At 42.4% G+C, this 139,955-nt stretch overlaps 1 protein-coding gene across 1 annotated transcript; it reads right to left on the bottom strand.

The window, feature by feature from the left end:
• Positions 1–19,797: 19,797 nt before the first annotated feature.
• Positions 19,798–137,159, bottom strand: GLRA2 (glycine receptor alpha 2). The gene is made up of 11 exons (XM_088667739.1): positions 136,982–137,159; positions 134,542–134,675; positions 109,305–109,433; positions 109,137–109,204; positions 98,358–98,581; positions 84,537–84,619; positions 79,321–79,458; positions 77,349–77,563; positions 43,808–43,957; positions 42,891–43,010; positions 19,798–20,384 (listed from the first exon to the last, which is right to left on the bottom strand). The coding sequence occupies exons 1-11, from the start codon at positions 137,047–137,049 to the stop codon at positions 20,097–20,099; spliced, it is 1,617 nt and encodes a 538-aa protein (XP_088523865.1). The 5' UTR covers positions 137,050–137,159; the 3' UTR covers positions 19,798–20,096.
• Between the last annotated feature and the right edge of the window lie 2,796 nt (positions 137,160–139,955).

Genomic DNA, 139,955 nt, shown 5'->3' with positions numbered 1-139,955 from the left:
AGCATTGCCATGTGATCTGTTCATTCAGCTCTGATAGCTGCAATCACCAGTTTTGGAATACGGAGACAGCGCTTATAACTTTTTACACAGGGAGCTTCCTCCCTGCACCCCATGCCAGGGGTGCTTAATCTATGGCCCTCCAGACAATGTTGTACTCCAATTCCCATTAGGCCTAGCCAGCATGTCCAAAACTTTGGGCATAATGGGAACTGTTGTCCTGCAACATCTGGAAAACCAAAGGTTAGCTCCCCCTGCCCTATAAAAACTACTGGTGTCTGGAGGAATGATCCAAAGTTTGACCATAGAAGTTACAGGCCCTCTTATCATCCATGTTAAGGTCTCTGGAAGAGACCACCGTGGTGACAATTTGTTTTTTGAAACCTGCTTTTAAAGGCACAGAGACAGCACAGCCTTTACCAAAGGTGTCGTGGGCTTTGAAGAAACTCAGTCTCAGGACGCAAGGGAGAAACGTGCTAAGAGGAAGGCACGCTTGGCAAATCCACACTGTGATCAACTCCCACCTGGAAACCAATGTCCCCACTGTGGAAGGACGTGTGGATCCAGAATTGGCCTTCACAGTCACTTACGGACTCATTGTTAAAATCGTGTTTATGGAAGACAATCTTACTCGGCTACAAGTGATCGCCAAAGAAGAAGAAGAAAACATCTAGTTTGGTCATTGGATGGAGGTGAATTCTGTGGCAATCCAATTTTAAGAGCCACCACACAGCCATCTGCTGTGATTGTCCTTCCTTGGACGAGGGCCTGTGTATTGTATATGCATGTGTTCACATGCAAACACAGCGAAGAGTTGGCTTCAAAATATAACAAACGGAGACAGCTTGATTAAGCCCAGAGTCTGACAGTAATGACAGATGAGCGATGTCTGCTCTAAATAAGGTCTTCTCTTTCCCGAAGCGCTGGAAGAACAACAGATGAGAGTGGCATGCTCCAAATAATGAGGGGGGTGGGGAGGAGGGAAAGCGTACTGCCTCCTTCTAAAAGCAAAATATAACATCAAGCCACAAAATTACATATGCATTATTGAACAGCATTACTGTGGCGAAGGAGGGAAATGGTGGAGAAAAGCTATTTAAGGAGGATAAAACGGGGTCATGAGGCATCTTTTACAAGCCGCTTCCCTATGGCACTGAGTCTGGCATACATACAGCTAGATATCAGTTGTAGCAATTAGTACATTGCAAGGCTCTTTAGCCTACTCCATGAGCGCTTTAGTGACCGAGAGAGGCAGAAAACGAGATCTTCTAGAACAGGCACCCCAAATTTTGGCCCTCCAGATGTTTTGGACTACAATTCCCATCTTCCCCAACCACTGGTCCTGTTAGCTAGGGATCATGGGAGTTGTAGGCCAAAACATCTGGAGGGCCACAGTTTGGGGATGCCTGTTCTAGAAAGTTCTGGACCGATCACTCAGTAACGTTCACTAGAGCGGGGTGGGTGGGCTCAGGTCTGGGTTCCCCTGGGTCTCTTGAGATCTGGCTCTCAGAACTCCCCCCCCCCCAGTCCTGAGTCGTATCTCAAGTGTTTTCTGAGTCTGTCCATAAGATAATGCAGCCCTTTGGGCCGAAAGGATTCCCCATCCCTGTGCTACAAACATCAGGTGTTGCCAGGCTACATGAGAGTGATGTAGGTGTGCAGGTGGGAGGCCTTAAAGAACTGCGATGGGTCTGAAATTTATACTATATTCAGGCACGCAAAAGAAAAAGTTTTGCCTCTAAGAATATTATATTATTTATATCTTATTTATCATATCTTATTTTGATGGCCGATACAACCAGATGTACAGAGAATGACTGTCCCTTAATGACGACGATATACTGAGACATATTGTTATAATTTTTTTTTAAAAAAATCCTTCCAGTAGCACCTTAGAGACCAACTAAGTTTGTCATAGGGATGAGCTTTCGTGTGCATGCACACGTCTTCGTATACACTGAAACAGAAGTCACCAGACCCTTATGTATAGTCAGAGGGTGATGGGAATGGGTGATGGGCTGATAGGAGTGGTAAACCTGTTGACGACTGTTAATGACTGCAATTGGTCTTGCAGGAAAATGCAAGGGGTGAGATGGCTAAAGAAAGCTTTATCATGTATAATGAGATAAGAATCCAATGTCCTTATTCAGACCAGGTCTCTCCATGGTTTTAAGCTTGGTAATGAGTTGCAATTCAGCAACTTCTCTTTCCAGTCTGTTTCTGAATTTTTTCTGTAATAAGACAGCTAATTTGAGATCTTGTATAGAATGTCCTGGGAGATTGAAGTGTTCTCCTACTGGTTTCTCTGTCTTGTGATTACTGATGTCAGATTTATGTCCATTTATCCTTTGGCGTAGGGTTTGGCCTGTTTACCCAATATAGAGAGCTGAAGGGCACTGTTGGCATTTGATGGCATACACAATGTTAGAAGATGAGCAATTAAATAGTCCTGAGATGGTATGTTTGATGTTGTTGGGGCCAGTGATGGTGTTGTCCGGGTGTATGTGGCAGCAAAGTTGGCATCTGGGTTTATTGCAGGCTCTGGTACCAGTGTCCATGTTAAGTCTGGTGGTGGTATTATTGTGGGTGATGAGTTGTTTAAGATTGAGTGGCTATCTGTAGGCAAAGAAAGGTCTTCCTCCCAGAGCTTGAGAAAGGGAGCTGTCATTGTCCAGGAGAGGTTGTAGATCTCTGATGATGCGTTGTACTGTTTTAACTTGGGAGCTGTATGTGATTACTAGTGGTGTTCTGTTATTTCCTTTTTGGGGTCTGTCTTGCAGCAAGTTCTCTCTGGGTATCAGTCTGGCTCTGTTGATCTGTTGATTAACTTCATCGGGTGGATATTTTAGTTCTAAAAAGGTTTGCTGTACATCTCTTAGGTGAGAGTCTCTGTCTGTAGAGTTGGAACAGATGCAGCTGTAACGTAGGGCCTGGCTGTATACAATGGATTGTTTGGTATGTTTGGGATGGTAGTTAGAAGCATGTAGATATGTTTGTTGGTCAGTTGGTTTTCGGTATAGGGTGGTGCCTATACACCCATCCTGTATTTTTATAGTAGTGTCCAAAAAATGTATTTCTTGTATAGATTGGTTCATTGTTAGGTTGATGGTGGGGTGAAATTCATATTGTTATAGTTACACACAGTTTGTCAAACTTGCTTCCCCAGCCTTGGCAATGTTCACTGTATTGCATTCCGAGTGAACGCACAGCACTTCTGAAAACTGGGCCCCTTAAGTGTATCTTCCGCATCTGTCCAGCATGGAATATTCCGTTTTGAGAACCGATGCACACGGTGTTCTTTTTTGGCCAGATACCAAAAAAACAGTCAGAACAAAAGACCTGCCCTGAAGTCATACGCTGACAGAGCTGCTGACTCATTCGATATTCCCAGACCTTTCAAAACACTGGCTATTGAAGCTTGAGTTTAGGTGGTAAGAGCACATAAGTAATTTAAAACATTCCACGAATCCCATACTTAGCCACAGAAATGGACAAAACATTCAGTCAAACTTAAACCTAGATCCCAACACCAATTTCTGAAGAAAAAGCAAGAAAGCTAGGATATAGTGTATTTATGTAGGGAATAGGGAGTCGGAGTCTGGGGAATGTTCTGTTCTCCTCCTTGAAAGTGCCTCCCGAGTACAAATGATGAAATATTTACAATTGCTCCACTTGATTTTGTGGGTTTAGGATTAGAGAGCTTTTCATCTTCCTCAGCAGTTATATTGCCTCCTAAATCTAAAGGAATTTGAGTCTTAAGACAAGTCTAAGCTAAGCAAAGAGTAGGGAACTTTGGTGGTGGAGCCAGACTGCTCCTTGGATAAAAGGAATTGTCTCAGATTTCGGGTTGCATCCAATGCTTTGTAACAGATTTTTTTTGGAGGAGGGAAGATGAAGGGGAGGAGATGAAGGGCAAGGCCCCCTGTGTGAGCAGAAGCCTGTTCTGCATGTTCTCATGAGCCCCATGACAGTGTTCCTCTGAAGGAGAGAAGGAACGGGACAAGAATGTGGAACTTGATCCTGGCTTGGGAGGTGCTGATATGGATGCTGCTTTGGGACCAAACAGGTTTGTCGAGAGAAAGAGAGAGCCATGCCTCAGTGACAGCAGACCCCACTCCCCAAAGCATGGAAGAGGCATTGTCTGATCTCATGTTCCATCCACCACTAGGGAGGCAGGCCCTATCTAAGTCAGATAGTGAGCAACCAGTGTTGACATGAAGTCGGTTGTAGGTTGCACAAGCAGACCCAGCCTACTCACAAAGCTGCCCGCATGCTTGCCTGGTCTCTTGGCTTGGGACAAGCTCCATGTGAATGAGTGTGTCCCACTCTTCAAAAGGATTGCTCAAGGGACGTGCCAGAGGTTGGAACAACATCTTGGCTTGCAGCTAGCCATGAACCTTAGAACTCTGCTTTAGCTGTTGATTTGCTTGGGCCATGTAGTCATAGAAAGCTTTGGCTGATCATTGTGCTGAGAGTCCATGTGCTGTGATTGCATTGTGCTGAGAAAGCCAAGGCAGCAGTGTTGGCTACAAGTCATTGGCTTTACAGGAATTGATGAGCACTAAGATTTCAAGAACATTTACCGTATATTGTTAAATCCCAGTAGCTGGGATTTCCAATTTTTTTTAAAAAAAGGGGGGGGGGTTACTTCCCTCTTCAGTACCTGCTGCATCTTTTCTAATTTTATCTGAGTTGGAGGGGCAGTTGCTAGACATGTTATGTGGAATTTGATTGACAGTGATGGTAGCAACCAGGAGACTAAGGGCCAATGACTCATCAAGAAGCATGGACCTGTTCATAATACTTGAGAGAGTGCAGAGAGACAGGGCCTTTTGGTGATGGCACTAGAGTTTTGAATACTTCCTTTCTCCACAGCGCACTTTAATGCACCAGATGAAGCCAATTTTATTTGAGTGAGCTTTTAATAGATTGAGATTTAACTCTGTATTTCCTATTTAATGCTGATACATGAAACTCCATAAAATGCAACCTAGAACAGATCAGGTAGATACGTTAAAAAAAAGGTGTTTAGACACTGTCCTTCCTAATAAAATTCTAATTCGGGTGCAAAGGGCTCACCTTTTATCAAATTGGCATGTAAAGTTCTGCGCTACGTCAATATGAATGGTAAGTAGAGCAGAACCAATCAGATCTTAAAATTTACCTGCTTTTATTCAGATCACATTGAATGCATTAGTTAGAAATTGCGACTTATTCAGGTATTCTCTGAAGTATAATATAAAATGACAAAATAATTACTGGCATAAATGGCATGACTATGTACATTATAGAAGGAATGATTATAACCCAGGCATAGGCAAACTCGGCCCTCCAGATGTTTTGGGACGACAACTCCCATCATCCCTAGCTAACAAGACCAGTGGTCAAGGATGATGGGAGTTGTAGTCCCAAAACATCTGGAGGGCTGAGTTTGCCTATGCCTGATTATAACCTGATGAGCTCATTTCATGCCCACCAGAAAAGGGTGAATCCTTTTATGATCTGGACTAGGAAGGGCAGCCTGTGACCTGTTTTCACATGAGGATCTGGCTGTGCTAAGCCAGGCATGGAGTAACCAAAGCAACTGCAGCTCATTGCTTAGCCTCTTCTTTCTAAAAGCTGTGATCACATATAGAGTCAAAAACAGGGGAACTTGATAATTGTAATTTTAATGGAATAGTTGGGAAACATAATTCTGCATAATTTTAATCCATCACACTATTTCAGACATTAGATTCGTAAGTGAAAACTGGCAGATAGTCATCCAACCCTTATATTGATTCTAATCTAACGACATGTTCTCCTCACCAGGAATTGTTATGTTCTCATTTTAGTGATGAAATAAAGATGCAAAAGAGACACACTAATCTGGAGAGTCTTGCACAACTACTGTATAAGGGGAGGGGAGGGTGGAAACTGGAAAAAGACTTAACATTAGGATCCATTTCAGCAGAAAATATCATCAAGGAATTTCTCTTTGGTGAGACATCATTATTACAGTCTTAACAGAGTTGTTGTAGGGAGCTGGAAGAACATAATGCAGGGAGGTGCATACGTGATGGATGCTATATAGAGCAACAATTCATTGTGGCAGAATACTATGCACACTTACTTGGGCTGGGGGGGGAGAGCAGGGACCTCTTTGTAAACTCAGTGCTCTTCATGTGCATAGGATTAGTCTGCAGGGCTAAAATCGTGGGCATGTTTGTTGGGAATGAATCTGCCCTTCCCCAAACAAGCAAGGATGCAAGTCCCAATGACTTTGCTAGTGCTACTTTTCACAGAATTGCACTGTGCCAGAAGCATTGTGTGTTTTACAGTGGCACCTCAGTTTACGAACTTAATCCGTTCTAGAAGTCTGTTCTTAAACCAAAACCATTCTTAAACCGAGGCATGCTTTCCCCAATGAGGCCTCCCGCCGCCGGTGCCCTTCCGCCGTTCGGATTCTGTTCTTAGACTGAGGTAAGGTTCTCAAACCAAGACACTACGTATTTCCGGTTTTGCGGAGTTTGTTACCAAATCATTCTTAAACAGGACTGTTCTTAAACCGAGTACCACTGTATAGAGAAAGTGGGATCAGCACTGCACTGCCTGAAATATACCTTAAGGACTGCCCTGGTTTCCCAAGCAACTCAATCCAACATCCCCACAGAGCTCCCAAGCAGTGTGAAACAGCTTGCAGTCCATGTGGCGCTGAAGTCCGAGCCATAAACATTGTATTAACATTTATGAGGATCCAGTGACCCATTGCTGTGAGGGTTGGCAGCATTATCAGAACTGCCTCCGCTTTTGCAAATCCATGCTCACGACGGGCCCAGGAGCACTTTGGAACTGGCTGAGCATGAATGAGTATGTGCAGTTTCTTGAGGGGGAAGCCCCATTCCATGCTGCCTCTGTAAGGCAATTTCATATTCATAGCTCCAGTAAGCAGAAACAGATTCCTTGTGCCTGCTGATGGGAATATCACACGAGCAAAGGCTAGAGAGAACCCAGTGTAATCAAGGTTGGGCTCAAAAGAGAACAACAGCCACTGTCCTCGGGTATCAGGCAGCAATTTATTTGCATGCATCATCTCCCAGGAACGGCTGGCTCCTGATTTTTGGACCTGCTCTGAGACTACAATAAAATGTATCAAAATCTAGAAGGTACCCAGAAGGTACCATCTGCTCCAGGCCCAGAAACTCATCCAAGATCACGATAGCCAGAACCACCCCATTAACTGAATCTGCCAAAAGTGGAGTACGCCAGAAACTCAGAGCAGTGGGAGCAAAGGTCCATGAGTGCTTTTCTTTTTCCTCATTCCCACCTGGATAATTTCCCTCATTCTGGGGTTGTCTGTGTTGGAAGGCTTGTGGTCACCACCTGTTCTTTCAAGGTAGGTTCATTTCATGACTGAATGATTCAGCAGGAGCAGCTGCTGTCTCTCTACGCTGCCTGTTTAAGTCATAAATGATTCTGATGGACAACAACTCTTTGCTGCGTGTCCATTGGTGATCTTGGTGTCACGGTTTAACACTATAGGAAAAAGAGACTGAATGAGATTTGGGCATCCCGGACTTCCTTTCTCCCCTTCCTTTGCATGCATAGAGGGGAAATTGGAAGCTTTCACTTAAAATTAACCAGAGCACCCTTCCTGTGATGCCTGAAATCAAAAGACTGTGGGTTGCTGTAAGTGTGGTTACTTAAAGCAGAATAACAAACCAGGTTTGATCCTTGTCTGTATAAACTAATCATAGTTAGGAAAAAACTACAGCTTGTTGAGGTTGGATATAACAGGGAAACTGGTCAGTTCTCAAGTAAAAGCTTTCATTTTTTCCACATGCATGGTGGAAGAAGAGGGGGAAATGCAGAGCACGAGGCTTGTGAGGTAGTTTTTGTAACAGGAAACCATGGTTTAGTAGTATAGCATTACATTGAAGTTAGCTGGAGAAAGGAAGTGCTGAGGTGCCATTTGCTATACTTACAGTGAAAACGGCACTAATAATTTCTTCTGAGAGAATAACACAACCATCTATTTGCTACTTTGACATGTTGTTCACACCTGTGATTAGAAAAGAATAACATGGACATTGTTAAAAAATAACATTAAAATTAGAGTCAGAAGTAGCTATGAGCATAGGTTCGTCGCAAATAGACAAAAACCTTCATGTTCAATACATGAAATATCAAAATTCCTTCCAGCAGCACCTTAGAGACCAACTAAGTTGTCATTGGTATGAGCTTTCGTGTGCATGCACACTTATTCAGATACAAGAATCAGTTATTTTCCAAGATATAATTCTTTACAATCTGTACTATCTGGTTTTCCTTTTGCTCAACACTCAACATCACCCAGGCCTAACACTATTTTCATTAATATATGTCCATGTCACTCTGTTACATGCATTCTTGTGCACATTAGTTGGCTAGAGAACTGCACTGCAAAATTCAGAGACATGCACATCTTAAAGGATGGTTGTGTTTTGATTGGCATATTGTTTCAGAAACTGAAGTTTACTAGGTTCAACTTTAAATATGAACTTGGCCAAATTTCTCATCAATCCCTACCTGGTGTTCAGAAGGGACCAATGGGTCCGCAATTGCAAAGTGACTCAGAACTCCTAAAGGCAACTTCTTTATTGAGCATTCACCCTGGTTTACTTGCTAAAGTTTAACCTAACTAACAAATGAGAAAGATAACTTAGGAATGCATATGCAGAGGTGATCAAATATTTTTTTGAAAAAAACTAAAGGCTTTCATTTTATTGATGAATACATTTTTGATACCCACAGCCAAGTTGCCCATCAATTATGCTGGAGATTGTGCAATGGGGAAGACATTTTTCACCACCACCAACCCAGGGAACCTAAACAAGGTTTAAAAGCTATGCTGAAAAAAATACATGAAGCCAGGCTAAATGCATTTTACTTTATCATTTTTATAATTACATGTCTGCTGTGCCCTTGAGAATAACGCTGTCCATGTCTGTCTGCTTCCTTGTACATTTTCTTCTTTTCCCCTTGAGCATTGTTTGCTTTACAAATGTTCTTTATTCTGGCTGGTATCTGCTTCTCTGGCACAGCCAAGTGCGGCGCAAACAGCCTCGGCGTCTCTTTCTCTATATTCAAAGAGCCAATTATGTTTTGAAATGTAGTCAGCTACTGCTTCCGAAACATTTCAGTGTGACATTTGCCTTGACTGCTGATAAATACCCATGCTGTCTGTAAAAAAACAAACAAACCAAAAATAGTTTATGGGATGAGCATCAGATTGAATTGAATAACATATACCAATCTCAGAGGGGCCCCAGAAGCAACTTATTCTTGCATGTATACAGAAGAAGAAGAGGAGGAGTTTGGATTTGATATCCCGCTTTATCACTACCTGAAGGATTCTCAAAGTGGCCAACATTCTCCTTTCCCTTCCTCCCCCACAACAAACACTCTGTGAGGTGAGTGGGGCCGAGAGACTTCAAAGAAGTGTGACTAGCCCAAGGTCACCCAGCAGCGGAGACACGAACCCGGTTCAGCAGATTACGAGTCTACCGCTCTTAACCACCACACCACACTGGCTACAGTATAACATTTCCCTAATGTTAACCCCCTACATGGTTTTTTTTTTTTTGGACTACCATTTGGCAGGGATGATGGGAATTGTAATCTGAAAAAAGCTGGAGACCCAAGTTTGGGAGATACCACGTCAGAGGAATAGAATAAACGTAATGCTAATAACAGGAGTGCCTGGCGTGCTATGGTCCATGGGGTCACGAAGAGTCGGACACGACTAAACGACTAAACAACAACAACAATGCTAATAATATCTTGAAAGCTGAATGTAGTTGGTAGCACAGAAATAAAACAAGATAAAGAGATAAGTTTAAAAGAACGTTCGTGGTTCTGCAAATCAACACAGAGTGGGTTGGGACAAGTAATCACAATAGAAAGGGTTTTGGGGAGGCAGCATTTGTGTGTAAACCTGAAAGGCTGCCACCTAGTTAGCAAAATACATCTGATTTCTTTTATTTATTTTTTGCAAGATGGGGAGGGATATTTAGTAAATAGACTTACATCTAAGCTGTTCTTTAGTTGTCTTTGTAATCCATTACAGTGTATTAGCCAATCTGAATGAGTGTAATCGTTCCCAAGGGAGCACTTCTTGGGCTTTTTCCATAAGGAGATCAGAGGTAAATGAAATGGATTGTTCCGAGATTCAGTCCCAGGAGATGATTCAAACCTAAGAAGAAGAAGACGCAACGTTTTCAGAGATATCAGCCAGGTAGGTCAGGAAGAGGAGAGTGAAGGGCAGTTTTTAGTTAATGTTGCCAACGTTTCCCAGAAACCCCTGGTTTTTCTTGATATGTTAGAGCATTGATGATCTATATATATAATGCTCTCTATATATAATTTTGCTCCTTTGCTTGAAGGGAGACGATGTAGCTGCAGGTCCAGACTGTCACTATTTTGTATGTGGTGTTTAACCGCATACTGGCAAAGTCAGGTTGCACAATTAAAATGTGTTTGGAATTCTTGTGAAAGCAGATATCATAAACCAGCTTTTTTTAAAAAAAACCTGCAGGGGAAAGTGTGGGACAATGATTGTGTGACACAACACTGTATAACCTCACTGCAAACAAATCAGAATGAATGCTTGATAACCAGTGGGTGCTGTATAACCTCCTGAAACACTTGGTCCTGGCATTTGGGAGACAGTTGGAGACTATGGAATAATAGGGGTGTCCAGTCCTAACAGCTCTCTGCTACACTTATCTTGATTATTTGCAGAAAGCTATAACTGGTTAAAGTAGGGGAACACTGCTTTAAACGTACAGTGCAGATGAGGCCTCTCTACTTAATTGGCTGAAGATACTCCCTGCCCCCATTTTGCATATACCATCATTCTAAGCACTTAGTAATAATAATAATATTTTTATTATTTATACCCCGCCCATCTGACTAGGTTTCCCCAGCCATTCTGGGCAGCTTCCAGCAGAATATAAAAACGTAACAAAATGTCAAACGTTAAAAGCTTTCTGATACAGGGCTGCCTTTAAATGTCTTCTAAAAGTTGTGTACCCTGTTTCTCATATTTTAAGACATACGCATAAAATAAGCCATAGCAGGATTTTTAAGCATTCAAGGAATATAAGCCATACCCTGAAAATAAGACATAGTGATAGGTGCAGCAGCAATGCCGGCCGCAGCAGGAGAAGGAAGAAAAAAATAAGACATCCCTTGAAAATAAGCCATAGTGTGTTTTTTTGAGGAAAAAATAAATATAAGACATGTCTTATAATATGAGAAACACGGTAGTTCTTAATCTTGACATCTGATGGGAGGGTGTTCAACAAGGCCAAAAACCATCTAGAAAAATTGAACTAAAAGCCAAGACAGAGAGGCAGGGGAGAAGAAGAGCTAAACTTCCAGTTCACCACTAATATAATGAGGACAAGCCACAGGATGTAATTGTGTTGCCAGACACGAAATGAACTGTGACAAAATTGATTGAGGAGATATTACAGGGGCCAACTATAAATCTGAAATTCATCAAGGGATCTGAAAAATGTCAAGACTGAAACTGTGGCAGGATTAATAATTTTGGCACCAAAATGAGGCTGCAAAATGTGACATTTAAATATTGAGGTTGCTTCCTGATGAAGCTGGTAATCAGGCAGGGATATGCCACAAAATATTTAGGAATCTCTTGGGTTCAACATGTAAGCAGAGGGACAGTTTTTCCAGTCTGTTCCTTGTAGCAGGAAACAAATCATTTGACAAGAAATGCTATGCTCTGTTCCATAGATGTAAATCCCATTGGTTTCGACATATGTTATGTGCACATAACTGAACATGGGATCACAGCCTATGCTCCCGATTATTACGGAGGGAATCTGGCTCTACTGTTTTCAGCAGCAGCCTTGAACAGTCGTGTGGGCTTATCTGCTCCTCATGGGGACGGACGGTGTGTTAATTCTGCTTACATAAGGGTTAATTTGATTAGGAGACGGATTTAGTGATGCAAGAGCCGTCTTTTCTTATTTTTCTCCCACGAGAAAGAGACTATGCACAACTCCTGCTTGCAATGTTAAAAAGCACAGCGGTTTTCAACCTTCTGTATTCTTAACCACACAGTGGCAGCCTTCTCCATTCAGGATTCCTGTGCTTGGCACAGTACCTGGTTAGCAAGTCTCGGATTGTGGCACAACAGCTTTCAAAAAAGGTCGCTGATTTAAGTCCTTGCTCAACACTCTCCTTTTGATCCTAAGCCGCCTTAAGACAGCATTTTGCCAGAGAGATTCAAGGATATACAGGAAATGTAAGTTTGCACAATTAAGGAGATTAAAATGCTCTGTCAACGCTGGCCTGATGCAACAAACCACTACCCCTTTCAAAAAATAAGAACTGGGCTCTTTTGATGCTGCTATATGGGGAAATGCACTGAAAAGCGTGGGTTGAATATTATAATAGTGAATATTAATGGAAAGACATACAACTACCAAACAAGTGAATCAGGATGAAGGCTCAGTAAAGGCTCAACATAGTCTAAACTCCGCAAGAGCTTTGTGGAAGTAAATCAGGATTAAGGCTCAATAAAAAAAAGTTGTTTGGGAGGAGCCCATAGACTGAACATGACATCTTTTTTTCTTCCCCTTGAGACATCTTCATCTTTGGTAATCAGATTCTCTCACTCATATTACATTAGCCAAAAGTTTCTTCCATTTGATCAAATGCTAGGAAGTTCCAGTAATGCTTGCCATTGCCATGTAAAGGTCAATGTGCTTAACAGTCTTTATTGGAATGGTTAAAAAAAAAGAAAAAAGACATCCATTATTCTAAAATGTTTTAGCTCAGTTGGGAGGAGGTGAGAAAAAGGATGTTGATTTCTTTCCTGACTATTCTGTTTCATTTCCTGCTTGAGCTTTTGGTTTATTTGCATTTTATTTGCTTTGGCTATCGCTATTCAGTAGCTTGCTTGACCTTGCGTATCAAAGCCGGAGGTGGGATGGGGTAAAGGAGAAACATGCTGCCCTCTCATGTGCTAGAGGGGATTCAATTCCCTTTACATTTAAAGGCAAACTTAGAAAATTGCATTTTCTGACATTATATGTGAGCCAAAACACAACAATCGTTCAAAATTCACACTTTTCTGAATTTTGCATCCTATTAGGGACAATTCCTTGCAAAAATGTATATATTTTGGGTGTGGGCCCTGGCCTGAGAGGGTGGGGCCCTGATGGACTAGAGATACAAAGGCTGAGGTTGCTGAAGAGGCCAGAGACAATTTTGGCTCTCTTTTAGTGAAGATGCAGGTCATCAAGCCTGAGCTTCCACATCTACCACCTGCTATGAACCACCATTGGCAGAATCGACAGCAATAGCAGCATATATGTTCTATGTTTAAGATGATACAAAAATGAGTTAATTAGAGAAACCCACACTAAAATCTGTTAATTTTTCATAAGGAATATCTATCAATCACAAATTGCTGCAGAAATGAGGAAAACCGATTTTAACATGGGTGAAAATGAGAAGCTGAGGGAACCAAAAATTGATATATTTGTTCATCCTTATTTGGAGCATCACATAAAAAGGAGGGGGTAGAATAGTCTAATCAATGAATAAGGTTCAGATAGATTCATGAGTGGGAATCCTGGGAAGTGTTGTTTGCTAAAGGTGCTGAGAGTTGTTAAGGTAAAGGTAAAGGGACCCCTGACCATTAGGTCCAGTCGTGACCGACTCTGGGGTTGTGGCGCTCATCTCGCTTTACTGGCCGAGGGAGCTGGTGTACAGCTTTCCAGGACATGTGGCCAGCATGACAAAGCCGCTTCTGGCGAACCAGAGCAGCACACGGAAATGCCATTTACCTCCCCGCTGTAGTGGTACCTATTTATCTACTTGCACTTTGACGTGCTTTCAAATCACCCCGTCGCGGGGATTCGAACCGCTGACCTTCTGATCGGCAAGCCCTAGGCTCTGTAGTTTAACCCACAGCGCCACCCATGTCCCTGCTGAGAGTTGTTAGGAGACCCTTATTCCCCTCACACAATTCCCATAATTCCCTGGGAAGAGGGATTGACTGTTAATGCACCTTGAGAATTGTAACTAATAACACAAAGACTTCCCCCAATAGATGTCAACATTCCACAAATTAAAACTATCAAAATATTATGCCTTATCTTGTATTTTCTATAAAGTGTATAGGCATTTTGCCTCTCAGCTTTGGGAGCCTGTTATCACTTACCATGATTGAATGTTTTCCTGAAGTATTTTTGTGTGTGTGTTGAACCGCAAGTTTCATTGGTTCACTTGGGCAGCTGTAGTCCTGTTTATCCCAAATATCCAGTGTTTTTCTCATTACTGAAATTCTGTCTTTATCATCTGTGTGCCACAATCAGTCCTGCCTTCCCTCTCCATTGTTTGCCAGATGACACCCCTATAAACCAAATGCTGCTTCTCGGGGTCATTTTTCCTGCTCATATACAGTGGTGCCTCGCTTAACAAACGCCCCGTAAGACAAAATTTTCGCTTAAAGAAAGGATTTTTCTAGCGGAGGTTGCCTCGCTAGACAAATTCGTTTTACGAAAAATTCGTCTAGCGAATCGCGGTTTCCCATAGGAATGCATTGAAATTCAATTAATGCGTTCCTATGGGCAATTAAAAAAAAATTCAATGCATTCCTATGGGATTCGCTAGACAAATTTTTCGTTATAAGGATAGACCCATGGAACGAATTAAATTCGTCTAGTGAGGCACCACTGTAGTGCGTATAACTGCATCACTTGAAAAAAAGTCCTTATTGTTCCTCTGTGCTCATTCCCTCTCCACCTTTCCCCCCTAAAGGAAAAGAACCTGGTAGACTCAAGACTGTCCAAAGCTGTCCCTATAGATACACATTGTAATTATCACATGCAGACTGATTCCAGTGGCCTTCACATAATGGATTACCTGTTGCAAGACCATCACTCTGTATTTGTCTCTTCCAGCTGAAAGGCCTTTAACACAACACCATCCATTATTATTGATACATGCAGCGGCTTCTATACAATCCCTGCCCGACTTTATAAATGATGGGGGAGTGGAGCTCCAGCTCTGCTGAACCGCTGTCATCAAACATACAGCCAAGCAGCCCTGTCAAAAGCACTGTCAGCATAAAGGAGCAAGGCTACAGATGGATTGCTAAACAGCTCAGCTTGGTTGCATTAAGGGAAAGGTGTTGGGGTGTGTGATCTGCCTCAAGGCTTGCCTTCACAAACTTGACCTGCTTTCGTGATGAAGGGTAGGGACAATCTCATTGAAACTGAATCATGTTGCAAAAGCTAACAGCTGTGGCAGGGATCTTGTGCCTCTTGTGCGCAGGAGGCAAATAGGCTTAAAGAAACCACCTCGCCTTTCCACAGCATTTTGGTCTAGGTGAATGAAATCACATGCCACGAATCAAGTCCATGAATACCATTTCCAAATTTCAAAGGAGAAATGACTTTTAAAATAACCCCCGTTGTCAGTGTTTACATCGCAACATTTTATTTTTTTGAATAATGCGATAAACACATTTAAGTCCTGTCCAAAGCGAGAGGTCATCGGCATGCAATGCCATGTGTCGTGACTAATCTTTAGATTCCCAAAAGTGTCTAGCAGAGGCCCTGCAGTTACAGAAGCAGGCTTGTGTTCTCAGGATCACTGAATACTGCTTGATGTTTGCTTGATTTTGTTGAAACTGTATCTATTTTGTCTAAAAAAGGAAATAAGTATTTATTTAGTAAGAATGTCAACAAGTCAGGCAGAATTTTGGAGAGGGGAAATTGGATTATTCAGCTCTATCCTTTTCAGCTCTATCAGATTTAATAAATTAAGGAGATACCATTGAGACAGATCATGAAATCTCATTCCTCTTTGATTCTATCTCTGTATTCCTTAGAATATGTCACCACAGCATTATCATAGATGCTTCAATATCTGCTTCAATTTGTTTGCTGTTTTCTAGTAATAGGTTGAGTCTTCACTCCGGAGGCTTTCTCTGAGAGACCTTGATAGCTGCTGATAGCAGGACATTCACTTTGCTGTTCACATTTGTTGGAGCACTACAGTGTTCTGTGAGAGTATGCTGCTGCTGATTGAGTAGCCATTGGCTTGTGAGGTTGTTTTCCCCCGTCCTTCCTTCTTAAGGTCAATTCTGTCAGGTGTACTTGTATTGTTTTGTTGCCTCCGAGGTGCTGACTTTCCCTTAACATTTCCCTTTTCAGCTGATAACAAGACTCTGGGCAAATGTAAAGCATAGCTGGCATTTTCCAGAGTGAACAACTCCTGCCCTGTTGAATTTCTGCCTATTCTGAAGCCCCGAACAGCAGGAGTTATGCCAGAGAAAGGAAGGGCAAGGGCTGCAGCCCAGTGACAGAGCACTTGCTCCTGAAACAAAAATTCTTTGAGAGAAAACAAAGCCTCGGCATCTGTTGTCAGACTCCATCTCCCATCAGCCCAAGCAAGCATGGCAAATGGTCAGGAATGGTAGGTTTTATCGTCCAACAACATCGTTTGCTACTTTTGGGATCATAGGACCTTGTCCTGAGTTCTTCCAGCATGTTCTGCCTCCTGGGTCAATGTTTTCCAAGTGTTTCCCATTAGTGGACCTTGGGATTATAGTAAAAAGAAGAAGAAGATATAAATAAAGTAGATTGCACAAGCCTAGCATCTGCCAACCCTTGAAGCATTTCTGCCATTGCTATTCACTTGCACAATCCCTTCTTGGCCAAACAATAAACAACAGGGCGAAGAAGAAGCAGGACTCGGGTGCGCTCAGTGATGGGATCTTTTCTGTGAGGTGGCACCTTGGCAGGTGCTCAGCCATTTTGACCTCTGGTGCCAGTTCCAGGTATTCTCTATACCTTTCTGTGTTTCTGGGTTTATTCGATGGGAGGGGAAAAAGATGGCGGACTATCAACACCCTCCCTTTTGACCTCCGTATTTTACTGGTCTGTTTTTATGATTTTCTACTGTTTTTATCTCGTGTTTATATTTTATTCTTGTTTTATCTTTTATCTGTTTAACTTAGTTTAGTTTTAAGCTCTAAATTTTAGTCATAAGTTTTAAGGGAGTTGTTTTAATCCTTTATGACCTTCACTTGGGAGAGCGTCTGGGCCCAGCGGTATTTGAAGAAGAAAACTCCCTAAACCAGGGGTACCCCCAAACTAAGGCCCGGGGGCCGGATGTGGCCCAATCGCCTTCTAAATCCGGCCCGCGGACGGTCCAGGAATCAGCATGTTTTTACTTGAGTAGAATGTGTCCTTTTATTAAAATGCATCTCTGGGTTATTTGTGGGACATAGGAATTTGTTCATCCCCCCCCCAAAAATATAATCTGGCCCCCCTCAAGGTCTGAGGGACAGTGGACCGGCCCCCTGCTGAAAAAGTTTGCTGATTCCTGCCCTAAACTCCCAAAGCTGTGACTGCTTTATCGTTATCTTCCCTGCATGTACTCCTTTCTCTACTGCTCTACTTTCTCAGCTAATGAACTGAAGTGAGATTCTTACCAACTTGATTGTAAGTAAACAAACAAACAAACAAACAATGGTGACGACCCGGAGTGGCTTCTGTGTTTCTCTTTGGAGACAGACATCACCCAGCTACAAAAGAATGGTTAACATCGTTCTGTTAAAATGATTTGATAAATAGATGCATTAACTAAAAACTAACTATTAATTGACCAAGCGGGTGGAAAAAGAATGCTTAAGATTAATGAAGGAATTTCATTTGAAATGAAAGCGTTGTTGTGATTTGGCTGATAATTAATTTCATTTCTTGTAACAGATGGCAATGGTAGCTTATAAGCTAAGAGCACTGAAACAAGATGTTAATATTGAACAAAAAGCACAAGTAGTACTAAAGAGAATCATTGCTGATCCTCACAATATAAAAGGAATAAAATGAAATTTCAGGAAATAAAAGATTTTAAACAGCTATAATTCTAATTCTTTGTGAACCTTCTCTGGCAATTTCATCAGTATAAAACCCATGTACACACACTTACCTGAGATTCCCAGAGACTTGGGTAGCTTCCATACACCCTCCTTATTGAGCATTTATTCTGACATGTTTGCAGAAAGTTTATGTGGAGGTAATAGGATGCAGAAAGTTTGTGTGGAGGTAATAGGATGTCTGCTGCTTTTTGAGCATTTGTTCTCATTTGTTTGCAGGGAAATTACATGATGTTCCGTCAAGCAAATGTTACAACACAATTTCCATGGCATATTCCTGTCACCTTCCTTACAGCAAAGAGTTGGATTTTTTTTAAAAAAAAATCAGTTTGTTGCAAGAGCAGCAAATCCACTTTAATTCTGCAACCTTAATTTGTTGGTATGTGATTTAATCATCCCTCAAAATAGAAACAGCCTAGAAGTGGCATTACTCCCTCTGCCCCTAGGTAGCTTTCAGATGATCACTAAATTGCAGGAGCAATTCAGTCACATACTTGGAAATGTAGATTTGCCTAATTTAAATGGATTTAATAAACTTTGGCAGTATTGTGGAACAAATGTAATTCAAAAAGCAAACAAAAATACTTTTTTCAGCAAGGAAAGTGATGGTAAAATGCCCTAGAAAGTGTGAACAACTGATTTGCAGGGAACCATATAACTTCTCTGCAAACAAATAAGGATGAATGCGCAGTAAACAGCGGACAGCATATAGCGTCTTCATAAACTGTGCAAACAAGTCATAATTACTTCTCAATAAAATAGGTCATCTTGAAACAACCATAATAGTTCAGTTTGTGGGTTGGTTTTTTTTCTTGCAACAAGAACTAGCAGCAATGAAAGGAAAATACCTCCCCCCAAATCAACAATACATTTTTAATTTTTTGCAGTAAACCCTTTTGCAGAAAATGGGAAATTGTAATGCTTAAAAAAAATAAAAATCTTCCAGGTTTCACCTCTGCCACCCATGTAAGCAAAAATACCTCATTTTTTTGTTTGGTTTTTTATTACTTTTTATTTCTACTTTAGAACACATAGCAAGGATTTGGACCACATAGCTCTGGCACCAAAAGGTTAACAGGTTATGAAAATCACAGTACAGTTTTTAAAATTCTTCAGATAAGTCAATGATATTTAAAATGATAGCCACTTTTTTCTTTCTTTCTTTTTTCTTTTCTTTTTTTATAGTAAAGATATAAATTAGAGGTCTGTAAACAAGTCATGTTTACCTACAGAGCTATCAACTCGCAGCTACAATGAGAGCAGCAATAGAAAGTCAATGCTAAACTTAGCTAGGTTAGGAAACAAGTTCTTAATCAACAGTGCAATACAGGGAAATACGATAGGTCAAATTACAGTTTTGGCACCTTATGCTGAATGTCATCAATAATAAAAAATATAGTAATAACCAGGCAAAAATGAAATGAAACGAAATAAGTGCACTGTCTTAGAACCAAGATAAAACCAGCCATTTCTCAGGTTGTTTCTACAAGTGGACACTATTAAATTAACCACACCCTACACAAGTTGGACCTCAAAAACTACAGTTCTAGGAAAGCAAGAATATTAAAATGCACACCCACAAGGATATTAAAGTATAAATCGTCCCCTTTGGACCCCCCCCCCCAAATGCCCTGTTAGTAGAAATAATTTACAATCCACAAAGGGACTTCTGGGCAAATCATTAACTACAGACATTAATGGAATGTAGCTTAGACTTGTTTCATATAGAAAGGCAGCATTACCCTGAAAAAAGTTTGGTCCTCTTTAAACTCATTGCAGTGCAGCCATTACAGACAGTCCCATGGTAGATGCTTTAAAGTATTTCTTAAATACAGCCTAGAGACAGGGGGGGGGGGTTGGAGAGAGGGAAAATGGCCCCATTTAGGTTTGCTTGATCTTGGCAAGAGTCTGGAAGAACCATGTAGCAAGAGGAGGAAATCAGGGCAAATCCCCGTTTGGTGATCCCACAGCATCTCATTTTGTGCAATTGTTATCAAAACTTTCCTTTCTGTTTTTTTCCTTCTTCTTCTAACCCCGCCCTTTCTTTAGTACCACAGAAAACAAAACCCTCCGTCAATGACAGGAAAGACATTTCACTCTTTATTTACAAGAGAGTCACTTTGGCTAGAAGGTCCCAGCTCAGACACAAACGTTTCTAATCTTTGTGTATATCCTCGTGGCGTATAATTTTGTACGTAATCCAGTAAAATATATTGAAGATGAGAAAGGCCAGCGGGAACGCCGCTCGGGATATGGTGTCGATCCTTTTGGCACGGTCCACAAACCTCTTTTTGATGGAATCGGAATCCTTTGGTGGTGGGGGCGGTGGCGGTGGCGGGTTGGGAGGCGTGGCTTTGATGGCAGTGCCATCCTTCACCTGGAGGCAGTGACCCATCCCATAGCCGCCAAAGTTAAACCGGCTGTCACGAGCAGCATCTTCTTCCTGGAGGGTGAGCAACGGAAAGGAAAGGCGGTTAATTGTCTATGCAAATCTCATTTAAGTTTTCGCTCTTAGCTGTTGAGCAAAAGCTCTGTTTATAATGTTGCTTTCCAAATGGGGAGCGCCACAATATTTCCGACAAGGGAACACTTGGATATCCTCTAATTCTATTGATTTCCCCAATGGAGTGGTGGACAGATGTCATGACCAGACCATAGGACCATAGGAAACGGCCTTGCCTCATTTAGTTCAGTACTGGCAGTGAACATACCCTTCAGCAAGTTCGGGCCCAAAACTGTGATGCATGACTTCTGGGCTGTGTTCCCAGGCAAGTCATGTGACTCGTGTGAAAGTACGAAGCCCCAAAACACACGTGTTTGGCCCTGTGCTCTTACATGTTTTTGAGTGCCATGCTTTTGTGTGAGAGTACAGGGCCCCCAAACAGGATGTCCCAATTTAATCAGGGCAGTTGAGAGGTATCCATGAAAAGCATTGGGAGACCTTAGGCCAATCACTATCTGCCAGCCCAACCTACCTCACATGGTTGCTGTGAAAATGAGATAACTCCCCTGTGTGGGATGATGGATTAGTAGCAGTTTTAGTATTATGCAAAACAACACTGGCCTCCTCAAAACAATCCTAAGAACTGTTATTCTGTAAAGGGTGCTGAGAAACTTGCTTTGAGAGGTTTCTATCTCTTTCCCAGCAACAACCCCTTTGCAATGTCCTGTACAGACAAAATATGAAGTCGGTTTTCATCTCTGTTGCAGACCTGATCTGACATTTAGACATCCCAACAAAACTCTTTCACACATGTAATTTGCTTAATATGAAGCCTGACTAAACGTTGCTTGGATAGCTTGGGTGGTATTCAACTAAGTTTTACACAGTGTGGACTCGCTGAAATTAATGAGCACAACTAAGTTAGAGCCTGTCATTTCAGTGGGTCTACTCTGAGTAATACCATCCCTTTAGTACAGGCATCCCCAAACTGCGGCCCTCCAGATGTTTTGGCCTACAACTCCCATGATCCCTAGCTAAGAGAACCAGTGGTCAGGGATTATGGGAATTGTAATCCAAAACATCTGGAGGGCCGGAGTTTGGGGATGCCTGCTTTAGTAGTTCCACATAAGTCTTTTGCATGCTTCTGTGTAAGTCTCCTATGAGTCTAAGTCAGGCTTCCTCAACCTCGGCCCTCCAGATGTTTTGAGACTACAATTCCCATCATCCCTGACCACTGGTCCTGCTAGCTAGGGATCATGGGAGTTGTAAGCCAAAAACATCTGGAGGGCCGAGGTTGAGGAAGCCTGGTCTAAGTGCTCAGCACCCCAAAGAAAATAAAATTATAAATTGGATGGAAACATGCCCTGGTAAATTTGCAATGAACTGAGTTCCTTTTAAAACCTTTAATAGCATAAGCATAGAGCGAAGCTTCATTCCCAGGACGCTTTTCCTGTTCCTTAGTGCTGCACGCAGAAGAAATGCAAATCCAGGTCAGAAGGTTAATTAAAGGAGAACAGGTTCTCAGCAGCCACTGTTTTGTGTTTAAAATCTATTTGGAAACTCTCAAATTTGCTAATAGCTTATTATAGGAGACGTTCATCTGGCTTGTCCAGATTTCTCCCAAAATAATGAGCTTCTACTTTACACATGCCAGCCTGGAGTTCCTGATGAAGGAGGCGACAGCAATAGAGAGAGACTTCCTTATGTGTGTGTCTCTGCCTCACACACCCTCGCAGCACCTTCTCACACTGCCTTGGGGAAACTACCAGCTAATTCCTGTTGCTTGCCCTTTGCTTAGCACTGCGAGCACTGGAAAGTGACTTTAATCTGACAGTTAGGGATAAATAACTTGCCTTATTTATTTTTTTACTGGTGGGAGCTCAGATGGTCATTGCTAAACAATGGTAGTCATGTATAATAATGGCACATGGTACACAATAGTGGTAGTCATGGTTCAATAATGTCTGGGTTACGGTCCTGTCCAAATGTCTTACACAACACAGGCAAAGTGAATAAAGATCAGCTAGGAAGTGCGGTTTTAATTTTTTTCCCTTTATTAATTAGGACTCAAAATTCTCAGGCCCTCCCAACACCCATGCTTCCCTTTGTTAGGGGCTATACCAGTGTTTCTCAACCACTGTTCCGCGGCACACTAGTGTGCCGCGAGATGTTGCCTGGTGTGCCGTGGGAGAATTACTTTATATATAGTCAATATAGGCACAGAGTTAATTTTTTTAACATTTTCTAATGGTGGTGTGCCTCGTGATTTTTTTCATGAAACAAGTGTGCCTTTGCCCAAAAAAGGTTGAGAAACACTGGGCTATACAGACCCATAATAATCACGCAAAGCTAGGAACGACTCTTTTATTACAATTCGATCATTTGCTGCGATCTAGTCTGACTCTGTATCAGGGATTTTTGTCTGTAGGTGGATTCTGCAGGTTGCTGTATTTTATTTTTTGGAAATCAATAAAAATATTTATTTAAAAGAGAAGAAACCTTCAAAACCCTTCCAGGGCCATAGGGTTGTTATGCAATACAGTTTGCCAGGAGAAGAAACTGCTGCTTCACCAATTTAATAGCTGTTGTACCCATTATACAGAATGAGGTACAAGACTGACATGCAGGGATGGGCACATCTGTGACTTATGCTTTTTATCCATTTCTAATTTTTCCAATCTTCAGTTCTGCACATTTCCACATACGTTTGTGAAATTTTAAAACAATCCTCATGAAAATTCACCAGCAACTTGGTGCAAATTTCTCCTGATACATATTTGAATGCAGTTTTGCCTAATAATTTTCTGTAACATAATGCAATTGACATTTTTAGGCATACTGGATCCTAGCGCTCGCATTTTTGTACATGCTACTTGGCTAGTGAACTGCATTGCAAAATTCAGGTAATTTGAAGGATATTTCAGAAAACATGAATTAGGTAGGTTTGCCTTTAAACAGAAACCAAATTGATTTTCTCCTCCATACCTACTGACATGGGAGCATTCTAGACTATACCATCTCAGTAGAGGGGTTATTCTTTTTGAATCCTTGTTCACATTAAAAAAGAAAAAAGAAATCACTGTGGGTCTATGCTAAACCTTTCAAAATAAAAATACTGACCGCAATGTGGCAAAGCAGTTACATCAGGGAGAGAAGTTTAGCATGTTTTTCCCCTCCCCCAACCAATAGCATTCAAAAACATGATACCCACCCACACTCACCTGCAGTCTGAAGTGGTACAGCCCAGAATTCTACCACATCACTCTACCCACCACCTCATTCTGAATATGCAGATTGGCTCTTTAGCATAGATATGCCCTGAGGAGATGCTAAAAGAGGAGTGTGGGAGGAAAGTTCTGAGCTATAAAAATGGCTTGTCAAGCAGATGAGGGATCTGTTGGGAGGAGACTCAGAAGCCACATCGTTCAGGGAGGGCTTGCTATGCAGCCTTTCAGATCATGACCTATTTGACAGCCTTTCAGATCATGACAGGGAGGGCCTGTGTCAGCTCCCTTTCCTCTACCAATCCCTGCTTTCTTTTTTAATTTTTTTTAATTATATGCATGTAGGGGGTAAAGAGATGTCAAGAGATGCTTCTTTCCCTCGCAGGGAGTCAGAAATTTGTGAACAGGCAACTCAGATATTTTCTTTGAGCAGCACGTGCACAAGCAATTGTATGTGCATTAAAAACATATTATTTTGCTGGGGTACACAGATTTAAAGACAATATAATGGGAGTGGATGGGGAAACCCAGCCAGATGGGCGGGGTATTATGATTATAATTACAATTATTATTTAGAGCAAATATTAATTTTGTGGCTAGTCCACTGTCCTTCAAGAACACAAGATAAAAAAAATAGGTCCTTGGGAGAAAGCCATTTCTTGCCTCCCTGCTGGCACTTGGCTAGGAAGTCCCTGCAAGCCTCCAAAATGGTATGTCTTGTCCTAATTATCCAAAATATGATGGGGAGGGGAAATAATGAATCCTTGCCCAGTAAGAATAGTGAAAACAAGTCCAGTGCCAACAATTCCCGCCCCCCTTGCAATCCCATCTGCCTTTTACTTGCCTGCCCTAAATATTAAACTCTATGCCAGTTTTAAACGAGCAGCTGTGGTAACACATGTTCAAGAGATAAGTGAGACTTGCTTTAGCTTTGAGACTTATCTCCAGCAAACTCCTAACATGTGTTTTCCTCCCAATTACCAACGCATCTTGCAGGAAGAAGGCTCATCAATGCAATTGATCGCTGCTGCCTCAAGTCTGCAGATCCCCTCCCGCTAATTTAAATGAGGGTATTTCAAGCACTTTGGAAGATAGTGCCGTGTGGGTGTCCTTCCTATTGCTAAATTGATATCTGCGTCTGGGAAATGCAGGCTTCAAGTAGGCAAAGATATACTGAAATAAATGTACGGAAAACACTTCAACGGTTATGTACAGACAGAGCACTGTTTCAGTTCAACTCATTTCAGTAGCTTTTATCGGTTTTGATGCTTTATCTTCACACGGCCCTTATAAAATTGGAAAGCAATTGGCTCTCAGACTCATCACATACACAAGCAACACACATAACCTGTCTGTTTTCATTGGAAGACTTTGAAACTGCTCCAAAAGGTGTGAGTTAAAAGCCTGTGAGAAACAGGACATGATGAAGTGGCTAAATTTAACATGAATTGCTCATCAACCTGACTCATCAATTTAAACATGAAGCTCTCCTTAGCAGCCAGATATCCATCTCAGAGCTGTCCAGGCATGCCTGTTCATTCATGCCAAAGACAGGCAGAGGGGCTTCCATATTTCTGCCTGCAAATAAACTCTGCAGCTATATCAGAGTGGATCAGCTAATGCCTGAGAGAGAGGAGAAGCAGAAGCAGAAGGGGTCGGGGGAGATTTTGGAGCAGATTATTAAAAAGTGAAGAGGTTTTTCTTTTAAGGGAAGAAAAAAAATTGCACAATTAAATGAACAACAGCCAAGGAAAAATTCATCTAGGCATTTACCACGGACTATATACTGAGTCCCTGGTCCACTACCTTAACATTAGGAAGCAACCAGCTTAAAGTGGAGGCCACTAGATGCCTCCTTGTCAGTCGACAGTGATTGGACGAATATTGGCTCACCACAAGAGATTTCAAAGTTGCTACATTAAAAACATAGACCTGGAAGTAATGCCAAGGTATGAAGTCAATCACAAAAGAGCACTTCACAAGACCAGTGGTGTAGCATGGGGTGTGTGTGCAACATTGTTAGGGGGGAAAAAAATTCAACACCCAGTGCTGCCTCAATTCAGCTGTATGCTTCCGTCGCTGGGCTCTGTTGAAAACGGCTTCTCCATGCAAACTAGGAAAAGACCTCTCCAAACAACGGAATGACTCTTCTCATCTCTGCGGTTGCAATGTCCTGGGTGATGCAGTTAGATAGTTGAATGAGCATGTATACTCTATCTGTTTTTCCCCTTCCCTCCCACCCCTCCATGTGGCCCCGGGCACTGGCAGCCCACACTACACCACTGCACAAGGCTGAAAGGTAAGCATACAAGCGAACCAGCTTGAATCAGCTGAGGAGTGTGTTTGTGTGTGTGTGTGTGTATGCAAGCTGCCTTGAATCACATCAGGCAAAAAGGATGAATAATAATAATAATAATAATAATAATAATAGAGTGTAGGATGACCACATCCATCACTGGCATGTGACACCCCCCCCCCGAGGGTTGACCAGCAGACATTGGGCAAAAAAGCTCTGCCATCTCTGGTTGTAGAGACTAAACTTTGGAAGCAACTAAAGTGACGGTCCTCATGTGGTCTCATCATCTGCTAACTCCGCCAGAATAACACATGAGAGAAACAGCAAATACCATATGGGAAGAAAATATGAATGCCAACTATCACAAAGGAGCAAAAAAAAACAAAAAAAAACAACAAAAAAAAGCCCCAAGAAAATGAAGCAAGCAAATGTTTTGTGTGTTGTGTGCATCAAGACTAAACAGCAAGAGCCACAAGAGGGGTGGTGGAGATCAAAGGACAAACACAAAAGAGAAGCAGCACGGAGAAGAATTGCCAGCATCAGCCAACAATAAAATAAGAGCTTTGAGTAGCAGAGTAACACAAAGTGGCATTTCATCTAGCTATAGAAAAACCACCACAACCCTCTTCTTTCTATCAGCTTGCACATCTTTTGCAGGGCCGTCTTGAGCAGATCGCGCGCCCTGGTGCTGAGGGGCGGAGATCGCTCTGCCGCCCACCCCGCCCTCGCAGGGTGCAATTGGTTTTCACGCGGCTTTGCCGCGCGGCGCCCTCCTTACCAGGCCGGCGTCCAGCTTACCAGCCCCCCCGGGGTGCACTGCGCCACCGGGGGGCAATGTAGAGCCAGCCCTGATCTTTTGTTTGCAACAAGTAACCTAGGCATTGTTTTCGGGGTCAGTAAAGATGGCTTACCTCAAATGCATACAAGTGCTCCCTTCTCCTTGGCCATAGGTTACATTACTGATTGTCACCACACAGGCATAAGGAAAGTTGCAGCACAAATAACACAGTGTGTGTGTGTGTGTGTGTGTGTGGAGTGGAGAGGGAGTCAGAAATCTCTGAACATGCTTCAGTGATTTGTTTCAGCTGATTTGTTTCTTTGATGTTTCCAAACTAAGAGGATAATCTTGCCTAGAAAGAGGAGGGGGCACTACGGGTAGTGATAAAGCGGGATATCAAATCCAAAACTCTTCTATTACATAAATAATGACTAATTACATGTAGCATCTTACCTGCTATTTTGTGTTTGTTATTTGTTGCTTGTTTGCTGTTTTTTAAAAACCTGTTTCTGTACTGAAATTAGTTACTATTTTTAATAGGGTCGGCCACTTTGTTTGCTATCTCACCTTATCATTCTAATCTAACAAATAGACATGCTGTTTTAATGGTTGATGTTGGTGTAGTGATCAGATGCCAAAAGCTTTCTTAAGGCTGAGGATCAATTCAGATAGACCTTTCTGAGTTCACTATTTCACTGGGCCATTCTTTTCCTCTGAGGTCCTCAGGGTGACCCATGTGGTCCATTCCCTCCCCTTTAACAACCCAGTGAGGCAGGTTATGAGACAGACAGTCCTCATAGGATCAATTTCACCCATTAGGTAGTTGTTAAGCAGTCAGCTTCTACAGCAAGGCTAGTTCCCAAGCTTCCCTTGGTCACTGTAGAGCAGTGATGGCCAAACTTGGCCCTCCAACTCCCATCATCCCTAGCTAATAGGACCAGTGGTCAGGGATGATGGGAATTGTAGTCCCAAAACAGCTGGAGGGCCAGGTTTGGCCATCACTGCTGTAGAGTGACCAAGAATGGACACAGAAAGGGACTATACAAATTCAAGGGGAAGAACATTATAGTTGGGATCAGACAAATCGTGTCCTCCCTCAAAGAGGGCACGTGTTGCCGTGCAACCTGGCAACCGAACCCTGTGTTGTGGGTGGGTACGATTGGATAGCCACAACACCCAATTGATAGGTCCCTTGAAGCTGGGTTGAATCAGGCCAATGGGACACTAGCCAAACCAATCAAGGGATCTATATATGCCCATGCACGTGACTCAGAGCTTCCTCTTTTGGTCAGTGCATCAGCACACTTGCCCACCTCTCCCTACTTTTAGGGCTTGCACACTTGACCTTGCTATGCTGTCGTGTGTCTATGCAACCATTGGGACAGGGGCACGGCAGGAATTTTCCCCACTTGGCTGATTGGCTGGTGCCACTTGGGTTTCGCCTGCCTCGTAGCAAATCGTCACAACTTGTAAGGTTGCGGATAGGCTCTGGTTCAGATGATAGGGATGGGAGAACGCTCTTGCCATCCTTATGTGAAGGGTATTACGTTAAAGGAATCCAGGGACTCAATGGTTTGGTCAACCCTGAGAGGGGTTGTGCCCGTGCCTGAGTCCAGTAGGACATCTGGGTGGCAGACATAGCATGTCCCCAGCTTTCCGCCATCCCGGGTGTTCACCCTAGGCTGACCTATGGTGTGTCCTGGGTCAGCGCTACCTGCAACGTTGCAGGGAGCTGGTCGATCCAGAGCCTATGCAACCACTCACCTGATGTAATCAATAAAGTTGTGGCCTAAATTCTGCCAAAAACCAAACCAAAATTTGAGTCTTGTCTGAATTTATTTAAGGGGGGAGGTTTAAAGGTCTAAACATGCAAAATGGCACCCATTGAATTTCCTGAAACAAAGTAAACAGGTTGTAATATGGGACCCAGCCGGGGTGTGTTTGTGTGTGAGAGTGGGAGATGAATGAAGATGGTAGCTTTTAGTTTTCCTTACTTCCATCCTTGCCTACCTACCTGCAGTTAGTCTTCAATGTGTCTACAGTGAGGTTATCTCACTCAATTTATCTTTGTTTTCCCACTCCTCCCTGGCTTCTCAATCTGCCACATAGTGTTGTGAAAAATGGCATTCTCTCCCCCCCCCCCTTCCCTGCACATTACGAGCTTCCCTCCTGGACCCAGCACTTTAAAGAGTAAAGTTAATTATGCCCCAGCCAATTTAAGAGAGGTGCTCAATAATTCATTAACTTCTGTGTTGCGTTGGCTTGCCTATATGTAAACAGCACCAATCTGGATTGGTTTTGCCATGCTGAAGAGACACAGCAGCTGCTGCGTAATCACACTCCCATTTCCAAGCTGCCTGATCTAACTCATTTGTAAAAGCAGGACACCGCTAAAAGGTGACATCCCTACCAAGGACTCTGAAGAGATAAACTTACTCCCCGCCTAGCAATGAATAATAACATAGCACCAAAGTCTGCTTCATTCCAGCCTGTATGTGGGGTCTTTTTAACCTTGGCATGCAATCTTGAGAGCAAGGTCCCATTTTAATATTGCAACAGTGCTCTTTTTTTTGGCGGAAGAGTTTTATCTACTGCTCTCAGATATGACACTAATGCCCACCGTTAATAAGTAATAATACTGTTAAGCTCGCCTCACTTCTCCAAGAGTTGAAAAGTTCCACTTGACCCAGGAGTGGTTTCCTTTGAAAGGCCACTGAAGGCTTCGGAGCATTTTGTAGTTGTGCTTATTTACAAATATACAGTCTGAGCAAAGAGGGAGGAACAGCTTAAACCTGCTAACAGACAGCCAATACCCACTGCTCCCACAGCCAACACCCTAAAATGCTCACAGAGCCCTAATTTAGCTTTCCACGTCTCTTTTTCAGTCCAACTCTAACTGGAAACTAGGTGTCTTTCATAGACACCTAGATTGCAACATCCTCAGCTCGGAGGTCTGCCGTTTGTCCATTTCATTTTCTAGCCATGGAACAAATTGCTGAACTATTAGCATTCATTTGCCAAGCCCCAAGCTCCAGACAAGTTGAGAGTCCTCAAACTGGACTCCAGCCTTCTCTGGAAAGGACTCACACGCCTTGCTATATGCTAGTCCTCACGATTACTTGTTAAAACTTCCTCTTCATGCACTCAGTTTCCACAGGAATGGTTTGTTCTGCCTCAGTGCCTGTACTTTGCTTTGTCATCAAAACATTCGCTAATAAAAAGATTAATCTGCTTGCCAGCTGAGTACAGCCTCTCCTGCAGTGGTGCAGCATAGCAAAGAGAGAAGCTTGGCTGGCTGGCTGTCACCTGCTCATCAAATAAACCGGGCAAAAGAACCTTCTTTAGGCCAGGTGCTGTCAGCCTTACAAGCTCTTACTGTCTCTTTGCTAAATTAGGAAGCTGACTATAAAACCTACAGGGCTGAAGCACTCCTTGTGGGAAACCACCTGTTAAAAGTGACCATACAGAGTTTAGGGCAAACTAGGGAGATTTTCACCAAAGAGCATCACTATAAGTACGTGCCATTACAGATGAAAGGAGAATAAGCCTGGAGAAAGCAAAACATTCCATTGTAAGCTAGCAAATCTAAGTGTGTTTTCGGATATATATATATATATAAACATGCTTAGAATCTATATATGAACATGCTTAGAATCTGCAATATCCTTGCAGTTTAGTATATCTCTATGAAACATGAACTGCACTTTCCATTCTTAATTAGCAGTTCTTGTGGCAGATGAAGATTGCAGAGCACCAGGAGGCAACTCTGTTGCCACCAAGGAAGGCAGAGCATTAAAAATGAATGCGTGACTCATTCTAGTAAATGGGTCCATTCTATTAAGACAGCTGAGCAGCAGTATACAGTATTGGGAAAACAGCAGAACCTACCAAAAGAATGTGGCCAGCTTCCAGCCATCCTAGTGATAAACACTAGTTTATCATCCTGAACGCATTTGTGGGATAACTCAGTCTCATATAACCAACATGTTTAACTCTAATTAATGCATGAAGAGGTTAAGACCTCAGAGTAAGCTGTCCTGTCAGGCTTTGCTAGGTCACACCCCTCACCTTGAGAGGAAGCATTCCCAAACACTTTGTTCATTTCTTTTCCACCAGGTGAACCGACCTGCAAGCCAACTTTGTGTTTCTATATGTATAATTTAGAAACAATTACCACTTTTTGTAACCTAAGTTAAACTGTCCTTCTTTTATTGCTGCTTTATGGGAAAGCACATGAATCTGATGTCAATAATTATTGTAGTGTGGTAAAAAGGTTGAAGGAAAAGACAAGTTTAAAAAAAAAATTAAGGAAGAGCAGAGATGCTAGAGGGAAGTGATTTTCATAGGAATGGGGTAGAAAGGGAGAACTGAAGTAAGAAAGAAGAGGAGGGAGAGGTTTAAAAAAGAAACTCAGCATGAGTTATGGAAGAGTTCCGCAGGCTTATCTTGTAATCAGCACAGCTTCCCCATTGCTTTTCTCTGAGGCTTTTCAGAAAAAGGTACAGCTTTTTCTAAGCATTCTCCATGAAAGCATTAGGGAGGCCTTCATAGGTGGTGGAAGCAGTTTATTATGGACGAAATTAGGGGAAGCCTGAACTCAGTGGACACACTAGGAAACTTACCCAGTAACATATGATGCCCAGGGCCTGGAATGTCACAGCAGTCCTCCATTGCTGCTGGAGAGACTGAGAAACGAGGCTCCTATGGCATAGGGTTACCAGATTGTTTTCAATGAATCCAGGGACACTTTTTTTTTGGAAGCTGAGTAGCAACAGGGAATCAGTAGTGGGCATGGTTAGGCAAAAGACCCTGGGCCCAAGCACACATGCATATTGTATAAAGGCGCAAGGCCCTTCTTTTGCACCCTGTGAAACATATATGTGCAGAGTTTTTAAAAAACTGGGCAATGCCCGCCCGCCTGCAACTCCCGAGCCTCCCCCATCAGTCAAAACAAAGGGGGAAGAGGGCAGGAGATCTGTAGCACCAGATGTCTCCGGTTCCCCTTAGGCAGTGGCAGCAGCAGAAGCAGCAGTCAGCAGTGCGGAGCCAGCCTGGTAGTGCTGTGGCGCCTGCCATTTTTCCTCACTGGAAGTCCCCATATGATGTGTTGCGCAGGCAGGCGCCACGGCAGTGAGCAGCTCCTGAAGCCAGCCAGAGCCAACTGCGCTACCAGGCTGGCTCCGGGCTGCTGAGGTTGCTGCTGCCACATTTCCCGGGGACAGATGTGCAAATCTGGGGACATTCCAGGGATGGAATTTGTCCGGGGACAGATTTGCAAATCTGGGGACTGTCCCCGGGAACTGGGGACATCTAGTAACCCTACCATGGCTCAATCCATTAATTGAGGGGTCATTTTCAGCCTGAGGATCACATTTCCTTCTAGGCAGCCTTCCAGGGTCCAGAGGTGGTAGGAGCCAGAAGCAAAAGTGGGTGGAGCAACACATTTTAATTTGTTCACACCTGCCTTTCTATCCTCCCCATCTAGGCAAGCAAGAGGCATTATCAGAGTTCCAAGGTACTGTTACACAGGTTGGACACCACCCCCAATCTCTGCAGAGTGGTAGCAATATTCCAGGGGGCTCCAGGAGCCTGTGTTCCTTTGATTTATTCACATATTTCCACCTGAATTTGGAGGGTGGGAATCCAGATCTTACAGTGTGACCATCTCAATGGTGGCTTGTTCCCCACAGCAGTGCAGTGCTGGAATCCAAGGCACCCCTCCTAGCTTCCCTTCAGCCAGCCTGCCAAAATGATTGCGTCTTTGTTATCCTTTCTCTTCGCAGCACACCTCTCACCTAAGCAACTCCTCTCCATCCCTCTCCTATCACAAAACTAGGTTTTTAGAGACATATTTTTCCAGTGAGCACAGCCTGCTCCCTCGCCATCACCTTGGCAACCCATCTTTCACAGACCTGAGACCCTTCCTTTTGATGCACTAAAGACCAGCAATCAGCAGCTTGATCTGTTAACGTCTTTGCCCTTAACTAGCCAGGCTGGTTTAAATAAGATTCCTTGTCTGGCACAGTTCTGTAGCTTGTGTTTTCCATTCATATTCTGAATAATCAAAATCCCGCCATTTATTAATTTCTTGTATTTATTGGGGGGAGTCCCTGGAGACAGACAGTCAGACTGTGCATCCATAGCCATGACCAGAGGAGGAATGAATGCTGGGAGGAGCACAGAGAGAAACACCATGATGAACAGCCTGACGCCTTCATCTGCCCCAACTGCAACAAAACATCTCTCCCATATTGGTGGGTACAGCCACAGCAGGCGATGCAACCTTCCAACAGTTTGACTTCACCCACAAAGGCACACTCCTCTTGTCTCCCAAGACAGACGGATGCCAACAACAAGGGGGGCACGCCCCAACTTATAAGAATACATTCTAGCCAGGGAAAAACACTCAAAGGAGTGCAATGTGGAACTTGAGAGGTGTGTGGCAGGGAAAGGTGCGTGGTCTGAGGAGAGTTCCGTGGGCAAGACTGAGAAGCCAGGAGTGTCACATTAGACCTCTGGGTCTGAGGCATAGCTGCCAAGTTCTCCCTTTTTTTAAGGGAAATTCCCTTATGCTGAATAGGCTTCCTCGTGAGAAAAGGGAAAACTTGGCAGCTATGGTCTGAGGTTCCCCATGCCTGTATTAAGAAGTGCAGACAGATACTAGGAAATCCGTATCACAAGCTCTCTTACAGTAATAAATGCTCTGCAACAGCATCCATGTTTTAAAGACAAGGCCCAAATCAAGTATTAGGACCTGTAAAAAGAAACATGGAAGAAAAAAAGAGAAAAGGATTCTTCATGGTATACATTTCCATTTTTAAAATATATATATAAAAACTCCATGTGCGTGCAGTTTAATTTTGGAAGGTGGCTTTTAAACTGTGCTCCTGTGGCCTTAAAAATAAAAGTGTGCTTTGTTTTCTGGTTCTTTTCCAGCTGTTCATGTCCTATTTTCAATTTATTCTCTTTCTCCAGGCACAGAAAAGAATGGGAGTATTTGCACCCAGCAGGTGGGCTCTTTTCATCATTTGGGAAATGGCAAAGTACAGTTGCGGTGTGTTCCCTGCTGTTTATGAGCAAATTGTACGTCAAACCCAGTGAACTGAAGTACAGCCCTTTCCTTACCTGGTGATGAGTATCACTCGGCCTCTTGCACAAAGTTATAAGGTTAAAAAGAAAAAGGAAAAAAGAAACACCAAAAACAACAACAACAACAAACCTCCCAGGCTCTCTAGCAGTCTACTCTTGGCTAAGGAATACAGATTTGATCCCAAATGGATAGATGCAAATAAACCACAAAACTCTGCCTTCGGCATTCTGTGGATGCCTGTTACAGTCCATGAAACATCCTATTTCCTCCTGTAATGATTTTGTGTCCAAAACAAAATTATCTGTTACTTATCCCTTTAAATAAATCGTTGTCCAATCGTGCAACAGTTAATATGCCGAGTAGATTACCTGGTTTGGATTACTTTTCTTAAGGCTGATTTCTCAATGAGTTATCTGGACATTGCCACTCTGGAGTACAGATAAGAACATACTTGAGTGAATAATTCTCCATCCAAAAACATTGACATTTAGGGATTTTCTTATTGAGTAATGTTCGATCATGTGAGTCACTATGCCATTCACACACACATTCTGAAGTGGCACAACCCCAGTGAGAACTAGACCTGAATTTCCTAGGGTTCCTGTTGGTCAAGATTTCCACAGCATTTCCCCTTAAAAAAAGAAAAATTCTGTGATAACTGGTCATTAATTTATTGCAAACAGGTTCAATGTCAAAAGTCATGTCTCTTCTACACACTGGATAAGGCTATCAATGGCCACCAGTCCTGATGTCTGTATCTTACCCCCCTTGCACCTACTTCCTGCTATCTAAAATTTGAGCCAAAAGTTCTCAGTGGATAACATTCAACTCAGCATTATAAGAAATGACAATGCAATGTGGCATACAGGGGTTTGTGGAAGTTAGAGGCATTCTTCTTTAGTGAACCACAGGAAAGCTCCATGTGTGGGTTGAAGTTTCCTTGTGTCCCTGAATTATACTGATATACTGGGATGAGAGTTTGGATTCTGTGGATCTTGGGCTTTCCTGGCTGAGCTCTGGCTGAGACGGTGTCAGTTCCTCGCTGCAGTTCAGCTTAAGTCCATTGAACTTCTGACGTGTAAGCAGGGGCAACCTTTGGTAATATGGCGCCCTGACTGAGCCCAAAATTTGGCGCTCCAAATTGGATCTTCCCAGTTACGGATCTTCTCACTGTTGCACCCTCTTGGCTTAGCGTCCTGTGCAGGGGAACTACCAGCACTGCTCTAAATCCAGTGCAAGACGGGGCAGGGAGAGACTGTCCAAACCCCTTCCAGCTTGGACACATGACCTAACAGCCTGGTGAAAATCAGCCAGCAGAAAGGGTGGTGTAAGTCAAATTCTTCCTGAATGGAATTTGGAACAGGAGTAACTTAAGCTGCCATGACTTACACGGGTGTACATCACACCAGCTTTCTATAGTTAGGATTGTTCTGTGGGTGTGTTTAAAGGATGTCAAATGCACGGTTACCAGACGTCCCCGTTTCCTGGGGACAGTCCCCGGATTGGCGAATAAATCCCCGGACAAATTCCATCCCTGGAATGTCCCCGGATTTCATCTAATGTCCCCAGGAAATGTGGCAGTCTCAGCAGCCTGGAGCAGTTGGCTCTGGCTAGCTTCAGGAGCTGCTCGGAAGTCCCCATATGATGGTGGTGCAGGGGCTCTAAGATGCAGCTTCCGGGCTGCCTCCACCTTCCCTGACCCCAGCAACTAAGCTGTGAAGGGAGGCTTCATGCTGCCTCCCAACTCCTATTTGCGTGCAAGCAGGAGCGGGGAGGGGAGCTCTCAGCTGTGAAAGGAGGCTTCACGCTGCCTATCAGAGCTTGTGTGCAAGCAGGAGGGGGCAGGGATCTCTCAGGCAACAGGAAGCCTCCCTTCCCAGCTGAGGGATCCCAGCCCCTTCCTGCTTGCATGCAAGTAGGAATGGGATTGGGGCTGCTCCGATGGAAGAGAGGCATTGCGCTGCCTGAGAGATCCCAGCCTCTTCCTGCTTTCATGCAAGTAGGAGTTGGGATGGGGCTGCTCTGAAAGGCTGCTGCTCTTGGCCCTCCTTCTCCACCTTCCATGCCTGACTCACCACACACCGCTTCCCCACCCCCACCGAAGAACCAACAACTCAGGGGCTGCCCAGGCTCATGGAGAAAGGAGTTTCAGAGGAAGGGGAAACGTGGCGGTTGAGGTCAAGGTGGTGGCTGCCCCTCTGCCACCGCCATCGCTGCAGCATCAATGTCCTGAACGTGTAGTATGTATGTATGTATTTCTTTAAAGTGTCCCTAGATTCATTGAAAAAAAAATCTGGTAACCTTAGTCAAATGTCCACATCACTGTGACACAGTCAACTGCCAACAGGTCTGCCCTGAAGAAGTGTTGATCTTCAACTTCTATTGGTTGCCTGAAGCAAATAAGATGCTAAAGGCAGTGGGAATCATAAAGCCATTCATATTAAGGCTGTCTTTCTCACAATGAAACCCATGTGCTTGAGCTTGCATTGTGAGGGCTAAAAATAGCCCAGCAAAAAGGGTTTTCCTTGAGCACTTCCATTATTCACATGATGCGGAATGTTACATAAAACAAACAGGGCACATTTTACCACAAAGTGCTATACGCAAGGATCTGAGGAAGTATAAAACATTTCCACTGGGGACAGAAGCACTGAATATTTTTCAAGGCAAATCCAGCCTGGGAGTATTATATATATATATATATATATATATATATATATATATATATATATATATATATATATATTACTGACAAGATATGAGTGTTTCATTTCAGTCAAAATTAAGTAATAAAGCTATGCCTTTACAAATAGCCCCAGCCTTTTGTTGTCTCCATTCCTGATATGACTGAGACGTGCTAATAATGCAGCACGTTATCAGATTGGGTTGGGGAGGCTGGAAAGGAGAAGGCAAGAGAAGGGACAATTATCTGTCTCTGTCTGGCAAGAGCCATCCAGAAATCTCAAGGCACTGATTTCATTATCCCCCCCCCCCAAAAAAAATAGAATCATAGAATTGGAAGGGCCCCTGAGGATCAGCTAGTCCAACCCCCTGCAGTGCAGGAATATGCAGCTGTCTCTTATGGGGATTGAACCTGCAACCTTGGTGTTATCAGCACCACGCTCTAGCCAACTGAGCCATCCAGTAGGTAAGTTCACATTTTGGGAGAAGCAACCCAGCACTGAAGCAAATACATAAGAAGCAACCAGCAATAGGGAAAAACCCATGCACATTTATGGAATATATGCTTTGCACATACACACCGCTCTCGGCTTAGCTACAGCAATAGGGCTGAAACACTAGGCTGTGTACATACCATACCTTTAAAGCACATTCAAAGCACATTTCAAAGCACACACGCAAACACTGAGGCTGCATACACGCTATATGTTTAATGCACATTTTCTCTCTCAAAGAATTCTGGCACTGTAGCTTGTTAAGGGTGGCTGGGAACTGCAATTCTGTGAGGGGTAAACTACATTGCCCAGAATTCTGTGAGGGGAAGAATGTGCATTGAATGTAGCATGTGTACAGGTGAAACTCGGAAAATTAGAATGTTGTCGAAAAGTGCATTTATTTCAGTAACCCAACTTAAAAGGTGAAACCAATATATGAGATAGATGCATGACATGCAAAGCAAGATATGTCATGCCTTTATTTGTTGTAATTATTTGTCGTTAGGCGGGTCAATGCTAAATGGAAGGTAATTAATGAAATGTAATAGCGATGTTTATTTTTGTATTATTGTAACTATTTGTTTTATTACTGCGGAATTTCCACAAGAAAGCATTTGTAAAAAATAATAATAAAATAATAATAATAAGTTGCATTACTGAAATAAATGCACTTTTCAACGATATTCTAATTTTCTGAGTTTCACCTGTATGTATGCAGTCTCTCTCTCTCTCTCTCTCTCTCTCTCTCTCTCTCTCTCTCTCTCTCTCTCTCTCTCTCTCTCCTCTGTTCATGTTAGATGCCTGAACATTTACTACAATATTCCCCAAGCTAGAAACAGGCCATTGCTGCTTCTCCAGCTAGTTCCTTAGATGTGCTATCCGAGTTGCAAAAGATTTCCACCCCTCCACATTGTGATACACAAATGTGTTTCACACATCAGCCCTCTGACTCTACGTATTTCTGAAAGCACCGAAACTCTTCTGCACTTCCTGGAATGGCTGCAGGTATCATAGAGTGAGACACAAATCCCCCCCTTTCCTCTTTCTTTCCTGCCACTTCTGATTTGAATCATGCAGCATAGAGGTGTAAGGAAGCAGCAGCTGCTAATGACAAGGACTTTCTGAGGAGGGGTGACTGCTTGGATTTCTTGGCAGGCCACTTTAGACGTCCAGGGTAGGGGGGCTAAATGAGAGTGAACTAGCAAGCTCTTTCCTAACTAACATGTATGCAAATGTATTTTCATCCTTCTCCATGTATATGATAATGTGACACTGAGCCACACTACTCTTGTAAAACCTTTGACTTTCTTTTGCTTTGAGATCAGCAGCAGGGAACCTCAGACCCTCCAAGTGTCCCTATTTTCCAGGGAGAGTCCCGGATTTACAGAAGCCGTCCCAGTTTCTGACTGGATCCCGGAATGCCCTGCTTTTCTTTAGGACGTCCCTATTCTCATGAGAGAAATGTTGGAGGCTAGGGAATCTTTTCCAGCCCTAGAGCAGCATTCATTTGGCTGACATTCTGGGAAGCAGGGCAGGGCCAGATGCAAATAAATGGGTGTGTCCAGAAGCAAAATTATGTGGAGCAACAGGCATGAATGAAGTCAGCCCTGCAAGAATCTAGTCTGCACACTCATCCCCTCTCCTTCATTCAGCTAGGCCAGCGTTTCTCACCAGACGCTGGCTGGTGTGCCGCGATGTGCGGCGACGAGAAGGGCGATTTACATTGTCACGTGCCTGGCGGCCGCCAATAAACACCACTAACCCGCCGGAAAGGAAGCCGGCCGGGTCACGACGCGGGGCGAGCGCAGCTCTCAACAGCCACCACCACGGGAGGGTGGATTTAGACAAACTTAAAGAAGCTGGCTGGATGAGCTCAACCTGAAACTTGCTGAGCAAAGGATTGTGCTGGCAGAGAAATCAGCGGCTTGTGAAGCCTTATTACAGGAGATTGCAACCAACACAGCAATTGGCAAGTGTTTCTTACAGTCATAATTATATAGTCAATATAGGGCGGCACAGAGTTAATTTTTTAAACTTTTTTAATGGTGGTGTGCCTCGTGATTTTTTTCATGGAACAAGTGTGCCTTGGCCCAAAAAAGGTTGAGAAACACTGAGCTAGGCAAGCAAGAGGCATGAGCACAGTTCAATAATGCATTCCAGCCAAGCAAAAGCATTTGAAGGGGGCACAGTGAGAAGTGTGGTCTGCAGAGATAGCATGGGCCAGGGAGAATCTCAAAGGCCAGAGAGAGTGGCTTGGAGGCCCACATTTTAAGCACGCTCCCTGTTTTCTATTATGGTAAGGGTCATGCCCCCAAAGAATACTAAACCCAGGATCCCATTTCTCCCCTATATTTTGGCTGATGCATGACTAATAATATTCAGAGTAGCAAGATACACCAGATCATTCCAGTTGTACAGTGGTACCTCGGTTTAAGTATACAATTGGTTCTGGAAGTCTGTACTTAACCTGAAGCATACTTAACCTGAAGCGCTTTCCCATTGAAAGTAATGGAAAGTGGATTAATCCGTTCCAGATAGTCCGCAGAGTACTTAAACTGAAGCGTACTTAACCTGAAGCGAACTTTCCCATTGAAAGTAATGGAAAGTGGATTAATCTGTTCCAGATGGGTCCGCAGAGTACTTAAACTGAAAGTACTCAAACTGAAGTGTACTTAAACCGAGGTATGACTGTACAGCTGTTTCTAAGGGGCAAGATACTTCATTTAGACTGGTCTGCTGGGGCGGGGGAAAGCGAATCACAGGGTCATCTATATAATATAGAGGAGGTAACTGGACTTTTGGGTATTGATGTACAGTAGATGTAGATTGAAGCACCTTGTTCTGTCTGCAGGTGCATCTGCTCAGGTTATTGTGGCATAAATATGCAAATCAATTAATACCTCCCCCTGAGCTCCAGTTTTCTTGATCCCACCAGTATTGATGTAACATCAGTGCTAACAACAGAATCAGCATTGTCAACTCTAATAGAGAGGTCGGCTTTTGCTGTTCCCAGCCGTTTGGGAAATATCCTGCTTGACTTGCCACATGAGACAATAGCTTCTTGAATTATTCAGGAACAACAGAATAAAGACTTTGCATCATGCACAGTGCTTCTTGCTTTGATCACAAAGGCAGATACTTCCCTTATAATGCAAAATTACCCTAGTTTCAAAAATTATTCTTGTTACTTAGCACCAGCCTTGGCAGAGATGTAAAAAAAAGAATCCAGAATTAGGGGGAAGTTCAAGAAAGTTCATTTTTATTGTAAGAGTGTTGGTATACCTGGATTTAATTTTTTAAAAAGAAACTGGAGAGATGAGGAATTGTATCTAGGACCTTTTGCATGCAAATCATGTGGTTTATCTCTAGACCATGGCCTTCCTCCAAGCTAATCTGCTTCCCTCAGTTCAGCACAGTACTGTATTGTTTCTTCTCTTCCTATGTGTAAGGTTGAGAATGTTCTTCTAAATAAACATATAAGTAGTAAGGTTGGAGAACATATATGATTTCAAAGTGATTTTTGTCCTCATAAATGAGACAGCATTTCTTCATGCAAATTCCCAATGCAAATTAAATACTCTGGATGTGACAGTGATGCTAGGTACAGTTTTGGTTGCTCTAGCTCATGAAGGAAATTGTAGAGCTGGAGAAGACGCAGAAAAGGGCAACAAAAATGATGAAGGGATTGGAACAGATTCCGTGCGTGGAATGTTGCAATAGCGTTATAAATGTGCAATAGCACAACTGAGTGGAGACAGCGGGAAGAGGGTTCCCCCACCACCAACATATTGCATAACACGAGAATGCAAGCTAATCTGATGGAACTAATTGGCAGTACAAGAGAAAGTGCTTCTTTACAAAATGTCCAATTATTTTATGGGTATCACTGCCACAAAATGTGCCAATGATGGCTATGAGCATAGATAGCTTTCAAAGGGGATTACAGAAAGTCATGGAAGATCAGAGTATCAAAGGCTACTATTTAATGATTGGGCTTTTTGAAATTCCCTTGCTCAGGGGCTCCTTGTTCAGTGAACACTGTGTGGCAGTGAACAACATTGTGGGGGGCGCTGTTGCCTTCAAACTCTACTTGTAAGATTCCTGAAGGTATCTGCTTGGCTACTCCAAGAAGCTGGGCCTTTGATCTGATTCAACAGAGCTCTTCTGTTTTGAGACTAGGCCATGCGTTTGTCTAAAGCTGCCCAGCAACTAACAGCGACTTTTTAAATACGATGTCTTAAACATGCAGGTAGGGTTGTTTCTGTTCTGTTCACACAACTGGGTTCTGAAAATGCATTTTGACGAGAGATAGGACACTTGTCACAATAGCATTCTTCACAGGTGACCCGCTTTCTTGTTTGCCAAACGAAACATGACACTAATTGCAGTGAACATGTCTGAGTTGTCCTGTGTAATTAGCAGCCATGGCAAGGAGAGGAGGGAGCAGGATCATGGCATACCCTCCAACATTTCTCCGATGAAAATAGGGACGTCCCAGTCCATAATGATAATTTTACTATTTATACCCCTCACAGGTTACTGGGTTGCCCCAGCCGCTCTGGGCAACTTCCAACATATATAAAAGCATAATAAAACAATAAACATTTTTTTTAAAAAACCTTCCCTATCCAGGATTGCCTTCAGATAGCTCCATGGCCTCCAACGTTTATCCAATGAAAATAGGGATGTCCTAAGGGGAAAAGGGACATTCTGGTATCAAATCAGAAACTGGGACAGCTTCTCTAAATAGAAACAGCTTCTGGAAAATAGGGACACTTTGGAGGGTCTGTCATGGCACACAGTAGGGATAACGAGCCTCCCCATACCATGATCCTGATGAAAATTGCCCTACCCACAGCTGGTATTGTCCCTAAGAGGAAAGCCTCCATTGGCATAAATGGAGGCTTTGCTTCTGGGGACTAATAGCAGGTGATGGGGCTTAATGAGGTCACAGGATGAGGGAAAGAGTCAAATCCCCTTCCCTTGTCTGGGCCCAGTCCTGTTCATTCTACTACTGCTGAGGTTCAGGGCCGTCTTAAGCATATCCGGTGCCATGATGCGAATATCCCTCTGGCGCCCCCCTCCCATTTCCCAGAGTTGTTGACCTTTTTTTAGGAAGGGGATCAAGCCGGGAAAGTTTCTCTTGCCCTACAACTCCAGCTCAGAGCGTTTTTGGCACCCATAGGCGGCGAGCGGGGAAATAACTCTGCCGCCCCTCCCAGGATACTTTCGCCTGCTGCGCTTTGCCGGGTGGGGAAGGTGGGTGAGGCCCCGGAAGGGGCAGGCTTGGCTGGGCCGGCCGAGGACGGGGGGAGCCCTTTGCTTCCAAACATCCCCACCACCTTCTCCTGGCTTGTTGCCTCTTGCCGCCGCTGCTTCTCCATCTCGGCAGGCACCCTCAGCCGGGTCCAGCCGCCTTCTCCGTCCGCCACGGCGGATATGCTTAAGATGACACTGGTCCTTCTAAAATGTCAGCTGTCTGGTGCAGCAGTGCCCCCTGGTGGCCAAGTGCCCTGGCGCATTGCGCCACCGAGCCCAGGCCTAGAGACGGCCCTGCTGAGGTTTCTGTTTACACTGAAGTAACGAGACACACATGTTGCACTCATGGCATCAGTGCCACATGCAGATTGGCTCTGAGTCACAACTTCAAAGTTCAGCAGTATAAATGCATTGTAAATAATAGCAGAAGTGAGCTTACCCATGTAATCCATGGTGAAAGAAGCCGCACAACTCACAACTGCCATGAAAGATGTAATGGGAAAGCAGTAGAAACACAGAGTACAAGAAGTCGAATCATAGCAAGATCTACATATGGTCAGAACTGTTCTGTTTGACATAAGAGTTCTACTACTTACGATGCCATAAATATTGGCAGTTGCCAATTTATGACATCATTTTCATACAACCTCTCTCTCTCTCTTTCTCTCTCTCTCTCTCTTTACCCTCAAACTTGGATTGCAGATCTGATTCATTATCCCGTGTGCTGGTGACTCTTTCATCCGCAAGCCATTCATACGCCGTACCGACTCGACACTTTCATTCCCAATAGCCACAGTCTGAGCCTGTTCCCAGATTGGTCAGAACAGAGAGCAGCAGCAATAATGGAAATGGTGCAATGATATATGAAACGAAACAAAGCAAAACAAAAAGAAAAGTAAGAATGGCACAGTTATTGAAGAGCATCCAGGTGAACAATGTAAAGCAATTGAGAAGGGAATCAATTGGAATTGGCTATGAAAGTCAAACTAAAGCAAAGAGTAGCTGAAATAATGTGATTAGTATGGTGTATGCGCTGTTGTTGTTTTTGTTGTTGTTGAGAAAGGTGGGTGGTAAATATCATATGGAGGTCAAGAGAATATCAACTTTGAATGAGTAGCTATTGTCAGAACTCCAGGCAAGAAATTACTTCTAAAATTCCAGTTTAACATAATAAAGGTACTTTAGCTGCTCCAATGCAAATACTGGTTGATGGATTGGCAGCTAAAGCAGAATCTAAAGACAACAATGCTAAAAAGAATGAAATGAAGACATTCAAATTAAAAGTGAAATGAATATTCACAGCAAGCCTGAAATTTGCAAAATATCATAGGTTTGCCCTTTCAATATTGAATATTTCTCTACAGAAAGGAATACTTGGGACTTGTTTGCAAATATGAAAAACCTTTTGTTTTCAGTTCAGGCATTGATAGAAACACAATGAACTCTTGTTTTAAATTCTCAGCTCCTTTCACTGACTAAAATTTTGAGGAGATAAAGAAATATATTTTGTGTCTTGCGTGCTAAAGGGAGGAAATCATAAGAGTGCAAACAATTCTTTTTTGGGGAAAACCATGATATTATGGAGGATAGAGTCTTGTACCTTGTTTTGTCTCCTCTGCCTTCTCCGAAGCCTGAGAAATTCCTTATGTTGCCTTGACACAAAATTCACTGCTGCGTATTCGAGCAAGGCAGCAAACACAAAGAGAAGACACACAGCCATCCAGATGTCAATAGCTTTTACATAAGAAACCTACAAGACAAAGGAAACGGGAAATAAAAATCATGGCATCTTGTAATGAGGAATGACAGACCTGCATGAGATGAAGACAAAAAACATCTACAGAGAATGTGGGCTTGCACAGAGATCCTTTGTCTTCTGTGTTTACTAAGCACTGCAAACTGTCACATAAACTAGGACTGCACTGAATGTTCTCTAATTTTGCTATTATTCCCTTTGAAAAGTACTACATTTGATCCAGTCAAACAGATGGCCAGAACACATACACACAGGGGTGTATTAAGCATATGCGGCGCCGGGGTGCAAAGATCTTGCCAGCACCGCCCTCCCGGTTGCCCAGTCCCAGGCACGCAGGAGGGCAGCGCAGGCCAGCCGCCTCAGAGTCTCGCTGGCTCAGTCGCCCCCGAACTCGCAGTGCAGAGCCGCCCGCAGCAGAAGAGCCCGCCGCGGCACTCCGACCGACGGATGGGCTCTTCAACTCTCGAGCCCCGGACTGTCGGCCTAACACCCCTGAGAGCCCAGCGCCCGGGTGCCCTGCACCCCTAGTGCCTATGGGTAAGACGGCCCTGCATACACATCCCCAGCATTCGCATTGTTTTGCTACTGTACGGTGACCCCTTTGATATGTTCTCCTCAGTGCAATTCTTCTTTACTCTTGGGCAGTCTCCTCAAGTGTGATTGGCTGCAATGACCCACAGGGTGTTCATGACATCATTACTTCAACCGTAACATCATGACATCATTATCAAAATCACTTCGGCCGCCACAGCCACTAGGATTAAAGGTCAGTGTGGCTGAGGACTATGAGGGGAAATATGATGAAAAGAAACAGTGCTGAGAAGAACAGCAAAGATTGGACAGGTGTGTGTTTACAATTTGTGCAGGAAATCCACTGAAATGAGAAGGTACTTTTCAACACTCTTGAGCAACATGAAAACAAGTCCTCACAGAAGCACCCAAAGAAACTCCCCAAATGAAGAAGGTGCTGTGTTTTATATTTTCAGAAATATCACCACCTTTGCAGCAGACTGAAGTCGAGAACTTTATTATCTGCCCACCACTACATTCTGCATAATATCAATAATAACTCTACAGTCACAATGCTGCACATACTAACCAGGGAACGGTGGTAGCAAGTGAGGTAAGGTTGAGCAGGTTACCTCTCACAACCCTCAGTCTCACATCAACAGCTGCTGCTACTACTGGAGAGTAAGTCTTAATGAAGGCAGTGGGCCTTATTTTCATATCACCATGCATGTGCATGTGTAAGTGGAGTCAGGAGGTTTAAAGGCAGCAACTGACACTGTCAGTATATGAGAAGACTTTCACAAAAAAATGGCAGCAGAACACAAACAGACAAGGGGGTGGGACCAACAGCACCCAGAAGGGTTTCACTTCCTCCATTAGGTTTTAGGGGAAAGGACCATTAGGACCTGAGGGCAGAGATAGCAAAAAGTGGCTGCCCTTCATCTTGGTTTCAGAACACATTCATAATAAGCGACAACAACCTCCTGAGTTTCATCCCGCTCCTTGTCCTCTGTTTTTTTTCATTCATTCAGCACCATCTCAAACAAGTTACTGCCTAATTGTAAGTGAGCAAAATGTTACGAAGCAACTCCAGTTTTAAACACATGACGTGATTTGGTCTCCAGTGCAGCTGTACTTGGCATTTGTTATGAGCTCTTCTAAATATATATTTGCAACGCCTTCATAGCATGTCTTCCTATTCCCCGCTCCCCTGCCCTCCATCCCATAAAACCACCCACAATATAAGGAATGTATGAACACCTGGAAGTTGTTCTGAGTCACCTCATTGTTGGATGTGAAGCCTCAAGGATCTGCATTTCTGACTGGAAAAAATCCTTCACTAGAGTTAATAAAGGCACTAAGGGCAGGAGGGCACTTAGCCATCCTGTCACTTAAATTTCCAGGTGCTGCACTAGCTGGATTATTTTGACGCTGTAATATTTTGTGCTGTGCTGAATTTTGCCCTCACAGTTCTAGAGAATCATTGCTCATAAGGAAAAGGTTGCCCCCCCCCCCAGTCTCTTTCTCAGGATTGTAGAGAACTTATTTTATAATTTTGTTTGAGCATTTTAAAAAAAGTTCCTTAATTACGAGGGAGGTGAGGGGCGTTTAGGATTGAGTGAGTGTCCCCTTTCATTGTAGAACCATCTCTGGGTCTTCTGCAACCTTCACTTTCTGGGAGCCCCACAATATGCTTGGTTGGGCTTTCCTATTAGTGTGGGCACTCCAGAAGGCTGCAGAGTGCAGGTCACCAGAGAGGTTATCTGTAGAATGAAAGAAAGGACAAACATCCCTCAGACATCTTGAAAGAAAACAGTCACACTCTTTTCTGCCTTGGTCAGAACACACATGGAGTACTGTGTCCAGTTCTGGGCACCACAATCTAAGAATGATATTGACAAACTAGAACATGGTCAGAGGAGGGGAACCAACCAAGGGTCTAGAAACCAAGTCTTATGATGAATAGTTGAGGAAGTTGCATATGTTTAGCATGGAGAAGAAGAGACTGAGGGGAGAGGCGATAGCCACCTTCAAATAGCTAAAGGGCTGCCACATGGAGGATGGAGCAAGCTTGGTTTCTCCTGCTCTGGAGGTTAAAACCCGAACCAATGGATTCAAGTAACAACAAAAAAGACCCCAAGTAAACATCAGGAAGAACTTTGTGACAGTAAGAGCTGTTTGAGAATGGAACAGACTCCCACAAGAGGTAGTGGACTCTCTTTCGTTGGAGGTTTTTAAGCAGAGGCTAGATGGCCATCTGTCATGTATGATATAGTTGAAATTCCTGCATTGCAAGGGGTTGGACTAGATGACTCTCAGGATCCCTTCCATCTCTACAATTCTATGTTTCCATACCCCCCATGTGCCCATTTCTTCTAACTAAATAAGCTCCCCAGAGTGATATTCTGCCCCAAAGCATAATCACATACAGATTTATGTGGAAAGAAAATACAGCATTATTCTCAGTGCATTGCAATAAATAAAAAAACAGAATCATAGGTATAAAATCCTGCATCCATAGCAACAATCAGCAAACCTCCCACGAGTGTCAGCAAGATATATATTGTCTGCTTCATCTGTTATGGGGTGCAATTCTCAATATTGACCATTAGCTTCTAAGGGAACAAAGCTAGATCTTTTGGCCCGTGTTTGTTAGTGGCTCACTAGCTTGTCACACAACACTTTGTGGGTCAAACTAGATGCCATTAATAATTATATGAATTCTTATTTTAGAATAAACAACATGCAGGCACAGGGGGGCCTGATCCAGATCAAGGGGAGGCAAAGAGTGCTTAATCCTTTGCTCTCTGATGAAGTCCCGTTCCTAATTGCACTTCTCCCATGCTGGCTCTTTGCACCGTATGGAAGCATTGCGATTCTACTCAGGTACACGGGGCCAGGATAAGAAAGAGCCAGCATGATACTGTCAGTACTCTCTGAATACCATGAAGTGCTCAATAATAAAGCCGCAGGAAACAGGAGTCCATATAAGACTGCCTGCAGATTTTCTGTAGTGAGAAGGAACAAGGAAAGGTGCTTTATTCGGTCACGACTGGACCTAATGGTCAGGGGTCCCTTTACCTTTACCTTTAGATCTGGTTTAATTGACTAAATTAGGGAATCCCAATGGTTTCTAGATTGCCTAACTTTAACTGCAATCCACATAAAACCATGCAATGAGAGGTCACTGGATGACTCATTATTCTGGAATAGCCATGCTTTGCTGACTCATTGTTCCTGGCACATCTGTATGAACAAAATGTCCCCCCTCTCATCTTTCCCCTCAGCTTCCCCCCACCCCCAGAGCTCAGAAAATCTGGCATTGGCTGCATGCACACTATATGTTTAAACACATGGCTGCCCCCCCCAGCACCCATTAAAAAGTACAGTTCCCATGATTCTTTGGAGGAGATCCATGTGCTTTAAATGTGCTTTAAAAGTATGGTGTGCACACAGCCTTTGTTATCCCAATGGAATAACACTTTCCCCAGGTGTAGATGGTCTAAAGCAGGGGTCAGTAAACTTTTTCAGCAGGGGGCCAGTCCACTTTCCCTCAGACCTTGTGGGAGACTGGACTATATTTTGGAGGGGGGAAAAATAACGAATTCCTATGCCCCACAAATAACCCAGAGATGCATTTTAAATGAAAGCACACATTCTACTCATGTAAAAACACGCCTTAGTTTGCCTGCCCATGGTCTAAAGCATAGCTTTTCTTGCAGGGTATGGAAGATATAGATTTCTCTAGCCATTTGTCACTCTTCTCTAGGAATCTAGGCTCTCACGTTTAGAGAAAGGATGGGATACTGTGACAAACAAATTAATTTTTTTAAAAAATCCATAATTTACCATGCAGTCAAATGATCATTAATCAATTCAAAGCCATTTTTTCTTAACTTAAACCAAATATCTCATGCGGATGCTGAATTATTTTGTTTTTGATGACTATGAGTGATATACGTCAGGAAATACGCTTGCAGTTGCTCTTGATCAAAGATACCTGGAGCATTTTTACCTGCCCTGACATCTGCAGAATATTAAATCACTCAAATGTATTAAATGGCACAAATAATATATGATCTATTTTTGCCTTCTGCCTTTTCTAAAAAAAAGAGAGAAGCTTTTGTGTAACATGCCCCCCTTAATACTGGAATGTCCCGATTCCATCTCCAATGTCATCAAGGTCTCTCCTAGCTTGGAAAGAGGCCAGACTTGTTACCTTGAGTCTGCCGGTGACGAAGGACTGAAAAGTGCTCTTATTTGCTCAAGTGTAATTTGTGAAGAAAACTGCAATTTGGGCTATACAAAACTCTTTGGGAGGGGGGAAGAAATTATTTACAGAGGCGGTCTTTAGTGCCCTAGACTAGGGGGTACTGCATGCTGACCAAACATAGTTGTAAAATAACTAAATTGAAATAAATTGAATGAAATAAATTGAATTCAGGGTTGCTTATTGCTAGGATTACTATTATTATTTTGGTTAAAGCACCTTGTCATCATATCAGGTATGATCCGCAAAAAAAGAAAAGAGTCAAGGAATTTGTAGCATAGAAGTGAAGACAACACTCAACAGTGCCACAATCCATAGTCATACATTTCGCCTAATACAAACACACATAATACGGATCCCTTCAAACCACCACTTTACATTTTGTTTCATAAATCTGTCCCATTTTACGCATGGGGGTAACAAGCATGCAAGGAAAGTTTTTAATGTTTAATGTTTTATTATGTTTTTATATATGCCAGAGTGGCTGGGGAAACTCAGTCAGATGGGCAGGGTACAAATAATAAAATTGTTGTTGTTGTTGTTGTTGTTGTTGTTGTTGTTGTTGTTGTTGTTGTTGTTAAAAACATACCCCAATCTATGCAATCAGAAGATACTAAATAGCAGGCTTCCTCAAACTCGGCCCTCCAGATGTTTTGAGACTACAATTCCCATCATCCCTGACCACTGGTCCTGCTAGCTAGGGATCATGGCAGTTGCAGGCCAAAAACATCTGGAGGGCTGAGTTTGAAGAAGCCTGCTAAAGAGCTTCCACATTCACTTCTGTGAAGGAAACAGGACTTGGGGTGGGGCTTGTACATACAGTAATTCTTCTAGCCCTAATCATGGTTCTAGGAAGAAATACCATCTTTTTCCTTTTCGGAATGAGGATATTTCAGCTACCCAAACCTAGAATGACAAGGACCTTTTCAAGCTGGATGAGAAGAGGCTTGCTTGGTAGTGATCATAATAGGAGGAGATACCTCATTTGCTCACATTCCATCATTTAATCTGATGTTGTTTTCAGTGTCGGCAAGGCAATTGTCACTAACCAATGGACTTAATTTATTCATTGCTAATATGGAGAGACGATCAGTCATAAGAAATAAACAAATATACTTCCTTTCATAATTATGCCTTGAAGAAAGTCATAGAAATCTGTGTGCTTTGAAAGAAGCTTCAAATGATAGAAAAGAATACAGGAGGAGGCTTTTTAAAAAATAATTTTTGGCTAATCATCAACAGCAAAGATCAAGAGTATTTTTTTTTAAGCCAATAGCTTCAGGCTTACTTTTTCTAATTTTAGTTTTTCTTATTTGGTTCAGTGAACTGGATCACTTTTAATGGTTCACTTAGTTGCGACTGCTATAGAAACTACAGTGTGGAAAATGTATTTTCTTAATGTACTGCAGTCACCTGCATAGTTGGAGTTATTCTGAACTTCACCAGCGTTTTCAAAGGCAAAAGCAATACAGAGCTGTTTGTGTGTGCACACGCAGTTGTGTGCATGCACAAACCCACATGCAGAACACTTAACTGGACAATTCTAACATTTACATTTCCAGCTGCTAAATACTGCATGACTTTGTTCATTTTGCTTATGTTTTGCAATGCTGAATAAAATGAACCATACCTTTAATTTTGCAACAAAGCTACTCACATTACCATTTTAAACGAAAGGTTGAAATCAATTAAATCAAAAGTGCTCTCCACTTAATATCAAAGCTATCAAATGTTAAATGAATTATGTAGCTTACACTTTTGACTATTATAGGGTTTTTTATTATATAATTTTAATTAAGTTTTCTGTTTTACAATTTAAAATACTCATTTTACATCCTTAAGATATCAGCGACTTCCCTTCTTCTCTTTCCATGGTTCATTTTACATATCATAAATCCCTGCATATTTTACAAAAACTATACCAATCAGTATTCCATTATTGCATCCATCAAAACTTATTTACACTGTTGAATTTATCTTATTGCTGCCAGCGTTTTCAGCTGTATACCATTATTTCCCATAAATTCCATTAACATTTTCCAATCTTCTTTAAACGTATGTTCTTCTTGTTCTCTTATTCTATATGTTAAGTCTGCAAGTTGTACATACTTCTTTGGTTGGGTTGATTATTACAGGTTTTTTGCACACGGGCCATCATCAGCTTTTTTGGAATTCTTTTGGACTTGTTCATCTAGCTCAGCTGTTTTCAACCTTCTTCCCTCCGGTTGATTTGAACTACAACACACATCAGCTCCAGCCACTGCATACAAAATGTGTTTATTGGGCAAAATTCACATTAAAATGCTAGTGAATTTTCATGAGCATTAAAAAAAGAAAAAAAGAATTCCCCATTACTGCAGAAATCTGAAGAACTAAGGGCTCGTCCAGACTTCCTTTTGCAGTGTGCTTTCCAGGCACAAGTCAGCGCTCTAAAACTTCATGCCCAAGCATTGTTTTTGTTTGTTTGTTGGCCCAGTGTTATACCACTGAATCCACAAAAACAGCAAATGCCATTTGAACTGATGCAGTAGAAAAACATGGATTTTCCCATGGAAAGCACCGGGACAAGCACACACACCTGCTCAGACACAGAGCTGTAAAGCCCAGAACCGTGCCTAGAAAAGCCATACGAAAGGAAGTCGGAATGAATTTAAGATTGGGAAATGGAGAGAGAAATGGAGAGAACCTTCCATCCCTTTGCTAGAGTGATACAGCCTTTTAATCCACTGCAAATGCGCAAATAGGGACCCAGGTGGCGCTGTGGGTTAAACCACAGAGTCTAGAGCTTGCTGATCAGAAGGTCGGCAGTTCGAATCCCTGCAACGGGGTGAGCTCCTGTTGCTCGGTCCCAGCTCCTGCCCACCTAGCAGTTCAAAAGCACATCAAAGTGCAAGTAGATAAATAGGGACCACTCCGTCGGGAAGGTAAACAGCGTTTCCGTGCACTGCTCTGGTTCATCAGAAGCAGCTTTGTCATGCTGGCCACATGACCCGTAAGCTGTCTGCGGACAAACGCCGGCTCCCTCGGCCTATAGAGCGAGATGAGCGCCACAACCCCAGAGTCGGACACGACTGGACCTGATGGTCAGGGGTCCCTTTACCTTTACTTTTTTAAAATGCGCAAATATAAAGTTCTAGTTTACACTTGAATCCTTCCTGCAAACAGTGATAGTTTGGAGGTACTGCAAGTCCCACAGAGGAAGATATTTGGATGGCATGTTTTGTGTACAGGTACCAAAGGCTCCTCCAGATGAGCTGCTTATACAGCATTTCCATTGATTCGCTTGCACAAACCTTACATTGTGGTTGGACTATTGAGCATTTGTTCTGATTTGTTTATGGGATGGTTATACAACAATGAGCTTCATCCTGATTTGCTTGTGAGGTATTTATACATCATCCTGTTAACCATTGGTTCATTCCACACTTCTCAATTCTTTCCCATGTCGATTTCCTAACCACAAAAAGACCATTTAAAATGTGGATTTGTTGCAGGGTGACAGAGTGCTTTGATTCACTTTAATTGTGCAGACCTAAATTTCCTAGCATGTGCTCGAATCTCTTCTGTAGAATACTTTCTGGAGCTACTCTGCCTCTCTGCAAGACCTATGTGATGTTTTTGAACATCTGCAGAGCAAGTCTGCCAAAGGTGAGTAAAACAGTCCAAGTCTCACAGCGAAATGTATTTGGGTGGTATGGTTTGTGCACAGCTACCAAAGCAGTACAAAGCGTTATCAATCCTTTCTCTCCTTTAAATATCCCTTTCACTGAAACATATGAACAATGTTGTGAAAATACACCTCTCACCTCCCACAATTCCTGGACTCTTGGTATTTGTTTTTATATATATATATATATATATATATATATATATATATATATATATATATATATATATATGGCTTGTAAAAGCAGGTGTTTTTAAGCCAGCCCAGTTTTATTAGATTCCCTTTCATGTTGGACCTTGTGAAAATAAGTGTGTGCACTTATCTCACTATGATGGATTTCTCTCGGTTGCTTGCTGTCAAAAAAACTTGTTAGTTACAGTGCACCCATCAAGCTTTATTTATGGCTTGGCTTTGAAAGATGACCACATCAGGTACCTGCCCAGCTCCTTTATGAAATGTTAAGACAACAGAAATAGTGTATGCTCCTCTAATACAATATTCTCCTGCTTTCCTGCACTCTCATAGAGAACTTAATGCACAACCTGGGAGTTGCCACTTTTTTGACTGACTGTCTCTTTACTTGGAAGAAAGTGGTTTATTGATCATGCTAGCTGGTTGGCTGCAACATCTCAAAGTAGGGATGTACCACAATTTGAACCCATTTCACCTTCATGGGATGACCCAGACCACTTGCTGCTTACCAAATGATAGACTTTAACTCGGTCCAATCACATGACAAATTAATAATTCGTTTCTCCTTTGGCTTTTGGAATCCTTCATCTTTTTTATGGAATGTATTTTTTATATAAAATAAAGATGTAGAATGTGTGTATACTGAACATATATGTATACATGTGTGTGTGTGTGTGAGTGAGCGTGTGCGCATACAAACACACATTTTCACAAGTGTTTGTTTTGCTAATGACTACAAAAGAACTGGGGGGGGGGGCAGAAAAAGCAGCCCCACTTGAAAAAAATCCTAAAATGTTGTAATGTCTGTGTAGAAAATCATGAGTCCCAATAAAAGTTTTATGTGCCTATATGCTCTAGATTTATACCATATGGTACCCAGTGTTATGATTGTTGTTGTTTAGTCGTTTAGTCGTGTCCGACTCTTCGTGACCCCATGGACCATAGCACGCCAGGCACTCCTGTCTTGCACTGCCTCCCGCAGTTTGGTCAAACTCATGTTCGTGTTATGATTATGGTTATGTTATATGGATTGTGGCCATGCCTGCACAGTGAAATTTTTGTTTGACAAGCTTCTGCAGGAGGTGAGGATGGGCAGTTCAAACAGTAAATGTGAGGATGGATGGTCACTTTTTATTAAGCCCACAGAGAACAGTGAACCTGTCATACAAACCATTCCTCATAACTGCATCCTGGCATGCCTCTGCAGGCTTGTTTAAAGTGAACTGAACAATCAAACACCAATATGCAATCACTGTGAAGAATTATCTGTGCTTTGGTCCCTAAGATCTGCCCCTCCTGGGCTTGGTAGTTACTTGCTCTCAATGACAGGAAGGCATGGCTTTGATGAACTGAAGTGGTCGCATGGGGGAGTGATGGAGCACATAGAACTCTGAGTTTAAATATGCCAATGCAAAGGCCAAATCTGTGGCTTTGCAGTCTGCTAAAACTCAGTTCATTCAGTTTTGTGTGCACCACCACACCTCATGCAACTACTTTGCTCATGCTAGCAACAAAGGACCACCATGCAAGAGGGTAATCTAAAGGGACTGTAGTAAAAGAGTGGCTAGCCATGCACACAACAGCTGTGCAACTTGGCCCTGAATGTTAGCTTTCAGGGTTCCAAGAGCTGTCCTTCACTCTTGCAATTGGAAATTGGTTTGGTAACAGTGTCACCGCCTTGTTTTGAGTGGAACTCACTGAATGCAGATTCTGTGCATGCTGAAAGGAATGGAATGAGAGTTGTGGGGCATCATCACTTAACTGACCTCCTGGCAGATGGGTCACTGCTGCTTACTGGGCGGTAGAGCTGGAAGGGCAAGGCAGCAGGAAGGCCAGTGCTGTGAAAAACAGCAGGAGCACCAATATGGTGCTCTTGCTGGTGTTTTTGCACAGCGCCAACCAGCTGCCAGCTGTAACTTGGTTGCCGTAGGTCAGGTGAGCAGCACCACTCTGCCACCTGCTACTGTGGATAAATTGTAACTCATTTGGAAATTATATAAAAGTTGTGCTAATTCCAAATTAGCAGCACAGACCATTATGAGACGGCAAATGCCTTCATATCCTAGCTAGTTAAACTATTGGCTGTGAAACATTGCCTCAAGCCATTACTCTCTTGTTTCTCTTTTCTTGTTTCAGAAAAGTCAAAGTGCTACCATGGGACTGAAGGAAGTTAATGTTAAAAGAGATGAATCTCAGCATAAACTTGCAATTTAGAAACGTGGGTTGGCAGAATGAGAAAATAAGGGCAAATATACTTGATGATTGGCAGAAAGTGACATGCAATGAATTCTCCACCTCTTAAATTGGTCTGATTTTGCTATGAGAATAGCAAGTTCAAATGCATTTCCTTTGGTCAAACGCATCTAATGCTCCCTCTCACAATGCAGATTTAAAGTGAATGGGTGTCATATAGGCAGAGATATCATATATGACAGGCATTCACAATGCACATACAAATATCACTGAAGAAAAATATAATACTGAATTTGCTTGGTCTTGGACAGCAGCACAGTCCCCTCTTCCCTCACTGTTGTGCAGCTAATTGCTAAGATGAGTTTGCAATAAAAATTCCACCGAAGCCTTAGAAATCTAGGGTTTATCTTGTAAATCAATACAGTACATGGTTTTGGATATCTTATCTACCACACCCTCAAATTTGCGAAACATTCAGATCAGTAGCTTACCAATTCTATGTACTTTATGTATTCATGTGACACCCCACCTCCTTAAGATCTGAGAGTCTCTCTCTCTTTGTCAAGAAGGAGACCTACCAAAGAAAACTAAGAAAAACACACACACATGCACACACAACAACAACAACCTGGAAAGTTGTTTGTCTCTTTGTCTCTGCTCTAAAATCTGGACACCTCTTAAGATGTCACAATCAAATTTCATGTTCCTGAGATCAAGGAGATTTATTTATTTTTTGTATTTGTTTGGATATAGTTGGGTGCCAACTGGAATTCCAGAAAGCTGGAGCAGAAATATAGGAAGCCTGGTTTCTAACTGGTGCTCACTGATAGGGAGAGAGTAGGGGTGAAGCATGGGGAGCTCAGCACTGTGCATCATGGCAAAGCCAATCTCATGCTCTTGCTGCTCCACACAGTTCTGAGTTCCCTTCCCCTCACCCCTCTCCTCTTGGGAACACCAGCAGCCCACTGTGGTGGGAAGCTGGAGAGCAAGGGGGCCTCACCAGGGCTGTGTCAAGGACCACTTCTGGGTGACAGACTCAGACCCACCCTGTCAACTCTGGCAAGTCAAAGGAGGAAAGGCGGATAGAAAGGCAGGACTCCTATGCCTGGGAAACAGGAGAAGCATCAGTGTTTGTTTCAAAGGCTTCTGATTAGCAGTGGACCCCCAGCTGGTGCCTGACTATGCTGCCTGTTGGTGCTGGTGCTGCATCTCAGCGCTGCATAGCTTTGAAACTTGGCCAAGATTAAGTTTAAACAATGCCTTGAAGCCCATGAGCAGCTATGTGCAAACACCTAGCCCTCCTATTGCCTTAGCAACTGCATGCATATCTAAAGCATTTTCTGCACACTTCAGAAATACCTTCTTTTGGAAACTTGAGTCATCCAAAAGATGTTTGTACTCAAAATAAGCTAGCCTCATATTTGCTGGATTCTGAAAAGGCAAAGTATTTGTCAAGTATAACGCAGCAGTGTTTCATGAAGAAATTTTAAGGTGATTTGGAAGAAACCCAACAACTTCTCTGCTTCTGTTTCCACTTGTAGGTGGAAACTGTTAGCTCACTGAATACAACAGAAGAATTAAATCATTTGCATATACAGTACTGCCTTCTATTGCTTTCAGTAAATGTTAACAATATGTGCCCTTATCTGCAATGATTGGACAGGAACTAAATAAGGATTGGGGAACCTCAGGCTCAAGACCTGAGTGTGACCATCCAGAATTCTCTGTCCAGCCATCAGATATTTTCTCAGGCCTCAAGTGAGTAAACTCTGGCCCACCTGGCTCTCTATGTGTGGAAACCTTTGGTTTTAGTTTGGCTGGGATGTGTTACAGAGGTATAGTTTTGCCTCTCACTCTGTCCATCATTGGCCTGCAGCTCTCAGCAGGCTGCCCTTCTGGGATTGTGGCCCTCAGGGTGAAAAAGCAGGGTTTTTTTCAGCTGGCACTCAGCTGAACTCAGTTTCAGCACCTCTCAGGTGGGCACCATTGCCATTCTAAGAGAACAAGGAAGGTATTCATGGTGATTTATGGCAACCCTTTTTCTAGAAACGCTGATGAAAGGGGTCTCTTGAGCATCCTGAGGTGCTTCTAAACATACAGGGACAGCATTCAATTTTGGCTTCTGTCTGCAGGATCAAATGCAGCTCTAGAAGATTCCTGACTTTTAGGATCATATTTTATATATACTGGATGCTGCTGTATTGTGAGGTGAGATCACAGGGCTGCTGTGATCCAGTGATGTGGAATTTCCTGGAACTATCTCATAGAATAACATCTTATATCCTCTGAAAAACCTCTGTCTGTTCTCCTTAGGAAATCAAGCTACAGCAAATGCATAAGTTTTCTTTCAATATCCAAACCAGATCAACAGTTTCAAAATAAAACAACAACAACAACATGATGAACTGTTGTAAGGCATGCAGTCTGGTCCTGCAGTTACTGATATGACACTCAATATATTCATGAATATATTTACGTCTTACTTTGTATGTTTCATTCCTTTGTTGTCAACCATTGTTGTTTTGTGTTTGTGTATACGCCCCCCCACCTACCCCAAATGTATTAAAATACTGTGGAAACAAGGTTTAAAAACCATTTACCTTAGGGCTCCGAAAAACCATGAGCCTGTGATGTATTCATATTTGCTTTCCAATTATGTAAGACATCAATATTTGGACAAAAATGGCAAGATATTTAATGGCTGCCATTTACTCTTCACTCCTGGCACTTTAGTAAGTCATCAAAGGGAAGCTGTGATTCTCAAATCACTCTGTTTGACATAGAGGTTGCCAAAGATGTCACATACTTTAAAGACATTTGGATGGGAAAGGGAAAGAACAAGGGCATCTTTCCTTCCTCCTGAATTTGTGGGAGCTATACCATGCTAATTGTTTTGTTGCTACTCTCTCTCTCTCTCTCTCTCTCTCTCTCTCTCTCTCTCTCTCTCTCTCTCTCTCTCTGGCTCTGGAAAAGGTGAAAAGGTGAAGGATTTCACTTCCTCCCTTTTCCTCCCACCTGAAATCTCCCCACAGAGTTCAGAGAGAGCCCTTTCCCCCTTCTTTTTAGCCTCATGCCCATGCCTAAAAGCTGTTAAGACCTTAAATGGCCCAATCCTCCTTCACAACCATTTCCCTTCCATTTGAGTGGAGGCTGGTCCACTAACCTTACTCTGCCCTCAGCCAACCCCACCTGCATGACTTCTTTCTTACTATCATCAAGAGAATGGCACTGCCTGCAGCAGCTTCCTCTTCCATCTTTCCCCTTGTAGAACTCAGCAGGGAAGAGGATAGGGACAAAACTAGAGTTAGTTGGCTCTGCTGGTTGTTAGCTCTAGCTCCATCTACTGTTGACCTCCTTGTCTTCCATCCCACCTGTCCAAATGGGCGACAGCCCCTGCTGTTTTGCATCTTCCACTGAAACCTTCAGAATTTCACAGGACTTATGGATAGAGATCCTTGTTGCACCTTTTTTTTATAAAGACACTTTTATGTTTGAATTTACTTATTATTATTATTATTATTATTATTATTATTATTATTATTATTATTTGCCTATCTGAGGAGTACCACCAGCATCCAGAAACTACTTGTTTTTGACTGCCTACCTTTCCACTGCCAAACTGAGAGGCACCAGACCACCCAAGTTCCATATTCAAAGGATTGATGATACTGACCCTGCTGGCAAATTATTTATTTGTTAGTTTATTTCATTCCATTTAAAGATCATTTCCTAGGAAACATCTCAAAGTGATTTAGCAATAACACACCAGCAATCCAAACATATACAAAACTATTATATATATATATATATATATATATATATATATATATATATATATACCGTGTTTCTCATATTATAAGACATGTCTTATATTTATTTTTTCCTCAAAAAAACACACTATGGCTTATTTTCAAGGGATGTCTTATTTTTTCCCTCCTCCTCCTGCCGCGGCCGGCATTGCTGCTGCGCCTATCACTATGTCTTATTTTCGGGGTATGGCTTATATTCCTTGAATGCTTAAAAATCCTGCTATGGCTTATTTTATGGGTATGTCTTAAAATATGAGAAACAGGGTATATATATATATATATATATATATATATATATATATATATATACACACACACATACCATTTCAAAGATAAAAACAATTTCAAATCCTATACATAGATTTGGGGGGGCGGGGCGAGGGGAACTCCCCTTAAAAGGTTTGGTGAAGGTCTTCAGCAGGTACTGAAAAACAACAGAGGTGTGCTTGAAATGAACTGAACTGTGACCCCTGGTTCTGATTACTTGCAAGTTGCTGTACAGAAGTGGTAAAAATAGAGGGGCTTTCAAGGATTTTAAATCACCTTTGTGTCTTATGATTTCTTTTTTTTAAATGCCAGAAATGTCAGTATCATCTCCTCCATCATTAGTAATTAGAAATATAACAAAGCTTTTGTTTCCCTGGTGAACTCTGTTTCACACATAACCTGCTGAATTTATTTCTTCCGCGTAAACTGACATTTACCTACCTGTCATCATGAATCTACAGTGGCTGCTGTGAAAAAGCAAGCCAAGAAACCTACCAGGCCACCAAAGCTGGGAAGATCCAGGCAGATAAAAAGCACTGTGGAGAGGGGGAAGGTATCCACCAGCTCAGGGATTAGGGAGAAGGGAGAAATTAAATACAGTTCACTCTGAAAGCAAATCTACCCAACTTTCCAAAACAATATGTTCTTCCAAGTCCACACTTCTTTGAATTTTTCAGCAGAGCTCTCCAGCCATGTATTGTATAGAAAAATGCACCTTGTAGGCTAAATCGTGCATAAAATTGGTCTGTAAAGGACTGTGAAGCAGCTTGGAATCATTATTCTAAAATATCAGAGTATTGTGTTACGCAAAGCCACCTTTTACAGAAGTAAATAATCTGTGGTTACCCTAAAGCTCCTTGACTATACGTGTTCCTCCCCTAACACCCTATACACCCCAGGTTCATGATGGAGGCAAATAATGCATATGAGCCTATGAAAACATAGGCCACAAAATTCAAGTTGGTTTCCTTACATTCTTTTGCTTCTATGGACCAAAATGACTATTCTTCTGGAGCTGTCATGGTTGACTAAATTGAGTGTTGAGGGAATGATCTGTTTCCCTTTTACATGCCCACATGGTTGTGAAAAACTGCTTAGAGGTGCTCGTGTCCTTTCCAAAATTATTTTAGAAGAAGGATACATTGAGTTTTCAAAGGTCATCTACTAGTGTTGTTTACTATTTTATAATTATTTTCAAATGAGAAGTTAAGGTTCTAATCAGCAGCTTGGCTGATTAATAAAACACAGGAGATGCTCCATTGTCCCAAACTACTTAACGAGAAACTCATTTCTCAAAGCCCTTCTTAATTACTCATGATTACTCGTGAGCAGATTAGCTGTACAACATTTAGTTCATCCACATCTCTGTTTGTCCTCCAGCTGTTCCTCTTCCTTTCAGTTCATAAAAGATGAAGAGTTTTCTTTCCGTTTCACTGTATCATCCATCCTCTTGTCTCCCTCAATTTCTCTCCTAAGCATGGATCCACCTTCACCCATTTAACTATTCAATACAGAAATACCAATAAGGATATTCAGAATGTTAATACGAAATGCAAATTCCACCAAGCTGTAGGTAAGGGAGAGATGGGAAGCAGTGCTGCATCCATCTCTTATGTCTTATGCTGCTGCCATCGGCTCCTCTTCTCCCAGAACAATTTCTCTTTAAGATGATAATTATAAGAACTTTGTAAATTTAAGAACTGGTATCTGAGTTTTATTTTTTCCTTCTCCCTCCCCACCTTTTTTCTTTTGCGCCTTAGCATTTCCAAGAGCATGGGTAATCATTTTTGTGGGGACATAGAAGAAATGTAATTCTATTTCCGTAGCCTTCTACAGGAAGATACAATGGTTGAGGATATTTTATTTAGAAGACCTGTTGATATCTTGCCAATAGGGGCATTTCTTCAAACTTATATAGGGTTGGATCTCTCCAAAGAATCCTGGGAATTATAGTTTGGCAAAAGCATTTCCATTACTGTTGCTTTACTTGGCAAAGTTCCTGGAAAATAACGATATCCCACATAGTCTTACCTATTTATAGACCCTAAGATCTTCTCTTCCTTCCATTTCCCCCCCCTCTCTTTCCCTCCTTTCCCCTCCTATCCTTTCTACTGAAGCCCTCTAGACATGGAGTTCAAGTGGGCACAGGATTGCAGCCAATGCACATGGCGTGAAATACATGAATATCAGCATTTGCTAAATGGATCAGTTGGAAAGTTGTGTGCTCAGTGTGCAAATAGTCTGCTTCTAGTGAGGAAAGCAGACAAAACTCTGCAGTATGAGTCATTAAGTATATTTAACCTCAGCCTTGTATACCACATATTTGACAGTTCCTGAGATGCCACTGGCAAACACTGGCCTTGCAAAAGCCATGTCATGTAGAAAATTCAGAGTTGAATTTTAAGCTGGCTCATTCTTAAGAGACGTAAAAATGGAATGTTAATACTTTTATGTGAATATCTTCTGCTAAAGAAGTATGGAACATTAATGCTGGAATTCTCTAAAGAAGTATAAATTTCTATTCTCTGCTACCACTCCCTCCCCCCCAAATACCCTTGTTATTCCTTTTTATATATATCAGGGATCATAATTAAAGATAACACGTGGACCAATGGATCTACTCAGTGTAAGAGAACTTCAGTAAAGGTTTCTTTATTCATTCAAGTATTTTAAATACCATCTTTCAGAACATAGATAAAATATAACATGTAGTCAAATTTCATAGGAACATAAGAAGAACCTGTTGGATCAGGTCAATGGCCCAACTAGACCACCATCCTGTTCTCATCGTGGCCAACCAGATGCCTGTGGGAAACCCGCAAGCGGGTTTTTGAGCACAAGTTTCAAATAACTTTATTAGAAACACAACATCTTAAAAGCGTAGGTCAATAATACCTCATAAAAATGTATTAAAAACCCTCAGCATTTGTACGAAAAACAAGCAAGCCAAGCAAAGCCCTGCAGCTACAAAAAAAACAACCTTTAGAGGAAGTCCACACCAAACCAAGCATGTTTCCAAGGCCCATTTGATGACCTGTATTGTAGGGAACCAATTCACTTGGAAGGGGTTCCCTAACTGGAAGTCAACCACGGAAAAGGCATTGTCTCTGCTGTCTCAAAACCAATTCATCGTCTAGGTGCACAAACAAGCTGGCCCTCTGAAGCTTATCTTAAGAAATGAGCACACTTCATATTTCCAGTTCATCTTGATAAATGTCCAATCCTGTAGAATTAATCTGCACCTTGAAAAGCATGTAGAGCTGAGAGAGGAAGTGGGAAAGAGTGTCACTCTTTCAACTTCCTTTTTCAACTCTGCGTATTTCTAAAGGGAGAAGAAGGTAATGACCCTCAGCACCTCATGACCAAAGGGGCAGTGAGGTTGGGGGCTCAGAGGCCTTACAGGCACCCTGGAAAGACTTCTAGGGTATCATTAAATTCATGGTTGTCACACAACAGTGACCCCTGTGATAGAGGGGCATGCACAGCATGCTATTTTAGTGGACTGGTTTGTGATTGTCATGGCGGCCAGATCCATCAAAGCATATGCAGCAAGATTCTCTACACTTATCATGAATACATGTAGGTTGGGTGGGGGGAGCCTACTGCTATGATGCTGGTCCACCCAAGCATTCACTTCAGGCCAACAACCCCTGAAAGGAGCTTCAGAACTCAGGTTATTTATGAAGGGAATGTTCAGTTACAGATACAAGCTGAACAGATCTGGGTTGTGCTTTCCATCCATTGTTTCCAAATGAGAAAACCAGTACAAAATTTTAAGAAGTCTCCCTCTGCTCCTTCCCCCTAGAACTAAGTGTGTGGAATGCTGCCTTGACAGCAGTTTTAAAAGAGACTATTAGGATTTCTTTACCTGACCTTAAATTTTCTGGTGAACAGCTCCCTGCAGCTCACTTTTCATCAACATCACTGTCATTAACAGGCTCGTCTTTATTCATGTGTAACAGCAAAATCTCCCATCTCCATTTCTCCCCTTAGGTAAATGTCACCATCCCTATGATTTGTGCTTAGTGATTGCTACCTACAATATCACATTTGTCTTGACTTAGCGGTGCTATGTAATGTGAACATTTTGGTTCCCGTTAGGAAGAGTAAAGCCATTTTGTGTTCCCTTGGCATTTCAGCATAACTTGATGCGCGGACAATGTGTCTCATTTAGAGAGCTAGAAGCAAGGTGCTTCCCCAGACCACTGAACAAACTCTCTCTATCCATGGGAATACCAAAGAGTCATCAGATCCTAGGATCAATGCTGCCTTGTGATGGTGCCCTGTTCCAGGGGCATTCTCAAGGAGGAGTGGAAACAGTAGCTTTGAGCCAGCAGCTTCCAAAAGGGGCGCCTCGTCTATAGTTAGTGGCAACATTAAAGTAAAAAATAAAAATAATAAAAATCATTGCCCACGGCAGTGTTAGCCCCCCTGAAACCTTTTGAAAAATGTTTGTGCCTCTTGAAATTATCCCCCCAGGTTCAGGAGCTCTTTAGTCCTCCCAAGTTCTGGCTCAAGACAACAGACTTACACTTCAGCCCTAGTCCCAAGCCATTAAGGTCTTCAGAGGATAAGACCAGCGGCCTGAACCGGGCTCAGAAATGGACTGGAAGTTATTGCAGATGCTAGATGCTAAGCACCTTTTCTTGGGGATTGTGGCAAATGGTAGATGCACTTGTCAGGGACTAGGCATAGGAGGAATGGTAGAAACCACCTCCCCAGCCTGACCCTTCCAGGGAGGAGGAAGAGGAAGATAGTACAGATTTACAACAGGGGTTTGAGGGAGGTAGCAGCTCAGAGGCAGATGAGGGGGAAAGCTGGGAAATCATGGGAGAGCCAGAACAACACTCAGCTGACACATTGTCATTAGAAAGCATTCCAGACCCTCCATCTCCCAAAACCCAGCGAGCCTTAAAAGTAGGAGAGCACAGAGCTCAAAGACAGAGCGCATGTAGCAGCATCCGTAGAGGAGGTGATGAGAATGACGAATGAGGAAGTGGGAGAGATGGCGGGTGGGGGTGGAAATTCACTTGGGACAACACCATTATCCAAGATGCTGGGTTCTTTCTGTAAAGATTGAAATAAAAAAAAGGTCGGTAGGAAACTTTTCCTGGCCTTTATACTTTCCTGGGCTCTACAAGTGATCACCAAAGAAGAAGAAGATTTTCATGGGCAGCCAACCGGGAGCTGCTGACAGCATCCTGACAGCACCATTCCCTATTCCATCAAAGGCAGCAAAATGCTTTGGCTGGGCCTCATCCCTACACTTCCAACAAAGATCAAAGAAGGCAAACAACAATTGTCAGCTGGAACTGGGTCACCATAGCCATGGTGTGTCGTGTGCATAGAGTTGCTTAATGTGTTTTTATTTCTGTCAATTCCATTGAATACTTACCTGATCCACAACTCCTGGACTAATGTGTGAATTGGAATGTACTTATCCTTTGGATTTTGCACTTTTCAGCTTAAAGGATGTACCCAAATACATTACTAAATGGATCTAGAAATGTGTACATTGAGATAAAGTATGTATTAAAAATGCATTTTGTGATAAAATGCATAGCACATTACACATTTAAATTCAGAAAGAGGGCAGAACAAGAATGAATATATGTGAAATTGGCATGGAATGTGAAAAAGACTGATCGATCTCTTCCTAGTGCTCTGGTACTTACATTCTTGAAAGCACCCAAAAAAGACAATTCTAAATAGTGCCATTCAGTATCCCTGAAACTCACTGAGACAGATAAGAGCAACCTTTAGTTCTCTGAACTTAGTTAAAACTGTCCACACCTCTCTGAGCCGCAAAGGTTGTCTGCAGCATCTGTTGAGTTTACAAAAGATTTCCCATGCCCTCTCTACTCACAGCTGGAAAGCCCGAGAAAAGGAGCACCTTTTATGGTATCTTGGCAACTCCACTCTCTCAGAAAAGAAAATGTGTGAAATATGAGATAGATACACACAGAGGGAGTTGGAACAAACAAGAACTATATATCTATGCCTTACATTACATAAGTTATTTTTAGATCCAAATCATATCATTGATTTGGTAAATAAATAGAGATGAGTTAACGCCTTACTTTTGACAATCTGCAATCTGTTAACTGTTGGGTACAATGTGGGGTTTTTTTTTTGTTGGATACAAAAAGAAGAATTTTTTAGTCACTGCCAGATACTGTTTTTAATATTTGCTGCTTCAGATACATTAGAGGTATTCTAATTAGCCACCTCCAGTTGTTTCTTAATACCAAAATGTATTCCAGCTGGGCTTTTAAATGGTCATAGAATCATAGACTTGGAAAGGACCACAAAAGTAATTTAGTCCAACCCCCTGCAATGCTGGAATCTTTTTGCCCAATGTGGGGCTCCAACCCATGATTCTGAAATTAAGAGTCTCTTGCTCTACCAACCAAACTATCCCAAGAATTACTGATGGAGAAGATAGGCTCTTAGATGTTAACACCAAGCAAAATGGAATATTGGGGATCCCTAAACCTATGCACTAAGGATGCAATCCCATACACCCTTACCTAGGACTGCCTTGTGAAAAGAAAGAGATTTTAATGCCTGGATGCAAGTTTTTCTTGGCAAACTTCCCAGAACAGCAAACTATTGCTTGAAACGGCTCGCTGCATGTTTATTTGTTAAATGAGGTTTTAACGTCTATTCCAGTTACTGAATTTTCCACCTTTTGGGAATCAGTACAAGATAAAGCAAATGTAGCACCTTGTCCCCTAAACTGTTAAATACATTTAAGAAAAACAAACCAGCTGCAGCAGCACCTAAACTGATGATGCATGGCTTTAGAAATGCAACCATGTAATATGGAAAAATAGAGAACAAGGAAAATATCAAGAACCTGTTGTGTATGATTAGTCTGTGGTATATTGGACAGGATGCATCCCTTAAAAAACTGGATTTTTACTTGCTTCAGTTATACATAGCTGTCAAGTTTTCCCTTTTCTCGCAAGGAAGCCTATTCAGCATAATGGGATATCTCTTTAAAAAAGGGAGAACTTGACAGCTATGGTTATAGACTGTAAAAAGTTCCACCCTTGACTCTTGATGTGCTTTTAACGAGGAGCACCTGCACACATGCACGTCTCCCTACATGGAGCTAGATTCTCACTATCCTATGTAATAGCTAAAATGAACCCTTAATGATTAGGATTAGATTATCATAACAACAGTGTTTGTGGGAATCATTGCTAAATGTTTCCCATTTGCCTGGATTCAACAGGGCTCTTATTAGGCTCTTACTTTATTTGTATATTGTATATTCTGCCCCTCAACCCAAGTGGCCCAAGGTTAGATTGTTCAAATATAAAAGACAACATAAACCATAAAGCACAATAAAAACCTATCAACTTACATATCCACCACCATATCTCCCCAAATATTCAGAAAGCCTGTTCATGGGTTGTCACTGAAATACAGACAAAGCAGGCACATCAGGGGGGGAAAGAGTGTTTCACTACCTCCCCGAGAAGGCCCTCTGGTGCATCATAGATCTCCTGACCTCAGGTAACATTAATACTACCAGAAGATCATAAGAGCTGGGCAACTTTTTGCAAGGACCAGGAGCTCCTTGAGAAACCTGGGGTCCAAGCTATGAAGGTCTTTAAAAAACTCAGAACCAGAATTTGTATTGTATCTGGAAACCAACAGGAAGCCAGTGGAAATGTTTCAATGCCAACAAGACATGTTCTTGGTGATGTCCCAATCACTCTGCCATAGCATCAGAGGCCATGATCTCTCCCTCTACTTATGTCTCTCTCACACACATCCGCTTTAGAGGAGGAGACAAAAATGGCTAATCAGCTCTAGCCGGGACAGCCCTTTCTCTTGCCAGCCCCTTCAGCTGACATGAATTTCTGGGCTAGTGTCATACCCAGCAGAATTCCTTCCTTTCCCTTTACTGTGCATGCCCCCCCCGCCCCCCCATGGATGAATGCTACCACTCTTGTAGCATCCCTGGCCAGAACAATCATTCCATTGGAGAAGCCAGCAACTTCTTGATGGTACAATACCCAACACCACCTCTTCCTACATATATTGTTTTTCAATGTTTTGATTTCCAGTGTAAACTCAGCGGCGGAGCTTCATGCATCCAGGCGGAGAGCAGGCGCACTGCCCCCAGGGACGTGGCACGTGTTTGAGGGTGGGGCGTGCATTTTGGGGGCGGGGCAGGAAGTCGAGATGGCGCCCTGGGATCGCGCTGCTCGGGGTGCCCCCCCATCTTCCTACGCCCCTGTGTACACTAATACACCAAACCAGAGAAGTGACATGGCAGACATGCACCAGAGTGTTTATCTTATAACAGGAATTTATTCATACTACATGAACAACTTTTGCATTTAAACATGTCTGAGAGCCACATGACAATACCAATCAAAAGCCTTGTTAATTATAAAACCACTTCCGCATCGCATGGAGGTGGTGTTGTGGGCATGGACTGACTGAATCCCCGCGATGGGGGCTGAGAGCTCAGCCCCCTCGTGGGATGGAGTTCCCGCCTCCGTCATAGCTGGGCCGACCAATAGGGTCGGCCGGGAGGCGAGGCTTCCCCTGTTTAAATTAAGTCGGAGGCGGGGACGCTGCCTCTTTTCGCCCCGGCACCCAGCGCGATCGGTTGGATATAGCCGGTTAGGTTCCAATGCCTAAGCCAATACCGCTCAACATCCGAAACCAATAAAGTTGTGGCCTTTTCGCCCACTTAAAATTCAATTCACTGTGTCTTGTGTCTTATTTCCTGGGGAGGGAGGGACATTGCCACACAACCATTGAGAAACAGCACCACTCCATTGCGCTCTCTCTCTCTCTCTCTCTCTCTCTCTCTCTCACACACACACACACACACACACACACACTTAATGCTATCTTCTTTAATTCCTTACCCATCCTTACTTCAAAAATAAGCAAAGATAAAATGGGCCGGTACTTTATGTTTGAGGAGTTCTTGGCCCAGTTTCACAAAGCTGATCTCAGCTTCGTTCTTGCCTTTGGATCTGAGAATATCCAGTGACAAAAGAAAGAGAAAGCTCTTATCAAAATTGCATACCCATTTTGACCTTGCTGTTTGTCAGTACAAAACACAAGTTTGTATCTTGAGTGCTTTCCTCATAACTTATTTGCAAGCACTGCAAATAAAGCTGCTGGCTTTAAAAAACTGTAAACAAAAGGAGGGCGGGATGAGGAAGAAAAGCAACACAAATGCGAGGAACTCTCTCCTGCCTCAGTTGTAAGTTCCCATCTCCTGAAAAAACTGCAAGCGTATCCTTGATTTTTTTTGTTTTTGCCCCCCCCACTGTACGAGAAAGTACACGCAACAATAAATATGACTGTATTTAGCTGGCGAGATAATTGATTTTAATTATTATAATTTAATGGCTCATTACATATCCTTCTGTCATCCATGCCTCAGTGTGATTCCCCCACCCCTTTGCTGTGTTTCCTTTTCTTATGTGGGGGGAAAAGTATCAGTGATTTATTTTCTTGCACATGCTTAAACTTAGAATTCCATTTGTATTCTTCTTCTTCTTCTTCTTCTTCTTCTTCTTCTTCTTCTTCTTCTTCTTCTTCTTCTTCTTCTTCTTCTTCTTCGCAAAGGAATAATCTGAGTTTGTTTTGTTCTAATATGTAAACATCATTTGTATAAGTGTCCGAGGTCTCAGTTATTTTTCCTCTAAAGCTCCTGGAAATTTAGCAACACAAGCATTTCCTACAATGGCATTAAAATCCTGGGAAAGTTTCATTCTCCTAAATGCCTGCATGTCAGGTTACTGTTAAAGGCACAGGAACAAAGCTACCTTTTTATAACAAAAAAGGTTGGCAACCTTAGACCTATCTTCAGGGGTTGGAGACTTAGAAATCAGGGATGCATGCACACCATACATTGAAAGCACATTTAAATAACATCCTCCATACCAATAAAAATATTCTGGGAACTTTAGCAGTGTGGACTGATCAGACTAGTGTGGGGCCCTTCTGAATGTGGAGGGATATAGATCAGACCCATGTGTAGGTAATTAACAAAATAATTGGCTGGGCACCTAGATTCAAAATGTAGGGCTTTTCACATTCTCCAGCAGGAGGAAGCCCCCAGCAGAGTTAAAAACACTCTCAGATTTAAGCAGTAAGTACAGTGTGGAATCTAGGTTGTTAAACCCTTTTGCATATCCCATTTAGTCTGCTTTAAAGCTCCTGCCACCTTCTCTCAATCCATCATAGCTGCCAAGTTATCCCTTTTTTAAAGGGATTTTCCCTTATGCTGAATAGGCTTCCTCGCGAGAAAAGGGAAAACTTGGCAGCTATGCAATCCATCTAGCAGTGAGCAGACCACACACTCTTAAATAAATTTAAAAAGCTTTACTTACTAAATCCAAAGGTCTGAATCATGCATTGTTCCATGCAGCAGCAAGGAGAACACAGGTAGATTACTCTTGGATGCAAAGTACACTATATAGTTCCTAGTGGTTTTTAAAGGGGGTACTCAAGGGTATGCAGTACCAGCACCTTTTTTTCATTGTTAAAAAGTGTGGCACTTACTGTAACAACTTCATGGTGAGTACCGGCACCTAATTTTCTAGGGGGGGGGGAGCACTAATAGTTTTAAACATGAACTTGGAGTAAGTTCAGACATGTCTGTCCTGGTCAGTTACATGATGGGAGACAGTGAGTAAAGGAAGAGTAGAAGCTTCACCTCCTTCCTCATGGAGGTAATGGGTGACCTAGCTGAGTCTAGGAATAGACCTTGCTTGTCTTAACCCCTTCATACGCTAACTAGCACTTATGCATAGTTAGGTTTGACTGCAATTTCCTACACCGAGCCCCTGGTCAGTACCCGACCTGGCCAACCCTCTGCCTCAGATACCTTTTTAAAACTTGAGATGCTAGTGATTGAACCTGAGACCTTCTAGAGGCAAAGCATTCAAGAACTATACCCCGCTCCCAATGGCCTGGTTCAGTTTACATCCGCATATATTTGACAGGTACAGCTGTCATTCTTTAATTGAGACGCAAGCATATCTGCAAGACGGCTATCTAATAATCCAAATATTGAATGAGGCTGACCAAATGAACCTGCTATATAGTTCATTACACCCGCTCCATGCCTTTAAATGAGAAAAGTGCTCAGAGCAATTTGTCTAAACTGTGAACAGCTTTTACGGAAGCCTCATTAATGTATGGAAACTGTGAAGCTAATCAACTCTTAGAACCATGTTTGGGGAATTTTACATTAACCAATTTGCTCCACTGCAGGTACTGCTCAGGCAGGCTTTTCACACAGAGAGTTTTTTGCGGCCTTGCTAAAATTATAAAGCATCTGTCTTTGCCCCAGTCATCCTAGAGAAACACGAATATATTTCTCCCCAAATATATGCCACCAAAGTCATGATAAATAGGCTACCACTATCAATACAACAGTAATATATTGCTCTTGTCTCTTGCTAGATAGGAGGAAAGGGAAAGCAAGTCGATGATATAAAATGGAAACCAACAGATTTCAGGAGCGCTATTTCAGCGCTCCAGAAATAAGCAAAAGACAGTATTTCTTGTTTCCATACTTAACTATCCTACAAAATATATGTAACAACACAACAGGGCATACAGTTGCTTGAACCAAAATAGGAACCAGATCGGAAGCTATTGTGAGGAGATGTTCTTAGATTCTACAGGCTTATTCAGGGCGCCAGTTAGGGGCTTTGCTGTTCCCCTTGAGTTCGGCTTGCTAAAGGCATCAAAGAAAATGGGCTGTGGGCAGATGCAAAAGGGCTGGGATTGACTGAAAAAGTTTCTCCGTCCCAGCTATATTCATCATCATTGGCTGTTTTATTTTCAACTACTTTCCTAATGGTCTCTAGCATACAGTTCACTTTCCTGCCCCCCCCTTGCAACTGCTGCACAATGAATTGACATTTTCACTGACTTCTCCAAAACAACCCCAAGATCTCTTTCTTGGTACACCACTGTCAGTTCAGACCCCATCAGTGTGCATGTGAGGTCAGGGCTTCCTGCTTCAAAGTGCATCACGTCACCCTTGATTGCATTTGTCATTTCAATGCCCATTCCCCCATTCTGACCATTAGCCATGGTGGTTGTGGCTGATGAGAGCTAGAGGGCCACAAGTTCCCCATCCCTGCTCTGGACCAAGTTAAAAAGCACTTGACCCAATCCAGATCCTTGGGGACCCCAACCTCGTAGATCTCTCACTTGTGAGAACCATTCATTCATTCCTACTTTCTCTGTTTCGAGTTCTTTAACCAGTAACTGAGCCAAAAGCAGGTCCATCTGCTGACTGCTAAGCTTCATCAGGAGCCTATTTGAAAGCTCAAGTACACTGTGTCTTCTGGGTCACCCCTATCTTCATGATTATTGAAGCTCTCAAAGAACTCTAAAATAGAGCTTTTAGACAGAGCGTACCTTGCCTTCAGTCAGAGATCTGTTTGGATGACAACTAAATCTAAGCACAGTAAATTGACCGTAATTCATAATTTATCTAACAAGATCGTACAAGTAATTAGTGGAACAGACCTCTGCTGAAGGTGCATTTCTGTACTTGGGCTCCAGTCTTGGTTAAAATCTTCCTAGGTTGCCTGCTGACATGACTAAGAAAGCAGGGACTTGCAACAACAACAACAACAAAATAGTAATGATGGGTGAATGCTAAATTGGTTGATAGAGAAGTAGAGAACACATAAGACGATAGCCAGTGGCTTTTTATTTTTTATTTTTGAAACAAAAGAACAAAGATTTTGAGCAGGTCTACAAAAGGGTTTATTCTAGCACAATACTTTTTCGTGTGTGTGTGTGTGAATTGCAATTGAGCTATTTCTGTATGTTGTGTTGTGCAGAATGCAAACCTCTTTTTATTTTGGCACACTGCTGCTACAGTCTGCATGAAAACCATTGTCTTAGTCAAAAGCTCCTTAATCCAAAATAAATGCTGACACTTCAGGTAACAATAGTTGGCAAAGAACAGTTTGTAAATCACAAGCGGAGCAAGTGTTTGCTTTGTTCTGTGTACTGAATAGATACCAAAACCTGCCCTGTTCAGGTGCCTACTCCTCAACGTGAACAAAAGCATTGATATGTTTAAGCAGGCCTAAATGGTTCCAGTTATCAAAATGATACATATGGAGGAAAGGGAACCATAATGAAAGAGGACACAATAGCAGTGCTAAAGAATGACCTAAACACCAAAGCTTCGTGAATGTGTGCAGTCACTGGCAGTCTGCTCACAGCAGCCAGTCCCAGCAAGCGAATGCAATTACGCCATAGAATCCAGACTTTCAAACACGAGATTGAAAAATTTATAGGTATTTATAACAGTGCGATTGCTGATCTTTTGTGAAATCCAAATATTCTTTCTAGAGCCTTAAAAAGCCTTTATGATGTGGAATAAGGACAACTGGGTGGGCAGGTTGGGGGGGAAGTTCCATGTTACTTGTGTCACACTGTGCATTAAAAATAGGTTCCCACTGAGGGCTTGTTCATCCCTTGGTATATATTTGGATCATTATTCAAATAACTGCTTAGGTAACCACCCAACAAAGGAACAAAAGTGGTGACAGTCCCCAAATATGCATCATTCCCATGTATGTTTCCAGGACCGTCTGAAACGCCCCTGCCGCTGTGGTGCGCCGGATCTCTCTGGCGCCCTCCCGCCCCGTTTCCTAGTGCAGTGGGCGGGTGGGCGCAGCTGCACGGCAGACCGGCGGATCAGCCGGCCAGCGGGCGGGCGCAGCTCGCAGTGCCTTTCTGGCGGGCCGGTGCCATGGTGCCCTGCGCCACCGGGGGTCTACCTAGAGCTGGGCCTGTATGTTTCAATGTAACCTCAAAGTGTCCCACTCATTGAATTACAAAATGAAACAAAATCAGGGATGAGGGAGTCAGCAAGAGGAAAACTTGTGTTTTGTTCAGCTCAGCCCAGCCCAGGGCACCCTGATAAAATCCATTTCAGTTTCTCTCTTTTCCAGTCCACCTTTCCACAATGCCACATCTGTCCATGATTACTTTTTTTTAGTCCTCATGAAAATTCATCAACTTTTCTACGAATATATATATGTGTGTATATATACAGTAATACCTCTGTGAACGTCCGCCTTGTCTAGCGCCCATTCCGGTGAACGTCCACGGCAAACCCGGAAGTACTGGAACGGGTTACTTCCAGGTTTGTCGCTCTTGCATGCGCAGAAGCGCAAACCGCTCCACTTGTGTGCGCAGACGTGGTGCTTTGCCCTGCATCCTTTTGGGCTAGCGGCCGGGGCTCAGGAATGGATCCCGGGCTCAAAACAAGGTACGATTGTATATTTCTTCTATGCAATTTTTGCAAAGCATTTCTCCCTAACGCAACAGATTTTTGCATGTTATTTCCACTAATATATTCATAGTTTTTAGCAGTTTGCCCTAGCATATGAATTGTTGTACACATCACCTGGTTGGAGAGATGCATTGCAAAATTCAGGGGAATGCAATTTTTGAAATTTTGTATTGTTTCAGAAAGTGCAGATCTGGTAGGCTCGCCTTTAAATGTGAACTGCATAAAATTACCCTTGATCCATCCCTGCAGTCATAAGGGGCAATATGTCAAGAGCTTGGAAGTGATTCAGGGCACCTCCAGACCCTCTTTTTACTGGGCATTCACCCTGATTTGCTTGCAAAAAGCTTACACAAAGGTTAGATTATTCCTGATCTTTATGGAGCCTTTGTTCTGATTTGTTTGGGGTGAGCTTTACACACCATGGCAAAACATAGTGAATGGATTTCCATGAATGTGCCAGTCTCATCCACTTTGCTCCCTCTCTACTATGTGTGGGAGAAACAAACCATAATACCTGTTTGGATGTTATCTCAATAGAGCTAAGGCTTGTTCTTGGCTTACTGATTGTGATTTGTATAGACTATGGTCTCTGGTTCAGGTGTTATGATAAGGCAGGAATCGTGGTTTGTTCATCTCACATATTAATGGGCAATATCCGTGTGCTCATGGTCAATCATTCACTGTGGCATTCATCATTGCATGCAAACTAGGCCACTGAGAGGTACTGTAAAGCCTGTTTCAGGCCCAGAAAAAAGCAAACGAACCGCAGAAGGACAAGGAGTTTGCACTACCATTTTTAAAGATACTAATTCTATCGTTGCTTTTAAACATCCGACTTTACAACAAATTCTTTGGAGCTTTTTCAAGAAGTCCCAATATTGGATATTTCAACACTCTGCCCAATGAGTTGAACATGCACAAAAAGATGGTTACGCATGCTATAGAGTATATTTTGTGGCATTTTGTGGATTAGTGTTTTCTCAGGCAAAAAACCAATGCCTATAATTATGCAGCACACCTGTTACTGTTGGTGCATTTCCATGGAAACCAGACACAAAGCCTTGGCATCTCGTGTTTCATTATATAGATGGAAACATATAGATATAAAAATCTCAAAATCTTTGTATATTATGTAAGATCTTTCAGGTTACAAACTAACAAAGCAATCTTAAGTGGGGTGTGAGGATAGTACTTTCTAAGCCCTGGCTGCCGGTCAGAGCAGCTGCCAGTCAGAGCAGACAGTGCAGAGCTAGATGAACCAATGACCTGAATTCCTATGTTTCTACTAAGAAAAGGACATTGACTATCTGTGAACATTTGCAAACTGGTTGTAGTTTGCTTGCCCAACTCAGTTACAGAATTGTACATCTCAGGTAACTCTAAAGGTGTAGGTAAAATGTTTTGGAAGTGTATTATAGAGAGCCATGTTTGACTGCATACAACAATCCATCTTCAGAGAAGCAATCTCGATGTCTTCAGAATAGAACAGCATTAGTATCAGGGAATCTGACATGAAGAAGAGCAGTAGCTGTGAAAGAAATAATCATGTTTTGTTGTTGTTGTTGTTATTTAGTCGTTCGTGTCCAACTCTTCGTGACCCCATGGACCATAGCACGCCAGGCACTCCTGTCTTGCACTGCCTCCCGCAGTTTGGTCAAACTCATGTTCGTAGCTTCGAAATAATCATGGCAGGCCCCCAAATATACGGTTTAATGTTCCTCAACTCAACGAGTCCAGATTTAGAAATTTTGATAATCCTTTTCATGTAATTAGAATGTTCCCTTCCACAGTTACAAATTATTCTTTTAAAAATCACCCTTCTTTGTTTCCTAGAATTATTTATTTATTTGTCAACCACTAGCTCATATAACAGGAAAATGTCTCAAAACACCACCTTCAAACTTTTCACAGTTTGAACACTGCTGTCAGTCAAAGGTAATTCCGCTAGCAATCATATTAAGTAAGCAAGTCATAGTGTCTAGTTGTAGGTCTATTAAATCCATCATATAATCAGTAAAGAAGGTCCGCTATCTGGTTTGAGGTCCAGCCTCAATACACCATTGTGTCCAATCCCTTGCTTCACAAAGTGGGGCTGCTGTTGAATTGAATAGGGCCTAACCCGAGTACTGTGGCATTGACTCTGGGAAACAATTATAAGTCAGATCCTTACAAGCATCAAATCAGAACCAATCCCACATTTAAACAGTTACATTCTCCCTCCTTGTGGGCCCTTCTTCAATTGCGTCCAGCTATCACACCTTTCGGGACCCAGGTGGCGCTGTGGGTAAACCACTGAGCCTAGGGCTTGCTGATCAGAAGGTCGGCGGTTCGAATCCCTGTGACGGGGTGAGCTCCCGTTGCTTGGTCCCAGCTCCTACCAACCTAGCAGTTTGAAAGCACGTCAAAATGCAAGTAGATAAATAGGAACCGCTACAGCGGGAAGGTAAACGGCGTTTCCATGTGCTGCTCTGGTTTGCCAGAAGCGGCTTTGTCATGCTGGCCACATGACCTGGAAGCTGTACGCCGGCTCCCTTGGCCAATAATGCGAGATGAGCGCGCAACCCCAGAGTCGGTCATGACTGAACCTAATGGTCAGGGGTCCCTTTACCTTTATCACACCTTTAACATAATATTCCTTTACTCATCAGAAGGCATCTATAAGCAATCCATCATAAAGCCAGGCCAAGACATTTTTCTGCCTGAGGCAAAGGACAATATGGCACCCTCTCATTCAACATATAGAATCCAGCTGGACTGCCAGGAGTCTCTAAGCTCAACACTGGTGATTTGACAGTGTCTTCCATCTGGAGACAAGAGGCTAGCTTAGGAGTAAATGCTTAGGAGTTGCAGCTCCACACCCCAGTCATTTCAGGAGGCTGCCTAATTCTGTTCCTATCTGCTCTATACATTTCCCCGGGAAATGTAACAACACTCAGCACCCTTAACAAGCTATTGCCAGGCCAACTGAAAAATAAAAGGCTGGAAGGACCAATAGTCTCACCAGGAAAAAAGCAGTTTCATGTGTTCTAAACGGTTATCCGTATGTAAAATGTCACATACATTTGTGATGACAATATCGAAGTATTCGCCATCAAACATTTCATTCCTTACAATCCGCATGTAAAACCACGTCTTCTGCAAAGCAAGCCACTCAGTTGAGCCAACAGTGATGAATCACCAGATTTTTCAGCGGTGTTTCATTTTTACCACCAGAAGAGCAACATCAACAAAATCTGTGCAATTTTCAAAGTTTCAGCAAAATATCCCATTTCAGCAGACTACACTACAGTATCTTCAAATATAATTAAATGTGAGTCATTGCAGATCATGGCCTTGAAAGATGACCAAGCTGTGTGGAATCATTCTACTGCTTTTATGTGGGAAGTAGCAACCCCGTCATGTTCAGCTGAAGATGTGAACAGAGCCTACAGACATATAAGCTGCTTGTTTATGGGCTCTGCATGTGCAATTGATGGAAAACCATGTTCATGTTTGGTTTTGTAACTGGAAGGACAAGGGAGCAGCAACAAAGCTCCCCTTACTCAAAGGAGGAGTTTTCCTAAATATAAGCGCACCCTGATCCTAAACGTGTTCATAACAGCATAAGTCACATTCAAATCAGTCAAGTTTCCTTCCATTTAAACATGCTTAGGAATCCAATGGAAACATTTAGAAAGCATAATCAACCCAATATACATGGACTCGTAAGGAAGGTTTCAGGAGATGTAAATTAGTAAACAGAGGCCAAGAACGCAATCAGAGAACAAACTTTTGCATTGTGTGGGTGCAACCATCGGACACTTTCATTGGCCCAAAGCTGCCCACACAATTCCAATGATTCTGTCTCCTCATGTTGGACCAGCGTTCCTGTCAACCCCAGCATAGGGCTTCCCAAGAGGAATCATGACCTTATCCTGTTCCTTCCATATGTTGCATTACGTATTTTAACTCTCACGCTCTTGCACACACAGGAGCCCCCTCTCAGAGTAAAAAGGACCAAATTCAAAGATCTCACCAGGGCAGAGCACATGGAGAATTAGGCCATCTGGCAATTAAAATGTGTGAGGAAAAATTAAGGAGCACGGCACAAAAGATTATAGCAAAGAGCATTCACTGCTTTCCATTAGCGAATGGGTTAAGTGGAGAATCCTTACTTTTGGAAGAGAAGCTCTGGAGCCTGAACTCTGAGTGGTCATTGTCAGGACTGTGGTGATGCCCAAGGCAACTCTGGCTGGAGCAGCATCCATGTTGATCCAAAAAGAAACCCAGGACAAAATGACGATCAGCAGGCTAGGAATGTACATCTGGATTAAATAATATCCCATCTGACGCTCCAAATGAAACTTTACTTCAATGCATGTAAATTTTCCTAGAACATGAAATTGCTTTTATAAATCATTTTTGTACATTTTAATCTTCTTTTATTATGAGCATAAATTAACTGCCTTAGGCACAGGGAGTTTTGAAATGTCTAATATTATTCATTCATTCCTTCACCAAGGACTTCAAAATACTGCACAAATTCTTGTGGCTGGCATCCTATGTTGGTGGAGCTGACCTCAAGGTGCTCACTTGACATTTTATATCACTTGACGCAATTGACTGTAACACATTTTTTTCCATGGGGGGGGGGGCGGAGATACGCATTGTTTTTGTTGGATAGTTTATATATAGTTTTATTAATGTATAATGAGGGCTTTTGTAGTTTTATTCATGTTTTCAAATAGCAAACAGTTTTTTATTCCTGAACAATCAGATATGAAATACTTGTATTGGGGCATTTGGCCTGATGTTTTCAGCAATGTGAGTTGCTGTATCGAATAAACAAGCTCCTTTTAAAAACTGAATGGTGGATTATATCTTTGACAATGGAAACTATCAAAGTCACCAATGCTTGTAATTAGTAACTCGACTTGGAACATAATACTTGGCTGCATTCCAAATTCAGCAATGCTTGGAGTGAACTAGTTCACTGAACTAGTCCAAAAATTTATGAACTACACCTGAAAGTAGTTCCCCCAATTGCAGGGTGTGTAAAAACTGAATTTAAAATTAATTTTAGAGTAGAACTTTGAATAAGTTCTAGTTCTTCTTCTTGTCTCTTCCCTATCCCAACCCCAGCAGAAAACCTGGGCTCTTAGCTTTCTTTCTTTTTAAAGATACATGAACTGAACATCCATAATGAAACCAAGAAAGCAAAATGTGAAGGCATCTTTCTAAGGCTTATTAGGCAGATACAGAGGCACTGTTATAGTTAATGGTGCTTAGTCACTTAATCACTGTGGTTAAACAATCTGAAGGAAGGAATGTGAGGTAATTCAATTATCTTCTCAATTGAAGAGATTTCCTTTTTTCCCCCCAACAGGAACAGTTTTCAGAGAGAGAAGTAGAGGTACAGGAACAAAGCACATGATGGCTTGCACTGTGTGGCTGGCACCAATTAAACAAAAGAAACTTTTTTGAGTATGAAAATACAATTTTGGTGAAAACTTCACCTGTTGACATTCTGTCTGTCGGGCAACTTAATACTTGTGTGCTACCACTTTACTTCTGAGCACAGCAGCTTGCAAACATTCTGAATGCTGATAAAATGTTGTCAGGGATGAACTTGAACTGAACTAGTTCATTTTGTATAAGAGGAACAAGCTTCCGTTTGGACAGGGTTAATTGAACAAGAACTACTTTTTAAAATGAACTTTCCAAGCATTGCAATTGAGTGGCATTTCCCCTTAAAATGTTTTTCCTGGTTCAAATTTTAAAACAACCTCTTTTTTTTCCTGACCCTTTGGAGTGCCGTGTAGTCCACATAATGAAATAGTAAAGAACCAGATTTCATAGTAGCTACAGAGAAATGCATACATATACTGTTGGAAGATGACCCTTGTATATTAGATCAGCGTTCTCCAGCCTGGTGCTCTTCAGATGTCTTGGACTACAACTTTTAATTGTCTCTCGCCATTGGCCATGCTGGCTGGGGCTGATGGGAGTCAGGGGGGACACCAAGTTGGGGAAGGCTTTATAAAATGCATTACTCACCCTTCCACACCCAGCTTATATTTTACCCCTCCCACCCCATTTCCTAACATCTGCAGAAGTTAACTGTTAAAACAGTAAGCAAATGCTCACCAGTATTGTAATGTTTTGTGCAATAGCCAAGTTCTTTTTCTTCTTTCAAAATAAACTGTGGCAGAGTTAAGCCTTCTGCTACCTGCACTGGACCATCACTCATCCACTCAAATATCAGGTCATTCATAGTGTAGCCAACTAAAATAAACAAATTATATTTGATTAGATAATAACAGAGTAGCACAGTCTAAAAGCAAGAGAAACAAATTATGGCAGTAAAAGCGCTCTTGGTTTTCAGTGGGAAAACATCAATGGCAGATACACTAAATTAACTCTTAAACAGCACTATAATCACTACTTTTTCTCACAAAGAGTGACATGATAATAATGACTGTATACCTGCAGTATAAATAAGGGAAACACACAAAGATATCTATGATAAGACCATATTTGAGGGAATATATAATTCTAGCTGGGAATATATAATTCTAGCAGCCTTTTACCCTGTGTTGCTCTATAATTGCAAGAAACCAAAAAAATCAGTGCAGTAAAATCAATGAAGTTTTAAAAGGTTTAGTCTACCATATTGATTCCAAATGGCATCCAATTGTATCCAAATATACACAAAAGCCTGCCCCTTGATCTCAGGAACCACCATGCAAAATTTGGTAACAATATTTTAAGAGGTGCACAGCAAACAAACAGCTTTCCAACATATATATAGAGGGCCCACAACTTATGAGTAATTTATTTGCACAATGGCAGCTTTGCACCGGTGGAAGGAAAAATAAGTAAGTAAATAAATAAATGTAGAGCCCAGCGAATGGCGGGGGGTGTCTGGGATGGCCATCGTCTTCCACTGAGCATGCAGTTTTGGGAAGGACGCACATGGAGTAGGGAGGGAGGGAGGTGATACCTGCCTAGCCAGCCAGATCAACTGAATCAACCCTAGTGATCAACGGGGTGACAAATGTCACAGCCAGATTGCCCTCACATACAATGCTTCACTCATCCCCTCCTCTCCAGCCTCTGTTTCTGCCGCTGATTCTGGATTGCTGTCTGCCACAGCCTCTTCCTGCTCACTACTAAGGCCTGTTACCTCTTCAGCTTCTGACACCCCCTCCACCCAGTCTGTGTTAGCATAAATCCTCTGCATGGCACAGATGCTGCATGTGGCTGAATGTTTACTTTATATGATTGCTGTAACTTTCCCACACAGGAGCTCAAGCTGTAACCTGATCTCCTGTCATGTGATGTTCTTTGTTCTCTTTCTACTTTCACTTTCTTCTGAACTGGAGAGTGATGGCTGAACACACACTCTCTGAATAAACGTAGATTAGCACCTACGATTGTTTGCTGTCTTCTTTACCGAAGCCAGTGGCAGTAGTAAGAATATTGGTGATTTACACCCCAATATTCCAACAGTGGTAGCAGAGGATGGTTTCGATCCATCGACCTCTTAAAAGCGTGAAAACAGGCACGTAAACAGGCCTCAATCTGCAGCAGCTGATCCTGAGGAATTTCGCCTGCTTGGGAGTCATCGGTTCCTGCGTTCCAGGGGAGGAAGTGCACGGAAGTCTGCGTTCCTTATCAACGGGAGCAGTGAGTAACCGGGACTGATTTATAGCGGCAATAAAACCTCTAAAGTAGCAGCTTAATTGCAGATGCCTGCCGAAAGCCTAATTTGCAGCTTCTTAGTACTTTGAAGTCAGAAGCTAGCAGCACGCTTACAGAAGCAAGATGGCTAAAGCCGGGGATTCAGATCAAACACCCAAGAGTTTGTGTCCTCTGTTAAATGACTCAAATTACGCAACGTGGAGTGTTAAAATGGAATGTGTTCTTATCCGGCAAGGACTTATTGAGTTGATTCAGAACGCACCGCCCGTTTTGCCAGGCCAAAGGTGGTTGAATCGCAACGCACAGGCAAGGGCAACAATAGTTCTGCATTTGGACCCATCACAGCTGGTTCATATTCGGAACTTAGATAATGCTTATGATGTTTGGACTCATCTTCGGGACGAGCACCTTAGGTTGCGCGCCGGATCAACAATGTTATACTTTCAGAGATTAATTAATTTGCGTCTGAAGGAGGGAGGAGACCTGAGAGCCCATTTGCATCAGATGCGTCAACTACGCCAGGAGCTAGTTGACAGAAACGTCAATTTGGATGACGACATTTATTGCTTTACAGTGCTAAATAGCCTTCCCAAGTCCTATAATGCTATTGCAGCCCAGCTGGGGGCTCAAGACCCTCAGCAAATGACTGCAGCAGGAATTTATGCTTCATTGCTTAATGAGGACAGGACCCGCGCACAGGCGGAGGCCAACGGGGAGCGCTACTCACCCTCACCTGGTGCATCTGCAGAGACTGCACAAGCCCTTAAAACTGTGGTCAGATGCCAGTTATGCAATATTCCTGGGCACACAGCCAAGACATGCAGACGACCCCAGAAGGACTCAGGAAGTCAACAACAGGCTTCTGGGCCTAAGGGGCGAGGCAGCGGCGGTAGCGGCAGCAGCAGCAGCAGCGGCAGCAGCAAGGGCCCTACAGCACGCAAAATGCTTGTAATGCTCACTCAGCTTGATGACCAAGACGACAACGGGTCTTATCTGATCATAGATTCGGGATCTTCACACCATCTGGTGAACAACAAGAGACTGTTCCAGACTTTTGAAAAGCTGGACTCCATCGTGTCACAGGCAGATGGCAATTCCTTGAAATCCATTGGAAAAGGAACTATTTTTCTGAAATCTCTAAATTTGAGTATCAGTAATGTGTATCTTGTTCCAGAGCTGAAGCAAAACCTTTTCAGTGTTTCTCAAATTGATGAGAAGGGGTTTGAGCTGTGTTTTCACAGGGGCACCTGTGTGATTTCTAAAGATGGAGAAGTTCTTTTGACGGGACACAGAGACAAAGATAACCTTTTCAGATTATCTTATGATAAAAGTGATGCATGTTTTACTGTTGTTGATGATTGTTTGACAGGTCCAGAGGAGCCTAAGCAGACACAGAAGCAACCAACCAAGACAGGCCTAACACGTTGTTTCCAAATTGTTTCTGCAGGTGTATTTGGTCCTTTGCCAGAGTCCCTTGGCAAGGCAAAATTTTATCTTCTGATAACTGACCACTTCTCTAAGTATACGTGGTTTTATCCTCTGCAAAAGCCTCAGCAGGCTATTGTGAAATTTTCTGAATTTCATGCTAAGGTTGAACTGAAACATGGTTGTAAAATTGAATGTTTATTGACCAATGACATTCCTCTTTTTACTTCACAGGAGTTTCAAGCTTTTTTTGATGACAAAGGCATTCACCACAAGTTTGCCAAGACCCAGGCAGCTTGGGACAAAAACTTATGTGTTAAGGTTAACACTGAGTTAGAAGCAGGCATGCAAGCACAACTGCTGAGTTCAGGATTGTCTGAACAACTGTGGGCTGAAAGCATCTCATTTTTCCTTTACCAGTGGCTCAGACAGGTTCCTAAAGGACAGAAGCGTTCTCCTTATGAGATTCTGTTCCAACATAAGCCTGATGTGAGCAACACTAAGGTTTTTGGAACCAAAATGTGGGTGGCTTCGCTTGAGGGCAAGCCAGTCCAAGGCATTCTATTGGGTTTTGAGGAAGGTCAATACAGAGTTATGTTGCTTTCTTCCAATGAGGTGATTCTTACTCAAGAGGTAGAACACACTCCTACGCCACAAGAAACATATGTTCTTGATGAATTTCCCATAGGTGCCAATGATTTTGATGCTTCCTACACTGACACAAGTGGTAGTGATAATGATTCCTTTGCTGAAGGCTCTACCCCGAGTAGCTCTGACACAGGGGAGACAGTCATACACAAAGGAACTCATGCTGTTTTTAACAGACCATCATCGGATGATGAAAAAGTGCTTGAAGCACTAGATCCACTGTTTACCATTGGTAAGAGTTCTCCCAAAAGTCCTGAGGGGGAGAATCTCAGTAAACAGGATTTGCACCTCTCACGCAGGTCTGAGAGGATTAGAAGAGGACCCAAGAGGTATTCTCAGGAGTTTGCCAACACAGCAATTGCAAATTTAGCTGTGCTTAGAACTCCAAAACAGGCAGCAGTCACACAGGCGAAGCCACAACAACAGGTTGTCAAACGCAACACTGTTTCTGTCAACAGAGCAACTGCTCTGGTCCCCTGGAAGCCAAAGCTGGTCAATCCAGTCTCAGAGAGTTCCACAGCAGGAAAGTCCTACTTTGTTTATGGCAACTGTCTGTTCACTTCTCTTAATGATGCTCTCACATTTGCATCTTTTTCCATTTCAGGATTCAGGGGAGATGTTAGCATAAATCCTCTGCATGGCACAGATGCTGCATGTGGCTGAATGTTTACTTTATATGATTGCTGTAACTTTCCCACACAGGAGCTCAAGCTGTAACCTGATCTCCTGTCATGTGATGTTCTTTGTTCTCTTTCTACTTTCACTTTCTTCTGAACTGGAGAGTGATGGCTGAACACACACTCTCTGAATAAACGTAGATTAGCACCTACGATTGTTTGCTGTCTTCTTTACCGAAGCCAGTGGCAGTAGTAAGAATATTGGTGATTTACACCCCAATATTCCAACAGTCTGTTCCCTCTTCTCCCTCTGACCACTCCTCATCATCTCACCACCCATCCCCTTCTTCCCTTGGGGGTTCCTCGGGGGTGTGTGTGTGTTCCCAGCTGGTGTCTCCCACCACTCCTCTAATCCAGCCAGTCCATGACAGTAGGCTTCTGTGTTTCATCTTGTGTTCCATCTTGTCCTTTGCTTCAGACAGCAAAATGTCTTGGGCACCCAAACAAAGTTGACCTTACATATGCATAGCATGTGCACTGACACTGGGAAATAACTGCACCCTGAAAAGGTACCTATGTGGACAGAGAGCAAACAAATGTGTCTAGAGGTGAGGACAAATGGCTCAGCAGAGTTTGGAACACTCACCATTTGGGGAGAGGGGAAGGGAAAACCTCCCAAGGTCAGGAGCTAGCGCATCGGGCTCTGTGGCCTGAAAATACCCTTAGTGCTTAGGCTATCTAACAAGCATCATTAAAATGTGAGAGGGACAATTTAAACCTCGTTAGATGGAAACAGCAGCAGTTATTGCAGAGTTCTGTGTCAGCAGAAAAGGCGCGCCAGCAGCATAGTGTAAGAGAACATGAGGTTGTGGCAGCATAAAGGTGACATAAAATGCTGACATTTCAAGCAGTGAAATCATACATGGACACACACACACACAAACACACACACGGCATCTGATTACTTACAGCTCTCTAGCTGCATCGTACATGTTTGTACATCCATTGGAAAGTTCTTCAGGTCCATTGGACACGATAAGGTTAATGTTAGCCTAAAGGAGTGCAAGAGAGAATTAATTATATTTAGTAAGCATGGAATTATAAACAAAAATGGGATTCTTTTAAATGAGCCATTGTTACATGAAAAAGATCAAAGCCTGTTATCTGTCTATTAGTTCTGATGGCGAAACGAGGTCAGTATGCCATATGTTGCTTATCTTAAGAGTGGCTCTTTCACAGACAAGTCCCTTTGAACTCCAAAAAATAGTTGTCTGCTTCCAATGTACCATATATATATATATATATATATATATATATATATATATATATATATATATATATATTTTAATGACCTGGCAAACTGAATTAAAAATTGCTTTTTTCTGTTGCAAATTAACTATACGCCTCTCCTTGTAAATGGCATGCTAGAGTGGATTTATATGGAAACCAATCCTATGAATGCAGTTCTAATTTTCTTGACCTCTTTTTAAAAACATGCGCAGATTACAGTCACGAAACCTCTACTAAGAGTTGGTCAAGAAAGAGACATGTTAGTACAAATAGAATTATTAGTATCACACTGAGTAGTGAAATCAAATCTAAATTTGAGTCCAAACCTGGGCTGCACCTTTTATTAATTATTAGTATTATTATTATTATTATTATTATTATTTGCCATAACAGGACAAGGACTTTCAAAATGTTCAGATTAACAAATCACTAGAAAAAACAGGTGTAGTGTTACACTTCAGTGATCAGAAAGTCCAAGCTTTCCAGGAATGTATGAGGGTCTTTTTAAAAAAATTAATGGGGCTCAAGCTTGGTTACTGTAATGTCTCCAACGTTGGATTCCTGGTCATCAGTGAGGAGGACAAGGGCATTGAAACAGAAGGGGGAAACCCTAGAAGTGCATCAGCCCAATGAGCCACTGGGTTGCTTGTGCCGCAACCTATGGATGCGCTGTTGCTGTTCTCAGACTCAGAGGACCCTATCACAAGTCTCCTGTGCTCTGTTGCAGTAGGAAAGTGATGGTGTGTTAGGGCCCTTTAACTGAAAGGCACCCTCTTGTGAGGATGGGGCGATCAGCAGGGATCCATATGCTGCTGCTAGATGGGCTCAGTCTCAGTTTGATGCTCAGTATGACGCAACATCTGAGCCGTGCCCTACATCCATTCGGATCCTGGCCTTGCAGAAGGTCATGCCGTGCCCAAGGTCAGTGCCCATCTCAGAACAGCTACTTGGAAGTGAGTCCCACAATGTTTAGTGGGGCTTACTCAGGCAAGTTGGCAAACATACGCATACATACGCAAAGGATTACACTGCACATCCAGTAAAATAACTGAAAATTTACACAAACCAAATGCTTGGGGGGGGGGAGAGTTTACAGATTATTGTACAGAAATAATAATTCACTTAAATGGTGAGGGAAACTGCATACCATGTTCCTCTGTTTGCATGTCTTAGAATTCAGTTTGTCTATGGAACAGCATATGAGCTCATCATGGCAAAGGCTAGCTATTTTTTAATATTAAGAATTGGTGTGGAATATACAGCAAACCTCTCTTACCTGTCAGACATTTCTATTGCATGTAATAGATGTGACATTTGTGTTACATATGTTTTATTTGTGAGGGAAATTGTACTAAAATGAAACATTGTTGAAGGTAAAAAAGATTTTTTTCTGACATGCTTTATGAGTAATTGCCACCCAACCTGGAAGAGATCCCGACTTAGTTTTTCTCATGGTTTGTAGCATAGGTCGAAAGCAAAATATCCTTTAGTCAGGTTTGCATTGACAAACTGAACTAAAAAAACAGGGATATTCCACTGTGAGATGGATATCTTTCCTTAGGCAGATATTTATTCAACAGATGAGAGACAGCTCTCCTCATGGGGAAAGCCCTTTGCTAGGCTATCCCTTCTCAGTGAAACACATGGGAGAAAGTTCAGCAATCTCTAAGGAATGAGCACTTGTCTGAAACATAAATGCACTCAGCCCAATTCAGTGCTTGACAAAACATCCACACATTTATAATGAAGGTCTCCCAGCATTAACAATGTTGGATGAGCAATAATATTCAGGATCATTTGCAAATCCACTTATCTGTGGATTTTCCTCCTTATTGCAGCTTATTTCGTAGCATCTGACTTCCTAACATAAAAAGCTTGCTCTGCTAAAAGACGATCCTTCCAGATGCTGCATATTTCAATAAAAGTAATAATTGTCCTCCAAACAAATGGTGCTGCAACTAGGGTAAGCTAAAAAGAACAGAGAAAAATAAAGTGCAAGTGAATCTATGGGCACTTCCAGACTGTTTCTATGTTTGTGTAGAATTCAATCACATATGGACAAAATCAGGTTGCACAATTATAGTTGAATTGGAAGGTCTTGTGCAAGAAACCCGGTTTCCTAAAACCCGGTTTCTTTATTTTGAAATAAAGAAAGTCATTGGGAAATGCACTGGAAAGTGTGGGATAATACTGGCTTTGAAACAATGTCATATGGGCTCGGTGCAAACAAATCAGAATAAATCCTCAATAACAGGTCATACGGAAATACCCTTTGGGTTCAGTTTGATGTCTTGTTGACGATTTTCTAGCCATGGGATTGAATAAGAGCTTCAGAAATGAGAAGCTTAGTACTAAGGACCTATAGCACATTGGGGCAACCAAGTAAAATTTATTCCGTGTGAAAAACAGAAAAACCAGGCTGAGAAACACTTTAAAGCCTAGCCAGAAAGGAGGTAACACAAGCTCTTTAGTTTACAAAATTAAGTGAAAAATAGTAATGTCTAAATAAAATGAAACCATTTAACGCACTAAAATGCAACACAAAGAGAACACATCAAGCACAAAACATCCCACTAGCTATTAAAAGAGAAATGGTAACACCTTTAGAATGAATATATTTTTCTTTGCAAGATAACATGTTCAGCAGCAAAGACAGTGGGCTGTTTGGATAGCAACCACAACTCTCCCTCTTCACTTGCCTCAACACGTTTTCTTCCCATCTGCCTGGAACAGTTTTCAGATTTGTGTCTCCTATAGGCAACTGGACTGCAGGTAGGTGAGACCTGCCATTAGATGACGGCTGCCTCTTTTTCTTGCTGTTGCAGCCCACAGGGAAAGGATGTAGCTCAGTGGTAGACCACTTACTTTGTATGCAGAGTGCCCCAGGTTTGATCTCCAGCCAGGGATTGGCCTGGGAGAGACTCCCTGCCTGAAATCCCAGAAAAGCTCAATGCCAGCGAGTGTAGACAGCACTGAGCTTGATGGACTGAGTCTGAGTCATTCCTATTCTCCTAGAGCAGCCTTCACCAACCTGGCATCACCTAGATTGCAGCTCTCATCAGCTCTGAGCATTGACCATGCTGTCTGGAGCAACAGGCAGAAGTTCTTTTGTTTAAAGCTCTATATATTTTACACATCATCATCATAATTATATATTTATTTGTACCCCACTCTTTCTCCTAAAGGTGGCAAGAGACATTGAAACAGTGCTGAGTTCAATGGAATTTTCTTACAGGGGAAAAAATGTTTCCAAATTCCAACATGCTCACCATCAGAGCACACTTACGCTATGACTTGTCATTGGATCCTGATAAATTAAGTATTATGCTACAGTATTTACTGCTTCTCTTTGGGGAGATATGCATGGATCAGCACAGCTGCCTCCCATGGGCACCCCTTGGGAGTGTGATTATGGAGCTGTTATGAAAAGCTCCTTTATCATTTACTGGTGTATACACTTTATTCCTAACATATAGAAAATAAAGTTCACTTTTATTTAATTAATGCAGGAATGCCTTATCCCCAGTGCAACGGAGTGCTTTATAAACTTAGAAACAAATTCAACAGTCACCCTACTATTACACAGAGACTCATTTGAACGAGATTGCACTTGATGCCTCATAAATATTGATGTTTCTGAGAATGTTCCCTCAAACACAGAGCAATGTTCATACAGCTTCACTTCACTTTGCATAGCACATAATGGAGCGGTGGCGAAAACAGAGAGCAGGGCTCTTTTCTTTTTAAAAGTTTAATAAAATATGCTGTAATGAGTCACTGCATGTTGATGTGTTATGTTAAGGAATGTAGCATCTATCTATCTCTATCTATCTATCTATCTATCTATCTATCTATCTATCTATCTATCTATCATCTATCTATCTATCTATCTACCATCCCTTCAGAAAATCCATGAAATTAAATTCAAATATAGTTGTGGTTAGTAGTTAAAACTAATGTAAGCTATTTCTGCTTTAAGGTTGTACATTTTGTTTTTGTTTTAATGCCTTAGTGCATCTCAGGACAAACACTGGACATTTGCCTTCTCTTTATAATAGCCAGCAACTTCAAAACTGAAAGTACAAACAATATATCTACATTCAATGAAATGTGGATCACACTTCTGAGTTTTATGCTACATGTATGCAACCTTTTCCAGCACCAAAATGGCTGGGAATCTCCTGCCTATTCGGAAGGTCAGTTTGTGAATTGGACCCAGTGGCACAGCCTCTAAGCTCAGCCACATGTTTCCTTTCAACAAAGACCATTGCTGCCATGCCAGTTCCAGCTCCCCCCATACAAAACTTACAGACTTGTAATATGTAGTAAGGTGTCTGTCACTCTGATGGGTGGAACCAGTTCGATACATTATGCTGCCTGAGGCGAAGGATAAGGTGCTGCCGCCTTCACCTTCCACGTACAAGAGCCCAGCGATAGGATATCAGCCTCCACTGCACCTTTGGCAGCAGGCTAGTTTAAGGAGTCCAGGACAGGTCATTTGAATGCAAAACTCTGCCACCTAACAGAGGAAAACAGCTTGGGGGGCTGCCACGATTTCCCACCAAAATTTACTCTCTCACTCTGTCTAATAGCAGAGCCAGTGCAGATGATGGGAAGACTATGTGAGTAGAGGGAAGGGTGATAGAGAACAAAGAAGCCTCAAGGGTGCAGCATGTCTGCATTATCTGTATTAATGTAGCAATCGGGCCATTCTGGAATAATAATAATAATAATAATAATAATAATAATAATAATGATAATAATAATTTATTATTTATACCCCAGTTTCCCCAGCCACTCTGTGCGGCTTTCAGAAGGATATTAAAATACAATAATCTATTAAACATTAAAAGCTTCCCTAAACAGGGCTGCCTTCAGATGTCTTCTAAAAGTCTGGTAGTTGTTGTTCTCTTTGACATCTGGTGAGAGGGCATTCCACAGGGCGGGTGCCACTACCGAGAAGGCCCTCTGCTTGGTTCCTTGTAACTTGGCTTCTCGTAGCGATGGAACCGCCAGAAGACCCTCGGCGCTGGACCTCAGTGTCTGGGGCAGAATGATGGGGGTGGAGACGCTCCTTCAGGTATACTGGACTGAGGCCATTTAGGGCTTTAAAGGTCAGCACCAACACTTTGAATTGTGCTCGGAAATGTACTGGGAGCCAATGTAGGTCTTTCAAGACCGGTGTTATGTGGTCTCAGCGGCTGCTCCCAGTCACCAGTCTACCTCTTATATTACGAGTTGGAACATGGCTGCGCCTTCAAACTCTTTTGTCACTTCCTTTCAGTTTCTGTCTGGCATTATTCCAGCAAAAACCTGCTTATTTTTTTGGTGTGTGGGGTTAGCCTACACATAAAGTGAGTAGGAGTTTTATTTATATATAAAAATATGTTATGATACAAAAGCAATGACAGGCAACCCTCTATAAAAATGAAATCCATAGCAGCGGCCTTCAAGCCAAACACTGGTTTGACAGTGAATCTGATTTACACATCAGAGGAAGACCAAGGTCCTGCTAATAACTGTAGAATAAGGGAACTTTGCAACCTGAGAACAAGTCAATTCACATGTTTTGCCTTAGCCCTTCTTCAGGAGCCGCTCAAGAGATTCTGCTGTCTGAGGCAAAGGACAAAACACACATGCACACACATACCGAGGACAATAGAACTGGCCCTTGAATCTGACTTCAGCACTAGCTATGGGACAGCGTCTTCCACTGCACTTGAGACAGAAGACATCTGAAGGCAGCCCTGTTTAGGGAGGCTTTTAATGTTTAATAGATCACTGTGTTTTATTTTTCTGTTGGAAGCCGTCCAGAGTGGCTGGGGAAACCCAGCCAGATCGGCGGGGTATAAATAATAAATAACAAATTAATTATTATTATTATTATTATTATTATTATTATTATTCAGCACTTTTCTTGCCTCTCCTTTGTTGGTTAAATAAATAATTCTCTTCTGCCTGCCCCCATAAGAATCTACCATTGGCATCTCTCTGTAGCTCTAAAATATTTTTAGTTTGTCATTATCTTCATAAAAGTTTGGTACCGAGGAATCCACACAATATCATTAAAAAAATGGAGCAGAGCTATGCTATTACTGCTCCCAAAAACGGAAATAATTTGCTTTGGTTTGTTTAAGTCTCATGGCACTTACTGTATTTACAAATCAGACTAATGGGAACATTTGTTGTTGCATTTTAAATCTACCATTGGTGCTGTGCTGCCAAAAGGAATATTTTGCATAGGACACGGATCACCAGAAGTTACTACCAGTTCATGCCAGATGCAAACCACTGCGGGTTAGACTTTTATGTACACAGATGTGTACTTTGGCCTGTATCCAGTAAGCATTCTCCAAAAAGCCTATTAATACTAATTTACATAAGAAACTGTCTGCCTTTTTTTAAAAAAAAATCTTTCCAGCCAAGAATAGTGCTCTCTACATACAAAATTATATATGGGCTCTGCCAACATATCTCCTATTTTTAATTAAATACAGCATGCTCATTTTTTTTTATAGAAATGAAGCCACCGAGTGAGGAAGGATTTAAAGCAAAGGCATTTTGAGTTTAAAAAGAAAAGCTGTTACTTTCAGGATATTTAAATCATTTTCTGCTGCTTTGCAACATGAAGTGTGACTTCAAAATGTTGTGGGCAAAATTCTGGTTCTTTGATGGCATGCCTGATAGCTCTAGTTCTGCAATGCACAGTCAGTTTTCTGGGATCTCTGCATATAAACCTAGCAATGTTGCAGGGTCTATATGGGAGTCAGTTATCAAAAGTAGTTATCCCTGTTCTCATGTGCTTTTCGTCTTTTCCTATTGATTACTGATTAAAGTAGCAGTTGGAGCCAAAAGGTTGGTCAGACAAATGTCCTGCAATGCTCCAGTGCTGGGTATGGCATGGTCCTCTTCACAACAACAGGGCCAACAGGAGGGTCAACGCTCAACAGATGGGGCGGAACTGACCTCTGGTTGTGGGCGGGACTTATACTTCCACATCCTGGCTTAAGGCACTATTTCTGCCATTGTGTAGGCCTGCAATAAGAGCTCTACGAGCTTTTGGTTGGGAGTTGGGGGAGCCCAATCAAGCGCAAGGCTGGCTAGCCCCTGTCATAGGCAGGAACCTGGCTATCACCCTGTGGCACCTGTCCTGCCACCTCAAGTGAGAGAGGGTGAGCACTGTGATGATGGCAAGGGGTGGCGCTGGCTTTTATATATACCTGCTCCACCCCCAATGACTTGTGTGAAGATGCTATGTGCATCCGGGTACTAGCAACACTGTCTGACTTTTGTGATCCTAGACTTGATGTCCAGCAGCTGAATGTGTGAACACACTGTACAAAAAGTTGTGTTTGATAGAGTAAAAGTTCTAGCTAAGGTGTTTGATACAGTCAAGTCATCACTTGATGTTACAACTGCATGTGTGAATTGCATGTGTTGCATGTGAATTGCATTTGTTGCATGTGTGAATTGGCCCCAAGTACTCAGTAATCAAAGAGATGCGGGTGGCGCTGTGGGTTAAACCACTGAGCCTAGGGCTTGCCATTCAGAAGGTCAGGGGTTCGAATCCCTGCAACGGGGTGAGCTCCTGTTGCTCGGTCCCTGCTCCTGCCCACCTAGCAGTTCAAAAGCACGTCAAGGTGCAAGTAGATAAATAGGTACCGCTCCAACAGGAAGGTAAAAGGTGTTTCCGTGTGCTGCTCTGGTTTCGCCAGAAGTGGCTTAGTGATCCCTCGGCCAGTAAAGCGAGATGAGCACCAGAGTCATCCGCGACTGGACCTAATGGTCAGGGGTCCCTTTACCTTTACCTTTACTCAGTAATCAAGTGTACAAAGAGGATGTGATGCACATGCATGTGTGAACCATTTCTGTGACATCTAGCAAAAGCGCTTTAACTCTGTTGAGGCAGGCTCCATCAATTAGCATTTTCTGTATTTTTGTATTCTTTGAGCCCACTTTCATTATTCCGGGAGGCTATTTCAATCCACAGTGGAATGCTTTACATTTTTAAAAAGTCATTCCAAAGAACAAGGAATTTCATACAATTTTGCCTGAGGATAATTGAATCATTTTTCTTGTGCTGGGCTTAGAAAAATGAAATCGAAAAAGGAATGTTCCCCCGAGAAGGCAAGATTCTGTGTTGCCTTCTAAAAAATGGCAACCTGTCAATGTCATCAGGGCACAGCCAATATCACTGTACAACAGGAGAGAGGAATATACACAAAATACTTAGCTGTTTGCAGAGCAAAGAACGACTTTAGGTCATGATAATGACCTCTGCCCTTTCACTTTGCTAATCTCTTCCATGATAAAGCAATGTTACTAGGGAAGTCAAAATCCTCTTAAATTTTAACATTAGATTATAGAACGACATTAAAGTCATCAAACTGAAGCTCTTGCTCTCGCTCTCTTTGTTGCACACACACAGAGAGAGATGAACAGACCCATATACATTGCAGATCTGAGATATTCTCTGGAGTTCTGAACATTGTGTGTTACAGAGCACAAAGATGAAGCTCCTGGGATGAAGAAGCGTTGTGCAAGAGCAATTGTTTCAATGATGCTAACAAACAGGAATTTTCTGCTGAATTGTGCCCACTGTAATCATCCCAGTTTGCACCAACTAAAGATTTAGCACCTAACTTTCTAGAAAATATACTGATGCTAACGTCATATGAGACCTTGAAGAGTTTGGTTTCTTGCAAAGCAGAAGAGGATGAAGGGATCCTAGACTTTGTTCATAAAACCCTTTGGTTCTGTACCGTTTCTTCCAACCATGTATTTGAGCAAGAACACAGAATCATAGAGTTGAAAGGGGGCTTGTCAGCCATCTAATTCAACACAGGAAATCCAGAACAGGATCAATCCTCAGCACATGGCTGGCCAGAAACCTCTGCCTGGAGGTCTCCAGCAAGGGAAAGCTGGCCATCCTTCTAGGAAACTGGTTCCATTTTCAAACTGCTCAAACTGCTCTTTCCATCAATAAGCTATTCCTAATGTTCAACCAAAATCTGTCCTCCTACAATATAAGGTCATTAGATCTCTTTTGGCCTTTGTGGCAGCTGTGGCAGAGAGCTTTTTTCTTTCTTTCTTCCAAAAGACAGCCCTTCAGGTATTTGAAGAAGGCAGTCATGCCACTCCTCAGTATTCTCTTCTCCAAGCTACACATCCTCAGTTCCTTAAATGCTTTAATCACAAGACTTGCTTTTCATGCCTCAGACCAATATAGCCCTTCTCTGAGCCCATTCCAAGTTGTCAAAATCCTTCCTAAAGCATGGGGCTCAGAACTGGATGTTTTACTTCATGTGAGGTCTGACTTATTGAACTAACAGGACATTTGCATTTCATGGCTTGGAAACTAGGATTCTTATTAATTCTTATTAATATTAGCCCTTTGTGCAGCTGCATCACACTTTGCAACTACAATCCCAAGATCCCTTTTATATGTACTACTGCCAAGCCGCATGTGTTCCCCATCTTCTTCTGTGTGTTCGATTTGTTTGTCTCAATACAGAACTTTGTAATGTTCTCTGTGGAATTTGATTTTATGATATTTGGCCCATAACATATGGCCTTGTAGGATCAGACCAAAGGTCCATCAAGTTCAACTCCACTGTTTCAATCATGACCAGGCAGATGTTTCTGGGAAGCACACCAGCTGGGTACAAAGTCATCCTTTAGATGTCATGGCAAGGCATCTAAAGACCTATCCTCTATCAATTTGTCTAATCCCCTTTCCAATAAAGAAGAAAATACTGCCAATTGTTTTCTGGGGAATCAGGTGCACATTTCAAAAGAGAGATGCTGTAAAAAGCTTCCATCCCAAAGTTTGTAATAAATTTAGGAAACATTTGTAATCTATGCAGTCTGTCCTGTTCCAGCCAACATGGCCCTTTAACAAAGCCATGTTAATGATGCATAGTGTGAAGAGGCACTTTCTTTTGCATGTCTTGAAGCTGCTGCCAAACTACCTCGTGTTAATTATGCTCTCCTGAATTGCATGTGCCAAGTAAAGGTGAGGCTGTAACAGACAGAGAAAAACAGGTCCAAATGACCTGTTTACTCAGCATCCATCTTTATTTGCTTGCACAAACCTTATGTTCTGATAAGTTCACAGGCAACAAGCAAAATGCATTCATCATGATTTGTTTGCAAGGCATTTTTACATCTACCTGTTAATTATTCATTCATTCCACACTTTTCATGCTTCCCTCCATCGCTTTCCAAACTGTGGCTGCAAACATATCATACATTTAAAGCACATTGCTGCCCCCAAAGAACCCTGGGAGCTGTAGTTTAGCCCCCCACCCCACCCTGGAGCTACAATTTTCAGTTCACTTAACAAGCTACAGTCCATGGGTTCTTTGAGGAAGATCATATGCATTAAATGTAAGGCCTGTACACAACCTGTGTTTAAAAAGAAGTGGGTTTGGGCAACAGACCACATTCATTCACTTTAATTGTGCACACCTAAAGGCCCAGTTTGCATTTGAATCCCTCCTGCAAAATACAGAGAGGATGATGATGCTGTGGATGGGGATGGGGCAAGCTAGTGTAACCTTGCTCTGTGTAGCATCCTGGGATGGCTTCATATTCATTGAAAACAAAATGAGGTGGTTTTGGGTCCACCTGAAAATTGCTGAGATGGCATCCTACCCCGCATCAACTGCTAGATTGATGTGAATACAACCCAAGGTAAAATAAAAATTGATGGCCATAGGTGCAATGCTGATTCTTCATGCTGATTATCCATGAAAGATACATTTATGCACCATAAAACACAACTGGGAGATGACAAGCTTTTGATTCAACACAAAAATATGCTTACTCTGCTTCAGATAAACTTTCATTCAAGTGCCTGAATTTTACAAATCTGATATGACAGCCGGAAATATTACTTTTGCAGCATGAAAAATTGTCAGGAAAATTATCCATCTGTGCTGCAAATAGCAGCACTCAGCTGCATTGTTGCCTCCAGTAAGATACATCTGATGTCAAGCAAAGGGAAATATCTGATTTTTCTGGGGATTAAACGTGAGAACAGCACTTGGTAAGTAACCACGTTTGCTCTGTTTGATGGTGCTCTTATTATTCAGGCTTCCTCTTTCTCTACTCTCATTTCTTCTGTGCTGTGGAGGTTGGCCAATGAAATAATACCACCAATGTGGTGCAGTAGTTAGAGCAGTGGACTAGGACCTGGAAGACCTGGGTTCAAATCCCCACTCAGTCATGAAGCTCACTGGGTGACCTTGGGCCAGCCACTGCATGCAAGCCTAACCAACTTCATGGGGTTGTTGCAAGGATAAAATAGGAAGGGGGTGAACTGTGTATGCCAACTGGGGGAAAGGGGAAAATATAGATGTAATGATTGATAAATAAATAAATAATTTCCCAAGAGTAAGCTAGTGCTATGTTTATATTATTACTACAATAGTAATTGCCCATTAATAATTTAATTAAATGCCATGATTTCAAATCCTAAACAGACAGAAATAAGGTCCAATGATAAAAATGGTATTTGTGCATTTAGGATCAAACTGAAGGCAACCTAGGTTTTTAAGAATTCAGACACAGGAACAATTGTTACAAATGACTCACACAACACTTGTACACCTTGCTTAGAAGTCACATTGCTTTTTGTGGGGCTTGCAGACTGGAAAGTAGTTACAGGATTGCAGTCCCATTGAATTCAATGATTTTTGCTACGTTATAGGTCAGTATACAAACACAGCCTTAATACGCTAGCAAAGCCATAGCTCTGTCCACTCAGAATTTACCAAGGGAGGGCTATAGAAGGCTCAATTCCCTCATTTTAGCTACTGGTTGTGGGGCTACAGATGGCCCATAATTTGCCGAAAATTGGGGAAGTGAAGGGATAGAGCTTTGGGTTTCATTAAAACCTCCCTTAACTTTTGCTGCATAATTTGAGGACTGGTCAGAATGATGAGGAAGTTCATTGGAATCAACTGGAATGCACTCGCAATGGAATCTATTCCCAATGGTACACAGCTGCCATTTTAATCTGCCTATGTCATTAAGACCACTGTACAGACTATAGAAATAATAATTGGGAGAAAGATGGTGCAATGCATTTGGAGCAGGTTACAGCAGACAGAGGAAAGATGGACCATTCTCAAGTAAGTGTCTGAATAAGATCAGTGTGCCTATGGCAAAACTTGAAATACTAACACAAATGGACTTTTGTTTATATGAGTCTGTACACGGTCCTAATTATATCCTGATATAATAGCCTCTGAATTTACAGAGTAATGTCTACATGAGGATTAGGGGACGAAGAAGATTGAAAGTGGTCAGGTCATGGGCTTCTGTTGCAGAAACTATCGCAGAATTAATTCTGGGGCAGGGAAGGGTGGATTCATGGATGCCTATGGAAAGACAGTGAAAGTCCGCTCTTCCTTTTATATGGATGAAAGCCCTAGAACCATTGCATTTAAGACAAATTCCATGTGACCACAAAATCATGGGTTGTATCCCGTGTTAGTTCAACTTGGAGTGGACCCCCTAAAATGAATTGGCATTTCTAACCTAGATCCATTGAATACAACTCAAGAGTTGCAAATATTTCACTAAACAATTAAGCAGACATGGGCACTGGTGGTGATTTAGAACCAACTGTGGCAAGAAAAAGAGGACTTTCAAAACTATGATTAATTTGCCTTGTTAACAGTAAGTGGACTTTCCATCTTCAAGCCTCATTGCAGAGATTAAGCTATTAATAACCCAATGAAGCATGCTAAGTAGCATATGAAGATTATGCTGCAACAATCATTTATACAATGTATGCCTCAGCCTTGCTATTTTTGAGGTTCTTTATCATTCCGATTCTCTGTGCGCATCCTGCTTAATCACATCTCATCAAAGGGTGCTTGTGAGAGCATGTACCAACTTTAACCAGAGCCATCCCAGTGTAACGCATGTCACTGTGCTTTGCATTTTAAAATGCCTAAATAACTAGGTTGCGCAAGTGAGGACAGGCTACATAAATATATAGGCACACCTGAGTTATTACATTAATATACTCCAAGGTCTAAAGATGCCTTTTTAAAAAATGCTTCTTTTGACATTTTAAAAGTCACTTTTTCTTTCTGCATTTTAATGAAGCTCAGGCACAAAAAATGAGAAGTCCTCCTTTTCAGTTTTTGTTTTAAAAAGTGTGGCTCCATTTGATGCTGGTGGGAATCACTGCTGCAGATGGAGGCAGGGGGTCCTGGGCCCTTTTATATTCTCACCAAGACTAGCTTGTTCTGTTGTCCTACTTGATTTCCTCATTTGAGAAGAAGACAAGCAGGGCAAAATGAAGCAGAGAGATTTCCTCACCACCACCACCCTTCTGCGTTTGAGCCTCATTACCATATAAAAGAGGAATAAAAAAAATAGAACGTGGAAGTTCAAACACATGCCCAAGACACACACACACACACACACACACACACACACACACACACACACACACACACACACACAGACACACAGGTTTACCTGATACTATATAACACCTTTCCATTTTTTGATATCCTCAGAAGCTTGTTGTCTGTGGTAACGTCATGGAAGTTTGCACCCTTCTCATTGGCGAAGAACAAATCCGGCTTCCAAATGGAGTCTAGCATAGATGGATCCAAATCCAAAGAGTCATCAGGGTATTCACTGTAAGCAAGACGGGAGTCGTTCCACTGCTGCCTCAAAAAAATGTTCACTCTGTAGTCCTGCAGAAATGTCAGGCACACCAGTTATTAAATCTCTTGCCTGGATTAGATGCCATTGGGCTTTATTAGACTCCGAGACTAATAGCAATTAGATAATTAGCTGAGAGGGCATTATGTTTTCCTTTGACCACGGACACCATAGAGTTGATTCAGACATTATTATTATTTTCTTCAGGTAATAAAATACTGGCATGGCAATTTTACCTCAGTTTCCTCTGGGAAGCCATTTGTGATGAAATATCAGTCATGGGTTGGGGTGAAGACTGAAAATGTAATAACTGGACTGACTCTACAATATTTTCATCTGTATCCACTCAGTGCTTCATATACGCTGCCTGAGGTTCTATGGTTTGATTTCTCTCTGTATATGACTTTCTGAGTGAAAAGCAAATCCACTCCACTTCCCAGTGGGGAGAACTTGCGGTGGACCATGTGGCCACCCACTTCCCTCCGGGGGCAGGGGCAGAGTCCCTCGTCACCCAGACATCCCGGCCGCATCATAGATCCAGTCAGCCAATCTGCTGGCTGCAGGGGCCATGGCCAGGACCCATTTCAACCAAGCTGTGAGCCAGAGAACTTCCTTCTGGTGCACTTCCTCAATCTCCCTCCCTCCCTATTTTCAGGTTCTCGGCATTGGGCTTGCTATGGACCTTGGTTGGTCACCACTGAGGGGCCTGGTAGGAATTTTTCCACTTGGAAAATTGGCTTGGACCAGTTGGTTTTCACCTACCTCATAGCAATCGTCACAACTTTGTAAGTTTTGGCGGTTAGGCATTGGTTGATCTTAGGATGGGGGAGGGTGTGGCCATCACCTGCCCCTCCAAGCTAAAGGGTATTCCGTGAAAGGAATCCAGGGATGTGGATCTTGTCCGAAGCCTGGGGTGGGGCTAGGGCCATGCCATGACCCCATTGGGAACCCAGGGGGAGCTTGAGTTGTTTTGCACCGATGGGGCTCCCTCTACTGGTGGTTGACCACCTTACAGGCCTCCCTGCATGATGGGCAGGAGTCAGATATAGTCAGGTCAATTCCAATGCCTAAGCCAATACTGCTCACATTATGTAACCAATAAAGTTGTGGCCTAAATTTGCCCAATAACCATTAACCTAATATCCTAATATCTATGTCCTTCATCAATGAGGGGGTGGCCTCAGGGTCTTGACAAGCAACTAATATATAACTTGGATAAATGTCAGGAATAATAAATGTCAGGAAGATTAGCTGTGCCTGCAACAGGGAGTGAGTGAAGAAGAGGGGTGGAAGGGTGGGGGAAACCAGCACAAAATGGCGGTGGTGAGGAGTTAAAACAGGGCTTTCCTTTCACATTCTACATAGGAGGGCATCAACTTTTTTCTTGGTCTTCCACCTCCCTTGCTAGGGCGGTTGGTGAACTGCCCTACAGCCATGCCTTCTGGAGCTTTCCAGCAGCTGTAAGTCAACCTGAGTGGAAGTCATCATGTCAGGGTGGGACCTACGACAGCAGCTTCTTTGGCTCCCAGCTACATGGACAGAGAATCCAAATAGCTACTTTTGGCATCCCCCAAAACTTGAACATGCCCAGAGTAATTTTTAGCCCCCCTCCTTTAAACAAGAAACACAAACAGAGACACCTGCCATATGGCAAGCTGCTTATGAAAAAGATTTGTGATGTGGGATGAGGGACTGCTTTTCAAGAAAGAAGTCCAAACTGTCACTGGGGAAATGAAACTGGTTTCACAGCTCTTTCGATTCAAAGCTGTAATGGGGGTGATGTTTTCTGCATTGGTTCGATTTCACCCCAAAGGCTTCTCTGACAAAACTGAGATAGTACAGTCCATGGAATAATCACCAGAATCTATTCCTTCTTTCAAAACAACACAGCATCAAGAGTGACATTTTCCAAACCAAAATGATAGGCTCATTTTATAACAACTACAACGTTAACCATTGTGAGGATTTAGGTCTGGAGTAGCCAATGTGGTGCTTTCCAGATGTTATAGACTACAACTCCTATAATCCCTGCCCATTGACCAAAGGGCTGGGGCTCCTAGGGGTTGGAGCAGGCATCCCCAAACTGCAGCCCTCCAGATGTTTTGGCCTACAAGTCCCATGATCCCTAGCTAACAAGACCAGTGGTCAGGGATGATGGGAATTGTAGTCCAAAACATCTGGAGGGCCGAAGTTTGGGGATGCCTGGGTTGCAGTCTGAAAAATATATATATGCATGGGCTACTTTGATCAAGGCTTTGGCCCGAATGTTATCATTTGGGGCTATAATCTCTCATTTTATTTTATTTAGCTTTTATTTACCTAAAGCTGCATGTCTAAGAGTTTTAGATTTTCATTAAGCAGCTCAGTCCAGCTAATTACATGGACTGTAATGTGTTCTTCTAGGTGTCAACAAAGAAGTTCCTTCTTGATGGCAGTTTACATACACTGTATGCTGCTGCTATAATACGGCCACTAATCTTTTCAAACTTCAGCTTGACTAAGTTCCCTTGCCTTCATGAATGTAGGTGATTAATGATTTTTTAGATAGAACCACACATATGAGCTCAGTGGCAAAGCATCTGCTTGGCATGCAGAAGCTCCCAGACTCAACTCCTGGCATTGCTAGGTTGAGTGGGGGAAAGGTTTTGGAGAGTTTTCGCCAATCATTGTAGACAATACTGAACTAGACAGCCTGACTCAGTAAAAGGCAACTTTCTATGTTATGTATTCATTTATCATTGGAACTTTCTCACCAAAGTGAAAGTCAATAGAAATAGGAAAGCCTTTGAATGCTCCTGAAAATGCTGGCATTCCCTAAAAACAAATTAGTGACTTTGTATCTATCACTGTACACATGAAAACATGTAGAAACCTTTTCATTGACCAGTATTCTCATGTTGTTGCAGAGGACGGTGAGGGACAACTAGCATTGAGGATTGTGGCGCTTTGAGGTGTCTCCTAACGGCTCTTAGTCACCCTTAACAAACCATAGCTCCCATGATTCTTTGGGGGAAGCCTTGACTGTTAAAGTGGTATGATGATGCTTTAAGTGCAGATGGGGCCTTAGAATACAGAATGTATACAACGCTTTTAAACAAGAAGTTCTCAAAGTGGTTTTTGTAGTAGGAGACGGCACTGAGTCAGCAGCAGACCAGTTAAGCAATGGATATGAAAAGTCATGAAAAATGCACAGAAACATGGAAATAAAGCAGGTTCATTTTAATGAACCCTTCCAATCTCCCACGAAGAAGATGGCAACTTTCACCTCAAATCAAACCCCGTGCAAATTATAACGCTGCATTTGAAACTGGCAGAAAGCTGCTCTTCACATAAACAAGATTTCAGGTGGCAATCCTAAGCAACCTTAATAGGAAATAAGCCCCTCTGGAGAAAGTGGGGCTCACAGTGTCGACTCAGGATTAAGTCCCACTGAATCAACTCACAGTTAAGTGAGGTTAGGACTGTAGCCTGTATAAGCTCGCATAAGAATGCGTTGTTAGAATTACAAAAGGCACACACTAGATAAGGACATACCAGAAGTTGCTGAACTACAACACCCATCATCTCTGACCACTGGCCATGTTGGCTGGAGATGATGGGAACTGTAGTCCAAGAATATCTGGAGGGCACTCTGTTCCCCTTCCTTTAAGATGAAAGGCATTTTTAGACAGTACTGAGGAAAAGGATGTAGACTCGGGCTCCAGCTCATCTGTGGATTCTTTGGGTTGTTTGCCTAGAGATGAATGAAAGTACCCTTTCATATCATTACGTGGCATTGGCTCTGCCTTGCTTCTCTTCCTCCTAGCCTAACATTAGGCATTGATATCTCTGGAAACATTTCTGTTAATTTTAATAGCAATGAGGAATACAGTATAAAATATGAACACCATTAAGGTTCGTTTTGTGGTGGTTGTGAGGTTCCTTCTTTGCAGGGGCGGGAAAGGCAGCTTTAACATTCACTGTACCAAAATCAATAGCCCCAGGATTTCCTTTTTAATTAACCGCCACCAATGCAGCACTTTTCGCAAATGTGATAACATAAATCTGACTGTTGTTGCACTTCTGTGGAATTCTAACTAAGATCACTCCCTAACTGGTGGAGAGAGGGGCAAACAGTTGCAATGCAAACTCAGAATATGCTTTTTCATTTTTGAAACTGCACAGATACAACTATTATGCTCTAAGCACTGAGGTAAAGAAGGATTTAAAATCCCCAGCAGTTAATAGGAGCAGCCCGAGGGCAGAGCAGTGTTGTGCAGCCAGCCTGCCTGCCTGCCTGCCTGCCTGCCAACCATGGCATCACCACCTCTTATCTGGCTAGGACAGCACAAGGTAGAGGCAAGAACAGGACTGTATGGGCACACAGTTGACCTGGCAACAGCTTCCAAACATGTTAATCAGATGCAATATTGATCTCTTCATTCTTTATTTCTATTCTGCTCTCCCAAGCACCTCGTGGCCCAGGAGTCTCTAATTACAATACCAATAATAAGACTAACAATCCTAATAATGATGTAAACAAACAAACAAACAACCCTACAAAATCTCAAGCCTGCAATTAAAAACAAACAAGCCATTTAAACCAGCAACAGAAAAAAGCAGTAGCCTGAAAACTAAAACTTCGCTTAAAGCAGCAAATCACAAGCATTAAAACAACAACAACAACAACAACAACAACAACAACAACAACAACAACAACAGTGCAGTGGGGAATCTAGGGATTAAATTGCACCCAACCAGAGAAGCTCTTTCCTCCTTCCCTAAAAAGAGATTTGGGAATTTTGAAAGTGAAAATAGAAAAGGGTATGTGATTTTGCCACTATCATAGTTCTGCAAGTGGAAAGAAAGTCTACACCAGCCAAGACTCCCTATTTCATGCAGCTATTAAGAATGCAGGAGCCCTGAACTTCATGGGCACCTGGTTAGCCTACTGTTCAAAAATTATTCTATTTAAGAAGAACCCCCTTGAAATCAAAAGGATTTTCCACCAAAAATGGTTTGAGGATCATGGCCTAAATATATTTGATGGGATAGCTTTCAGCTACAATGTTAAATCTGAGTTCATAATCTTGAAGATTAATCTTCAAGAGCGATTAAAAATGATGCTAATATATTGATTTGTATAAACCCCACTAAATTTATGCTATTTCTATGCATGGGTTCCATGATCACGGCAGATGGTGACAGCAGTCACGAAATTAAAAGACGCCTGCTTCTTGGGAGAAAAGCAATGACAAACCTAGACAGCATCTTAAAGAGCAGAGACATCACCTTGCCGACAAAGGTCCATATAGTTAAAGCTATGGTTTTCTCAATAGTGATGTACGGAAGTGAGAGCTGGATCATAAAGAAGGCTGATCGCTGAAGAATTGATGCTTTTGAATTATGGTGCTGGAGGAGACTCTTGAGAGTCCCATGGACTGCAAGAAGATCAAACCTCTCCATTCTGAAGGAAATCAGCCCTGAGTGCTCACTGGAAGGACAGGTCTTGAAGCTGAGGCTCCAATACTTTGGCCACCTCATGAGAAGAGAAGACTCCCTGGAAAAGACCCTGATGTTGGGAAAGATTGAGGGCACAAGGAGAAGGGGACGACAGAGGATGAGATGGTTGGACAGTGTTCTCAAAGCTACTAACTTGAGTTTGACCAAGCTGTGGGAGGAAGTGGAAGACAGGAGTGCCTGGCGTGCTTTGGTCCATGGGGTCACGAACAGTCGGACACGACTAAACAACTAAACAAGAACAACAATTTCTATGCAGCAGCATTAACAAAGAGCTGTGGCCCGCACTGTAGCTCTGCTTCTGGAATGGACTTCGATTTATGCAACAGAGCTACTTTTCTCTCTCCTGCCTCCTCCAGCCCCTAATGCACTTCCCAAAATCAGTTCTGAAATGTTGGGAGGCCCTAATGGGGGCAGTAAGAGTTGAGAAAAAGAAAGTCCTGTTGTGCAAGCAGTGTTGAAGAAAACTCCAAGCCACAAGGGCATTTCACAGGTTATTGTCATGAAAGTCAAACAGCAGAATTGTTTAATTCTGCTGTTTAATATCTAATCAACACACCAGACCAATTATGACACCAGCTAATTTAAAGGGGACAAGAGCAACTCCTCACCAATGGGGAAACATCCATGTATTATATTCAAGCTTCATGTATACACAACCTTTTTCAATAAGTATAAAATGTATATTCATCATTTTGGTATTTCAGGAAATGCTTTCTCTTGACACTGTGTAGCACCATTTCATCTTAATACTTGTCAGTTTAATTTGGTTTGGCTTCTTGCCTTGCCTTGCTTTTTTTTTTAAACCCCATAACATTAAAAAGAAAAAGTCACACAAAATGTTGAGCACACTTTGGCTTCTTGCCTTGCTGTTATAGGCAGGAAGCAAAGCAAGGATGAAAACGTAACAAACGAGTAAACAAATGTTTGTTTGTTTTTTATAAAAAAAATTTACACCAATTCAAAATGCAATAGCACATTATCAAGCCCAAATTAACGAAACGTTATTGCAGCCACTGTCACAATAGGAAGACTTGTTTTTTTTAAAAAAAAATTGTGGGTGTTTGATGTGCTGTTAGTTTCTCAAGTTATGCTGTAGGGAGATTCTGGAAAGAACATTTGTCTTGCCAGAAATCATATTTAGGAGGGGGGGGGGTGGAATTGAAACATCTTAAAAAATAACAAACCCAAAATATAATCTGCACACAATGAGCAGTTTTGCACATATTTTCCATTATCAGTACAAGTTATCACAAACACCCAGTCATACCAAAACTATTGCAAAATGTTGACCTGAGATGTCTGTTTACTTCTATAAAACTCAGAACCAGGATTAACAAAATCTTACCTGAGACCATAGCTGCCAAGTTATCCCTTTTTTAAAGGGATTTTCCCTTATGCTGAATAGGCTTCCTCGCAAGAAAAGGGAAAACTTGGCAGCTATGCCTGAGACTTCAGTCTAAGAGTCTCAGCCTTTTGCAGCCAACCAGTGTAAGTAAGGCAACTGAAGTACCATTTACTCCTCAGAAGACCAATGATATTTAGATTTAGAGTACTCTTCCAGTGATTGAGAGTTTTCTTTGTCTATTAACCCAAGTTACGGAAAAGACAAAATTCCCCGTTCAAAATGTGTTTGTGTATTACAGGATTCTCAGTCCTACCTTTGGCTGGACTTGAAGCATATTAAATAATCATTAAGTTTGTTATCAGATATTTGCAGATACCTCTTACTGCCTCTGTAGTCAGTTTACTTCATATTGGCCATTTTGGTTTTCTGGGCCATGGAAGGTTTTTGTTTTTTAAAAAATATTATTTTAAAATATTTTTAAATATTATATTTAAATATTATTAACCTGCAGTGCATTGTGTGCCTCCCTAGACCGTTGAGAAACCAAATTTTCCCATTTTATGTCCAACCTGTCAACAGTGTTTTGTGAGGACACAATAACTTCTTGGAGCCTCATGAAATTCATGATTTTATATCACCACAAGAATGAAATACTGTCCAGCACATCATCAAGTTTATAAAGCAAAGCAGATGAGCAGTAGTTGATGTTTGCCTTTAGGGCCATTTTATAAACACGTTTCAAAGCTAATCATTGAAGATATGGCAGCTTTAAGAAAGTCAATATCAGACATCAGAACAGCACTGAATCGGGCACAACTCCTTCAATGCTGTCTGCAGGAATTATGATTAAAGCAAACAAGGCAGCCAAACATCTTTGTTTGAATCTACTTCACTATTCAAGCCTTTTGTTGTTGCTGCTGTTAGCAGAAATGCGGTAATGAACACGGAAAAGACACACATTAACATACCTTATAGACAGAAAAATGCAATGAGGGGATTTAATCAAAGCAATGGAGGAGTCTGATTAATGCCATCAGCATTAGGTCGTGCAAATATTGTCATTGAATGCCATCTTGTAAAGTCAGTGACATGCAGGATTTTGACTGCTTAATATTGCTGTTATTCTCTGCCTGCATTAAGGTCAGCAGAAGGTTTTAGGATAAAGCTAGAAAACCCCTGTGGCTATGTTGACAGAGCCTTTTTCGCAGACTTACCACTTTTAGAAGGGCACGGGATAAGATTTTTTAAGGAGCACTAGACCTAATTGGAATTATGTATAGTTCTGATCTGAATCAGATTGAACTTCATCTTATTTTTCCGGTGGGAGAGACAAAATAATGTAAGTTATAGATGAGTTTTGTTTAACATTTGCTTTAATGTGTTAAACAAAAGTTTACAGAAAGGTTTCCAGGTCTTGTGGTCAGCATGACTAAACCGCTTCTGGTGCAATGGAACACCATGAAGAAAACCAGAGTGCATGGAAATGTTTTTTACCTTCCCACCGCAGCAGTACCTATTTATCTACTTGGCACTGGTGTGCTTTTGAACTGCTAGGTTGGCAGAAGCTGGGACAGAGGAACAGGAGCTCCCCCTGTTGCACGGATTCGAACTGTTGGCCTTCTGATTGGCAAGCCCAAGAGGCTCAGTGGTTTAGACCACAGCACCACCCGCGTCCCATGCAGTTCCCAGGAACCTGTACTTGGAGACTACCTTCTGGAACTCTGTTACACATGCTCTTAAGTGTTTCCACTTCAAGGCCTCAGAGCATCCTAGCCAGCACAGGACAGGTCTTGAACAAAAGGCTACTGTTGTCCAGCCATGCAACCATGCCAGGTCAGAAGGCCGCAATTGTTCTGGACAGGTGAAAAACAACTTCAGCAGATGCCCAAAGGAAAGAAAGTGTCTACTGTGCTCCCTGTGACTATCCACTCAGCAACACTTCCACAGCGTTGGCTGCGGCAACTCCTTGCCCCTCAGCACCAGAAAGGCCTGCACCTCTCTACCACCATCTCATGGCAACCAGTGGTTCTCCTCGTGAATTGCCACATTTCTTTCCCCTGCCGCATTGACCACCAACTGGTTGTAGGCTTTCAAATGCATCCCACAGGGGAGCACGCAGGCAATCAGGTGCCAAATCTGCTTTTTTTCAGACTGCAGAAGCTGCAAAATTACAAAGGCACCTTTGATCTATGCTTACTTGACACTGCTTTATCTTTTTACATCTGGGACCTTTGTATTTTAATACTTATGTAAGAAAATAACTTGCCCTGTTAACAATTTTACAAAAAAAGAAGATTGTCACCAGGCATAATTTAAAATTACATTTAATTCAGCCAAGCTGTATAGCAATTTCCCATTTTTCATTTTTATACTTTTAAAAATATTTTTTTATACACTTTGATATTTCAGCAAATAACTTAGTCATTAATTTCATCTGGTCTACTCTAAGTATGAGTAACACTGGAAACAGCTCAGTGAGAAGAAGCTCCTTTCTGTGCCTGCTAGATGGAGGCTGTCATTTGGCCTCCAGAAAGCTTCTGACTTCCACAGCCATCAGGTGGTGTGGCGTGTGTGTGATGGTGGCTGCCGCCAAGACGACTTAGACATCATAGAGGGGGAAGGCAAGGGAGGGGACCCTGCAAGTTTGGTGGTGATTCTTCTGCATTCTTCATCAGTCTGGCTTGAATATGACTCTAATGGTCCTATTGAATATTGGGTTCAATATAAGCTAAATTTGGCTTTGGGATTCTAGATTCTGTGATGGTGCCTTGCCATTTACTCCTCATCAATAAACTTCATTTCCATAAAATCTACATTCAAGTCCTTGATGGCTAACCTGAATAAGGAGTGTGTGCTCCACAACTGGCATCAGCAATGGGAGTCTGTGCACATCTGGACAGGGCCAGGAAGATGCTTGTGCCTGGATGGGTGCAGCACAGAGCAGTCTGCCCCAACTTTGTGGCAGTTTTTGGATTCCCAAACAACTCCCACCCCCCACCCCACCCCCCGGACAATTGGCCATACTACTTGGGACTGATGGGAGCCGGAGTTCAACATTAGAAGAACAGCAAAGACTAGCAAAGAGTTGGTGTTGTACTGCAGCCTATTTTCCACCTCATTTGATGGGAAATACATATGCAGTGGTACCTCGGTTTTCTAATGTAATCCGTTCCGGAAGACCATTCGACTTCAGAAACGTTCAAAAACCAAAGCATTTACTTACGGAAAACTCAATACAGAAGCCATGTGACACGTTCGACTTCTGAAAAGCATTCAAAAACTGAAGCTGTTACTTCTGAGGTTTTTGGTGTTCAAAAAACGAAGGTACCACTCTCTCTCTCTCTCTCTCTCTCTCTCTCTCTCTGTGTGTGTGTGTGTGTGTGTGTGTGATGGGCTTGCTAATAAAGAATGCTACTCTGGACTTGACTTGTGGAACATCTGCCCTCAAATGTGGCCATCCCTGATCCAAGTAATAACCATTATTTCTGCTGCTTCTCATGTTTAGAATTTACACCACAAGACCTCCGGGTGTAGGGCGGTGTTTAAATTCAATAAATAAAAATAATTTAAAAAATAAAATCCTAGATTGCTATATACATTATTCCTCTATAATTGTCCTAAGGCTGACAGTGTACATGTTGAGTTTCCCTTGAACCTGAAGCCCCTACATCTAGAATTCCCCACATCCAGAGCACATCACCCTCCTTCACAAGATGGCTTCAATGGTTTTTCCCACTCACCATTGTAGTTTCTGCTATTGAACCAAAGCTGTTGATAAATATGTTGCAGGTAACATTTACAGGAGGACCTGCAAGTTGAACAATAAATAGAAAAAAAAATTGACAGGTTGTGTTTATGACATAGATTAAGGAGTGTTGTTTCTTTGCCAGTGGCATTGCCACACTTACCATGGTGGTTTCTGTGACTGATCCAAAACTGTTGATAAAAATATTGCAAGTAACGTTTACTGGAGGACCTGTGGAATGCAATAAAAATGTTGCAATATATATCATAGCAAAGTTCTGCTCCACCAGCATCTATTTTTTAAAAACAAAATAAAACAAAATCTGGAAAAGTGACTGCTGAAACTAAGCCAAAGGTGAGACTCAGCAATGAACAATATATTGATTAAATAACATTCACATATTCACTTTCCAAATCTAGGTGATCTATGACATGGGTGTCATGGTGCTATAAGGCACTATCCTTCACGCCTACCAAGGCCCCCTCCCAATTTGTCATATGGTGCGTTTTTGCGGGTTGTTTGGGGAGGTTGCCTGCTTTTTTGTCTTTGTTTTCTTTGGGTTTTTCAGGGGTGTGAGTGTTTAATGTACGGGGGAGTATTTTGAGGATCACCAGTTTTTCTTCTGTAAAATGTATTATTTTGTGGTACCCATGACAGTTTCTTCGATTTTGAAATGTGTTTATCAGCTGAGCTCCTGTAACACAAATAGCAGTTACTCTGTAACAAGTGTGTTAATTAGTACACTGCTGCCAAAATGCCTGTGTTAAATGTTTTGTTGAATGCCACTGTAATTATAATGCTTTTATGTCATGGTCATTGTCTGATTTTTATATATTTCATTTCTCTCTGCCCTTCTCTCTATCTTACTCCTGCAAGTGATGGGTACTGATGCCTGCCAATTTAGGACAACACCTTCATGCATCTGTTGAAATGGACTGTGGTCCACACAAGGCGCCATAAAACTATTTGCTTTTATTACTGTAAAAGGCTTAGAAAACTATGAAATCTGCATGCAGTCCAAAATTCCCAAAGGATCTAGTATATTGTCTGGTTTATGGCAGAGAAAAGACCTGTGGAACAGATTCTTCAGTTGCTTTTCACACACTCCTCAGCCAAAAATCAACCGAAATATTGTAATCAAAACAAAATAAAAAAATCCTTCCAGTAGCACCTTAGAGACCAATTAAGTTTGCCATAGGTATGAATCATAGAGTTGGAAGAGACCACAAGGGCCATCCAAGCAGGAAACACCATCAAAGCATTCTTGACATATGCCTGTCAAGCCTCTGCTTAAAGACCTCCAAAGAAGGAGACTCCACCACACTCTTTGGTAGCAAATTCCACTGCCGAACAGCTCTTACTGTCAGGAAGTTCTTCCTAATGTTTAGGTGGAATCTTCTTTCTTGTAGTTTGAATCCATTGCTCCGTGTCCGCTTCTCTGGAGCAGCAGAAAACAATCTTTCTCCCTCCTCTATATGGCATCCTTTTATATATTTGAACATGGCTATCATCTCACCCCTTAACCTTCTCTTCTCCAGGCTAAACATACCCAGCTCCCTAAGCCGTTCCTCATAAGGCATCGTTTCCAGGCCTTTGACCATTTTGGTTGCCCTCTTCTGGACACGTTCCAGCTTGTCCAGAAGGTATGAGCCAGCTTGTCCAGAAGGTATGAGCACACGAAAGCTCATACCTATGCCATAGGTATGAGCTTTCGTGTGCATGCACAGTTCTTCAGATACACTGAAACAGAATCTGAAGAATCTGAAGTGTGCATGCACACGAAAGCTCATACCTATGGCAAACTTAGTTGGTCTCTAAGGTGCTACTGGAAGGATTTTTTTATTTTGTTTTGACTACGTCAGACCAACACAGCTACCTACCTGAAATATTGTAATGTTTGCGTTCTTTGATAGATGATTTATATAAACAGAAAACACTATGGAGTGAGGGGGCTAAACTGACTGCTGACTTTTCTACTACAAATTTGGACATCTACAAGGGGCAGGGCCTTTTCATTCATATATATATTAGGAAAAGTGCAAATGTAACAGAAATAAAGAAAACAAAAAAGGAAGCCCTAAAGCATCACAGCCTGGAAAGACAAAAGTACAAAAATACATCACACTCCAGAGCCTTTTCTGTGGTGGCACCCTGTTTCCTCAAATGCCCTCCATAGGAGCTCAACAGACACCAATTTTATGATTGTTTCAGCACCAGGTCAACACTTATCTACTTGCCCAGGCACATTTTACAGTTGGTATTTTAGTCTGCTCTGGTTATTTTTTCTTTTTATAATAATTGTTTGCTTTATGTATTCTATTGTATCATTTTTGGTGCTGTGTTTAATGTTACTCATGCCTGCTGCATGCTGCCCTATTTCTGCATGGATGATGGGTGGCCTAGAAATAATAAATTGAAGAATTTATTACTGATAATTGAGCCACAGAGAATTCCCTGGCTGCTGTGCGATTGCTGGATTTTTATTGGATTGTGATGGACTATTTTATTTTATTGTACTGGTATTTGTGTGTTGCAAACTCTCTTGGGATACTGAAGGAATGGCAGTACACAGATGTTCATATATGCAAATAATTGTTAAAATGTTTGTAAGAAACGAACAGGGTCCGTCCATCACTTGCCATTGGTCGCTTGTTTGCCTCAGATCCATTTAATTTAAACATTAAAGTTTGAGACAAAAGATTATGGCAACGCACTGCACAAAATAGATAGGTCTACAGTCTCCGCTAATGCAAGATTGATTTTTACTAGACAGCAAGACATGATGCAGATTGCATGACAGCCTCATCAGACCTCATCCTGGGAGCAGTCATGGAAACCTTTCATTCATAAGCTGACGCAGTGATACAGTGACACACAGCAATAGGGCTACTCGACACTAAGGTGTGAAACCGCTGTGGCCTTTCCTCATAAAACTAGACATTGTTAACCAATGTGATTTTATGTACAGTACTAGCTAATAAATGCGTTCTGATTCATGAAATATATCTCATGTTCAGCATTTACGTATCATGCTTTCGAGAGCAAAAAACAAACAATCAATCAATCAATCGTCATGTGACTGAAAAATGAAAACTGTCCCACGGTTACCGTTTTGGCATTCACGTTGTTAAAGTACTGAATATTTCACAGTATTTGTAAATGTAAATGCAGCTGCCCAGTGGACTATGTTCACAGAGCACCACAAGTGTAGATTTATAGGAAGAACCCACTAGCAAATTGAGCTGACCTCTTCATTCCAGGACTGGCGCAGATCTGGTTTAGAAAGTGCCTCAACTGAATAAGTTGGTGGCCACATTCTCAGCCCTGTGGCATTCTGGGAAAGCAGTAGGCTCGTCAGCAGCCAGGTGTGACTTCAAACTATATTTTAATAGCAATGAATGGGTTCTGTTGAAGCAGATCTTATTTTACAGGTCAGGTGACCTGTGAGTTATCCAACAAGGCTAAGCAATTATCTCTATCTGGTGGAGCTATACCAATTTGTGCCGGAGGTATTATTGCAGCTGCAAATTTTTAACTTTTACACCTCAGTAATAATGTCAATGAAACATTTTTTAAGCTGGCAGAAGCCTTCAGGAAGAAATATACTGTATAATGAGGCAAGGCCATAGTGCTGGTAATTACTTCGTTTTTAAAAGTGGCCTAATACTGTATAAGAACATAGCTTTAATGGCACATAAGGAAATAATGAGTTGGTTCATGGATCCCAGGTTTTAAATATATAGGGTGGAATTAAAAGTAGCACTAAAGGGTATGCTTCATCCACATAAGCATTTCTGCCTGCCTGATGGAAGAATTTGCCCTCTCCTCTTCTTCTGACCCCCTGCAAGTCAACTTTTTGGAGGGGCAACTGGGGAGAGAAGGGTGAAAGGCCCATTGTGCATGTGGAACCTGTTATACTGCCCCCAATTAGCACAAATATTTTGTTGAATCCAGCCCATACTGTATGGATGCACTGGGGCACCTACTGTCTTCACAGAATTATAATGCCCAAGATTCGTCATGGGAGCTGCCCCATGGCAGAAAAATCCATTTTGAGTGCAGCCCTGGCCTGGATTTAGTTCGCCATAATCATGATTTTATGATTTATTCCCCACCCTCCTGGCTGGGTTTCCCCAGCCACTCTGGGTGGCTTACAGTGCATATAAAAACACTAAAGCTGCCTCATTTCTTCCAAACCAAAACAAAATACCTTCTCGTAGTTGAGTTCTGAATCAGCAAAACCTTGCTAAAGATCCTGTAGCTGGGATTAGCCTTTCCTTGCATCTGCCTTCTCCAGAGACTTGCTTACTAATCTATTCTTCTAGAAGCTCTGCGGTGCTTTATAAATTGAAAGCATTTAGTGTTCAGTTACCCACATTTCGCTGATGTCAACCTACTGTGTGTGTTGAATCCCTATCCCTATTGACTTCTGGCTCTAAACGTGCTTTGGTAATTCGATTCACAATTCACTGGGAAGTTCTCATGTCTTCAGTGGCCGGCGTACTTTGTTGTGGATCCTTGTATGAAATACAGTACAAGGTTTTTTGGTGGTGGTGGGAGGGGGACTCCTAGTGCTTCTTTATATGTAATGGTACTCCGCAATAAGAAGTAGAATCACCTATCTTTTTTTATTCTTCTTGCCTGTGGCAGCCATTTTTTATGCTGGCACCTGTGAAACTTTTAAATATCTAAGTCCGGCCACCAGAATAAGCCTACTAAACATTAACCTGTAAAATATAGAGACTGCAGACACACCCATTTCCTCTACTATTCATCTACTTAGTGAAAGCAGCAAGAACGAAATCATAGAGCAAAACATTCTTCTTCTGTGTTTTTATGGACTTCAGAGGAAACCAATGCCTCCTTATTGGCCTTATGGCAATAATTAAAATGGCGTTTTAGGAACTTTGATACAACCAGACAGTATCCCAACTAAATGATAAAGAAACTCAGAATGTGAAAGACAGAATGAGATGATCACAAGAATCCAAAAAAGGGAATCGTGTGTATGACAAAACCTCCAAACTGCTACAAGTACAAATCAAAGGTAACCTTCCCATTGAAGTTATTTTTTTTTACTTCCTTTTATGCTGTCATTCTGTGAGGTAGTTTTAGGATATTATTCTGCTTCTTAGATGCTGTGTGTCAAAAATATAAAGGGCCCTATGTAAGGTATCTGTTGAGAAACCTTCATCATCTTGGAGTATTTTGAAATAAATGGAACTTTAAAAGACTTAAAAGCTGGGCTTTGACAAAAATTCATTTTAGTCAATATTACTATTCATTGACAGCAATTTTGAGCAACCATTAAAAAGAGAAATGGTTTTAAAAAAACCCTCTAGGACCTAAAATGTAGTAATTGTATGATATTTTATGATTATGCAGTTTCTTGGAAAAATCAAATAAGGTCTAAAATTATTGTTCTGCTTTATCAAGCACAAACTCTTATCTTCTTAAATTCTTTATCTAGGGTATAAATAGCATAGCATATATACCCAGTGGGATATGATTGTGGGGGGAAATGTTGCTTTTGCTTCTCATTGTGGTCACATCTTCCAAAAGCTGCCATTGCCCACTATGCATTGAAGTTATTGAGAACTAAGGTAAGGTAAAGGACCCCTGGACATTTAAGTCCAGTCAAAGTCGACTATGGGACTGCGGTGCTCATCTCACTTTCAGGCTTGAGGGAGCCGGCGTTTGTCCACAGACAGCTTTCCGGGTCATGTGGCCAGCAGGCTAAACCACTTCTGGTGCAATGGAACACTGTGACAGAAACCAGAGTGCACGGAAATGCTGTTTACCTTCCCACCACAGTGGTACCTATTTATCTACTTGCACTGGCATGCTTTTGAACTGCTAGGTTGGCAGGAGGTGGGACAGAGCAATGGGAGCTCATCCCATCATGGGGATTCAAACTGCTGACCTTCTGATCGACAAGCCCAAGAGGCTCAGTGATTTAAACCACAACGCCACCCGCCAAAGCATGACACAATGTCATGTATGTTGGGATGTTTCCACAGAACTGTACCTTGTGTGGGGATCACCAACATGGCACCATTGAAGTCTCCTCCCTGGTGTTCATGAACCATCTGAGCTATCCCTCCCTCACTGCTCTTTTGGTCATGAGGTGGTGAGAATGGTTATGCTTTCATCTATTGAGAAGCACATAGAGTTGAAGAAGGAAGTTGAAAGACTGCCACTCTTTCTCACTTCCTCTTTCAGTTCTATGGTCTGTGAAGGCGCTGTTTAATTCCAGTGATCTTTCTTTTCCCTGGATTTCTTAGTGACGTGGATGACATATGAACATAAAAGCCCAGGCCTATCTAGCCCAGTATTCTGTTCTCACATTGGTCATCCAGATGCCTATGGGAAGTTCTGGTCACAATCCACAGCAACTGGTGTTTGGATGCATCCTGCCTCTGATATTGGAGGCAATATATAGCCAATATCCATTGGAAGCCTTGAATGAATGTCCTGCCAGAATGTGTGTAACGCCTTTTAAAGCTACCCAAACTGGACACCTTATAGCATGTTACAGCCACTATTGTAGCTGCTAAGAGTTTTGGGAAGGCTGATATACAAAGCACAATTGCAATGGAGAATCAGATCATACCTGATTATTGCCGATTAAGCAACACAGACGAGCTACTATCTCCTCGTGTCCTACTTAGAATCCGTGCCAGCTGTAGATATTTTGCTGTTTGAAGTGGAACCCAAATGGCACTCCCTTCTCCCCCACTAGGGACAATAATTTTCAAAGTCCCACTCCATCACTGAGACATCAATTCCTGCCTTCATCTCTCCCATCTTGCCTGAAGCAAGTTGCTTCACCCTGCTGCATGGCCGAATTGCTAATGCACATCACTAATGCGGAGCTCGGTGTTAGCTCTATCACACAGAGAAAGTTGGAAACACCATCCATGCTATGGATTTTCCATGCCACTTGCAGTAACATAAGGGGATTCTTACAGCAGCTGGTGCTCTCCAAGTCAGGCTGAAGATTTATGCTATGACCGGTGCTACATGGCTCTGTGATGGCATTGAAAAACAATTGCACAGAGGCTGTTTCCAGATTCCCCTGTATGACACAGGAACACATAAACCATCTCCAGGACTCTTATTCAGGCATAAACATGTACTTAATGAGTGCTCTGAATATATATTATGTAGTAATGCCTCACTCTTAAATAGGGAAGTTGTACATGTTTAATGATCATGTATATGCACAGGAAAAGAAGAAACTGTCAATTTTGGTTCTAAAATTCAGTTCCCCACATTTCGACAGCAATTTGCAATTTCCTGTAAAAAAGAAATCCACAAAACTGTATGAAACTTTGTCAGAAATTCAGTGTGAATTTCTCCTATCACACATTTTGGTATGCAGTTTTGGCTAATATACACAATTTTGCAAGCAACTTCCACTAAGAAAATGCATTTTTCATGTTAAAACAATGTTTGCAGCTGTTTACTTATGAAGGAAAAACGATGAGCAAGGAGAACATGATAAGGGAGTAGATGTGTGGTGTAGAGAAATTTTCCCTCTCTCGTAATCCTACAACTAGGGACTAATAAAAGGAAGTACCTCTTAACATAGTGCATGGCCATGGATGGCTTTAAAAGGGCATCAAACCAATTCATGGGGAATGAGGCTATGTCTTCCTGTAATTTTGTACATCCCCTTGAAGGGGCAACTGTACCCTAAAAGGTGGTATAAATATCAGGTATGAAATAAAATATAAAATGAAAATAAGATGGGATGGGATGTGAACAAAACAGGTTCAAATCCTTGTTAATTTATGGAGCAGACTCTCAGGATAAAATAAATTGTTGGGATGATAAAATGAGATGCTGGTTTATTTTAACCTGCTCTGAACTATTGTCAAGTAGGACACAATAAATAAATAAATAAATCATGTAAGGTACTTTCTAATTAAAGGAACATTTTATGAATATCATTGGAATAATCTCAGTACTAGGTAGCTTACTATAAAGCCTTCCCTTCTGTTCAGGAAAAAACACTCAGAGCCTCTCGGTATAACCTCCAATTAGATCAAACAGTATCATAACATGAAGGACAAACAGAGCTGTTTCACCTCAAATATCTGCTATCAAAGCCACCTTGAGGTTGACCTACAATGAGGTCAAAAAAGACTGCAAATTTCAGCAGTGCAGGCTCAGGAGAAGTGTTGAGTGCTGCTTTAGTTGGACGGCTCTTTGTTGAATTTAATAAGGGTTAGAAAGGTGACGTGCGAATAGGACAGAACTTCTAATGAAAGGAAACGTCTGCTCAAGGCAAAAACAAAAGCCTCCTAAAATGGTATGTGAATAACGAGGTCTGGGTATTAAAGCCTTAGAGAGCACAGTGGCTTGCAGTGAAATCCTAGCCAGGTCTGCTGAGAAGAAGTATTCACAAGTCTTTGTGTCACAAACATTGTGGATTCCCCAGCCACATTCAGCATCCACACCAAGGCTGACACATTTTCCTTCCGTGGTGCCTTATTTAGTTAGGCATTACAAATACTAATTCCTCACATCCAGGTGACTCCAAAACATATGGTTTAAAGCCACCCACCCAACAATAGCTATAGACCTACATCTAGTTTCCCCTGAAGTCATTAAGAAAATAAGGCTCTGACTGAACACCTGATTAGTTCATGCATAGATTTACTACTGGCAAAGAAAGAGCAGATCAGGATTGTGGAGTGCTGATAGGTTCTTGAAAAGTGTTTGGTTTAGCCCTGTTCTCAGTTTCCTTTCCACACCCTTCCGTTAATGATAGGGAAGCTAAGCTTGCCCCTCTGACCTTGTCTTAAGCTTTTGCATCTGTGCCCCATGATCAAATCTCTACACATTTGGTAGAAACGGCTCCCTGAATTCCCAGGGTTCCTGACCAATTGGAAGAATCTCACTCATAACTGTATGCAAATATTGCCCCGATTTCACCTTCCACAGAACATATGAAAGTCAAGAGCAAGACCCACTGATACATGGAACCTGGCAAAATCTTGCTTCCTTATCACACGTTGACCTAATGCAACTGTTTTGTTTTAAGGTGGGTGGGGTATAAATATTTATTATTATTATTATTATTATTATTATTATTATTATTAGCTGTTAAATTAAGTTACCGGTAGGTTAGCTTATTTGTATTGCTTTATATAATGCTGCATTTCCTCCCAATTATTGACACTATGGTTATTTTAAATTGTTCTTATGTTTTTGGAATTGTTATATTTATTGTTGATTGCTTGATGTCAGCCACTTTGGGCACAATTTTGCAGGAAAGTGGCATACAAGTAAACAGATGGTGATGATGGGAATGAAAGTGAGAAGAAGACTCTGACAGTTAGTGTGATATTGCCTTGAACAGAGCCATCTCTCCCTTTGGGTTTACTGGCGTGTTGCACCTGGGCGCTGAGGGGCTTCTGAGGGGCGCCCCAGCAAGTGGGGGAGCTGTGCACCACGGCGCCAGATAAACTTAAGACGGCCCTGGCCTTGAACATGTCCTGACTGTGTTGAATCAATGATTGCCCTCACACTGCATTTGGGAACAGCTTTGTCCACTTTTATTGTGACTCCCAAATCACAAAAAGCGAAAGTGCTTTTCAGCACTATGGAAAATGTTCATTTACAAGACCCTTTCAGCTCAGCCTTAATTATTTTTACGCAGGGTGAATACGGGATCTCTTTGATGCTGGTAAGTTTGATGACTTTTTTTCCATTGAAGGTGGCATAATAAAGATATTGTGTTGTGCACACTCAACCACTATTTTCCCTGCAGGGACAATAGTGGTTGAGTGTGCACAACACAATATCTTTATTTTGCAGAGGGTTAAAAAAAATTCTTCAAAAACTCAGACAGACTCCTGGGGAAAAATGATGATCATGTACATCACAGGAAACAATAGAATCATAGAACTGTAGAGTTGGAAGGGACACTGAGGATCATCTCATCCACCCCAATGCAATGCAGGAAGACACAGTTGTCCCATAGGGGGATCAAACCTGCAACCTTGGCATTAACAGCACCATGTTAATTATAACTATACCTGAGCTATGGTTTTCCCAGTAGCGATGTATGGAAGTGAGAGCTGGACCATAAAGAAGGCTGATCGCCGAAGAATTGATGCTTTTGAATTATGGTGCTGGAGGAGACTCTTGAGAGTCCCATGGACTGCAAGAAGATCAAACCTCTCCATTCTGAAGGAAATCAGCCCTGAGTGCTCACTGGAAGGACAGGTCCTGAAGCTGAGGCTCCAATACTTTGGCCACCTCATGAGAAGAGAAGAATCCTTGGAAAAGACCCTGATGTTGGGAAAGATTGAGGGCACTAGGAGAAGGGGACGACAGAGGACGAGATGGTTGGACAGTGTTCTCGAAGCTACGAACATGAGTTTGACCAAACTGCGGGAGGCAGTGCAAGACAGGAGTGACTGGCGTGCTATGTTCCATGGGGTCACAAAGAGTCGGACACGACTAAACGACTAAACAACAACAATACCTGAACTATAGTTCTATCCTCTTTTAGTTGCATCCAACTGCCAGTGATTCCTCATAATAGATACCATGGGCCAGTTGGGGGTTTGGTTCTGAGTCTTCTAATCAAAAGGCACATATAGTCACATCCCCCCCACCCCACCCCACCCCACCATAATCACTACAATATCTGATCCTTTGTCCCATCCAGTACTATATTCCCCAACTTCCTTCACATCCAATATATGGGTGTAACATGGCAGCCTTGAGAAGGCAGCAAAAGCAATGGTGGCAATATAATACCCAAAGCATGGCGGAGGGGTTACAAGAAGCAGAGGAGTCATATGTGGACGAGGAGCTGTGCTGGGCAGCTGGTGGAGACATAGGGCAGCAAACCCTTTTTTCATCTGTCATACTTGGTAATGGAGACTTACTGACTGATCTTTAATTTTACTTAGATATATGAAGGAACCTCTGGTGCCTTAGCATGAATTATACACTCAATGGGCTGCAAATAAAACTTTCCACATTAATACAAAACAAGTGGATGGGTTGATAGAAGAGCACACAGCCATTGTCTCTGCAAACTGCTCCCACCCATTGTGCTTTTGCTGTCAGTTCTCGGAGTCCACAAGTTAATGGCTTCCCATTCCAACGAATGTGACAGGAGAGAGAAAAGAAGCATACTTTGTGCTTTCACACATGCCAGTTAATTCAAACTCTCAAATGGAAGGACTGAGTGCTTCCAATTGCTGTGCCACAATGGCATAATGAAGACAGATTTGTGCTACTTAAATGCCTGGGCAATGATAACAATGGAGATGGATTGGAAAGGAAGGGCATGGAAGAAAATCTAACTGGGCTTGAAATGTAACATGCTGAACTTGAAACATGCAAAATCAGAATTGGTTTTTATTTTAATTATTTCTATTACTCACCACAATTCTCAAGGCTAGATATCATGCCATTAAGTGATTTTGGTCAGTTGAAGGCAAGCCCCTTTCACAGCAGGACTTTGAGTAGGGGGCAGTTTTTTGACTCAGTGTCTCTGGGTCCAGACCTCTTCAAATAGAAAAAAGTTGGTGTCCCTTCCAACTTTACAATTCTATGATATGTGTTGGAATTTAATATCTTGGTGTTTTCTGCACAAAATCACAGGGCCAGATTCAACTAATGGGTCCCACCAGTTGAAGCTCGGGCAAAAACTTCTGCTAGTGAAACAGGCCTTCCTCCCCCACCCCACTCCTGCCCCCCAATTGACTCTGGGTGGGAGTCAGAAAAACCTCCAGAATGGCACATGGGAAGAGGAGAGGGGAGATAGTTCCATCAGGCAAGCAGAAATGCTTGCATTGACAGAGCAATCTCCTTAGTGCCATGCTGAATTCCTCCCAAAGACTTTACACAATGGAAACCATTCAAGCAAAATATTTGCTTGTAATCACCAATCTTTTTATTAGGTGGGCTTGGTATTTGAAGTCTATTCTGATATTTTAATTATCAGTTATGTTGCTTGTCTTTTTGTTTTTAAAATTGATTTAATTATGTATTATTGCTCTATCTTTGTTATCTGAGGTTCCAGCAGCCTCAGTGGCTAGCAGTGCCTTTTACCAGTTATAGCTGGTGTGCCCATTGCAGCTATTATGGGATGGTATAGCTCTGCTGTGGTGAATCATGCACTGGTAACCTCAAGACCTGATAAATAGAATGTGTTCTGATGGGGCAGGTATCATCTCCTCCAACTTTGGTTGAATCCTGTCCCAAATCTATATAAAATTTTAAATTACAGTTGTGTGATACACAAAGAAGGGAGGCAACGTCCATGTTGAGCACTGTTCAAATTTCCATACTTCTTTTATTTATTTGTGTTGTATTACTTGGTTGTCTCCCGAGTACAAAAGAGAGAAAATGGATATGGTAGTACAGATTATTGGATCAAAATTTGTTTTTAAGTGTGTGTAAGATTTATGGCACTCAATAGTTTCTTGACACACTCAAATAAGACAGATCACTTTCCCTCCTCTTTGTCTTGAGCTGGCTTACCATTCCTCCTGCTTCCTTACAGACAGTCTCCTTCTACTGTGCCAGCATGACATTCTTTTCAGACTAACAAACATCCCCGCATGACACTGGGATGTACTGTATCTATGTGAAATCTATCAGCGTTGAGAGACCCCCTGCCATCTCTTCAGTAGACAAGCAAAATCTGAATCCTAGTTTCAAGAGCTGAAAAAGATAATATATACAACCTGATCACTGGGCAGCTTTCTGTATTTGTAGAAAGTAAAAACAAATGGAATTGAATGGAATATTTTCAGGGAAAAAGCCAGGGCTTTTCCAGAGGCCAACAAAATCTGGGTTTTATCTCCTGAGCAATCATTGTGTATACTAACAGCAATATCAGTTGATAGAATCATAGAATTGGAAGACACCACAAGGGCCATCTAATCCAACACTCTGCAATGCAGGAAGGAGTCTTTTTGTCCAACGTGGGAAGTTCTCTGACAGTCAGTCCTTATGTAGCCAAAACAATACCACCAACCAACAAGTGGAGGGGTGGGAAGCCTCCAGGCCATAGGTCTGCCAGGCTTTCTCATTTGGCTTCTTTTGGCTAAGCCACATCCACCTGCCCTACAGATACATCAGATCAGAGGCAGGTAGAGGAGGAGCTTTCACAAAAGGGACTTTGCAGACAAAATGCAAAGCCAGCAGCAGCTGGTTGCCAGGCGATTGTTCACTATGTAGCATTTATGGACAGATTAAGGCTCGCATTGATGGTATACGATGAAGAACATGAATTGAGGGACACACAGACCCTCACATGACCAAGTCTTCAGAAGCAGGTCACCACCCATACTATTTATACCCCACACATCTTAATGAGTTGCTCCAGCCACTCTGGGCAGCTTCCAACATATGTAAATACATAATAAAGCATTAAGCATTTAAAAAACTTCCCTATACAGGACTGGCTCAAGGGCTGGATAACTCCATACCCTCCAAGATTTATCCAATGAAAATAGAGACATCCTAAGGAAAAGTAGGACATTCTGGGATCAAATCAGAAACCGGGATGGCTTCTTTAAATCAGGGACGTCCCTGGAAAATAGGGGCACTTGAAGGGTCTGTAATATTACACTAAGAGGCCTGTATGTGTGATGGCCTGGTGTGAGTGTGATCCTTTTCCCTCTCCAAAGGTGCGTGTGGGTGAAGCACTGCTCTGCTCAACCCATTGCTTGCTTGTGCATGGAAAAGAGTGAGAAACAAGGTGCTCCTCTACTGTGTCTCATCAGACCTCCATCTCTCCGGATCCCCATTACATGTGCTCAGTGTTCCATTTTCAATACAAACATTTTTAGACAACAAATGAAATGGGTATCTCTTGGGTTTCTACTAAGCACTTTACATACCACTCCCCTTCACACATTAAGAAGCTGTTTCCATGCAACAACTGTTCCCCCCCTTCATTCTGTTGTTTACTTGCTGTTGAATGTTTCCTTTCTCTAACTGAGTATTTTCAGTAATTAATTTTTCTCCCCATGCTATTGGCAAATCGCCATGCAATGGGCTTGAACGTGTGTGTGGGGGGGGGGGATCCATGGAAAACTGATTCCCAGTGCCAGAAAGATAAAGTACAAAAGCCATTATCTGTAACTGTTGTCAGGGTAAATTATAAATAAATGACCTAGTCCAGTGTGTTTATTATCCAGCCTTAAACCCATTGACTCAGCATGAAAATAACATGACGCCAAGAGATGAATTGTAATCAGATACACCCCTCCCCCGCAACCCCTGCCCTAACTGCAGCTCACACTGAGACAGCCGTAAGTTTTGCATCAGAAGGAGTGACTTGGGGCACATTGTCACTCTAGAACATGAAATAATAGCCCTGTCACAGCACTGTCTAGCATTAAAGGCACTATATATAGTACGGCCTCATTTGTCCAAAAGTCGTCGGGGGCGGGGCGGGTGACAATGGCTAAACAGAATAGTTCTGCTTACATAGAAATGTATCCATGCACATGTGAGCTTATCTATTCATTCATAACAAGCCTGTGGTGATATTCTCCTGGGACAGAGCCACTTTAGATTGCAGGAAGAAGGTTGCCTGTTTGAATCCACATCCAAACTCTCCCACCCATGGAAAGCCAGAGGAAAGCCTGGTCTTCCTCTTGATGTAACAGGCTTATCTACACTTACTGGTAACTTTCCTCCACACTTTCCAAGCATAGTGCACACTTTAAAGCTCCATGTCCAAGATATCTCTCTCTCTCTCTCTCTCTCTCTCTCTCTCTCTCTCTCTCTCTCTCTCTCTCTCTCTCTCTCTCTCTCTCTCTCCTTTTTTGCCCTGCAGCTTTCCCCACAAAAACCTGCTTTTTAAAGTTGAACTGGAGCAAAGAGCAATCTGAAGAAAACCCAATTTGATGTTTGTTGTGCTGCTGAGAGTGGGTTCTTGCGGGGAAAGCTCTGGGGCAACAAAAGAGTGCTTGGACACTGTGCTTTAAAGTGTGGGCCTGTTGCTGGAAAGTGTGGTGCAAAATATAAGTGTAGATAAGCCCCAGGTTTTGGCATACATGTATGTTGTTGTATTCCATATATATATGGCGGACCTTGGTAATTTGGCACCCTGTGTGAGGCCAAAATTTGATGCCCCTCACCCAGCCCTTGCACTGTCTTCCAAAAGCCGTGTAAGGGAGGTACTGGGCTTTGGGAAGGAGGCTCTAGGGGTCTGGCAGGCTTCAAGAAGGCACCACCTCCACTCGGCACCCAGTGCGGGGGAACCTGTTGCGCTGCCCTAAATCCACCTCTGCCTTGTGAAATGGTTTAATAATGGCTGCTTACCCGTTTCCAGGTGGGCATTAGCTACATGCAATGGATTTGCAACCATCAGTTTTTGGAGAGATGAAAAATGCTTCATGCAAATAATGTAGTGTTTTCTGTCACTCTCACCAGCATTGTTTAATCTGCCAAGTAAAACTGAGGCTGCACTTGAGGCATTCATAACAGAGCTCAAAATGCAGTATTTCACTCTGTACAATGGAATGGATAAGAGGGGGAAAAGGCTTTTTTTCCAAAGGAAGGCAGACTCTCCTAATTCTGCTACGAGGGCCATGAGTGATATGTAATAGGGTTACATGATTCTGACACAAAGGGTAAGAGAGGCTGTGATGAGTGGGTGAGGTGTCAAATATGCTCTCTGGTGCCTCCAGCAACTCAGCTTTCTCAGCAGAGAGACAAAGCAAGGAGGAGAGGGGGAAGGGCAGATCATCGGCTTTGTATGCAGAAGGTGCCAGCGTCAATCCTCAGACAGAGCTGAGAAAGAAGAGCTGGTTCTTGTCAGAACAGACAGTGTGGTGTCTTGGGAAGTTCTAGGTCTCCAACTCCCATCAGTCCTAGGTGGCATGGCCAGTAGGAATGATGGGAGTTGGAGACCAACAACATTAGGAAGGCACCACACTGGCAACCCCTGATGCAAATAATACTGAGCTAGATGGGCCAATGGTATGACTTGGTAGAAAGCAGTTCCCTATGTTACTATCAGGAGGGATTTTGCAAGTTCTATTGTTGTCCCTTGCTATAGCTGATAATATACTGACTACTATGAAACCACAAGATCTGAGCCAAATACTAACACGGCAAAGTCTCGGGGTTGTCAGTGGGCGTGAAGTCAATGCGCATGACATCAAGTAGGTAAGGCGCACCTTAACCAGACAACTCAGTCAAGATGTGCTGGTTGAAAGGAAGACAACATTTCAAGGGTCTTGAAATAAGCAAAGCCTGAGCATAAAACGGATTTGCCTTATGCTGATCATGTGCCCATCCCGTTTAGTATTGTTTACTTTGATAAGCAGTGGCTACCCAGAAGAAACCTGCTAACAGTTTCTTTCAAATGGGGGATTTGAGAGACTAAACCTGGGACCCTCTGCAAGGAAAACATTCTTCCATTCACCTATATACTTTTCCCTAGACATGGCAGATTCATGTATAAAATGGTGGCGGGCAACATGGAATAAAAGTGGCCTGCACGCTTACTCAATGAGATAGAAGTGATTTAACCCCCGTCTAACCTCTGCAAGGTAGCTTCAGTAATAAGGAGAGAGCTCTGAAAACACACATAATGTACCATAAGCCCTGACACAGGCTGCCTGGCCATATGTTTATCGGGGAAGCAGGTTTGGCCTCACTAAGCTAGGAATAGGATAAGATAATGGTCCATTGCCTCTGTTTTCTGCTCACTGGTCAATCTAGTTACTGATCTAAGGGCACACAACTGTCATAAAGGCTGCCTCTCCCAGTAGTTGTGCCACTGCAATTCATTTCAGTACCCATAGAAGCACAGAGATTGGGATCTCCAGTATCATTTAGTCTAGCCTCTCCTAGAAAATCCAGCATCCCAGATCTGGGCCAATATCCCAGATATGTGGCCAGCTCTCATAAAACATCTCTAGTGAAAAAGAGTCTACCTTCTTCCACTGTTGAACAGCTCACAAAATTATTCCTCTTTTCTTTAAGTTTTTTCCTCTATAATATGAACCCCTTGGGGTTGGATCCTCCCCTCTGGAGCAACAGAAACTAGATTTGCTCCAACCATCTATGTGACAACCTTTCAAATATTTGAAGACAGATATCATATAATCACTTAATAATCTCTTCTCCAGGCTAACTCCATGCCCAACTTCTTCAATTGTTCTTCCTAGGACTTGGCCTCCAGGCCTCTCACCATCTTTCGCACTCTTCTGCAGACCATGATCCAGCTTGTCCATATCAATCTTTAACTATGCTGCCCAGTACTAGACACCGTGCTCCGAGTTCTGTCCAAAAGCAGAATGAGACCATTCCTTTTCATAATGCAGACACTAAAGTGTTGTGCAGTGTGAAGGTGTGGTGAGTGTGAAGGTGGTGGCAAATGCCCTGCCTGAGCTCTTTCCTCATTCTAAGGAGGGCAAAGGAAGCTCAAAACAATGGACAGAAACACTCCTACAAAGGAGATGGGAAAACACTGCAACATTTTGTTGCTGTTCCCACTTTATCCCTCAGTCTTACTAGAAACTCACCTCTATGTATCCAGCTTTGCAGAGTAGGAGGACTATTAACAATGTTTCTGCTGGGGGGTGGAATGAGGCAAACTAAGGTAAACGTGACAGTGTCTGCTCAGGATTTGTCATGTTTATGATTTGAACAACATGATTGACTTTATGCATCTTTATTTATTATACAGCCCTAGAGAAGTAGGCAAAGTACAAACCTGAGATTCACCCCAGAGCAATTGCAGAGCAGAGGCCCCTCATTAGATGTTTTTTTTAAAAATGAGCAGTAAAGAAGAGTATTTTCTGATGCCTCATTATGGAAGTCCAAAAGGAGTTTGCTGTTTTTACCCCTGGGTCACTGAAGTTGAGAAATCATTCCCAATTGAAAAAGAGACCTCAAGCACATCTGGATGTTTTAAGCCATCCTAGAAAAGAACAGATGTGTTCTGTATGGTGCCTAGCCCATCTGTGTTATGAAATTTATGTACTTCATTTTTTTTTATATCATGTCCTTCTACCAATTTGGAACACAGGATGGTTTGCCAGTAGTTTTTTAAAAAAAATTATAGTAGTATTATTAATTTGAATTAATTGTACCTTTACTGTATGCTTTTTGTAATCCTATTGTACACAGTTTTGAAACTTAAATGTTGTATAACTAGCTGAAATAAAGTGAATAGTGTGTAAAAATTGTAATCGCAATAAGACAGCCTTATTTGTGGCAAAATGGCATGCTAACATATATATATAGTGTGGAGCACTGGGAAGAAGCATCATGTGCCAAACAATGTGGGCAGGTGCTTCTTTGTTGAGGACAGAGAGAAAAGACATGCAAACATCTTGCATGGTCACCAATGGGAACGGAGTTGAGTAGGTGATCAATGAATTTGTTAGAACTGTTGAAGAAAGATTTCCTCTATGATTTTGTAAATGAGGAGCTTGTAGCCCTTAAGGCTGTAGATATAATCCTTCAAAATACAACCATTCTTTTCCCCATATGCAAAGTTTCCCAAATAAAGTAGAGGGGATTAACTGCATGCAGCCATACTCTAAAAGAGAAGTATGAGAGATTGGCTTTATTGTCCAGGCTGCAGTTTGGATATAAGTTACTAAAAACTGCTAAATTAGATAATAGTAAGTCAAGTAGAAGTGAGATATGATGGGAGCAATCACCAGATGAAATCAGTTGGAACTCCAGCTATGTGGGTCACATGTTAAAGGGGCAAAGATTCAACAGATGTTTATGAGGCTCCTAAACTGGTGTGAGTTCTGGGAATACTTCATTTATAGTAGGGGTAAGGGGGTGTTTGACCCTCCAGATGTTGCTGAACTACAACTCCTGTCACCCCTGGCCATTGGCCATGAGAATTGTAGTTCAGCAACATCTGAACTAAACATTTTCCATAGGATCATTTACACATAACATATCTGAGGGTTGTAGACAGTTATATTTTAGAGGGCTGTTTAAAACAGCTTCCCACTGCCATTGAAGTTGATGACTTGAACTTATTCTTTGCTTGTTACACAAGGAAAAGGTCTCCAAGCCACTTACAAGACCATGTTAGATTTTGCATAGAAAGTAGCATAATTAAATGGTTAGCAGTATGAATCAGATACAAGGAGAGTGTTGAAATGTAAGTTTCCTTTTTTCGTATAATTATTCTGCCTGCTGGCACATATCAATTGTATCTGAATTATTTTCTTCTTTTTGAAAGCTTGTTTCTTGTGCTTAAAATGCTCGAGAATATTTCTGATTCAAATATGCCATTTTATTGTACTGTAGCTGTAAGAGAGAGGGCTTGCAGAGAGCAGCCCACTCTGCTTACTTCCATCAGATGAGAGAGCAGCAGCAAGTCTGGGAGTTCAAATCAGGAACAGGAAGGGTTAAGACGGGTCCAGGGCTCTGCAGAGTCCTGGTGGCTCAGCTCCAGGTTGGTAGCAGGGAAGCAGGGGAGGAGCTAGCTTCAGCAGGGGCTGGAAAGGAGGGAGGAGAGAGAACGGCACCTCAGGAGCCTGGTTTGGGACCACGGAGGACCCATAGAGCAAGGAGGAGGGGCGTTTGGAGTCTTAAAAGGGGGGTCAGAGCCCACGAGACGCCATTGTGGGCTTCTGCCCCATGCAGAGCAGACATGATTTGAGACATCTCACCACTGTATATAGCATGCACAATAAAACTATGAAAATCCAGAGGATGTGTGGAGTGCTTACTCGGGAGTAGCCAACACCCCATCTGTGACAGCAAGCCCACAATCTTTTGATGGCTACCCCGAGGGAAGAGGGCTGCAAATGGAGCAGCCGGCATGAAGTTGGCAGCATCTAAAGCAGAAGAGAGAGATGCCGAGGGAGGATTGGCATGAGTTGCCAGCACCCTGCAACTATGGAACGGCTCAAGCACCAGGTAGGCACCCAGGCACAGGGGAAGCCAAGCTTAGTGAACCGAGCAGCTCGGAACACAGCCAAGCCAGAGGAGCGGAGGCTGGACAAGCAGAGAGGACACTCGGGACGGGCCAGCACTTTGTAGGGCGACCCTCAGCACAAGCTGGCTCTAAGACTGAGAGGCATGGTGGCGTGGAAGTGCAGGAGGCTGAGAGGCGAGTCCGGGCAGAGGGGACAGACGGAGGGGAAAGGCAGCGGCCACAAGTTCCCATACAGTCCCGGGGAGGCAGCTGCAGCACAGCACAGCCCCCTCCAGCCAGATGTGATGCAGAGGGACAAAGCCCGCGCGCGGGTACTTTCAAACGCTGACGCGGGAAAACAGAGGGAAGAGAAAGGCGGGAGATGCCTTTACAATGCACCCAGCCACTGGGTGGAACACTGCCCCCAGAGGAAGGAATGGCGAGAGCAGGCAGGCACAGACACAAGCCTGGATGCCAGATCAGGAGGGGAGGGGCCAGGCAGAGCACCAACAACTGAGCCCTCCTGTAACACCCCACAGCACGACAAAGAGATGGAAGTGAGTCTGCAGCTGCCAAGAGGCCAGACCCAGGAGACAGTCGGGCTTCTCCGCAGGGGCAGCAGCAACGATTTCCTATCGGTGCACTTGGCTAAGCAGGATCAGATTCCCATTTTCCCAAGGGAGCTGCCCATGAGCGTCTTGACCGTAGGCGGCCGGGAATTGCAGGAGGGTGAGGTCACGCAACAGACCCCCTCTCGGAAGATGACAGTGAACAAGCACGCAGAAGTGCTAGCTTTGGACTTAATGGACAATGACCCTGTGGGCAGCCAGCGCCGGGGAGATCTCACCTTTGGAGATGCAGACGGCAAGGAGCACTGCAGGAAAGAAGGAGAATCCTCAGGATCGCACCACATCAGCTCCCCAGGCGGATGGAACGACGCAGAGGCGGGGATGCAGGAAGAGAAACTGAGCCAACTCACCAAAGAGGACACTTTTACCCAGAACATACGGAGGGACTTGAGGGAGAAAAAGGGGGCAGGGGAAGGGCTTGCCGAGAAAGAGGGGTTACTCTTTAGCAATGATGCCCGGTATATGCCCCAGGACTCCCTCAGAGGGAAGATTCTCAAGCAATATCATGACAACCCCACGGAGGGGCATGCAGTACATGTCTTCACGAGGCTCACACCCAGTAAGGCCAGTCTTGGGCGAAACCCCAGAGCCTTCCCAGAGCAGGGGGAGGGGGAGATTGGGGGACCACCTATTGAGGCATGGGGTGAGAGGAGGGAGACAGTACACCAACAACTGGATGGAGACGTGGCAAGGGGCAATGAGGCTTACAAGGAGGGGGCAGACCATCACAGGGGACTGGAGAAGGTCTTCCACGGAGGGGACAGGGTCTGGCTGTGGTCAGAAGGCCTTCCCATGGGGGGAAGGGGGAAGAAGCTGGCACCCAGAAGGCTGGGGCCCTTCAAGGTTCTGACACAGATCAACCCTGTCACCTTCAGGGGGGAAGCACCTACAGCGAGAAAGGTCCATCCCGTGGGTCACAGGTCTTTGCTCTCACACTTTAGGGAAAGCCCAAGGTTCAGAGGACGTGACACACATCCAACACAAGACGCTGACAGGAGGGAGGGGGAGGAAATCACACAAAAGACACTAGACAGAAGGGTGGAGGGAGAAGGCAGCCAAGAGGTTCCAGAAAGAAAGGAAGAGGAGGAGGTCTACAGTGCCACAGCGAGCCCGGGCTCCCGGTGGGGGGAGGGGGGGTTAAAATGTCTGATGGCCAGGCAGGGCACTCCTGCTTCCCAAAACGCGGAGGCAACCACGCACACCATGCAAGGGGAGGACCGCACACTGGAACTGCACGCTCCTTTCTCCCACAGACCCAAACCACCACACGTCAGTAGCACAGGGAACACAGAGGGGGAGGGCGATCCCAGGTGGGGAACAGGGGAGACGCAGACCCAAGGAGCCCTCCGGGAATCGGAAGCAATTTTCCAGAGGGAGGAGGAGGATGACAACGGAAGGAACTACACGGACCAGCCACCCAGCACCGACGGGGAACAGGATTTTACACACACTACAGAGGAAGAAGACCTGTCAGGCTTCCAGCCCTCTTTACAGACATCAGACCAGGCAAACCAGGCCTCAGAAAGAGGGGGGGGAGCCTGGAGGGGGGGTGGATGTAAGAGAGAGGGCTTGCAGAGAGCAGCCCACTCTGCTTACTTCCATCAGATGAGAGAGCAGCAGCAAGTCTGGGAGTTCAAATCAGGAACAGGAAGGGTTAAGACGGGTCCAGGGCTCTGCAGAGTCCTGGTGGCTCAGCTCCAGGTTGGTAGCAGGGAAGCAGGGGAGGAGCTAGCTTCAGCAGGGGCTGGAAAGGAGGGAGGAGAGAGAACGGCACCTCAGGAGCCTGGTTTGGGACCACGGAGGACCCATAGAGCAAGGAGGAGGGGCGTTTGGAGTCTTAAAAGGGGGGTCAGAGCCCACGAGACGCCATTGTGGGCTTCTGCCCCATGCAGAGCAGACATGATTTGAGACATCTCACCACTGTATATAGCATGCACAATAAAACTATGAAAATCCAGAGGATGTGTGGAGTGCTTACTCGGGAGTAGCCAACACCCCATCTGTGACAGTAGCATTCCCTCATTAGCCAGCAATTAAACGTTTTAAATGCTAATGTACACCTGTTAGACTGTGAGATCATATTGGAAGTTACTGGCACAGGAAAGCTCAAAAACGCTCCACAGTGTAAAAGGCTCAGATGTGCTCTGCAGCATCACTACCATACCAGACTCTCTAAATCAACCCAACCCAATGTCTTCCAAAAGTTTTGGACTACAATCAGCATCAGCATCAAAACCAGCTTAGTGCCATCTAGATGTCTTGAAGTTGTGGTCCAAAACTTATAAACTGGGTGAGGCTACTCTCAGTGACACTTTTACAATCACTTGCCTTTCAAGCATGGGCAGCTCTTTGCCATACTGGTGTCAGGGAATAAAAATGGAAAGAAAGCAATATATTTATCTTATCCAATTAAGAGAGCATGGAGGAGCATGCAAGTTTTGGAAGTAATCTGTGAAGTGTTATATGAATGCACCTCATACAAATGAGGTCGAGGTCCCTTCAGCCCCCCCCCCCAAATACTCTATTTGGGGCTTCCCTTGTGCTTCACCTGGAAGCTGTAATTAGTGGAGAATGCTGCAGTGTGGTTGCTAACAGCAGGGAGACCCTGTCAGCAGATAAGACTGTGCTCAGAGATTTGTACTGTACTTATTTGCTACCAGACCAAGTTCAAGGTGTTGCTATTAGTATACAAAGCCCTTAACAGCTTGGGATCAGTTTATTTGCCAGATTGCCTTACCTAATATATGCCTGTGCAACCATTTCAATCTGCATATCTGGCAGTGTTACAGATGCCACTTGCTTTGCACTTGTAAGAAATCAATCCTTCAGTGTGGAAGCACCTATACCTTGGAACTCCCTGCTAATTGATATCAGGTAAGCACCTTTGCTGCACTTTTTTTTTGGTGCTAGCTTAAGACATTTTTTTTGTTGAGGAAAGCCTAGCCAGACATGTAGACATTATATGTGGATGATGATGATGATGATGATGATGATGATGATGATGATGATTTGCTACTGGGTTTTTAAAATTACACTTTGAATACTGAACACCTGTTTTTAACTGTGTTTTTTATTTTATATTGTTGTAAACCACTTTGTGGTGTGGGCTTTTGTTTTGTTTTACAATCAAGCAGTTCATAATTTTCATTAATTAACAAATAGTTTACTGCCAGCTTCCTAAGCCTGGATCTTATAAGCCAAAAGGGATCCTGTGTTATAAGCAACAGGAAGAGTCTTCTCTGCATCCACCTTTTAACCCTATTCCCATCGTGTAGTGTGAAGAATGTGGCAATCCTACCACAGACACATGTGCTTATACCCATCTTCTGCAACTTTTACTTCACTGTTTCAATATATTCCTGCAAAGGTTAAACAGCTAGAAAGCAAAAGAGGCAGAATAAACTAAGGATTCCAGAAAAAATGGATTCAGGGTGCTCTAGGAGGGAGTAGAAGTGAGAAGCAAAGAAGCAAAGTAGAAGTGAGAAGCAAAGAAGCAAATGATAGGAACACCTTCAGCTCACAGTTTCTTGTAAGATATGGCAGTCTGATATATTTGCAAATGCAGTCTTCTATAGGTTATGTGCTCAAATGTGCCACCTCTTGACTACTATGTAGCAGACAATGTGATGCCCTCCAGCTGTTGTTGGACTTCAGTTCCCATCATCCCCAACCACTGGCCATGTTGGCTGAGGCTGATGGGAGCAGTAGTCCAATAACATCTGGAAGGCAAATGACAAAAGTAGCAGAAACACTTGTTTTCCCCACACAACCCGATTATTATGTCTATATACCGCTCTGGAAACCTCATCCTTTGTATTGTCCACTGAACAGCAGAGGCTGAAACAGATTTATTTTAAACACATCATGTCTACAATGGCTCAGATCTAAATTAGAATTGAACAAGATAACATTTCTGTGCACCAAGGTGAGGGTACCCTCTCTCCAAGTATTTCATGAATAGATCTTGTGTACTGTCTTACTTGCTAATAACTAAACCTTCTGTTTCTTTAATCACCAGCTCACTTATTTCAGAGTGGATTTGACAGTCCAATAGACTTCAGAAGATCAACCTGAAATAAGGAAGTTAAATGGCATAGGCCTAATATCATAGACATGTATATACAAATTGCTGTGTTTGTTTATAAATCAATGGGATAGGTTTTTTTTTATTATATTCAACTTAGGTTCAACATAATATCCTGTTTATGGATAAATTGAGTACGTTTGTTGAACCTAAGTTGAATATAATAAAAAAACTAATTCTCTACCCTCCCTGTTTCCATATGGAGGTAATTCAACTCCACTTTTAGAATTGTGTTGAAACCAGTAAAGAACCACATTTCTAAAATCAGAGTAATTACTTGTGATCTAACTAAGGACCATTTTACACATGCATATGCATCACATGATTCCTCAATGCTTCAAGCTGATTCAGACATGCATGTTCATCACTTAAGAAGCGCAATATCTAGCAATGAATGGGACATAACAGATCTAACACCACAGATGGGGCTTCCATTTTGCGCAATATAACCTCAAATAAATTGTCTTCACTCAAGTTGACACCCCAGTCATCTAGTATACAATGATCAGCTTCATGAAGTCGTGTGTGTGTGTGTGAACTAGGCCTTGATGACTACGAGTGAATACACTCCACTAAAAAGCATTTGTGTTTCCAAAATATTAAGTTCTGTTTATGGTGCTGGATCTGTTATGGATCACTCATATACACAAAGCACATTTTAATTACTGAGTGATTCATATGCTTGTGAGAACAGAGCTTCATAAAGGCCTAAATTAGCGCACATGTAAAGATCACAATTGGTATTTTACAGACTCCCAATTAATTTTTAATGGACTTAGAAAGAACTTACCTTTGAAATTTGGCCTTATTCGTGCATCATAACCTGATGTCCGCCCCATCAGTTTGTCCAAGAAATCCGAAGGAGACAGTGCCTGTGAAGGGGTTTTCCCAGATCTGGAATCATGTTCTTTACAGAAAGTTGTCCTAAACAAATAGTTAACTACCATTAGCCATTATTCTTTGATTGAATTCACATAATTTCATGAGAGAAATCTATTGCCAATTTGAAAAGAATGTAACAATATGTTGATGATATTAATAAAGCATTACATATCATTCTCAGGTATGGAAGAGCAAACAGCATCACAACTCTTCAAGAATCAGGCAAGAAATGTCAAGGATTGAGATTTTTTTGTTCAATATTGGCTTTTACTTAGACATCATTGAAGAATTTTATAAGTATCGCTGATGGCATATAGCTATTGACCAAACTGTGGGAGGCAGTGGAATACAGGAGTGCCTGGCATGCTCTGGTCCATGGGGTCATGAAGAGTCGGACACGACTAAACGACTAAACAACAACAATCTTAAATATGCATCTGCCTTACTTTGGGTTCATAGTTGTTTAGAAAAACTGGCAAAACTTATCACAGAGGAGTTAGAAACCTTGGCTGTGTTAGTGTATAGAACATTACACAAGCACAGAAACTCTACAATCTTAATAGGCATTAATTAAATGACTTGGTTCTTCACCAATTCTATTTATTTCCTCCGGGAAATGTTGAGATGTGAGGTTTTTAATTTTCAATCAGCCCACATCAAGCAAGGATAATGGCCCCTTCCTGCAGCATTCATATCAATTTATATCCTATTTGGTGTTAATTGTGCTCTCATGCCTTCATAGCTTTCTTCATGTAACATGCTAAGCATTCCCTCTTAAGATAAAGAACAAGAAGTACTTGAAATGAACAAATTTGATCCACAAGGAAATGAATTCCATCATAATAACTCTCCCACACATTTTAATATATTCCTTTGTGTCTAAAATGTGTACTTTAATTGATGTATGTTTGAATAAACCATCTAATAGGGATCAGAAGTAATCCTCTCAAAGGGACTTTTACAATAGGCTGTGTTCTAGTGTTATCTTAAAGTAAGTGCTAAAAATGATTAAATGTGAAGAGAGAGCAGAGAAATGAAAAAGAAATACAATGGGTGGTATCCAACATTAGTCACACTCAGAGTGGATGCACTGAAATCAATAAACTTAAGTCCATTGATTTCAGTGGGTTTACTCTGAGTATGACTAATTTTGGCTATCACCCTTTATTTATATAGTGACCACACAAATATGCATTCTGGGTTATTGGACACTGAAATCAATAAGTATTCCCGATCCCTACACTATGAAGCAGTAACATGTTACCTCATCAACTCTTGTAACATCACATACCTGGTTTCCTTTGGAAGGAAGGGTGGAATGTAAATTTAATAAATAAACAAACAGTATTGCTAAGCAGAACATGACAACACTTTTTAAAATTGGTATGTAGAGAAATTGGGATAGGCTGATAAGTAGACAAAATATGTAATTGTAAAATTGGATAATGATCAATTACACCATTTTTATTTGGAATAGCCTTTCATTAGCACCAACAGTTTCACTGAAGTGCATCAGCTGTCACTTACATTGACAAATACATTATCCCTTTGGAAATAATCACATAATGAACCTCATCTAAAAACCTGATTTGTTCATTTAACTATCCACCTTTTCCTTCTGCTGAATATACAGGGTGTTTAGTTGAAACAATATGATCTAGGCATCTTAAATGTTAAACAGATGACTTATTTTTGAGGTTTCTTCCACAAGCAGTTTTCTGTCTCTTTAGCACCACATACATAAATTCATATCATTTTTTTTACCTCATGTTCATTAATCCAGAATAGCTCCAGTCCTCCAGTTTTTACTCACAGTCATTAATACAGAACAGCACTGCTACTTTACAGGTAAGCATGCATTTCAAGGGTGTGGGAACTCTCCTTTGCCACCGTTTATTATTAACAAAACAGGGAGATTAAAGTGCATTAGAGATTAACTAAATACACTTGAGTATATTTCCTCAGACAAAATAAGCCCATCCCCCAAAACAGATTTTACTATCCTATATAGGAAGAAAAGGGACTAGTTGAGAGATTCCAATAATACAGAAGAAGGTAAATTTCAATTACATTGGGGAAATGTTTTCAGTTTCATTGCCCATAAAACATTTTTTCTCTAACAGAAAGGGTACCTATATAACTTCACTTGTCCAAACTTGTTCAGAAATTTTAAAAGTATGTTACCAAGCAACAGCTATTTTCAAATGGAAACCTGTCTGTAGTCTGCATAAATTTAATATGAAATATTTAACAACAGCTAAAATATGTCAAGTTTATGGAGTACTCCTCCTGTGTTGTCCTAAATTCCTACAGGTTTAATAGAGGCTTTCAGAACTGATTTCACCTACCTGAAGTGGTGTGTTTCTAAGAAAAAGGCAAACAAGGCTGTCAAAATGTTCACTAGCTGTCGGTTCATTCCTCCTGTTTTCTGCGTTGAGTGTGGAAAAATATCCCAGAAACGGTTCCAGAGTCAATCAAAGGGGAAGGAGGCTCTCAGAAAGTACTAGGTCTTCTCTAAATCCCCAAATCCAACAATAATTTAAATTTCTTTAAAATCAGAAAGAGAAGACCTGCGTTTCTATACATTGGAGACGGCAAAAAATCAAAAGTACCAGTCCTCGGAATCATGGTTAGGTTAAGCCCAGGCACATCCGAAACAGCCAGCACAAAAGATACGAAGCATCTGAACGGGCAGTTCTCTAGGATGCTTTCACCCAAATCCTGAACCCCGCTAAGAAAAATCAAATCCTTCTCTACCTTAGCACCATAACAAGGGGAATAGCGCTGCTGCCACGCTGGTCTGTCTTCCAGATCTGCTCTTATTTCCCTTGGGCTTGCACATCGGCATTTGTCTGAATCGTCGTTAAAAATGGGGGAAGAAGCTGTTTGCCTCTCTCCTTCCCTCCCTCTTCCTTATCGGCAAGTTGTAAATATCGAGAGGGGGTGATTGGTGTGGCGCTGGAGGGAAAATGCTACGCTCCCTCCTGTGCCGGAATGAGGGAAGGAGCCCTGATCTTACACACGGACTATAAATTTCAGCACTTGGACAGCTCCACGCTCAGCTTGTGCGCATGCTTCTGGCTCCATCAAACGTGACTGGAGTTCGGAGACGTTTCTTCCTCCAGGAACAGGCGCTTAACTCTCCCGTCCCATCGCCTGTTTTGGGTCCCAGCTTCCTCTCATAAACGCGGGGGAGGGAATGGGGCCGAAGAAATCTGAGGAAAGACATGGCCAAATCTGCTGTTATACAGCGGGAGGGATACCAGGGGGGGGGGGGGAGAGAACAAGGAAGGCGCAGGAAGGGGAGGGGGGGAGAGGCAGAGGAGGCACTTTGGGTGGGGAAAAGGCAGTGTGGGGAGAAGTCAGAAACCCGCCATGGTGCCTCAGAAATATCCATTATTTACACTCCTGCCACTTCATGAGAGTTAAGGCTGCCAGACTGTATGTAGCATAGAAGGAGAGCCCCGGCTTCCCAGGCGTGGTGACAGAGCTGTGGGAAACCGGTTTGCCTGCCTTTCTCAACACTGCAGTTCCTGACTCTGAAATGGGAAGAAGTGGTGAGGTGGGGGAAAGACACAAAAGACCCCCAGGATATCAGTGAAGAAACCCCACAAACGCCTCAGAGGACACCATAACCTCCCAGAGGGGCTTCGATTATGGGAGCCACCCACTCTCGCCTCGTCTTCTGTGGAAACAAGACATATATTTGCACCTTGCTTGCTTGAGAAAGGAGGGACAGGTAAGAATGGGGGGGGGGTGGAGCCGGTGGGATGGCAGAGTGAAATCATATCTTTTTCCCTCAAGAGTTGGAAATGGGCCCTATTTGCAAGAGAAAAAGCAACCTTGGGGAAGGAAAAGCCTCTTATTTTTGCATGGTGGAAGCGGCCACCTTTTGCATTGTCTCCTGGAAATATGCAGGATCCTTGACATTATTCAGCTGGCTGTGATTTTAACTCTCACAAGAAAGTCTGCTTACTGAAGAGCCTCTTTATTTGAATCTTCTACAACAGAACTTTCTGTTTCCAGAGTACATTTAATTAAGAGGTAAAGTGGACAGTGCCTATGTATTTGTAACTCAATAAGATGTGGTCTCTCTCTCTCATTCTGGCTCTGATGTAGAAATTTGGGATGTAATGTCAAGCAAACCAGCCCTTCCTACGGCTGATGAAGATGTCAGCCAGATTTTTAAATGCCTCATTACATACTGAGCATGACATTCCACAAGCAAAGGAGGTACTCCAATTTTATTGCCACTTTTTACACATGAGGATTCAAGAAAGACATAGCGGGATGCCAGAGTGAAAGGGGTCATTTTCTATGGCTCTTTTTAAATTTTAAAAAACAAAACACAACTTTACATCTTTCCCTCCAAATAAAATGCTCATCAAGAAACTGTATACATGAAGATCAGTATATAAAATTTGTAATGCTGTGTTTGGGTCAAGAGGAATATTAGATTCAGTCCTCAATCCCAACCCCGAAACTCCCTATTACTTCTGAGCTGGCTGTTTCCTTCCGTTAATCTGATATGGACACTTTACATGTTTCCCATTAGAAAATCATTACATGGAGTTCCAGTTTGAAGCTGCCCAGAGGAAGCTCTCATTTCCATTAAAGTTAAGTTGGCTTCTGGCTGGTCCCAGATTAGGGAAGAGTGAAGAGCCCAGTTCTTTCCTATCATAATGGCACCATCCCCTCTCCATTAAGCACACCATAATATGTAAAGCAATTTGAAGTTGGACCCCAGGTGTCATGTGATATTGCATTCAATTCAATTTAGATTTCCCTTTTAATTTATTCACCTGTTATTTCAATTAAAACTCATCACATGTGGAAGGATAAAGCATCTGTGTTGATTCTACAATCTTCTGCCCAAGCTGTGTCTGACAAATTAATGAATTAATCCTCTGAATCAGAAGACACCATTACTGAGGGTGAAATTCAACTTAGCACTCCAGAGCATTTCTACTTGCCCAATAAAAATTATCTCCCCTTTCCTCCTCCTGACCCTCCAGGAAGGCATGGAGGAGGAGGGGGGGGAGCCTTATTGCATTAGTTGGAGTCATAGTGCTGGCTACCTGAATCTGTCCATAAAGTTCCTGTGAGATTGGAGGCTCCTCCACTCTGTTGCAGTAGGAGACTACTGGAGTGGACTGGGCCCCTTTAGCTGAAGAAAGACCTTCCAGTGTGGGCAACAGCTGCTATTATATAGGGCTCAGTCTCTGATTGTTGCAAAAGCAACATCAGAACCATACCTTACATCCACTATGAGCCTCACTTTGCTGCAGAGCAAGACATATACTGACCTTTATAATATTTATC

This window comes from Zootoca vivipara, chromosome 4, assembly GCF_965207765.1.
Source record: "Zootoca vivipara chromosome 4, rZooViv2.hap1.1, whole genome shotgun sequence".
In the NCBI taxonomy this organism is placed as follows: Eukaryota; Metazoa; Chordata; class Lepidosauria; order Squamata; family Lacertidae; genus Zootoca; species Zootoca vivipara.
Note: the sequence above shows the minus strand (reverse complement) of the source record. Positions and strands in the feature narration are given on the sequence as shown.

Coding starts and splice junctions, on each gene's coding strand:
- GLRA2 (XM_088667739.1), bottom strand. CDS start 137,049: ATGAACCGACAGCTAGTGAACATTTTGACAGCCTTGTTTGCCTTTTTC. Junction 79,459..84,536: donor TACGATGCAGCTAGAGAGCT/GTAAGTAATCAG, acceptor TGTTTATTTTAG/TTGGCTACACTATGAATGAC. Junction 77,564..79,320: donor CACAAAACATTACAATACTG/GTGAGCATTTGC, acceptor TTCATGTTCTAG/GAAAATTTACATGCATTGAA.